The 119437-nt window shown below is 54.3% G+C and overlaps 3 protein-coding genes across 3 annotated transcripts; 2 read left to right on the forward strand and 1 right to left on the reverse strand.

Moving 5' to 3' along the window:
* Positions 1-11651: 11651 nt before the first annotated feature.
* Positions 11652-69191, forward strand: BAIAP2L1 (BAR/IMD domain containing adaptor protein 2 like 1). The gene is made up of 15 exons (XM_048495383.1): positions 11652-11930; positions 27484-27559; positions 33392-33482; positions 49158-49191; positions 53715-53738; positions 55478-55549; positions 56200-56337; positions 57464-57616; positions 59259-59426; positions 61013-61163; positions 62513-62720; positions 63200-63277; positions 64312-64492; positions 67437-67477; positions 68515-69191. Exons 1-15 carry the CDS (start codon positions 11880-11882, stop codon positions 68588-68590), a joined length of 1542 nt encoding a protein of 513 aa, XP_048351340.1. The 5' UTR covers positions 11652-11879; the 3' UTR covers positions 68591-69191.
* A 2830-nt stretch (positions 69192-72021) lies between these two features.
* Positions 72022-79904, reverse strand: BRI3 (brain protein I3). Its single transcript, XM_048494147.1, has 3 exons — positions 79853-79904; positions 79586-79739; positions 72022-72423 (listed from the first exon to the last, which is right to left on the reverse strand). The coding sequence occupies exons 1-3, from the start codon at positions 79902-79904 to the stop codon at positions 72291-72293; spliced, it is 339 nt and encodes a 112-aa protein (XP_048350104.1). The 3' UTR covers positions 72022-72290.
* Positions 79905-81409: 1505 nt separating this feature from the next.
* Positions 81410-117367, forward strand: TECPR1 (tectonin beta-propeller repeat containing 1). The gene is made up of 18 exons (XM_048494148.1): positions 81410-81424; positions 97142-97287; positions 98776-99293; positions 100120-100265; positions 101078-101233; positions 101334-101483; positions 103508-103665; positions 104195-104322; positions 106646-106748; positions 109008-109104; positions 109243-109322; positions 110559-110615; positions 111337-111511; positions 113186-113321; positions 114739-114831; positions 115804-115910; positions 116022-116141; positions 116623-117367. The coding sequence occupies exons 1-18, from the start codon at positions 81410-81412 to the stop codon at positions 116818-116820; spliced, it is 2583 nt and encodes an 860-aa protein (XP_048350105.1). The 3' UTR covers positions 116821-117367.
* Positions 117368-119437: the final 2070 nt, after the last annotated feature.

A 119437-nucleotide genomic window follows, 5' to 3' on the forward strand; every position in this document is an offset into this window, starting at 1 on the left:
GCCGGCAACCCTGAACTCTTACGGAGTTCAGATTCGGGCTGGGCTTTGAATTTCAGGGCCGTGAGCTGTTGCTTTGTAAAGCATCCTGTACTGTTTTGTTTTTGTTTTTTTAAGAAAACGCTTTTAGTTGCTAGGAAACATTATAATGGCAATGATGCAGATGGAGAACCATTTGTGAGACACTCCATGATCTACGCCGGAATAAAAGAAAAGAAAAGGCATTGAGAGAAACGGAAGAGGACTTTTTGACGGAATTCCATCTAAAACAGCAGAACCGACTTATTGAACTTCGACAGCCCGTGGAAATGCAAAACAACCCACGACAGCTTGTTGACATTTTCAGAACAAGAAGGGAAACAGAACTCACAGATGTACTCAGTACTCTTGTGTTAATGCTTTTCAGCAAACTTCCTGAAGATGATCCCCAGCGTGGTGTATTGGTTAAGAGCAGGTGCACTCAGAGGCCCCTTCCGCACACGCAAAATAATGCGTTTTCAAACCACTTTCACAACTGTTTGCAAGTGGATTTTGCCATTCCGCACAGCTTCAAAGAGCACTGAAAGCAGTTTAAAAGTGCATTATTCTGCATGTGCGGAATGAGCCTAATCCGGAGAACCAGGTCTGATTCCCCGCTCTGCCACTTGAGCTGCGGAGGCTTATCTGGTGAACCAGATGTGTTTCTGCACTCCTACATTCCTGCTGGGTGACCTTGGGCTAGTCACAGTTCTCTCAGAACTCTCTCAGCCCTATCTACCTCACAAGGTGTCTGTTGCGGGGAGAGGAAGGGAAAGGAGCTTGTAAGCCACCTTGAATCTCCTTACAGGAGAGAAAGGTGGGACATAAATCCGAAATCTTCTCTTCAGGCTCAACAACCCAAATTTTGTAGGTATTTCCCAACCTGGAGCTGACAATCCTATAAAGGTGGATACCTTACAGACCAAGAGCATTACAACCCAAGAAGCAGTGTGATTTAGTTCTCTTATGCATAACATGCTTGCCATCTAGCGGTTGTTACAGGTAATGCAAATCCTAAAGTGAAATGTTCTGTGATTTGTGATTTGTTAAAAACATTGGCAGGAAGTTCCACCTGCGATCTAAATACACGCTTTCCCTCCTTTTGATGATATGAATGTACAGTTATTCCTTCCGCATCACCAGAGTTAGGAGCACGGTGCCCCCGGCAACCTGGAAATGCATCCAAAGTTTTTGGTCCTTCGGAAAATAAGTTCGACTTTTTTATTTTTCATACCAGAGAATAAGTGTGATTTTTCAAAAAATTTATTTTATTTTAACTTGTAAAAAGAAATTGTGTCTATTTATGGTATTGGGAGATAAAATATGTAGAGAAGGGCTTTTGATTTATACTCCGTTTTTCTCAACCGTAATGAGTCTTAATGCAGCTTACAAACTTCTTCCTTTCCTCTCCCCACAACAGACACCTTGTGAGGCAGGTGGGGTTGAGAGAGTTCTGAGAGAACTGTGACTGGCCCAAGGTCACCCAGCAGGCTTCATGTGGAAGAGCGGGAAAACCAATCCAGTTCACCAGACAGGAGTCTCCTACTCATGTGGAGGAATGGGGAATCAAACCAGATTCTCTGGATTAGGGTCTGCCACTCTTAACCACTACACCACAGACACCATGCGAGGTAGGTGGGGCTGAGAGAGTTCGGAGAGAACTGCAACTAGTCCAAGGTCACCCAGCAAACTTCATGTGGAAGAGCGGGGAAACAAATCCAGTACACCAGATTAGAGTCCACCACTCACATGGAGGAGTGGGGAGTTCTAATTAATAACCATAAGACATCCTTTGGGGAAAAAAACAACATATTTTTATACTCTGCTCCAGTCAAGCTGATTACAATATGCATGGGATTTTCACTTCGAAGAAGAAGGAGGAGGAGGAGGAGGAGGAGGAGGAGGGGAGGAGGAGGAGGAGTTTGGATTTAAATCCCCTCTTTCTCTCCTGCAAAGAGACACAAAGGGGCTTACAATCTCCATTCCCTTCCCCCCCTCACAACAAACACCCTGTGAGGTGGGTGGGGCTGAGAGAGCTCCAAAGAACTGTGACTAGCCCAAGGTCACCCAGCTGGCGTGTGTTGGAGTGCACAAGCTAATCTAGTTCCCCAGGTAAGCCTCCACAGCTAAAGTGGCAGAGCGGGGAATTAAACCTGGTTCTCCAGATTAGAGTCCACTTGCTCTTAACCACTACGCCACCTTTGCTGCTGTTTGTGAGAATTAAACCTCATTAGCTTGTTTTAAGCCTCAATGAGATAATGCATATGAATGCTCAGGCAGCGTTCGGTAAAGATTAATTACAGTGATATTGAAAAGGCTTCACAGGCGTTTTTTGCAAGCAGGCGCTTTAAAAACCACTTCATGCATTACCCTCAGTGCTGAAGAATATTTCCAAAGGTCAAGTATAAACAGCCTTTGAAGCAGTGTTACGAAAACCAAACAGTCTCAAATATCGCGCTCAAAAGACGGATAATGCACCTTGGCTGTGGAGAACTGTGAGAACAACACAAGCCAAACAACGCCGGGTAGGTGGCAGAAATCCATCTGGTTCATGGGGAAATGCCAAATCACATCTAAATTACAGCAGCAGCAGTGGCGTAGTGGTTAAGAGCAGGTGTACTCTAATCTGGAGGAAACGGGTTTGATTGCCCGTTCTGCCGCCTGAGCTGTGGAGGCTTATCTGGGGAATTCAGATTAGCCTGTACACTCCAACACACGCCAGCTGGGTGACCTTGGGCTAGTCTCAGTTCTTCGGAGCCCTCTCAGCCCCACCTACCTCACAGGGTGTTTGTTGTGAGGGGGGAAGGGAAATGAGTTTTTAAGCCCCTTTGAGTCTCCTATAGGAGAGAAAGGGGGGATATAACTCCAATTCTTCTTCTTCTTAAATTAGCTACAAAAAGCCTACTGCTGAGGAACACCAAATGCATTTTGACTTCTGTCTTCCCCACCCATATAAATTGTGACACACACACACACACACACACACACACCCGTGAACTGTATGTAGGTAGAGCTTTGGGAGCTCTGCCCTGGATAGCTGGGTTAGCCTGATCCCATCAGATCTTCGAAGCTAAGCAGGGTTGACCCTGGTTAGCACTTGGATGGGAGACCACCAAGAAAGTCTAGGGCTGATGTGAAGAGGTAGGCGAGGGTCTTGAAACCCCTTGGGGGGTGTTGTAAGTCAGTTGACGGCATTTTTCACCCCCGGAGACCAAGGAATGTCAAAGGCCCAGCTTGCAAGCATCTTTCAAACGTGGGGGCATGCTAGTCAAAAGATACAGAGGCGCCATTCTTCACCATTGCTCTTTCCGCACGAATGTCCTAAAAGTTTGCAAAACGTTTGTAATGTGTTTTGTTCGCAGTCGCCCCCGTCAAACGATTCCCGGCTACTGTTTTCTGCCTTACAGCCTCGTGCCGCAGCTCCCTGAGTCTTCTGTAGTCAGTGTCGCAAATATTAAGCAACCCCTCCCCCCCAAAATTATCAAAAATGCTCCGAAATGCTCCAAAAGCAGGGCCAGGGGCTTCCGCAGACAAAGTGTGATCTGACAGGACAGCGCACAAATAAAGCCATTTTAAAAACATTTTGGCCAAAAGAATTGCCGGAAAAGGGGATTCATTTAAAGTCTTTTGAGGCTGGGAATAAAATGTTTTGGGGTAAAAACAACGCAGAACTCCAGAGGAAATGTTTTATTTCCTGCCTCAAAAGATTTGTGTGGAAAGAAAGGGCCAGTGGGTTACTGGCTCCCTCAGAACATAACACAATGATAGACACCGACATATGACAAAACCCAGCGCAATGTATAAAGCTATATATTTTGATGAAACTATAACTTGTTTATGCCCGGAGTGATGCCCGGAATTGTCTTCCTGTTAGTCTCGAGTTGTTAGTCTGAACCGGTAATCTCATCTCAGGTTTTGTGCACTGACCAGTTTTTCAGACTCCTGCTCGTTTAGTTTACCTGTCTACATAGAAAAGCCCAGACCACTTTGCTTTATCAGCGCAACATTAACTCTACCCTGGTTCCCAGAGGGTCAAATCCTGGGGAGGTGGAGCGAGGCTAAGCTCCTCCCACAAAATGGCGGCCGTTCCTCTCCTTCCAGCCCAGGGCTCTGCCACCTGTGGCTCTCCAGATGTTCATGGACTACAATTGGCCATGCTGGCAGGGGCTGGTGGGAATTGTAGTCCATGAACATCTGGAGAGCCACAGGTTGCAGACCCCTGTTCAAGCCCTTTGACAGCCAAGGTGCCCCTTTAACTGGGGCTCAGCTGTAAGTGGGAAGGAGAACAACATGGTTGGTTTATTGATTTCACTGATACCCTGCCTTTCTCACCAGCAGGGCCCAAAAGTGGTTCTCCTCTATTCACAAGAACCTTGAGAGGTAAATTAGGCTGAGAGTGTGGGATTGGCCAGAGGCCCAATTCTGCCGCTCTACCAACTGTGCCACCCTTGGCTCGTGCTTCTGAACTGGCACAGTGGGTCATAAAGGGGGTGGGTCATAGGAGAACTGGCACAGTGGGTCATAGGAGAAGTGGAAGTCTTGCCCTGCCTGCCTCTACTTCACCAGTGTGGTGTAGTGGTTAAGAGCAGGTGGATTCTAATCTGGAGAACCGGGTTTGATTCCCCCCCCACTCCTCCGCCTGAGTGGCGGAGGCTTACCTGGTGAACCAGATGTGTTTCCGCACTCCTACATTCCTGTTGGGCTAGTCACAAGTTTCTGAGAGCTCTCTCAGCCCCACCTGCCTCACAAGGTGTCTGTTGTGGGGAAGAGAAAGGAGCTTGTAAGCCACCTTGAGTCTCCTTACAGGAGAGAAAGATGGGGTATAAATCCAAACTCCTCCTCTTCTCCTTCTCCTCCTCCTCTTCTCCTCCTCCTCCTCCTCCTTCTCCTCCTCCCTCTTCTTCTTCTTCTTCTTCTTCTTCTTCTTCTTCTTCTTCTTCTTCTTCTTCTTCTTCTTCTTCCTGAAGTTTATCAGTTCAATCCCACCATCCCCTTGTGATAAAGCAGGGCTCTCTTTCCTCTCCAGGGATATCCCATGAATTGCACCGGCTAAGGAAGATGCACAACCGCCTGCCACAGTTAATAAAAGTTAAGATGTTTTCAGGAGGCGGCTATTTAGATGCAAATTCTCTTCCCCAGAGACAAGCTTTGGGACCTTTCTGAGAAGTCAGACCTGCTCGTATGGACTGGATGCTTTTTTTAAAAAAAGACATTGATATCTTAACATGATTGATGTCTGTTCTGGTTTTCTTTTCCCGTGGTGGAGTTTCCGCCTTCGTCGCTCACCGCCAGACTTCGAGATGATAAAACAGGTAGCGTTGCCAGCATCCAAGTGGGTAAGCGCATTCAATAAGAGAGACTTATTAAAAAGTATGGTGGGTCTCTGAACACAAGATGTGGTTCACTTACAATGTCATGCACGAAGACATCTTGGTCTCGGTTTCCGTCCTTTGGCGTACAGGCCAGTCTTTCTTCGAGTAAGCCTGTCAGAGAAGGAAGCGTTATTTTCCCGCCCCAATGCAATCTGGTTCCAGCCAGCCTAGCAGAACATTCGCCAATTATTTTTATCGGAGAAGACGGGCAGCCTCAGCGGAAACCCTCCACCCGTGAAAAGGCTGAATGGAACATTACCCTACACATGGGTAGTCGGATGAGAAGGAAGGGGAAATGAAGAAGAGAGGGCGAATGGCCGAGAAAGAAGTTGTTGGGAGCAAAGCGGGGCCCTAACGTGTAAAGTCCGGAAAACCAGAACACAATCCATGTAACAGCTGGGTGAAGTGGTTAAGATAGGCTGACCAGACGTCCCGCTTTTGGTGGGAGAGTCCCACCTTTAAACAATTTGTCCCGCGTCCCGCGGGTTCTTCAAATTGTCTCGATTTTTGGGAGGATGCCGCACTGCCTTCTGGGGCACAAGGCAGTGCGGCAGCCTCCCGCGCGCGCAGCCGCAGGAGCACGGCCTTCTGGGGCTTGCCGTTTGCCGCCCCCCGCTGTCCCGGATCACAAAGGTGACCATCTGGTCACCTTCGGTTAAGAGCAGTATACTCTAATCTGGTGAACTGGATTTGTTTCCCCGCTCCTACACATGAAACCTGCTGGGTGATCTTGGGCTAGTCACAGTTCTCTCCAAACTCTCTCAGCGCCACCTGTCGTAGGGAGGAAGAAGAGTTTGGATTTATATCCCCCCTTTCTCTCCTGTATTGAGAGCCGAAGGGGCTTACAATCTCCTTTCCCACCCCCTCCCACCCAAAACAAACACCCTGTGTGGTAGGTGGGGCTGAGAGAGCTCCGAAGAACTGTGACTAGTCCAAGGTCACCCAGCTGGCGTGTGTGGGAGTGCACAGGCTAATCTGAATTCCTCAGATAAACCTCCACAGCTAAAGGAGCAGCAGTGGCGTAGGAGGTTAAGAGCTCGTGTATCTAATTTGGAGGAACTGGGTTTGATTCCCCGCTCTGCCACCTGAGCTGTGGAGGCTTATCTGGGGAATTCAGATTAGCCTGTGCACTCCCACACACGCCAGCTGGGTGACCTTGGGCTAGTCACAGTTTCTCGGAGCTCTCTCAGCCCCACCCACCTCACAGGGTGTTTGTTGTGCGGGGGGAAGGGCAAGGAGATTGTAAGCCCCTTTGAGTCTCCTGCAGGAGAGAAAGGGGAGATATAAATCCAAATTCTTCTAAAGTGGCAGAGCTGGGAATCAACCCAGGTTCTCCAGATTAGAGTGCACCTGCTCTTAACCACTACACCATACTGGCAAGGGAGACGTTTGTATGCTGCTTTGAGACTCCTTACTGTTGAGAAAAGTGGGGTATAAATCCAAACTGTTCTTTTACTAACCAGACCTGATCCTACTTGGCAGCCAGGATTTATTTATTTATTTATTTATTTATTTATTTATTTATTTATTTATTTATTATTTCATTTTTATACCGCCCTCCCCCGGAGGGCTCAGGATGTGGCAAGATCAGGTTAGCCCAACCAAATGATGCGTAACAGTTTGTGAGTTTTCAAGATTGCCAGAACATTTTGTCAGGGTATATGATACCCACCCACCCACCCCCAAAGTGTTTTATTGGATAGCACCTGAGAATCTAAAGGATTAGATGCAAGGATATTGCACTGAGATTATAAATGTTCAAAGGGCTGTATCTGTTACCTTCAGAAGTCGGTAGCAAGGGCTTTCCAGATTTTACATGTTCACTCCAGCATAAGACAAGAGAAAGGACAAGGTTGAGTTAGATCCTCCCCCCCCCACCCCCGATGGAATTTACAGGCCTCGGTTTTGTTTATTTAGAAATTACACCCTGCACTTTCTCCCACTAGAAGAAGGCGGAAATCGAGGCACAAAATACCAAGAGCATAAATCAAACAAATTTACATTTGTCGTATTGACCAATACATGCGATTGAGTAAACAGTGAATTGTGCTCAATTAATTGGGAAGCAAGGTTAAGAATAAATAATTGCCCCATCACGACAGCTTATGAAAACACACGTGGTATAGAAATTCTGGAGATTTGATTCCCCGCTCTGCCACTTGAGCTGTGGGGGCTTACCTGGTGAACCAGATTAGCTTGTGCACTCCGACACATGCCAGCTGGGTGACCTTGGGCTAGTCACAGCTCTTTGGAGCTCTCTCAGCCCCATCCACCTCACAGGGGCCCTTTCCCCACTTACCCTTGTCGGAGGGTTGCTACACGCAATTCACAGCGCGCTCAATTCCTGGTGCGCGCCCCGGCTTCCCCATCAAAAGGCGCCATTTGAAAAGGCACCAGGAATTACGTGCGCTGAGGGGGTGCGAGAGAGGCAGCGTTGGGGCGGCTGCATTCTCACCGCCCCTGAAGCTGGACCCCGCACTACTTTAGGAGAGTAGCGCGGGGCTTAAGGTAAGTGGGGAAAGGGCCAGGGTGTTTGTTGTGGGGAGGGGGGGAGAGAGTTTGTAAGCCCCTTTGAGTCTCCTTACAGGAGAGAAAGGTGGGATATGAATCCAAACTCCTCCTCCTCCTCCTCCTCCTCTTCTTCTTCTTCTTCGTCGTCGTCGTCGTCGTGAAAATCCCACGCACGTTATAATCAGCTTGACTGGCACAGAGTATAAAAATATGTTGTTGTTTTTTCGAAGGATGTCTTATGGTTATTAATTAGAACTCATATGATATGATGCATTCAAGATTCGATCAGCCAGGTGGCAGTCCTAAAGAAGCCACTGAGAAAGGTAGGTCCGCCCGAGCACATTTTTTTACCTTAAAGGGAAACGCACAAAGCGTGAGTCAGCCCAGACGCTGGGCCCAACCCAAGCTATTGAAAATCAATTCCTTGCCACTTACCATTTCGCTAATCCAGTTCTCCGGAGTCTTGCTATTGCCGCGACAATAAAGCTCACCATGAGATCATTGAACAGCAGAGGCAATAAAAATTCTTCCGGCTCTGAAATAAAACAAAACAAAACACACATCAAAACCTCTCACCATATCTGAGCCTGGTAGTAAAGTTTCGGGATCCGATGCGGCTATGACAATGAGCCGGGATTCCTTTAATTTATGGATTCCTGGCCTTCCCATTGATAAGGGATCGGAGATAGGCAGAGCTGCACTACAAAGAGCTGGCATTCTTCGAGGTCCATTGAAGTTAATGTGTTAGAAGGGTGTGACTCTGTAGGAGTGCCTGGACGGCAGCTGGAAAAGCAGTGGAGATAACAGGTCAGAGAGCCACCTCAGGTATAACCAACTGGTGGGGGAAGAATAATAGGGCAAAAGTAGGCCTCAGCCATAATATTTTTGTAGGGTGTTGTGGGTTTTCCAGGCTATTTGGCCATGTTCCAGTAGCATTTTCTCCTGACGTTTTGCCTGCATCTGTGGCAGGCATCTTCATAATACTTTACTCCACATACTTTTTTAAAAAATGTCATCTTGTTATTCACTGGTTTTCGATGTTTATATTTTGTACTGTTTTTATAATTTTATATTTTTATATATATGTAATTCACCTTGAGTCCCTTGAAAGACTGACGGGATAGAAGTGTAAAATATAAATATACCCCAGACCACTTTTGTGAATTTTTTTTTCATTTACAAGTGTTTTAATAGTTTCCAGCTTTTGAGCTTGTTGCGATCGAAAGGGGGGGGGGGGCAGAATCCACAGGTAATGAAATAATGGCCCAACCCATTATTTAATTACCGGTCGACTTATTTATTCATCACGCCGCTTGAGCTTCTCATATGCAGTCGTTTTAAAAAAAATATTGCTACGCTAAATCTTAAAACTAATTCCTAAAAGCCACTACACAATATTATTTGGACGGATTCGATAAAATAAAATACAATAACTAAAAGTGTTACACAAACAATACCAGGCAGTGACTGGTTGATTTATTTATTTATTGATCAATTGATTGATTGACTGGGTTGGTTAGTTTTATATGCTGCCCTTCCCCTAAGCATAGGTGTCAAACTCGCGGCCCTCCAGATGTTATGGACTACAGCTGGCAGAGGATGATGGGAACTGTAGTCCATAACATCTGGAGGGCCGCGAGTTTAACACCTATGCAAGGTATAGGACAAGTGGGGCAGGAAAGAAGGCAGGGACACAGGTGAGAAACAGGGAGCTGTGCAGCTCAGGTGAGGAGAAAAGGGAAAGAAAGGCAGGGATGAAGGTAGGGACTCAGGGACGGGTAAGAGAGCAGCCCAGGTGAGGATGGGCTCAGGTGAGGCGGGCAAGCAGGGCAGGAAGGAAGGTAGGGGCTCAGGTGAGGGTAAGAAAGCAGCTCAGGTGAGGAGAGAAAGGAAAGAACAGGGTGCAGGTGAAGTAAAGCAGGACAGCAAAGAAGATGAGGAAAAGGGAGATGTTCAGGAGCCAAGGAAAGATTGGAAGGTGAAGGGCGCAGGTGCAGAGCAAGCGGGGCAGGAAAGAGAGCAGGGGCTCAGGTGAGAAAGTAGCTGCTCAGGTGAGGAAAGAATGGGAGGAGAGGGGCTCAAGGTGCAGGGTAAATGGGTCAGGAAAGGGCAGGGGCTCAGATGAGGGGAAGGGAGCAGCTCAGGTGAGGAGAGAAGAGGGGAAAGGGCACAGGTGAAGTAAAGCAGGGCAGGAAAGAAGGTGAGGAAAAATACCTGCTCAGGTCAGGAAAGATTGGAAAGAAAAGGGCTCAGGTGCAGGGAAAGTGGGGCAGGAAAGAGGGCAGCAGCTCAGGTGAGGAAAAGGGAGCTGCTCATGTGAGGAGAGAAGGGAAAGCTAGGCAGGAACTAGGATAGGGGATGAGGGGCAGGTAAGAGAGCAGCTCAGGAGAGGAAAGAAGAGCTCAGGTGGAGGGAAAGTCGGCAAGGGCTCAGGTGAGGAGAGAACGGAAAGAAAAGGGCTCAGATGCAGGGAAAGCGGGGCAGGAAAGAAGATGAGAAAGGGGGAGATTCTCAGGTGAGGAAAGAATGGAAGGCAAAGGGTGCAGGCGCAGTGCAAGTGGGGCAGGAAAGAGAGAAGGGGCTCAGGTGAGAAAGTAGCTGCTCAGGTGAGGAAAGAATGGAAGGAAAAGGGCGCAGGTGAAGGGGAGGGAGGGAGGGAGGGAGGGAGGGAGGGAGGGAGGGAGGGAGGGAGGGAGGGAAGGAAGGAAGGAAGGAAGGAAGGAGCGAGCTCAGGTGCGGGTAAGAGAGGAGCTCAGGTGAGGAGAGGAGAGGAGAGGAGAGGAGAGGAGAGGAGAGGAGAGGAGAGGAGAGGAGAGGAGGGAAAGAAAAGGGCGCAGGTGAAGTAAAGCAGGGCAGGAAAGAAGGTGAGGAAAGATTGGAAGGAGAAGGGCTCAGGGGCAGGGAAAGTGGAGCGGGAAAGAGGGCAGGAGCTCAGGTGAGGGTCAGGAGCAGCTCAGGTGAGGAAAGATTGAAAGGGAAAGGGCTCAGGTGAAGGGAAAGCAAGGCAGGAATGAAGGCTCAGGTGTGGGTAAGAGAGCAGCTCAGGTGAGGAGAGGAGAGGAGGGAAAGAAGAGGGCGCAGGTGGAGTAAAGCAGGGCAGGAAAGAAGGTGAGGAAAGGTACCTGCTCAGGTGAGGAAAGATTGAAAGGGAAAGGGCTCAGGTGAAAGCTCGGAAACAGAATGAAAGGCTCAGGTGGTAAGAGGAAAGCTCAAGGTGAGGGAGGAGAGGGAGAAGAAAGAAGCAGGTGGAGTAAAAGCTGAGGAAAGAAGGAAGATTGCAGGTGAGGAGATTAAGAAAGGGCTCAGGTGAATGAAGGTGGGAATGAAGGTGTGGGCGGCCGAGGAGGGTGGGTAACAGAGGGAAGCTCAGGTTAGAATTAAAAACAGGCAGGGAAGGAAGGTGAGAAAGAAGAGGGCGCAGGTGGAGTAAAGCAGGGCAGGAAAGAAGGTGAGGAAAGATACCTGCTCATCATCAGGTGAGGAAAGATTGGCAGGAGAAGGGCTCAGGGGCAGGGGAAGCGGGGCAGGGGCCCAGGTGAGGGCCAGGAGCGGCTCAGGTGAGGCGGGCCAGCGGGGCAGGAAGGAAGCGAGGGGCTGAGGTGAGGGGAAGGGAGCAGCTCAGGTGAGGGAGGCGCCCAGAGAGCGGCTCAGGTGAGGCGAGGCGGGCGGAGGGGCAGGGCCGCCCTCCAGCCCCGCCCGCCCGCCCGCCCGCCCGGCCTGCCCGCCCTCCCATCCCCGCCCTCGCGTGGTCCCCGCCCCGCCGCCCTCGCCGCCTTCCCGGGCCGAGCCGGTCCCACAAGTTTTGACAGTTGGCGGAGCGGCAGCAGCAGCAGCAGCAGCAGCGGAGACGCCTCAGCCTCGCCTCGGCCGGGCCGCGGGAGACGCCGGGCTCGCCTGGCAGGCCGGCCGGAGGGGCTGAGGGGAGCCCGGGAGGGGCCGCCTCCCTCCCGCCCGCCCGCCCGCCCGCCCGCCCCACCAACCATGTCGCGGGACCCCGAAGAAGTCAACAAACTGACCGAAAACACCTACAGAGTAAGGGGGGAGGGGGGATGGTGGGGCGGAACGTCCGCACGTAGATTACACCGTTTCGCGTTTAATGCGGAGGTTTTTTTTTGGGGGGGGGGGGGGCGGCTGCGGGTTCGTTTGCTTTCTCCAGAGTCCTAACCTGAATAGCGTGAGAGATACCTGGTGTCTTACAGGTGAGGGTTGGTTTATTTTATGGTTCCCCCCCCCCTTTGACCCCCTCCTTGATTCGAATCAAGGGACATGCGTTCGAATCCGGTGTGGCTTCGGTTTGCGGGGGGGGGGGGCGGGGCGGGGCGGAGGAGCTCTGGGATGGGACAGGACCCAAAATGTGGACGCCAGCTGAAATATACCTGGTATCTTACATGTGAGGATTGGTTTTATGGGTTTCCCCCCCCCCCTCCTTGATTCGAATCAAGGGACTTGGGTTCGAATGCGGTGTGACTTTGATTTGCAGGGTGGGGAAATGCGGGGTGGGGAGAGCTCTGGGATGGGACGGCCCCCAATCTGGACGCAAGGTGACATATACCTGGTATCTTGCATTTGAGGATTGGTTTTATGGGTCCCCCCCCCCTTGATTCGAATTAAGGGACTTGCGTTCGAATCCGGTGTGGCTTCGGTTTGCGGGGGGGGGGGAGCTCTGGGATGGGACGGGACCCAATCTGGACGCAAGGTGAAATATACCTGGTATCTTGCATTTGAGGGTTGGTTTTATGGGTTTCTCCCCCCCTTGATTTGAATCAAGGGACTTGCGTTCGAATCCAGTGTGACTTTGGTTTGCAGGGGGAGGGGGAGTGCTCTGGGATGGGACGCCACCCAATCTGGACGCAAGGTGACATATACCTGGTATCTTGCATTTGAGGATTGGTTTTATGGGTCCCCCCCCCCTTGATTCGAATTAAGGGACTTGCGTTCGAATCCGGTGTGGCTTCGGTTTGCGGGGGGGGGGGGGGCTCTGGGATGGGACGGGACCCAATCTGGACGCAAGGTGAAATATACCTGGTATCTTGCATTTGAGGGTTGGTTTTATGGGTTTCTCCCCCCCTTGATTTGAATCAAGGGACTTGCGTTCGAATCCAGTGTGACTTTGGTTTGCGGGGGGAGGGGGAGTGCTCTGGGATGGGACGCCACCCAATCTGGACGCAAGGTGACATATACCTGGTATCTTGCATTTGAGGGTTGGTTTTATGGGTTTCTCCCCCCCTTGATTTGAATCAAGGGACTTGCATTCGAATCCAGTGTGACTTTGGTTTGCGGGGGGAGGGGGAGTGCTCTGGGATGGGACGCCACCCAATCTGGACGCGAGGTGACATATACCTGGTATCTTACATTTGAGGGTTGGTTTTATGGGGCCCCCCCCCTCCTTGATTCGAATCAAGGGACTTGTGTTCGAATCCAGTGTGACTTTGGTTTGGGGGGGAATGCAGGCGGGGAAGAGCTCTGGGACGGGAGGGGCAGGAAACGGCTCTGAAAAAAAGTCCAAAGATGTCTGTGACGGCGTCTTCGTCAGGGTTATCAGATTATGATTAATATTTATCATTGTTATTATGATTGTTATTGTTATTATTCATTTATTTGGCTTGTTCCCGCTAAAGCAGGCTCAGAGCGGCTCACAATATACTTATTATGTACATTGTAAGCGTGGGTGTGGGTGTGTATTATACTCAGAGCGGCTCACAATATATTAGCAGCATATCCTGTGTGTGTATAGATCTAGTATATATCATGTGTATATATAGTATAGTCCGAGCAGCTCACAGTGTATTTATTGTATATCTTCTATAATATAATCTATATGCATCAAATACTCAGAGCAGAGCAGATCACAATATATTTATAGTATATCATACAGATATATACAGATTTATAGTATATCATACAGTATATCATACAGATATTCACAATATATTTATTGTATGTTGTACGTGTGTGTGTCTATATATATATAGTCTGTTCAGAATGGCTCACCATGTATTTATAGCATATTGTGTATATATTGTACACTCAGAGTGACTTACAATATATTTATTGTATACTGGACTTATAGATAGATAGACAGTATTTTCAGAGCAGTTTCCAATATGCTAATATACTATTCAAATATTACTATGGATTAATTTATTAGATTAATGTTTTTGGTTCCAATGAAAGTTAGGGTATGACTTCTGTATTTGGAGTTTCGCCCCACCCCAATGTAAGATGGCTGTTTACAAACTCGCCTTAAAAAGTGTTTGTTGTGGTTATGTTTCTAGTAAATAGCTAACTCACACTAAATGCTCTGTGATAGGTATGTTTTTACTAATCTGGAGCCTTTCAGCTGGAAAGGAGTGGGGGGGGACCCTTTGGGTTGGAACAGCTGCTTAAAAGCCCCAAAATAAAAGTTCTGTAGTTCTCCCCTCCCTCCCAAACCTGCTTGGTTTATAAAAATAACTAGTTTGTAAAATATGTTAATGTATTATATGATCCTAATAAAGGGGATATAATGTGACTTTGGGGTTATATTTTTTTCAATCCCCGTATCCTAATGTGTCCTAACCTATGATCTCTATTTAAAAGTGTAATCGGGTTGCCATTTAATTCACATTTTTGGATAGGGTGCCCTCATAACCGGGGATAACCGGCCCCTTCCGGAACAGGTGCAGGGCCTGGATGCATTCAGAAAGAAGTGGTAGAGTCCTGCGGCAGAGCAGTGGACCGTACCGCTTCAGGTGATGGGTTATTGGAGCCCGTTCTTGTGGTGGATGCAGTGAGTGTTTATTTGACTTGTGGAACTCACAGCCTCAAGGTGTGGTGGTTTAGAGCTGGATTCAAAAGTGGGTGGGACTCATTTACTATAGGGAGGAGAACTCGCTGGCGATCAATTAATCTGTTAGTCAGCTGCAGCATCTTGACTACCTGTCAGATGGGAAGGTGAATTAGATGACGCTCCGTGGCTACTCTGATGTTAGGGTTTTATTATTTTAAGAAAAAGGCAAAGAGATTATTCCCCCTGTGGTCCAAAGAAGTACATTCTACCTACGGTCGTCAGCTTTGGGTTAGGAAATACCTGGAGATTTGGGGTGGGGCCTAAAGAGGGCGGAGTTTGTGATGGGAAGGGAGGCCATCTCCCAAAGCGATCATTCTCTCCAAGGGAACTGATCCTTGTTGCCTGGAAGAGTGGGAGATCTCCAGCTTTCTCCTGGAGGTTGGCAACCCTAATTCTACCACCCTCTTCATTCTGCCGTATGCACACAGGAGCTTCTGTGGCTTATAAACTGTGCACAATTGTCATCGAATCCATGGTTAAAAACAGAGCTTAAACTTTACACACACAAATATACCTGCAGCGAGAGTCAGCCTATGGAGTCAGCATGCTAGAAACGGTTTGCACTGCCCGACTGACTGTATCCAAATGGGGTGACTCGTGTGTAGAAATGCGTTTTGGAGCAATGGACTTTGTAGCGTCTTTCCGTGGGGTCAGGACAGTTTGACCCGGGGCTGCCGAAAGCCATGTCCTGTTGCTTCCCGGCAACCCCATAAAGAAGCTGGTAAAAGTGCGCACTTGATAGGCCGAGATTCTGTGATAAGAGCTGTGGGGAGAGATTGCAAAGGTTGGAAGTAATTCCCAACGAAAGTGGAAGAAAAGGGCGTGGATGTTTAATGTGGTGTGCGTCCTGTGTTATATTAAACTTGGTGGCCACTGTGATTCCGAATTAAGGAGGAATGCACAGGAATTCATGTGTCTGGAGCAGTCTGCTCCATTTATTCAGAGTGGAAGTCAAAAGCTGAAATGCCCACTCTTAACATGGGCTGATATATTTCAGTTGAGGGCTTCCGGACAGTATAAGGGATTATCTCACAACGGGAGGAGAAGCTAAGGGGTCGTTCTTCAGAAGGTTGACTCAGAAGTCCCGTGCGATTCATTGGGGCTCGCTCACAGGAAAGCAAATTGAGGTTTGCTGCCTGTATGACTCAGATACTCCCGATCGGGGTCACAAACGGGTCAAGCTACAAGCCAGTCGAGTTGGCATCTTTCAGTACCAAACTGATGTTGTTGTTTTTAACTGAGAAGGTTCCAGGAAATAGAATTTGTGCAGAGATTTGGATACTCGGGTGGGTAGGGGAGGTTGCCAAAATTGGGATCATCCCGCAATAGGCCTGCGAATATCTCATATCTACCTGTTCAGGAATCATGATATAGGTAGCATCTCCATGTTGTGAAGCTATCTGGGGGCATAAGCTGTGCAGTTGTGCAGTTGTAAGAGTTTTAGCCCTTGGTGCACCGTCGTGAATAATCCCTGCACAGAGGAGGTATCGCTTCTTGCATAATCTGCGTATGAGATTCAAAGCTGCGTGGTGGATCGAATACCACACAGTTGCGGAAACTGCATGCAGGCTGTTTCCAAAGCAATTAGAATCCATGAATGTGTGCAGAGCCACCTTATCAGACTTTTGGTCTATCCAAAATCCGTCTGGTCCACTCTGATTGGTGGTGGCTGCCCGTAACAGTGGGAAGGTCTTTCCTATCGCTTGTCCTCCGATTCTTTTTGCTGGAGATGCCGGCAATGGAACTAGCAACCCTATAATCTGGTGGTTCCTGGCAATCGGACCTGGGACCTAGCAACCCTATAACCCGACGGTTCAACAACGCTCCGCGAAGCATCTCCAAATGCTCCACGAAGAGATTGGAATAAAAAAGTGACAAGATCTCAAAACTGTGAATTTGTGCCGCCGTGGACTGTGTGTAGGTAAGCATTCGTTATAAATTATTGCAAAAGGCTCTTATGTCCTTTGGCATACGCGGCCGATCATTTTTTTTCCTGTGCTGTCTCTCGTTTTGTCGAAGCCCAGATGCGCAGCCATCTTTGTCTCATGGGCTTTCCTGTGCTTTTGGGGAATTACTGGCTGTTTTCTCTCAATGGGAAAAAATTAAGTTCAGGTCAAAAAATGTAAGCGATTTAGAATCCCAAAAATAATTTGTGCTTTTGCTGTATACACCAGTGGTTCTCAACCTTTCTAATGCCGCGACCCTTTAATGCAGTTCCTCATGTTGTGGTGACCCCCAACCCTAACATTTATCCATTTTACAGATGGAGAACACTATGCAGAGAGTCTTAGGCGACCCCTGTGAAAGGGCCGTTCGACCCCCAAAGGGGTCCCGACCCCCGGGTTGAGAACCACTGGTATATACGATAGAAGATTAACAAGTTGGAAAATACAGTTAGGTAAGAACAGCCAAGAATGCACATACGTTCCTTTGGCATAAGGGCAACGTGATGAATTTCTCTCCTGAAAATGCTCCGCAAATCAAAAGAATTGGGAATATCTGCTATAATCTAAAGACAGGGTATTTGTATCGTATTTCTGCATTAAAAACACCTGTCTTCTCATGAGTCTGTTAGGGAAATTCCATTGGATGAGGAAGACAAAAAGAACAACTTTTCATAAACAACCTTTTATATTGAGTAATGAGGAAGAAGAAGGATGAGGAAGAAGAAGGTCCACTTCATAAAGAACAGCCTTTTATATTAAGTAAAATTACTGTATTGTACTAGCTGTCAGGTTTCAACATACACCATTTACAATTAACGATGGGTATTTATATTGGCCGCCAGCCACCGTAAAATAACATGCATAGCTGTAGACAATAAAACCATCTCCAACTGTGTGAAAACACGAAGTGTAGCTTTTCCTTAAGTTCTGAGCTCTCTCTCGGCACCTGAGACGAGCACGTAGCACGCAGTCCATTCTATAAGTGCCAATCGATTATGTGAATTTTAAACAACTTTATCAGCACTGTGTATCACAGAAGCGTGCTGTTGTGGTTAAGAGCAGTAGACTTTGATCCGGAGAACTGGGTTCAATTCCTCGCTCCTCTGCACGAGGAGCAGATTCTGTTCTGAAGAATCGGGTTCGATTCCCCGCTCCTCCACATGAAGCCTGCTGGGGGGGACCTTGGGCTAGTCCCAGTTCTCAGCCTCACCTACTCTCAGCCTCACCTACCTCATAAGGTGTCTGTTGTGGGGGCAGGGGAAGCAATTGTAAGCTGCTCGGAGACTCCTTAAAGGTCGAGAAAAACAGGCTATAAAAACTAACTTTTAACTTTTAATAATAGTCAATTTCCTGTTGCATGTTGGCTACGCCACGTCTGCCAAGAGGAAAGACTGAACCCTGTGCCAAGGAAAAGTGCTTTATTGGCCCACAAAGAGACAATGTATAGCTGTAAAATTAACATTGCATCTGGGTTTTTTTTTAGAGCTCTTGGTCTATTTTCTTTTCTTAGGATTGCAGATTTGCCCTCGAGACATGGGACAGTCTTCTGCCTTCTGCCTTAAGAACCCTGCTTGTACGTTGCACGAAAGTGACCGGGAACTCTTGTACCTTGAGAAATCTGTTTGCTAAACAGTCCTCTGTGTGATTACTTGGGCGGGTGTGTGTTGCAGAGGATCTGTTTGTAAAACACCGTGTCGTCTCGGCGGAGTTTCTGATTGTGTTTAGTACACGCACACAGTATGTTGTGTGCTGGTTGTTTTTCATTCTCCTTTGAACTTGACGGTGAAATTGACTCCACTTTTCTTCTTCTTTTGGCATGATAAAAACCACGCCGTTGCCCAGGACAAATCCGTTTAATTGTGCTGAATTGTTGCCTTGATAGGAATGTGGACTTTTGTGAACGTGTGGCCACATTAAAACAGTCCACAGAAATCTACCAACAAATATGCTTACTCTTCTGAGACAAATGCTAGGGTCTTCTTTCGGCAGGAACGGTTGTCATATTTCAGTCGCCACATTTCAGAGCCAGATTATTTTGCTAGTGGCCTTCGTTTCAGATCAACTTAGATGTTCTTTCGTCAGTTTATTCCGCCCCTCGTTAGGTTTCCTAGCTTGGACCTCGGTTGTGGCGAAATTGCTGTCTTGTTAGATTTTTGGCGAGGCGGCATACCGTTCGCAGGGTTAAGCTAGCGGCTGGTTGACTCACAACATGACACTCTCCTTTTGCCTCATTGTGGTTTCTCTCTCTTACTGTTCCAAGTGAAAACTCATTGCTTTTCCGGGTACTGGGATCAGGAATGAAAAGACGGGGCAAAAAAAGGGTTTGGAAGATTTCTGGCTGCGGCACTGCCCCCGAAAAGGATAGGATTTTTTTTTTTTGCCTCCCCGAAAAGGATAGGATTTTTTTTTTTGCCAATTGGCCACGCTGGCAGGGGCTGATGGGAATTGTAGTCCATACCATCTGGAGTGCCAAAGGTTCGCCACCACTGTCCTAGTAAACACATTTCCCCCCAAAATGTCTCCGTGTATTTACTCCCAGAGAACAGGGATCCATTTTTCCTGGAACCCCTGTTGGATGGACATGTGAGGATATCATGATATGAAATGTCAACGTGGCGGGCAAATACTTCCACCCCCGGCGTGATGTTGTGGTTAAGAGCAGGTGGATTCTAATCTGGAGAGCCCTTCCAAAATATATTTACGATGCTTACAGCCATCTTTGGAAGACACAGCAAAAATTGGGAGGTAGTCAACGATTTGAAAAGAGGAATCTTAGGACCCGACAGCAAGCCAGAGCTGAGCGTGGCGGTTGTTTTTGGCAGGGTAGAAGTCTCTTGTTAAGTCTGCAGGACTGCAAAGCTCGCAAGCAGGCCTACCTGCCTGACATAAATCATATCCTACTCGGCCTGTCTCTTTCCCTCATGCAATTAGGTTTTGGGCAATGCAGGTTTTTCCACCCCATAAAGTTAGATCCATGTGGAACCGGTGATCAAAATGAGAAGGAGCTTCAACAGTCGCCCGGGCCTCCTGTCCATATATCACCAGGTCATTCAGAGGATTTAAACTGAAGCTAACTGTTCTAATTTCTAGACTACCTACCTATTCAGGGCTGAAGCATCCAAGGTTCTAGGTGCTCTAGAACCCTAGAAAATGTAATCAGCATTATTGCTCCACAAACATATATATATTCTATACTGCTACCTCTGTACCTTTTCCAGTGTGTTCTTCTTTTTATGGTTGGATAAGCAATATTTGTAGCATGTAAGTTCAAACTTCAAATTCGGGGCATAGTATGATTGTCTAGTATGAAGAGTGCCGAGAGACACAGTCTTTCATTTGCTCACAACGCTCTACAGTTTTCCCAAGGTCAGTCCGGATTTCAAGGAAGTTTGTCGGCGAACAGATAGATTTGGCACAATATTCGGTAGCAGGAAACCAGTAAGCTGATACCTTTCGTTGGACCGACTTCTGTTGATTCAGTGTTGGCCACTCCGCTGGCCTTCTAGCATTGACACAGGATCAGCAAAATCGGGTGCGGCCAAACAGAAAATAGAGATACCTGCAAGGAGTAAAAATAAGCTTGAAAGCCGAGCTCTGCGGATGAATTTTAATAAGGGCCGCTTGAGAAAAAGCCATATGGTGACATAGAGTGTGGGTGTTAAGCGCCGCAGTTCTGATTTTAACGTGACGCGTCGAATCTCTTAGACAGAGGGAATTGGGCGATTTGGGACTTGAATAGTTCAGGCCCGACCTCATTTAATAACAGTCCGTGTTCCTAATGTCTGCGTGCGTGCTATCATGACACTTCGCAGTTCCGAAAACTGCGTGCTATCATGACACTTCGCAGTCCGAAAACTGCGTGCTATCATGACACTTCGCAGTTCCGAAAACACAACTAGTCAAGGAAGAGAGATCGTATCTGAGAGAAGAGCGGCTGGTGTACTTTCATCCTGGACTTTTTGGTGTGCCAACATCCTCCTTCCTGTAGCGGGCAAAGAGGTTCTTCCGAGAAACCAGCTTCCAGACAGCAGATTGGCCACTTACCCAACCCAGAGAATCTTGCATGGGCCCAGAGCATAATGCTGCCCCATTTGCATTGAGAAACGGATTTTCCTGGCACTCCTCGGTCCTCTCAGAAGACCCTGCATGCCGCCATCGGCACCCCCTCCCTGCCCATGACAGTGCCTCCTCTTCCCTGAGTTGCTGAGGGCAGGGAGTCTGTGAAACTCAGATCTGGGCCTCTAGATAGAGCAGGGAGTATTTGAAACTCAGATCCGAGCCTCCAGATAGGAGGACGTCATCTGCCTAATTTTCCGCCGACTGGGGCTTTGCCAAGAAGGAAGTTTCTTTTGGTGTTGCCAGTCAAGGCAGCATTAAAACGCCTCCTAAAATTGGTTTTCCCTCAAGTCTGATGCATAAGTACAAGCACCCTTCTGTCTCCTCTTCCCAGTGGGTCAACACATACGTTTCTAGCTACATCCTTATGCTTCTCTTCTCTCCCTTCTCTCCTATTCCCTTCGCTTCGCTTCTCCTCTCCTCTTCTTCCTTCTCTCCTCTTATTTTCTCTTCCCCTCTCTTCTTCTCTTCTCCCCTCTCTCCTTTTCTCATATCTTCCCCTCTTCTCCCCTCTCTCCTCTTTCCTTTCCTTTTCTTCTCTTCTCCCCTCTCTTCTCCTTTTCTCTTCCCCTCTCCCCTTCTCCCCTTCTCCACCTCTTTTCTTCTCTTCTCTTCTCTTCTCCCCTTCTCCTCCTCTTTTCTTCTCTTATCTCTTCCCTTTTCTTCCCCTCTTCCCTCCTTTCTTCTCCCCTCTCTCTTCCTCTTCTCTTCTCTTCTCTTCCCCTTCCCCTTCCCCTCTTTCCTTCTCCCCTCTCTTCTCTTTTTCTCTTCTCTTCCCCTCTCCCCTGTTCTCTTCTCCCCTTCTCCTCCTCTTTTCTTTTCTTCTCCCCTTCTCCTCTTTTCTTTTCTTCCCTTCTCCCCTCTTCCCTTCTCCCCTTCTCCACCTCTTCTCTTCTCTTCTCCCCTTTTCCTCCCCTTCTCCTCCTCTTTTCTTCTCTTATCTCTTCCCTTTTCTTTCCCTCTTCCCTTCTCCCCTCTCTCCTCTCCTCCTCTTCTCGTCTCTTCCCTTTTCTTCCCCTTTCCCCTCTTCTCTTCTCCCTTCTCTCCCCGGCCCTCCCCCTTTTCTTTTGCTGTTCTCCTTTTCCTGTCTGCTCCGAATCAGTTCCCTCCCATGCATACCACCCTCTCCAGATGCCTCCAAGGATCCCGTCGCCCTGAGCATTCAGCTTATTGCCTTTTGTTTCATTTTTTAAAAAATGAAAGGCATGAGGGATCCAGCCAAACGGGAAGCGGCATCTATCAGAGTGGCTGTTGTAACAAATAAGCACGCGCATATTGCAGCTATTGAATGGAGAGAGATGGGTGCGCGTTTCCATTTTATCTTCTAGTCTGTGGGGGGGAATTGCGCAGCAACCCCTGGACTGGTTGTGTTTAAACGTTTTCTACGGGCACCCGACTTCATGGTGGCTTTCCCTCGTAAAGATTGAAGGATAAGGATGCTTATGGGATGATACGATGGGAATTGGGGGTGGGGGGTGGCATAGGACAGAAGTTAGGGTGGCCACCCATGGGTTGGAAAATCTTTGGAGATATAACAGTGTCGTCGGGGGGGGGGAGATTTCAGAAGGGGCTCCAGGAGGCAGCCAAGAAAGCCAATGCAATTCCGAGAGGCATCGATAGAAGAACAGTGTCTAGATCGAGGGAAGTCATTGTACCACTCAACTCTGCATTGGTCAGACCTCACCTAGAGTACTGTGTTCGGTTCTGGGCACCCCAATTCAAGAAAGATATTGACAAGCTGGAACAGGTTCAGAGGAGACCACAAAGGCTCGATGAAGGTCACAGGAGTCCATGCCCTATGAGGAGAAACCGAAGGGCTGGGGATGCCCAGTCTGGAGAAGAGAAAGGTTAAGGTTGGGACCACCGCGACCAGCCATGTTTAGATATTTGAAGGGATGTCATGTTGGTGAGGGAGCAAGCTTGTTTTCTGCTGCCTCAGAGACTAGGACACAGAGTCATGGGTTCAAGGTGCAGGAAAAGAGATTCCACCTAAACATTAGGAAGAACTTTCTGACCGTCAGGGCTGTTCAACAGTGGGATTCACTGCCTCGGAGTGTGGTGGAGTCTCCTTCTTTGGAGGTTTGTAAAAAGAGGCTGGATGGCCATCTGTCAGGAGTGCTTTGATTGTGTGTTCCTGCATGGCAGAGGGTTGGACTGGATGGCCCTTGGGGGTCTCTTCCAACTCTATAATTCTATGAATGTCATAGAACCTGCCCTCCAAGGCAGCCATTTTGATCTCTGTTGTGTGTGATTTCGGGAAGTCTCCAAGTCCCTGGAAGGAACTATCATTGTCTGGCAACGCCAGTCATCAGCTGGTCACGATGCTTACAAACTTAATCACCTAAGTAAACTCCCTGATATCCGGGGTAGCGGAAGGGTTTAGGAGAACTCCAAAAGGAAACGAACAGTGCTTGCTTGCGACCTCGCGACCTCTGCTCCGCACACCGCACAGTGCCGGCTTGCGTGCTTAATACCCATCAATTTGATTCCCTGCCGGGATACATTTCGACCCCTTTGCGTAACCTTCTTGGGATTCTTTCGCACACTGATGAAGTCCACCCCTGATAGCCCCCGCCAAGGATTCCGTGCTGAACTATTTCCCCGATTCGTCCTAGGGCAGCTTTGGGTTAATACTACGGGGGGAGGAGACCTATCCGTCTTCTCAGCTGACAGAGCACTTGCAGAACTGTGGCAGCGCCTCAAATTAACGCCAGCCGTGGAAATGACTTTGTGTTGACATTCAAAACTACCGGTGCATCAGCAGGGACCACATACCTTGTGTGGGTTAAAGCTAGTGATGGCCGGCACGGTAGCTGCCCACGCTTTACCTGCCTCTTGCTCGCTGGCTTTTGTTCTGACCCCTTTCCGATCCCTTCCTTATTCCTTTTCAAATTCCCTTCTCTTTTCTCCCATTAGCCTCCCTTCCTCACCATTTGCTTTCCTTTCTGACCCTCCTTCTCGGCCCGACCTTCTCTCCTGAGTTGCCACTCATCCGGCCTGCTTTGAGGGATCCTCAAGTGAGAAATAGACATGGTTTGCCCTTACCGTCCCCTGCAGAGCCTTCCTTGGTGGTCTCCCATTTAAGTGGTGGCCCGGCTGCTTAGCTTCCAACTTATGGTCACCCCAGCAAGGGGCTTTCGAGGCAAGGGAGAAGCAGAGGTGGTTTGCCATTGCCTTCCTCTGCGGAGTCTTCCTTGGTGGCCTCCCATCCAAGTAGTGACCCTGCTTAGCTTCCAACTTATGGTCACCCCAGCAAGGGGCTTTCGAGGCAAGGAAGAAGCAGAGGTGGTTTGCCATTGCCTTCCTCTGCGGAGTCTTCCTTGGTGGCCTCCCATCAGATGTAGTGACCACATGCTTGCTTCCAGCTTATGGTCACTTGGCAAAGGAGGGCTTCGAGGAGCAGGAAGAAGCAGAGGGATGGTTTTGCCATTACCTTCCCTCTCGATGTCTTCGTCGCCCATCCAAGTAGTGACCCTGCTTAGCTTCCAACTTATGGTCACCCCAGCAAGGGGCTTTCGAGGCAAGGAAGAAGCAGAGGTGGTTTGCCATTGCCTTCCTCTGCGGAGTCTCTCCTCCCTTTGGTGGCCTCCCCATCCAAGTAGTGACCACCTGCTTAGCTTCCAACTTAGCGGTCACCCCAGCAAAGGGGCTTTCGAGGCAAGGAAGCGCCCAGAGGTGGTTTTGCACATTCGCGGCTTCCTCTCTGGCGGAGTCTTCCTTGGTGGCCTCCGAACGACCTCATCAAGTAGTGACCCTGTAGCTTCAACTTATGGTGCCCCAGCGAGGGGCTTCGAGGGCAGGAAGAAGCGGGGTGGTTTGCCATTGCCTTCCTCTCGCGAGTCTTCATGAGTGGCCTCCATCCAACAAGTGCTGCAAGTTCAGGGCCGACCCTGCTTAGCTTCCAAGTTCTGATAAAATTGGGAAATGATTTTACATAGACCATTAAAATCATGGGTGGGACTTCCTGCTGCTCCATAACATCTTTTACCTTTTCCAAATTCCAACAGGCCTTTTCCCAGAGCATGGTTTAATGCTCTTCTGGGGGTTCTACTCACAGAGAGAGTCCTATGAAAGCCCACTCATGTGAAGCTGGTGCAGTGGAAACACTCGCTCATGTTTTACTCTTCTGTGAGTGGAGCAGCGATTATAGCAGGTCGTTTAATTTCACCTTTGCAGCACAGAGCCTTTGGCCACTTTGGTCACCCTGACGACTTTGCGGCAAACAATCTGCTTGCGGACAATTATACAGTAGCAAAAGGCTTGTAAAATGCGGAAGGTTAAGTCTATTAGCGAAATGATTTTATTGCACTGTTTCCGTGCGACGTTATTTGTTCTGTTGTTTTACTGCGCTGGTCTGTGACTGTTTTTAAACTGAACTGATCGGTTCGGGCTGGCGTGGGCCATCTGGGTTAGGACAGGGTGCCAGACTAGGATACGGGAAGGCCAAAATCGGATTCCCACACTTCCATGAATGCTTGTTGAATGACCTGGGCCCAAGCACATCCTCTCAGCCTCAATGTGGAGTAGTGGTTAAGAATGACGGACTCTAATCTGCGGAACCGGGTTCGATTCCCCACTCCTCCACATGAAGCCTGCTGGGTGACCTTGGGCCAGTCACAGTTCTCTCAGAACTCTCTCTACCTCACAAGGTGTCCGTGGTATGAAAGGAAGGCGTTTGTAAGCCGCTTTGAGAACTCCTTACGGTTGAGAAAAGTGGGGTTTAAAAACCAGCTCTTCTTCTTCCTCTTCTTCTTCTTCTTCCTCTTTTCTTCCTCTTCCTCTTCCTCCTCTTCCTCTTCTTCTTCCTCCTCTTCCTCCTCTTCCTCCTCTTCTTCTTCTTCCTCTTCCCCTTCCTCCTCTTCCTCCTCCTCCTCCACTTCTTCTTCTTCTTCTTCATCTTCTTCTTCCTCGCCTACCTCATAGGGATGTTGTGAGGATAAAACGGACGAGAGGCCTCTTGGGGTCCCCACTGGGATATAAACTCAGTAAATAAAATAAATGCTAAGGTACCAGGTTATTTAACAACAGCTGCAAGGGCGGACTTTTCTCTTGCTTTGATGAAGTCATCTGTACAAAATGCTGTGAGCCTTTCCAAGGCCTCGGATGCGGCACTCCTGCATCTGCCAGTAAATTGCCAGCCTGTGCGAAGGTGCCGTTCCAGAAGCAGGATGTATCTCAGCAGGATATGAGCCTGAAGGTACCGGGACTTCATGCATTGTTGATCTCTGTCAATACCTGCTGAGCCATTGTGTCCCAATTAGGCGTGTCCTGCATTTGCAGTTCCAAACCGAGCATTGGCAGGAAGGGCACGCCCCCAGCTGCTTTCCTTGGACATAGGTAGTTTTGTAATCCTCCCAGGAGCCCGGAGGACTGTGTGTCTAATTGACTGCCATGCGCTTTGCCCTTTATTGCAAACTTCTGTGTGTGTGTGTGTTGGTGCAGTTGTCAAAACCCGCAGCAGAAACCTGAGCGCCGAGTTCTATCTTCCAGATCGCAGAATGCGTTCCAGTTTAACTTGAGTTGCACAGTGTAGCCAGCGTGGTGTCGTGGCTAAGAGCAGGTGGATTCTAATCTGGAGAACCAGGTTTGATTCCCCACTCCTCCACCTAAGTGGCAGAGGCTTATCCGGTGAACCAGATGTGTTTCCACACTCCTACATTCCTGCTGGGTGACCTTGGGCTAGTCACAGTTCTCTCAGGACTCTCTCAGCCCCACCTGCCTCACTAGGTGTCTGTTGAGGGGAGAGGAAGGGAAAGGAACTTGTAAGCCACCTTGAGTTTCCTTACAGGAAAGGCGGGGTATAAATCCAAGCAGCAGTGGCGTAGGAGGTTAAGAGCTTGTGTATCTAATCTGGAGGAACCGGGTTTGATTCCCCGCTCTGCCGCCTGAGCTGTGGAGGCTTCTCTGTGGAATTCAGATTAGCCTGTACACTCCCACACATGCCAGCTGGGTGACCTTGGGCTAGTCACAGCTTCTCGGAGCTCTCTCAGCCCCACCTACCTCACAGGGTGTTTGTTGTGAGGGGGGAAGGGCAAGGAGATTGTAAGCCCCTTTGAGTCTCCTACAGGAGAGAAAGGGGGGGATATAAATCCAAACTCTTCTTCTTCTTCTAGATCATAGGCGTCAAACGCGTGGCCCTCCAGATGTTATGGACTACAGTTCCCATTGTCCCCTGCCAGCATGATGCTGGCAGGGGGCGATGGGAACTGTAGTCCATAACATCTGGAGGGCCGCGCATTTGACACCTGTGTTCTAGATCCTCATGCTGCGGTGGCGGCGGCTGCCAAAGCAACATTCAAAAGAATCTGCACAGCCAATCAGAAGCCTGGTTGGCAAAAGCCCCGCCCACTTGCTAAATATACTTGGCGGGCCCCAGAAAAGGTGTCAGTGGGCACCGTGGCATCCCCGGGCGGGCACCACGCTGGAGACCCTTGCTCCAAACCATCCATTTTTTCCAGGAGAACTAATCCTATAGTCTGGAGTCTGGAGATGAAGGATCCCCAAGAAGACTCCCTTCCTGCCCACTGCTAACTCTTAGATGGGTGTCAAAAGATAGCAACATTCTTTAGACATGTCGGTTTCCGTCACGTTCGGCTTCTCGGTTTTCAGCTGCTGCTGCCGATTCCACTGTTATTACTGCCGTTCTCGGGAAGTTGACTCTAACCTGACCGCTGTCGTCTGTTTTGCTCCCCAGAATGTGATGGAACAATTCAACCCGGGGCTGCGGAATTTAATAAACCTGGGGAAGAACTACGAAAAAGCGGTGAACGGTAAGCCTCTTCTATTGCCGTGTCCATGTGCCAATTGGACATAAGACTTTGCACGTTAAGCTTTCGTTGAAGTGAATTGAAGGAACCAGGCTGCGAATAAATAGTTGACCGTGACTCGCCAGCTTGCTGGGGCACATTAAGAACATAAGAAAGAGCCTGCTGGATCAGACCAGAGTCCATCTAGTCCAGCACTCTGCTACTCGCAGTGGCCCACCAGGTGCCTTTGGGAGCTCACAGGCAGGATGTGAAAGAAATGGCCTGCTGCTGCTGCTGCTCCCAAGCACCTGGTCTGCTAAGGCATTTGCAATCTCAGATCAAGGAGGATCAAGATTGGTAGCCAAAGATCGACGTCTCCTCTATAAATCGGTCCAAGCCCCCTTTAAAGCTATCCAGGTTAGTGGCTGCAGATGACCTGAAAGAAATGAAGATCCCCAAACCATTAGTTGTGTGTGGGTGAAGCACCCTCAAGTCGCAACCGACTTACAGCAACTTTGCAGGGGTTTTAAGGCAAGAGATTAACAGAGGGTTTAACCCTAATTATCTCCCCCCCCCCAGCATTTTCAATGCCCCCTGGTTTTAGTATTGTGAGAAAGAGAGAAAAATTTCCCTCTGTCGACATTTTCTACCCCATGCATAATTTTATAGACTCCAATCATATCCCCCCTCAGACATCTCCTCTCCAAACTAAAGAGTCTCAAATGCTGCAGCCTCTCCTCATAAGGAAGGTGCTCCAGTCCCTCAATCATCCTCGTTGCCCTTCTCTGCATTATTCTGTTAAAAATGCTCTTCAGTGTAGAAAGTGCTTAATATTTTTCTGCGTGAAGGAAGTGAAGCGGGTTTTGTGCATGTGGGAGCGAAAGATAAAAATGGGGCTGATGAACTTAGAGCCTTGGAATTCAGTGCTGTAACTCCCTAGATGCCCTTTTGCTCCTTTTTGACCCTAAGCTCTTTCCTGCCTGCCCCCAAATGCCTCAGGACCATCCTATACAATTCTGACTCTTCACGATGTTGCACAAGACAATAGACAGTGAGTCAGGACCGTCTCCGGACACGAAGCCTGAAAGTCCGTCTCCTTTATCTTTAGACCAGAGGTGACTAATTTAGGTATGCATCGGCCTGCAGGCAGACCTGGGGATGTTTTCACAAAGCCCGGTTTCCCTTGCGTGCGGGACTCAACTCTGTTTGCTGGCGTGGCAAGTCTTAGCGTAGGCCACTCGCGATAATAGAAGGACTGAATCCATTTGGAAGGTGAGGCTGGAAGTCGAACGCACCAAACGATCCTCAGTTTCAACCCAGGCTGTGTTTAGGGGACAGCCTGGGAAAATTTACTCACCCGCCTGGTGGAACGCTCTGTCCAGTGAGCCCTGCGAGTCCATCTGGTTTCTCTCTTCCCTTCCCTTCTTTTTCCTTCCCTTCTGAACTCCAGTGTTTTACCATCATTAACCCTTGTGGGGGTTGCGTATCCGAAAATCGCCATCATGTTGTTGTTATCAGATGTTTTTATTGCCGTTGGTTTTACTGTGAAGCAGCAGCAGTGGCATAGTGGTTAAGAGCAGGTGCGCTCTAATCTGGAGGAATCGGGTGTGATTCCCCGCTCTGCCACTTGAGCTGTGGAAGCTTATCTGGGGAACCAGATAAGCTTATTCACTCCAACAAATGCCAGCTGGGTGACCTTGGGCTAGTCACAGTTCTTCGGAGCTAGTTGTGGGTGTGGGGGAGGGAAGAGAGTTTGTAAGCCCCTTTGAGTCTCCTTATAGGAGAGAAAGGGTGGATATAAATCCAAACCCCCCTCCTCCTCCTCCTTTATATTGTCATTTAGATGTGTACATTGTTTTTTCGTGACATGGGCCACCCCAAGTTCAAAAGGGGAGGGGTGGCATAGAAACCCAATAAATAAATAATAATAAATAAAACTTCCGTTTTTTTTCCAGCGGGGCTTACTCCCCGGTGAGTTTTGCAGCCTTTGCTCAGTACCACTGCTACTAAAACCAAGATCCGTTCAGTTCCTTTCAGCTGGATGTGCACTGTTTTCATCATGGAAAAGATGAAAACTTTTTTTTTGGGATAATATTGGCGCGACCGGGATCACGTGTTTTGGGGAGAGCTTTAAAGGGAGTTTAAGTACTTATACCATATCTCTCTCTCTCACACACTTTTACTGCAAAAGCATAGCGAAGCTTTCCTCCAAGGGAGCCTGTGGGACACATTTTTCCACTTCCAGAGCTCTTTTGGAAACAGCTAAATTAAAACATGATGGGAGACAGATTAGAGAATCCGACCCGTCTCAAACATCTGTTTATGTTCCACTAACTTTACGGGTGTTTTTTTTTTTTAAAAAAAACCCGAACGTTGTGCTCTTTAAACGGGATGAAAGGGAACGTATGATGTAAACAGTCCTTCATGTTACCTTCCAAGTGTGCTCTTCAATGAGAAGTTCACTATGATCCAAGGAGGTGGCCAACTTCCAGCACAGAGGAACTTTAAGTCTGTGACAGGCGGAGTTGTTGGGAAACGAGCACCCCAGTTGTATACAATACCTTAGCAATGGCGCGATGCGTTTATTAGATTCCTGCTTTGGGCCAGTAGCGTCTGGTAGTTCAGGATCAGACGGGCAAAACCAGGAGCATAAGGTCTTTTGGTCAGGACAACTGCGTACGGTATCAAGGGATTTAAGGTGCAGAACAGTTCCTCGCCACAGCGGTAGAGAAGGACAGTGCGTTTGCCCGCCTGCTCATCCATGTGTGTGGCCGGAAGTTTTAAACGATGGGCGTGACAAACTTCTGGTCGAGGGATAATTTGTCACGCACCCAAAGCCTGCAAATTAGTATGGTCCCTTCCGTGCTCCTTACAGCTGGCTAGATGTTGTCTCGGGAGTGGTTCTGTTCTGTTCTGTGCACCCGGAATCCGCAGCAACATTTTTCACAGGCCTCCACATCGATTGAATAGTAATCCTTTGGTGCATGGGCAAATACAGCACATCCGTCTGTATCCAGCCACCTCCTCCAAGCTAGCATGGTGTGGTGGTTAAGAGCAAAGACTCTAATCTGGAGAGCCGGGTTCGATTCACTCCTCCTCCTCGTGAGTGGCGGACTCATATCTGGTGAATGGTATTTTTCCCCTTGATCCTACACATGAAGCCTGCCGGGTGACCTTGGGCCAGTCACAGTCCTCTCCGAACTCTCTCTGCCCCACCTACCTCGCAAGGCTGTTGTGGGGAGAGGAAGGGAAAGGAGTTTGTAAGCCACTTTGAGACTCCTTACAGGAGCGTTTGCCTAAGGAACTCAGAGCACATCTCTCTAGTGCAGGGGTAGGGAACCTGCGGCTCTCCAGATGTTCAGGAACTACAATTCCCATCAGCCTCTGTCAGCCTCTGGTAGGGGCTGATGGGAATTGTAGTTCCTGAACATCTGGAGAGCCGCAGGTTCCCTACCCCTGCTCTAGTGTGTTTGGTTTTAAGTTAACCTAAGGAGTTTGTAAGCCGCCTTGAATCTCCTTACAGAAGAGAAAGGCGGGGTTTAAATCCAAACTCTTCTTCTCCTCTTCCAACTCTATGTTTCTGTGGCTCATTCCGCACATGCAGAATAATGCACTTTCAAACTGCTTTCAGTGCTCTTTGAAGCTGTGCGGAATAGCAAAATCCACTTGCAAACAGTTGTGAAAGTGGTTTGAAAACACATTATTTTGTGTGTGCGGAAATGTGATTCCATGTAATATTTTGTTTTTGGTCTAAGCTTTCATCTCTGCAGTGTGCACACACACGAAAGCTTATCCCAAGAATAAAAAATCGGTGGCCTTTTTTCTGTTATTTTCGCTCTGCAAGCATCTTGCTCCATCCTAAACGTCACCTCCTCTGACTCTTCCGATGCTGTCTCGTCCCCCTATTAAGCAGTACCCCAAATTTCCCAGGTTCTGGCCGCTGGGTCCGATGGTCCAGTTACCTCTCCACCCCCTATCTTTTCGTGTCAATCCTTGACTTTTTGTTCCCGCACCTGACAACTTGAGGCAGATAACGGGTGGGCCCGTTCCAAGAAGCCTTAGTGAATTAATCATTTTGCTTTGAATTAATCATACCTGTTTACATTTGCTCCGGGAAACAAGACAATTGTCATCTGAAATATTTATCAGCCGCCTTCACCCGCAACAGCATGATAGTTTTTAGCTGCAGCGTGCATACGTCATTTTGGAAGAGCCAGTCTTTCCCAGGTGAGAGAGGCTGAAGAATGGATCTTGCTGTAAAACTGTGTTGTTTTTTCCTAAGATCCAGCCGGCACCTTTCTACTTGTAACTAAAGCCCATTATTGCAGGTCCGATCTAGAAGAAGAAGAAGAAGAAGAGTTTGGATTTATATCCCCTCCTTTCTCTCCTGCAGGAGACTCAAAGGGGCTGACAATCTCCTTTCCCTTCCCCCCTCACAACAAACACCCTGTGAGGTAGGTGGGGCTGAGAGAGCTCCGAAGAACTGTGACTAGCCCAAGGTCACCCAGCTGGCGTGTGCTGGAGTGTACAGGCTAATCTGAATTCCCCAGATAAGCCTCCACAGCTCAGGCGGCAGAGCTGGGAGTCAAACCCGGTTCCTCCAGATTAGATACACGAGCTCTTCACCTCCTACGCCACTGCTGCTCATCATCTACTGCTGATTGTAAGCCCCTTTGAGTCTCCTACGGGAGAGAAAAGGGGGTGGGATATAAATCCGAACTCTTCTTCTTCTTCAATCCTGCATTGAGCAGGGGGCTGGACTAGATGGCCTACGTGGTCCCCCCCTCCAACACTGTGGCTCTATGAGCGCACGGCCTAGTTTGAATTCTGTTTCCATGACCTGTGTATCAGAACACACATTAATCATAAATGCAAAGTATCTTGGAAATAACGTACAGGGAGCAGCCAAACTCAGCAATCCCTCTTGCAATGCTTCCTCGAATCAGCTGAAATAATGTGAATGTGAAGCATATTGGCCATGCTGGCAGGGGCTGATGGGAATTGTAGTCCATAACATCTGGAGTGCCAAAGGTTCGCCACCACGGATATAGAATTACGGAGGGGATTTGATTTCTTCCCCCTCCCCCCAATAAACAAGACCCTGTTTTTCTCCTGACCTCTCAACTTTCAAGGAAAACTTTGCCCTTAAGAGTCCTCCCTGAAAAAAATAAAATAAAAACTGACACGACCGGTTTCTTTCGCAAGTACCCTTACATAAAGCATTCTTGAGGTTTGCTCGGCGATTAAGGAAACGCTTTGAACAGTTAGCCGGTGGCATTTATTTAGTATTATTAACAGCCTTCTGCAAGGATTTGAATCCCCCCTGGGACCGGCGTTTGCAATTAAATGTCGGCTCGACTGGAATGCAGCCCGCTAAATTCTTGCTAGCAGTTGCAGGGTGTAACCCCCCCCCCCCCCCCGGTCTGTTCAGAGATCTGAAACAATTTAAGCGTGGATGTTATTTCAATCGGCTCACCTTCAAGACCACTACTAGCGTCGCCAGTATCCAGGTCTTGGCTGCTGTGCTCGGTTGTTGGCCCTCCAGAGGAAATGGTTGGCCGCTGAGACTGGAGGCTAGATAGCCCTTCACTGGACTGATCCAGGCAGGGGCTCTTCCGAGGTTCTCCTCAGGGGAAAACCTCGATTTCTATGGACTGTATTATTCTGATCCAGCAGGGCTCTTCGATGTTTGCACCATAATTTAACGATAGTATACTATTATTATTTTTTTGTAATTTAAGAATCCCCTCTTGATAGGACATAGGCAATGGATTTTATGACCTGACTTTTTGTTTTGTTTAGGTTCAATTGTTATTTTATTTCAATTTTTTCCCCCAAAAAAATATGTTTCTCCAGCCATGATCCTCGCTGGAAGAGCTTACTATGACGGCGTGGCAAAAATAGGAGACATAGCCGTCGCATCGCCAGTGTCTAAAGAACTGGGTAAGTATACCCGAATATTCAGTTAAACTTTAGAATTCCTGTTGGCCGATGATACATTCAACCAAACTGGACCTTCTAGATCAGTGATGGTGAACCTTTTTGAGACCGAGTGCCCAAATTGTAACCCAAACCCCACTTATTTGCTCATAAAGGTGCCAACCCGTCGAATTTGCCACCTGAGATGGGGTTTTGCAGTTTTAAAAAAAACTGGTTGGCTCCCTCTTCCTCACCAGCTCGAGCAGGGGCCCAGTCTGCTTAAAGCCTCCAGCAAGTCCCAGCGCTGCTCTGGCCCGCCCTCTAGCATCTCTGCCTCCTCTGCACCCCCCCCCCTCGGGCAGCAGCCACCCGGAGCATAGGCACCAGACCTGCCAGCTGGAGTCCCTCCTGCGCTCCACCCATTTGCCCTTTGGTATGCGATTTTAGGTGGCCCCGAGCCAGCCCTAGATGTGGGGTGATTTTCACCCCATGATGAACTCCCCAGGTGTGTAATGTGCCAACAGAGAGGAGAAATCCCGAGGTACCAAAGGGTTACGCCATCACTGTTCACAAAGATGTTGGCATTTAGTGCTCATTCACTTATTGATTGACTGTTTATTGATCGACTGATTGGTTCATTATTGATTAACTGTGTGGCGACTGTATGGTCTACAAGAATGTTTTGTTAAGAACGGCCTCCAAATTGCTGGGAGTTGGGGGGAGGCGGGGATTTATGCTCGGGAGGGGCGATCGGTGTCCCTCGTGTAATGACATCACTTCCGGCACAACCCAGAAATGACATCGTCACATGGGGGATGATTCTCTAGGGCAGGGGTCTTCAAATTATGGCCCTCCAGATGTTCATAGACTACAATTCCCATCAGCCCTACCATTTGGCCATGCTGGCAGGGGCTGATGGGAATTGTAGTCCATTAACATCTGGAGGGCCATAGTTTGAAGACCCCTGCTCTAGGGTTTCTCCCAACACTTTGTGGGTCGACCCGTAGAGCTTTGGGTGAACGCTGGAGCGTCACTTTAACGAGATTGGTCACTTCTGAGTTGCGCTGGAAGCAACACCAACAATGAAGCTGTCCTATACTGATTCAGGTCAGTATTTTCTAGTCAGGCTGGCAGCCGCTTCCCAGAGCGCTAGGTAGATGGTGTCGCGTCCTCCCAGATCCTTTAACTGCAACCACGCATACCTGGGATGCAGTTGTCCCGTTCCAAAACTCTGAGTTGATTTGGGAGTGGTGCCATTTGAACTGGCAAACACTGGGCATGAGGCCTCTCTATATTTGGCCTTGTCGGTTCGCCCAGATGTCAAGAAGTTTTTATCTGCTCAGCTGAGAGCCTCGGCTACCGCTCCGTTCCAAATCTCGTCCGGCCGAAAATAAAGCGCCCGGCTGTCAGAGCGAGATAAAATTGGCAGGAAAAATTCGCACCCGGGGCCACTGTGCGGTTTTTTTTCCTTTGAGCTTCGATGACAGCCCGGATGGGATGACGTAAAAAAATAATTTCCCTCCTGTTCCCCGTGCGTGAGCTCGCTCGCTCAGACTGACCGGTCTGTCGGATTAAAATGGTTTAATTGGGAAGAAGGGGTTGAAGGAAAATAAGCTTTAGCATACAAGGAATATAGAACTTCCTTAAAAGCAACAGGTACTAGGAAAGGGGTCAGCAAATGCCCTGTCTCTTACGGGCACGATGTTGGGGATGCCTGGTTTAGGAAACTCACACAGCCTTGGGCTAGTCACAGTTTCTTGGAGCTCTCTCAGCCCCACCTACCTCACAGGGTGTTTGTTGTGAGAGGGGAAGGGAAAGGAGTTTGTAAGCCCCTTTGAGTCTCCTTACAGGAGAGAAAGGGGGGATACAAATCCAACTCTTCTTCTTCTCCTTGCCGGATTTTCTGAGTTCGTCCTAAAGCAACTTGGTTTAGTTTGGGCAATTGTCCAAAACTGGGCCACGGGGAGGGAGGGAGGGGGATGTATCTCATTGCCAAACCCGATCTTGGCAGATCCCTACACCCTAGTTTCCGTGGTAGGTCCGCACTGGGCCACGGTGCATGTTGTAAGGGGAAACTCTGCCCTTGCTTGCCAGCCTGCGAGGCACAAGAAACTTCCCAGGTGTGTTTTTTTTCTTGGAAGCCGCAGAGCAGCGCAGTTGCAGAACCGGCTGAGTTGTCGCAGCGGGAGTTCGCCAGGGTTACTCGGCTCTCGGCTCAACGCTGGGTGCACAGCTCAGCCTTGCTGTGAAGCACCATGGTGTGGCCGCCTTCGCGTTCCCTATTGAACTTCAGGGAGTGGCGCCCGGGCAAACAGCAAAAGCAAATAAGTCATAAGCCAGGTCACCTTCGCAGAGTTATTTTGGGAAAAGGCTGGTGGGGCAGGGCTACAGCCGGAGAGCAAAACACCGGGGACGTCGAAATGCCTTATGCATTCGCTGCGTATCAGCCCCTCGTAGCAGTAAGAATAACAGTCTAATGTCTGGCTACTGTTTACATACAGCACCTGCCGTACACGAATCTTTGACAGAGCTCCGTATCCCCCCAAAAGGCAGGTCTCTGCCCCCTCCTCACACCCAAGAAAGTTTGTTGATCCAAACCACACAGCAGTTTTTGCTGATCAAAGCCACCTTGGGCTGGCGTTAGCTCTGAAAGGGGAAAAAGACAGGCGCGCTCCTTGCCTGTCTTTTTCTTTTCCCCTTCCAGGGTGAATAGACGATTTGGGGAGCTGTTAGAACTATGTGTAAGGCAGAGGGCTGTCATTTGACTTCGAAAAACATGGGCCGGGTCCATTTCTGGAATCTGGCAGCATCTCGTCGAGACCCAGCATGGTGTAGTGGTTAAGAGCAGGTGCACTCTAATCTGGAGAACTGGGTTTGATTCTCTGCTCTGCCACTTGAGCTGTGGAGGCTTATCTGGTGAACTAGATTAGCTTGTGCGCTCCCAACGCATGCCAGCTGGGTGACCTTTGGAGCTCTCTCAGTCCCAGGGCGGGGGAAGGGAAAGGAGACTGTAAGCCCCTTTGAGTCTCCTTATAGGAGAGGAGGAGGAGGAGAAGGAGGAGGAGAAGAAGAAGAAGAAGAAGAAGGAGGAGGAGGAGGAGGAGGAGTTTGGATTTATATCCCCCCTTTCTCTCCTGCAGGAGACTCAAAGGGGCTTACAATCTCCTTGACCTTCCCCCCTCACAATAAACACCCTGTGAGGTGGGTGGGGCTGAGAGAGCTCAGAAGAACTGTGACTAGCCCAAGGTCACCCATCTGGCGTGTGTGGGAGTGTACAGGCTAATCTGAATTCTCCAGATAAACCTCCACAGCTCAGGTGGCAGAGCTGGGAATCAAACCCGGTTCCTCCAGATTAGATACATGAGCTCTTAACCTCCTACGCCACTGCTGCTCCAAAGGGCTCCAAAGGAGGGATGTAAATCCAAACTCCTCTTCTTCTTCTTCTGGTTTGGTGCTAAATTCACGGCATGGAAGGCAGTAGAAGGGACTGAGTAAGCGAACAGTTCTTTTCTTTCGTATTGTTCAGACAGCCAGGTGTTGTCGGGAGGCAAAGAAATGATGCTCCCATGGTACGCGTAACGCCAGGAAGCTAACATTTTTATTCTCACTGGCATTGCTGCTTTCAGTCGACAAATGCATGTCAATATTTGTTAGTCGTCATCTCTCCAATATGACAGCCTACGGTTACTTATCGTTCAAATCTCACGTAGCGCGTTCCTAGGTGCATACGCTCGGAAGTAGGTCACGGTGACTCTTGGGGACCTGCTCCCAACGACGCGCGTATACAATTCCAGCTTTACATTAAATTCACATATGCCTTCCACATGCAGGAGTCTAATCCTCTTTTTAAATGTATGCATGCTGAAACACGTACACCCCACTCACACGGAGACGTGTGCACAAAGGAGCTCGGCCTCCAGGAAGAAAAGCATTGTTTTCACATTTTATTTCTTGCCTAATAAGCGGTCTCATAAGTCACTGGACCGCGGTGCTCAGGGAAAGGGTTTTCAGTGGGGTTTTCAGATTGCCTGGCGGCTGTCTCTTCTCCCTTGGGAAGGGGAGCCCTCATCCTGCGTGGTGTGGTGGTTAAGAGCAGGGGCACTCTAATCTGGAGAACTGGGTTTGATTCCCCTCTCTGCCACTTGAGCTGTGGAGGCTTATCTGGTGAACTAGATTAGCCTGTGCACTCCAACACATGCCAGCTGGGTGACCTTGGGCTAGTCACAGTTCTTCGGAGCAGTCTCAGCCCCACCTACCTCACAGGGTGTTTGTTGTGGAGGGCGGGGAAGGGAAAGGAGATTCTAAGCCCTGAGCGCTCTCAGCCTCACCTACCTCGCAGTGTTTGTTGTGAGGGGAAGGGAAAGGAGTTTGGAAGCCCCTTTGAGTCTCCTTACAGGAGAGAATGGCAGCTAACCCCCAGGTTCCTTTGGAGGGTGGACTCTATTACCTTATACCCTGCCATGGTCCCTTCCCAAACCCCTCTGTCCCTAGATTGTACCCCCCCCCAAAAAAAATCTACAAGAATTTCCCAACCCAAGAGTTGCCAATTCTGAAGAGTAAATAGCTGCAGAGGATTTGCTTCGGCCTTTCTGGTGGGGCTCTAACTTCGGAGGAGAAGGAAGCTCTCAGCTGCAGATTTGTAGAAGCGTGGGTTCTTTACGTGCGCAGCTGGGAATGACTTTTTGCCTCTGCCCAGCCATACTCCGAGGAGGGCACGCTTTCGCCTCTTACTTTGGATCCACTTGCCTCGGCCGCTCTCCTGTTAAAAACGTACGACTCGCACTTGGGACCTTACTGTGCAGACTTCAAACAAAGGACTCTCAATACCCCTGCAGAAGTTCCAGCGTGACTTTTTTTTTAATGGGCGTTGAAAAGATGGATTTGGCCTCTCTCCAGTTAAATCTCAGATAAAGTGCTTGCCGCACAAACACGAAAGGTCAGGGAATGCTGGGTTATATTTTTAGGAGTCTGCAGAAACCGCCCCGGCCGTTCATGACGTGACCCTTGAAAGACCGGGCATCCCAAACGTCAGCACGGCCAGAGCAAGGAATAGATTAAGTTCTCCGAGTGACTCTTTGCAGCCCCGCCTTAATTTGCAAGTCCAAGAGATGGAGCTTAATGCGTTTTCATTGTTCTCAAATTAAAGGGCATGGATGTTGAGTGGAGAGGCCCGCAGAAGCCAAAATCCTTCCATCGCATCTGTGTAAATCTGTTCTGGTCTGAGAGGCAAGCATTGCCGGCTTTGCACCGGGAAACGGCCGGAGATTTGGGGGCGTTTGGTCGGATTTGGGAAGATGGGTATGAGACTGCCCTTCCAGGGGAGTGGATTGAGTTGCCAATCCCCAGGAGGTAGTTTAAGAATTCCTTGGATTACAGCTGGTCTGCAGGCCACCAAGGTCGGTTCACCTGGAAAAAATGGCTGGTCTGGAAGATGGATTCTATTGCATTATACCCTCTCCTCCCTGGACCCCACCTTCTTCAAGCCCCACCTCCAAAATCTCCAGGTGTTTCCCAACCAGGAGCTAGCAACCCTTGGAGCAGGTCTGTGTCACCTGGAGACCAAGGTATTATTCTGGAAGATCTCCAGAACCTGCCTGGAAGTTGGCCACTCATGTGACCTCTGAGTCCAAGGTTTGTGCTTGGAGCAGCAGAAAGACCATTCGAGAAAGCAACCCCCCACTAGATACAACCACAACCTGAATAACATGAGCTAGCAACCCTTGGAGTAGGTGTATGTCATCTGGAGACCAAGGTATTATTCTGGAAGATCTCCAGTACCTGCCTGGAAGTTGGCCACCCACGTGACCTCTGAGTCCAAGGTTTGTGCTTGGAGCAGCAGAAAGACCATTCGAGAAAGCAACCCCCCCCCCCCCATCAGATACAACCACAACCTGAATGACATGAGCTAGCAACTCTTGGAGCAGGTGTATGTCATCTAGAGACCAAGGTATTATTCTGGAAGATCTCCAGAACCTGCCTGGAAGTTGGCCACCCACGTGACCTCTGAGTCCAAGGTTTGTGCTTGGAGCTGCAGAAAGACCATTCGAGAAAGCAACCCCCCACTAGATGCAACCACAACCTGGATAACATGAGCTAGCAACCCTTGGAGTAGGTGTATGTCATCTAGAGACCAAGGTATTATTCTGGAAGATCTCCAGAACCTGCCTGGAAGTTGGCCACCCTAGTGACCTCTGAGTCCAAGGTTTGTGCTTGGAACTGCAGAAAGACCATTCAAGAAAGCAACCCCCCTATCAGATGCAATCGCGACCTGAATAACACAATAAATTGCCCTTCACTCCAAGGGATGAATCTGAAAGCTGCCGCCCTAAAGAGTTTCACTTCTGTCGGCGTCCCGAAGAAAAGAAGGTCGCTCCGTGCTAATCGCCCCGAGCTTGCGTCAGGTGCGCATTGTCTCCGTTGAGGAATTTGTTTCTCAGAAACTGCAGTGGTGGAGATTAAAAGGTGAGCTGGCGTGCGCAGACACGTTTTCAGAACAATTTTTTCCCCTCCTTTTCGACGTGACCCAGCTGCGAGGGACAATAAAGCCCCCTGTGCCGGCTTTCCCGGATGCCTCGGGCGTTCGGGGTGTTTTAATTCTTTGCTTTGAAGCAGGCACAACTATGTGGTTTAATTCCCTGTTGCCCGTGGACTGTAATTGAACGAGGGCGAGTGAGCTCACGTGGTAAGAGGGCTTGGGGCTACTGGGGCAATCCATCCTATCATCTTGCATTTCAATCTTTTTTTTCACATCTAACTCATGACGACCCCCGTGGTCACATCTAACTCCATGACGACCGCTCATGGATGTTTTGCCGTGGCCAGCTTCCGTGTCACAACTCAGGTGCTCCTTGGTGGTCTCCGGTCCAAATACTCACCTGGGTTAAGGTTGAGAGCGTCTACCAGTGCGGTGTAGTGGTTAAGAGCAGGTGGATTCTAATCTGGAGAACCGGGTTTGATTCCCCACTCCTCCACCTGAGTGGCAGAGGCTTAACTGTGCTTCCGCACTCCTACATCCTTGCTGGGCTACTCACAGTTCTTCAGTACTCTCTCAGTCCCGCCTACCTCACAGGGTGTTTGTTGTGGGGGCGGGGAAGGGAAAGGAGATTGTAAGCCCCTTTGAGTCTCCTCTCCAGGAGAGAAAGGGGGGATATAAATCCAAACTGTTCTTCTTTTATTGGTAATGTTGCGAGAAAGGAGGCTGAAGAGCTGGCAGAAAAGCCAAAGAAAATATTGAAGGGGAAAGCCCCAGAGCGTTGGGCTGGGTTCTTGGAGAGCTGGGTTCAAATCTCTGGGCTTGCTTATCGCAACAGGGAGCGTGTTCTAAAAACTGCAAGATTGACCAATGCATGTGTAACCTCTATCTGTGGGTTCTGTGGGGCAGAACTTGGAATGAGTTTGCAACAACAATTTTTAAAAACAAAATGGTTTACTTTCTTAACATATAACATCTAACATCAACATTTAACATCACACTTCAAGGTCCTGTTCAGGTTGCATTTTCAAGTCCTTATATTTACAGTCTACTGATACTGCCAAGTCCAATTCTTCTTTGCAAGTGGGTTGGCTCCTGAAGACTCCAAGGGCTTGATGAACAGGATTCAGCATGATGAAGGTTTCCAGGAGAACTCTCACCCATTGCAACCACAAAAAGAAAGCCCTGAAACAATAAACTCCAACATTTACAACATAGCAAAAACAAACAACTACTTTCCCAGTAGTTCCCAACAACATTGCAGTTACCTTAACAAGGTGTTAAGGGCTTATACCAATCAAGGTCCAAGTCTGGTAGCCTTGTCTCCTCCAAACTGCATGAGCTCTGCAGCCATCTGCTGCTTTGAGTCTCCTCCCCTTACTGGGTCAACCCATTCTGAGCATGGGGGTTACACGTGCAGATAGGCTATACGCTAGGTATAACAGAATCCAGAAAGCAAGTAAGGCCAGCGTTTAGAAAACTTAGAATTGAGACATTTTTTGAAAAATGGCACCCCTAGTTCTTTGGCTTCTATTTTGAGAGCGGTCTGTTGAGGTCCGTAAACTTCCTTTATGGGTTACGAATCGGGTAGGACGGCAGACCGGTGCCCCAAATTAGGGGCGGGTAGCGATGAATCTCCAACCACCCTTTCTTGGAGTGGCTTACCTTTCTCGCGAAACCAGTTCTGAGCCTTCAGATTCCAACCTGAATCTGGCCAACATAATTTGTGCAGAGGCCCCGGGCCACAGGAAGGGGGGAAATTAAACTGAGCATGTGATAACGAGCGCGGCACTTCATGGAGAAGAGAAACCGGCCGCGGGCGAAATGCAAGGTTCTGGAAGTACGGGAACTGGACTTTTCCTTTTCGGGGCGTAAGCTCACAGATTCAAGAAGATCTGCTCTTCGGCAATGTTTCCTTAAGCCTATTAGCCGTTTCCTTGCCCAGGTGTGGAATATGATTAAAGAATCCTGGTTCTTTCACTTCCAAGTACCGTGAGAGAGTCAAATCTTCTAGCACATTAAGGCTTGAATTGTATATCTATTTTAAAAGGTCTGGATTCCCTGCCCTACGAGGAGAGACTTGGGGAGCTGGGGATGTTTAGCCTGGAGAAGAGAAGATTAAGGTGGGACATGATCGCCTTGTTGAAATACTTGAAGGGATGTCACGTTGAAGAGGGAGCAAGCTTGCTTTCTGCGGCTCCCAACAAGGAGTCATGGATTCAAAGTACAGGAAAAGAGATTCCACCTAAACATCAGGAAGAACTTCCTGATGGTCAGGGCTTTTGGACTGTGGAATGCATTACCTCGGAGTGTGGTGGAGTCTCCTTAGAACATAAGAACATAAGAACAAGCCAGCTGGATCAGACCAGAGTCCATCTAGTCCAGCTCTCTGCTACTCGCAGTGGCCCACCAGGTGCCTATGGGAGCTCACAGGCAGGATGTGAACGCAATGGCATTCTGCTGCTGTTGCTCCCGAGCACCTGGACTGTTAAGGCATTTGCAATCTCAGATCAAAGAGGATCAAGATTGGTAGCCATAGATCAACTTCTTCTCCATCAATCTGTCCAAGCCCCTTTTAAAGCTATCCAGGTTAGTGGCCATCACCACCTCCTGTGGCAGCATATTCCAAACACCAATCACACGTTGCATGAAGAAGTGTTTCCTTTTATTAGTCCTAATTCTTCCCCCCCAGCATTTTCAATGAATGCCCCCTGGTTCTAGTATTGCGAGAAAGAGAGAAAAATTTCTCTCTGTCAACATGTTCTACCCCATACATAATTTTATAGACTTCAATCCTATCCCCCCTCAGACGTCTCCTCTCCAAACTAAAGAGTCCCAAACGCTGCAGCCTCTCCTCATAGGGAAGGTGCTCCAGTCCCTCAATCATCCTTGTTGCCCTTCTCTGCACTTTTTCTATCTCTTCAATATCCTTCTTTGGAGGTTTTTAAACAGAGGCTGGATGAACATATGTCAGGAGTGCTTTGGTTGTGCGTTCTTGCATGGCTGGGGGTTGGATGGCCCTTGGGGGTCCCTTCCAACCCTGTGCTTCTATGATTTTATAAATGCGATTGCCCCAACAGCGATGGTCGCCGGATCCCACCTGGCTACTGGCAAGGGATGCGGGGATAAATGGCAAGATCCTGGTTGGGAAATTGCTGGAGATTTGGAGGTGGAGACTGGGGTCTAAGGATGCAGATATCCGCCCTCCAAAGCATCCATGTTCTCTGCTGTCTGGTGATGGGCTGTAATTGTAAGGGGTCTCCAGGCCTTGCCTGAAAGTTGGCATCCCTAGCTAGTTCTCCTGCAATAACAGAAGTCCGTTCCCCTGGAGGAAACAGCAGCTTGTGAACATAGGAAGCAGACCATCTCGTCCAGCATCCTGTCTCACGTAATGGCCGGTCTCTGAATCATTGGGCGGACTTGATGTAGTGTCATGGTGTCGTGGTTAAGAGCAGGTTCACTCTAATCTGGAGAACTGGGTCTGACTCCCTGCTCTGCCACTTGAGCTGGGGAGGCTTATCTGGGGAACTAAATTAGCCTGTGCACTCCAACACACGCCTAAGCTGGTGATCTTATTAGTCCAGTAAACCTAGAATCAGTGCTTTTCAGGGAATCTACTTATCAGCCTTACCAGCATGGCCAATTGGCCATGCTGATAGAGGCTGATGGGAATTGTAGTTCCTGAACATCTGGAGAGCCGCAGGTTCCCTACCCCTGGGCTAGTCACAGTTCTTTGGAGCTCTCTCAGCCCCACCTACCTCACAGGGTGTTTGCTGTGAGGGGGGGAGAGGAGTTCGTAAGCCCCTTTGAGTCTCCTTGCAGGAGAGAAAAGGGGGATACCCTGTTTCCCCGAAAATAAGACATCCCCTGAAAATAAGACGTAGTAGAGGTTTTGCTGAAGTGCTAAATATGAAGCATCCCCCAAAAGTAAGACGTAGCACAGTTTTTGTTTGGAAGCATGCCTGTCGACCAGAGCATGCAGCCGTGGAGCAGAAAAATAAGACATCCCCTGAAAATAAGACATAGCACATCTTGGGGGGCAAAAATTAATATAAGACGCTGTCTTGTTTTCGGGGAAACAGGGTATAGATCCAAACTCTTCTTCTGGATCCTGCACAGAAAACGAGCAACAGGTCATGAAACTGCAAATGGCGCCAACGTCGGCCCCGCAGTCAGTCCTCCTAGCTGCCCCAGTTGTGGGCCTGCAAGCCCAGTTCATTCACACCAGACCCGCATGAATCCATTTAGGGTGGTTAAGAGCAGGGGCACTCTAATCTGGAGAACTGGGTTTGATTCCCTTCTCTGCCCCTTGAGCTGTGGAGGCTTATCTGGTGAACTAGATTAGCCTGTGCACTGCAACACATGCCAGTTGGGTGATCTTGGGCTAGCCACAGTTCAGGGCCACTCCTGCCACATTTGTGAGTGGGCGTGCTCCAAAATGCCTTAAGAATGCATCCTTCCTTCAGGGCGACTTTTGAACCAGAGGGCAGCGATAAACTTATTTATTTTTTTTAAAGCTGTATATGTGGACAAAGGGAGCGTGGTAGAGGCTTCAGCTCTGGGCCGAAAATATTTTCGGAATATTCTGGATACACAATGGTGGCGGGGGGGGGGAAGGATACGGCAGTTTTATTGCTTACTTAAGCGCATGATTTCGATACGACGTCAAGTCACAGCGTCAAATGCTTTTAGTGCCTTCACTCGAAAGTCATAAGAATCAAACTCCAGAATCGCAAAATCTCAGCACGGACCATAACAAACACAGGCAGTTCCGTCCCCAGCTTTAGTATAAAAACGCAGAGGCGTAACGACAGGTTAATTTCATAACCCGGTTTAGAGATAGAGGGTCGGGACAACGTTCCTGTTATGTAAGTTAAGGAACGGATGTCATCAAATGGTTATTCGAGAAGTGTCACATTTAGAAATATCTTCTGCTCGGAGCCGAGAAGTCCGCAGAAATTCAGTCGGGGCACTTTTGTTCTGTGTTATCCGAGTCTTTTTGACATTTTGGTTTGTGTCGTTTTTTTTCTCTTGCTTTTTGTCTCCGTTGAAAGACATTTTTTTTAACACGAAAAGTTTTTTTAAATTGTCAAGGACTTTTTAAAAAACCAGATAAAAGACAAGGAACAAAGGAAATAATCTGAGCACGAAAACCCAAATGCTTTTCGTTATGTTGAGCTAATATATTTGATAGAAATGAAGCAGGCATGATTATGTTACCGTTTTAAATGTGTTCGTTAGTTGTTTGAATATGCGCGCGTGCCTTGGAGACCCTGACTGGGTGGGAAAGTGGCGTAAAAGTGATTAAAATGAAATAAATAATGCATAGTGGACCATATAAATGACTTTTCATGTCTGAAGGCCCTCAAAGCTAAAAATGGGACTGTTCTCCGAAACTTTTGCCTGCACTAAATAGATAGTTGGGGGGCTGAGCCACAAGGGGGAACATTGGGGTTTACCTGCTCTCAGGAACCACAGGGCTTCCGGGATCTGCGGCGCCATAAGTCTCAGCACGTCTGTCCCAAAGGAAGCGTACCCTCGCTGCAGGGTGGAGTCGCCAGTGTATAATCGGCCGTAGACTTTACACCTCCTTCCCCACCCCCATATAAAATGTAAACTTGAATCCACACATACCGTGGCCAATAGTAATTTTGGGATCAAACAGGCTGATTCATATTTTAAAGCAACTTTTCCGGGCTTGTCATAACTAGTCCCCACTCCCTTCCAGTTAGCAAAAGGTTATATATTTTTGGCATCTCGAAGAATGTCGCTGGTGAAGTTTGGCCTGAAAGACCCAGATTTCCTGAAATCTCGCCCATGAAATCATCGGAAATGCAGCGGATCGACGTTTCTCACAATCCACCTGGTCACACGAACAGTGGAGTCCTTTATTAGCAGTCGGGATTCCACGTTGGGCCCACGGTGGAACCGTTCTGTGATATTATTTTGACTGCTTGCTTCATACATGACTTCCTCTCCAAAAAACAAATGCTTTGTCTACCTACAGGTAGACAAGCCTCTCTGGTTGTCAACCGGGCCCTGCCAACAGCTCCTAAGCGGAGAAGTTCCTGAACATCAGATAAAAACCACGGCAACATGCAAAGCATGACCAACCCTCTTGATTTTCCCCTCGAGCATTTAGACGTTTTGTGGGAAGAGGAAGGGAAAGACGTTTGCAATCTACTTTGAGACTCCTTATAGGAGGAAGAAGAAGAAGAAGAAGAGTGTTGGATTTATATCCCCCCTTTCTCTCCTGAAGGGAGACTCAAAGGGGCTTACAATCTCCTTTCCCTCCCCCTCCCCCCCCACAACAAGCACCCAGCAAGGTAGGTGGGGCTGAGAGAGCTCTGAAGAACTGCGACTAGGTCACCCAGCCAGTTTGTTGGAGTGCACAAGCTAATCTGGCTCACCAGGTAAACCTCCACATCTCAAGTGGCAGAGCGGGGATCAAACCCGGTTGTCCAGATTAGAGTGCACCTGCTCTTAACCACTACTCCACGCTGGCTCTCCAGGAGAGAAAGATGGGGGTGTAAATCCAAACTCCTCTTCCTCTTCTTCGTCATCATCACCCCTAGGAACAAAACCGGGAGGGGGAAGAAGCGTCAGACCTTCAGTCAACGCAGGAAATACATCATATAGTATAGTTAAGTATATAGTTCAATATAAGGGTGGAGTCGTTAGGCAAAGCAACACTAGGGATATGCAAACCAGAGCATGACACATGGTTGTGGTGTGGCCTTCTAGTTTGTTTTCTTTGACAACACACACACACAAGACACTGAAAGTTGGCAACGCAGACAGAAATACACGTGTCCCCAGAAAAACGCTCCGCAATGCTACATCCATTCCTTCCAGTGGTTCTTATATTAGATATTTCATCAGCCCCTGCCAGCATGGCCAATTGGCCATGCTGGCAGGGGCTGATGGGAATTGTAGTCCATAACATCTGGAGTGCCAAAGGTTCGCCAACACGGCTCTTAGCAATAAAGAGCATAGGACACCCATGGGGTCTCTCATCCTGCTGTTACCGGTAATAATTTACAGGATTTTTAAAATGTTTATTTTGGCCGTATTCCTGTCCTCTCCAGTTGACGTTTGCAGATGCAGAATAACGCACTTTCAATCCACTTTCAATGCGCTTTGCAGCTGGATTTTACTGTGCGGAACTGCAAACAGTTGTGAAAGTGGATCGGAAGTGCGTTATTCTGCATGTGCGGAAGAGGCCTTCGTGCGTCCTTTTCTTCCTCAGCTGTGCATGTCTTGTAAGGCCAACTCGTTATGTGTCCGAGTCCTTCTTCAGAGCCTGGGATGGGTCCAGCCCCAGGACATATCTTGGGGGTGGAGATTTGAACTTTGCCCACGAAAGCACTGGGGCAGGGCAACGCCAGCCCATCCTTGCCGGCCGGCTTTCATGTCTCCTGCCGTCCCCGCCTACACGGAGGCTTCTTTCTCAATAATAAGGGCCCTATAGGTAGTAGGAGTGACTTATATATCTCCAGATGTTAGCGGGACTACCATCTGAGAGTGCCAAAGGTTCTGGTGGGAATTGTAGTCCATAACATCTGGAGTGCCAAAAGGCTGGTGGAAATTGTAGTCCATAACATCTGGAGTGCCAAAGGTTCTGATGGGAATTGTAGTCCATAACATCTGGAGTGCCAAAGGTTAGGATGGGAATTGTAGTCCATAACATCTGGAGTGCCAAAGGTTCTGATGGGAATTGTAGTCCATAACATCTGGAGTGCCAAAGGGCTGGTGGGAATTGTAGTCCATAACATCTGGAGTGCCAAAGGTTCTGATGGGAATTGTAGTCCATAACATCTGGAGTGCCAAAGGGCTGATGGGAATTGTAGTCCATAACATCTGGAGTGCTGAAGAGCTGATGGGAATTGTAGTCCATAACATCTGGAGTGCCGAATAGCTGATGGGAATTGTAGTCCATAACATCTGGAGTGCCGAAGGTTCTGATGGGAATTGTAGTCCATAACATCTGGAGTGCCAAAGGGCTGATGGGAATTGTAGTCCATAACATCTGGAGTGCCAAAGGTTCGCCACCACGGGCCTAAGGTGTCGACTCAATAAATAAAAACACAGCCCCCCTTCTCACGTGTTCCGGGGCAGGAGTCTGAATTATCGGCCACATTTCTGCCTCTGTGGAGCTTTCCACACCCAGAGAATTCTCTAAATGCAAAGGTAAAAGATGGCCGGAGGCGGGGGGGTGGGGGGGGGGTAATTGTGTCTCTTTTTTTAAAAGTCTCATTAAAATAAATTAATTGTGAAACACATACAACTTTGTATTGTCGAAGGCTTTCACGGCCGGAATCACTAGCAGATCTAGCAGATCCTCTGTGTTCTAGCAGATCCTCTGCAGATGCCAGCCACAGATGCAGGCGAAACGTCAGGAGAGAATGCTGCTAGAACACGGCCATACAGCCCGGAAACCACATACCACTTTTTTTTAATGAAGACCCTTCCCCCGCTAGCCCACCGAGCCTTCTGAAGGGTCCTGCCTTATTCCATGGAACGGTTGTTTCGGCGTGAACAGAAGCCCTTCAGAATGTTTTAAAGTTTCCCCCTTAAAAGCCAAGTCGAGAGTTATTTGGAAACACACGGCTCCCGCAGATGTTTATAATTATTTTCCCACACATATTTGGGCCACTTCCTTCTTCCCCCCAGGGCGGAGATCCCGAGTCCTCGGATGCTTCTGGAGAGTTTAACTCTCCAGATGCTGTCTGGAGTTTTTGCCACTGAAACGTACCTGCCTGTCATCAGAGCAGTGCCGGATACACGTGTGTTTGATTTGAACTCGTTTCACGGTCTGTTACTCTGTGCTGTGCTCCTGGCATTGAACCCCGGTTATTGGGGGGGGGGGGGTCTTGACACCTTTCTGTGGAGAATACGAAAGCATCGGTGTAACAAGACTGAGGAGGCTTATGCTTGAACTAGCGGTGCCAACCTCCAGGGGAGACCTGTTCATCGCCTGACTACCGTGATCAATTCCCTCGAAGGCAATGTCTGCTTTGGAGGGCAGGCTCTGTGCAATTGTCCCCCACTGGGGCTCCTGTCCCCAAATCTCTAGGAATTATCCAACCTGGATCTGGCCATGCTCCCCCCCCCCCCCATTCCCCACCAGTGGCCAGAGGCGACCTGGCAACCTAACCAGAATAAACTTCTTCAGTCTTTACAGTGTCCCGGACTCCTGTCCTTATTTATTCGCGGTTCCGGCCCGGTCAGCTTCCTCGGTGATTTCAGCGTGGTTCAGGAGCAGGTGCAATTTAACCTGAGAACCGGTTTGATCCTCAGCTTCTGCCGAGCTCGAAAGCTGGAGGCTTATCCGGGGAACCAGATTAGCTTGTGCACTCCAACACACGCCAGCTAGGTGACCTTGGGCTAGTCACAGTTCTTCGGAGCTCTCTCAGTCCCACCCACCTCACAGTGTGTTTGTTGTGGGGAGTGGGGGGGGGGAGGAAAAGGAGATTGTCAGCCCCTTTGAGTCTCCTTACAGGAAAGGGAGGAAATAAATCCAAACTACTACTCCTCTCCTCTTTCTTCTTCGCTGCTCAGCCCAGGCGTCAAACCCTGGCAGCACGGGAAGACCAGTGTGTGATATTTGCCATTAATTTTTACGGATAGTGAGTTACAGACACCTGAGAGCTGCAGGCCATCCCCGGGATTCCAGTAATGAAGTCACCGTGTGTTTTGCTCCTGCAGTCTTGGAGGCCAAGCGCGGTGGCCAGTAACCGGAACGCTTCGGGGCACCTGCATCAGTAATGCTCGGCCTGCAGCTGGGCGGTCATCGAGTGCTCCCTCGTTCTTGAGGTCCACGGCAGATTTTTGAGCAAGACAAGACAAGAGCGTCTCTTGGAGGAGGGCAGGGAGCTGCCCTGGCTGGCAGCAGACTCTGGGAGTTGCAACAATGGGCATAGAGTTCGGGCCGAAAGGTACCAGCTGGACATTAGCCAAAAAAATATAATAATAGTTCAGCAGTGAGTGGAAAGGGCTGTCTAGTCCATGGAAAGCACCCTGCATCTCCGATGGATTCATACTTCCATCAGCCCCTGCCAGCATGGTCAATTGGCCATGCTGGCAGGGGCTGATGGGAATTGTAGTCCATAACATCTGGAGTGCCAAAGGTTCACCACCACTGGTCTAGGGAGTCGACGAGTGCCCCCTTTCTAGCAGGCTTTGAGCAGCAGCTGGTTGCTCCAGGCCGGTCATACATTGAGCAGGGGGTTGGACTGGATGGCCTCTATGGGCACCGATGCTCTGTAAGGAGACTGGAGGGCTTGGCCTGCTCAGCTGCCAAGATTGGATGAGATATTTTCCTGCACCTTGAATCCATTACTCCGTGTCCTAATCTCCGAGGAAGCAGAAAACAAGCTTGCTCCCTCTTCGACATGGCATCCCTTCAAATATTTAAACATAGCTATCATGCCACCCCTGTTGGGAAGGGACAGCCTACAGCAGTGATGGCGAACCTTTTCAAGACTGAGTGCCCAAATTGCAACCCAAAACCCTCTTATTTATCGCAAAGTGCCAACACAGCAATTTAACCTGAATACTGAGGTTTTAGTTTAGAAAAAATAGTTGGCTCCGAGGCACATGTTACTCGGGAGTAAGCTTGGTGAAGCAACCGTGCAATGCTTCGAATGGGTGAATCACGACTCTAGGAGGGTTTACTCAGAAGCAAGTCCCATTGCCAGCAACCAAGCTTACTCCCAGGTAAAGGATCATGCCCAGGCCAGCCTAGGGGTGTGTGTGTGGGGGGTAATTTTCCACTTCCCCATGATGAACTCTGTGCATGCATGCCCACAGAAAGGGCTCTGAGTGGCACCCGTGCCAAAGGTTCGCCACCACTGGCCTACAGATTAGATTAGGATGGATGGATGGATGGATGGATGGATGGATGGATGGATGGATGGATGGATGGATGGATGGATGGATGGATGGATGGATGGATGGATGGATGGATGGATGGATGGATGGATGGATGGATGGATGGATGGATGTTTCTTTCTCGTGGGTCAACTTTTGCACAAGCAAAATAATATTGAAAAAGAAATAGATTCACTTTTTTTAACTCAAACACCCTTGTGCCCAAGATAAAACAGCTTTTTCATAAATGGGCAATATATTCTGCGTATAAAAAGGGTGTCCTTTTACTAAAGCCAATTCCTATAGAATTACACCCACACCTGATTAGTCAGAATACCAGAGTAAACCATCAGCTCCTACCTAGCAGAGGAAAGTCGTTGGCTTCAAATTAGCGTCCCTTTTTTTAAAAAAGCGCAAATGTTTTCTGCAGATAATGACATTATAAGGCCGATATGTAATCTTTTAATTTCAGGCGTCGTTTGCCGCTGCGAGGACTGTGAACCTTCAAATTTCGGAATAAAATATGTATAAGACTTGCACGTTCGAGGCTTTTAATAAAATATTTGCCAAGTAATTATCTAAAGAGCCTCCGCGCAGAGAAAGGTACATTAGCATATTCCGGTAGGATTTGTAAGGTGTTCGCTGAACACATTACAGCCGGAGGAAGATTTTTTTTAAAAAAAAGAAATCTCTTTAATCTTTCATGTGCACAGTCGTTTATCTAAATTACCGTAGTTAACGCAGAAGAAAATGACAGGCCCGGTCCTCCAGTTTAAAAGGAGAAACATAATGAAGCAAAAGTTATTAAATAATTAAGTCGTTGGGCACGATTCGATTCAGGTTTGGTGGCTGGAGTTCTCCGTGAGCGTTCATGGAACGCGGAGAGGTATTAATTCAAGCCGTGAAAGTTGTACCAGCCACACTGTCAAAACTTTCTAATCAGGTTGCTCCTGGGTGGCCACGTAATGCCATCCGCCCACCCTTTCGTGTGGGGAAAAAATTAGACGTTTCCTTCTGCTTCGTCGTCGTTCAAATAACTGTGTGTTCATTTCCTGAATCTCACAACCGCCTCAGCGTCAAGCCATTCCAGCCTTATAATATGTAATTAATCGCAGGCAGATTCAAGTAATGTTTCCTGCGTCTGGCACACTAGATCCACCATTCAAACTGTATCCTGCTACATGAATACTGAATATTGTGCTGTTCATTGTTGTACTATAGCCAATATATGTATTCACTGACTTGAGTTTGCGGATTGTTTTGCCTTGGCCAGGTTTTCCCTCATTCCTTGTATTTTTACCGCTACTCGGTCATCGTTTAGGGCGTTTTCCCCATTAATCTGAAATTCACACATCTACTTAAACACACATGGATTGTTTTGTTTCCTTTTAAAGCACAGACACACACAGAGAGAGAATTCTGGCACACAAAGGCCTCTGCGGCATACCTTCCACAGCACAGAGAAGATCGGTGGCAGCTATTGCCAAAGCAGGATTGTTAAAAATTGGCAAAAGCACTCAAATTTCCAGCAACCAGTCAGAAGGCTTGCTGGGGGAAGCTCTACCTGCCCCCCGCCCCCCGATCTGAAATCACAGGAAAGGTATCGACAAGCACTGTGGCACTCATTGGCGCCACGTCGGGGATCTTTTTTAAAAAAGCTTGGCTCAACTGTTCTTAGCAGGGGCATAACGAGGCAAACTGTAGCCCTGGGCAAAACCTGAGTTGGATCCCCCCCCTCCCCCCCCATGGGCAGCAACTCCACCATGACCAATTTTCTTTTGCACCAGGACATTGGTGCCTGCAGGGGGTGCATTTTTAGACATATCAGCACCAAAATTTCAGCGTATCATCAGGAGACTGTCCTTATGCTCCCCCCCAGGTTTGGTGAGGTTTGGTTCAAGGAGTCCAAAGTTATGGACTCCCAAAGGGGGTGCCCATCCCCCATTGTTTCCAATGGGAGCTCATAGGAGATGATGCGGCTAGCCTAAAAACTGTGCCCCCTGCAGGCCAAAAAATGGAAAACCACTAAAAATACCCAAAAACGAACCCTGCATTTTGATGCCCCCCCACAAGGTGGTCCCCTGGGCAGCTGCCCACCTTGCCCAATGGGCATTATGCCCCTGGTTCTTAGTGCATTGAAGAATAGTTTGGTTTTTCCGAGCCACCACTGAGAAGACTGGGTAAAAGGGATTTCCCCTTGTGGCAAGTTCAGTTATCCCTTCCACACCGTGACTTCCCCCATCGCACCTTGTGAGGTCGATGGGGCTGAGAGAGTCCTGAGAGAACTAGCCCAAGGCCACCCAGCAGGGGCGTAGGAGTGCGGAAACACATCCGGTTCACCAGATAAGCCCTCCGCCACTCTGGTGGAGGAGTGGGGAATCAAACCCGGTTCTCCACATTAGAGTTAGGTGCTTCACGGCACCTACGAAAGATGCCTCCAGTTCGCCGGCCTCTCGCAAAGGAACCCGAAACGTCCTTCGCGACCCGGTTCCGTCTCCTAGTGAAACTTCTGTTTGCAAAACCCACCCGTTGTCAGTGGAACTACTTGACATTTATGTCAAAAGAGGTCCAGTGTGGAGTCTCTGTTTGCTTGCTCCGAGATCGCTATGGCTCCAGCGTCAAAATATTGACTCAAAACACGGGGAGGTGATAGGCGAGGCGGCACATTACGGCGACGGCTGCGTTCTCAGGTGAAAGGTGGCGGGGAGGAATCAAACCCGCGGACGAAGCGACAGCCTTAAACCTTTGCTGTAATTTCCTGGCACAGGAATGGTCCAGGAAAAATGTTTCGAAGCAGGGCGGGGGGGGGGGGGATCCTGCTTTCTGGGAACAGCTGTTACACACCCTTGCCCGGAGAACGCTGCCGAGCGATAATCACCCTGCGCGAGTCAGGTTTTCCAAGTCTTGACCTGTCAGGTGAATGAGTTACTTGACTTGAACGTTTACACTGCGGTGGCCGGGAGAAGCCAGAAGGGAAAGGGAGTGTTCGAGGGCGGGGCGGGAGCTGAGAAAGCACACGGGCCTGTTGGCTGGCTGTCCGTACTCCGAGTCCCAGGTTTTGCCGCATTAATCTTTATCCGGGTGCCAATTGCCAGTTAAGCGCGATGCTGCCGTCGCAGATTCTCAAAAGAATACACTGTGTGAGCGGGGCCTTCTCTTGTCGAGGGGTGGGGTGGGGGGGAAAGCTGTTCTTAGAAATACATACTTTGCAAAACCTGAACTTTGCTCTTCGCCCGCTGTGGAATTTTAAAAGGGCCCGTCGGCTGTATGCCTCATAAACTGGGCTTCCTTTTACGACTCTGCTGTGTTTTCGAACAGAGGTGCTGCCAGATGCCAGCCAAGTTCCTGTGCATTTCAAACCAGGCTTAACAAATTACTGACCTCCGACCCCTGCCTGGCCCCAAAGTTTATTCACGCATATGTTAGGAGTTTTTATATTCCCCCTTTCTCTCTGGTAAGGAGACTCAAAGGGGCTTATAATCTCCTTTCCCTTTCCCTTCCCCACTCACAACAAACACCCTGTGAGGTATGTGGAGCTGAGAGAGTTGTCACCCAGCTGGCATTTGTTGGAGTGCACAAGCTAATCTGGTTCACCAGATAAGCCTCCACAGCTCAAGTGGCAGAGTGGGGAATCAAACCCGGTTCTCTAGGTTACAGCGTGCCTGCTCTTAACCACTACATCACGCTGGCTCTCAAGAAAGTTTATTCATGCACGTGTTGGGAAGGAGGTGCTTGCTCATACAGATGTCATAGATAGGGCCCTACCAAACAGAGTCCAAAGCTGCTCACAGCTGTGTCAGTAGGCTTATGTGGTGAACTAGATCAGCTTGTGCACTCCAACACGTTCCAGCTGGGTGACCTTGGGCTAGTCACCGTTCTTTGGAGCTCTCTCAGTCGGCCCCACCCACCTCACAGGGTGTTTGTTGTGAGTGGAGAGTGGGGGAGAAGGGAAAGGAGATTGTGAGCCCCTTTGAGTCTCCTTGCAGGAGAGAAAGTGGGATATAAATCAAAACTCTTCTTTTTCTCTCTGTCATTTGCCGAAATATTCTTCATATCCAAGGGTTTAATTCACAAAGGAACGAATCCCGCCTGTCACGTCTAGTCGCAAACTTTAGGGTGTAAAAACCAGGCCACCCACGAGTCAGAACAAGAGGGTGGCTTTTGATTTGTTAATTAACCAATGCTGTCGGGTTTAGCAAGTGGCGGGTCCATTATGGTGCTGTCACGGCCCTCATCGAAATTTCCATCGCTCAGAAGAGACTCCTAAATCTGGCTTTCAGCTCTTAGGACGCAAAAGCTGCTGAGTTGGCTGCTTTTTGTGATATTTCAGGCTGCCTCGTGGTGGCCGTAAGGTTACATTCTCTTGCTGTGCCAGGCGCATGGTAGTGAGTAGTTAACAGCCGGGGCACTCTAATCTGGGGAACTGGGTTTGATTCCCCGCTGCCACTTGAGCTGTGGAGGCTTACCTGGTGAATCGGATTAGCTTGTGCGCTCCCAACAAATACCAGCTGGGTGACCTTCGGCTAGCCACAGCTCTTCGGAGCTCTCCTAGCCCCACCTACCTCACAGGGTGTTTGTTGTGGGGGCGGGGGGGAGGGATTGTAAACCCCTTTGAGTCTCCTTACAGGAGAGAAAGGTGCAGAATAAAACCAAACTCTTCTTCTTGTCTCTCCCTCAAGTTCAAGAAATTCCACAAAGAGATTATATCAGAGCTGGAGAAGAAAACCGAGCTGGATGTCAAATACATGAACGTAAGCAGGTCGATTTGCAGCGGCCAAGCAATGAGGGTCGTGCGTGGGCGTGAATTGGGGTTACCAGGTGTGGGTTGGGGAATACCTGAAGATTTGGGGTGGAGCCTGAGTAAGGCAGGGCTCGGAGAGAGGAGGGGCTTCAAGGGAGTAAAATGTCATGGAGTTCATGGTTCAAAGAGGCCATTTTGTGCTGGTGAGCTGACCTCCATCAGATAAGTTTTAATCCCAGATCTCCAGCCACCCCCTGGAGGTTGGCACCGCTGGTGTGAACGTAACTAAAAGAGCAACCGGAGTGGTTTTTAAAAACTAAAGAGAAAGTATTTTGTTTGTTCTTGAACTCTTTGATCAGCCTTTAGAAGTTTGGCATTACCTGTCAATAGGGCGGAAACACCGAAATTTGCTTCAAAGCAGATTTCTGGTCTGGTTACTGCATTCAGGGGTGTTTGGGGTGCAAAGTTTTGATGCCCCTTTTGTAGATTTGACCGCTTATATATTCGGTCTTTGCAGGCCTGGCGCTGCACTTGACAATAAGTGGAACCTTTTAATGAGAAGTTGTTGATTCGGAAACAGAATAACCCGGGTGGGGGGCTTTCTGGCGTCACCAAGGAGCCTATGTGAGACATTTTTGAACCCGTTGATTTTTTTTGCAGGCCACTTTGAAGAGGTACCAAAACGAACACCGAACCAAGGTGGACTCTTTGGAGAAATCTCAGGCGGAGCTGAAGAAGATCCGGAGAAAAAGTCAAGGGGGGAGAAACGCCACAAAATACGAGCATAAAGAAACGGAGGTGAGTGCTCTCCTCGCCCACCTGATGTCCAAGAATGGGGGATTGTTAGCTTGACGGTTCTCCGGGATCAGTTGCAAAACACCTTTTAAAAGCGTCTCACCCAACTTAATGGGGAGTTCTGACCATAGAGTTCCTGGCGCTTCCTAGAACTTTCAGGAAGTGGCAAGGGTAGCCCTAGGAATCCCCACAAACTCTATAGCCAGAACTTCCTGTAAGTACACCAGGCCTTGTTTTCCTTTCTAATTTTTCTCCCTCAGACGGTTTGGCCCCAGTTTTCGCCTGCCGATCAGGTGAACATTGGCGGGGCAGGGCCCTGATCTTTTGGAGGTTTTCTGCCGTAAGCCGGCAAACAGGATGCCATGAGTTAATCACGAGCTGATTACTAGTTTCCATCCAGCAATACCTTTTTAAGTATTCCCTTGAGCCAGAGTACATGTAGTTCCAACTGGAAAGTCATGAACAAGATGGGAGCAGGCCGCTTCATTTCTAAATCCTTGTTAAGAATGAAGGATTATTCTCAGATATAAGGTGCTCCGGTTTCCAATAGACTAAGGTGACCAGATGGTCACCTTTCGTGAACCGGGACGGGTGGGCAGCCCCCCGTGCGCGTGTGCGCTCGCGCACAAGCATCAATATCATCGACCGCTAAGAGCCATTACAGGAGGTGCACTGCCTTCTGGGGCATGCTGCTATACCGCTTTCCCCACCTCTGTCACAGGGCTGGAAGCGGCAGTGCTCCCAGAAGTTGTCATGCCTCCCTGCGTCGTCGCGCGTATGTGACCATTAATAGTCATTAGCAAGCACAGCCTTCTGGGGCGCTGCCGTTTCCCGCCCTGTGACAGGGTGGGAAACGGCAGCGCCCCAGAAGGCAGTGTGCTCCTGCAGCCGCGCGGGAGGCTGCCGCACCTCCTTGCGCCCCAGAAGGCAGTGCGGCAGCCTTCCAAAACCCGAGACATTGGGGAAAACCTGCGGGACGCGGGACAAGTTCTTTCAAGGCGTGAATGTCCTGCCAAAAGTGGGACGGCTGGTCAGCTTACAATAGACACAAGTTGGGCACGGGACAATTAAGTGTCTCAAGACCTCCTTCCGTTTCTGCCTCCATCTCTTACTCACTATTCCTGTTTAGTATTTGGAAACGGTGAGTTCCCGCCAGACTGACGTTCAGAGGTTTATCGCTGAAGGTTGCAGAGAAGCTCTGCTGGAGGAGAAGAAAAGATTTTGCTTCTTGGTGGACAAACACTGCAGTTTCGCGCAGCACATGAAGTATTACCATGTTGAGGTGAGTCCCGGGCAGAGGCACGAAGCTGCCGGAAATAAAGAGGGGCTAACTTCAGGATTGGGGGGCAGGGGGTTGAAATTTCCTAGAACATCACAGCTCTTCTCTTCACATGCAGAGGCCGGATAAAATTCACATTCGCTGCAACGTCCAACTTGCGAAGCCGCAGCTGAATCGTTGCTTGTTTCCCCCGCGCACAAGTGGGGACTCCAAACATGCGCTCTGCTCTGCTTGAGAGCCCTAACTTGTGCAGGGAGAAAACAGGTCTCAATTCAGCGCGGCACCTGCGTTCGGACGCGGCTGTGAATCGGAGCTTGATCGCCCCCCCCCCCCCTCCCCGGGAAAGTCTTCTCTGTGTACTGTGTAGTGCGCTCGTGCCTGTCCGGAATTTAATTGGCGTTTTAAATGGGGCTTGTCATGGCATCTGAATGGAGCCATAGACGGCGCTTTGGAAAAGACCCCGTTTTGGGCTCTGCTGATTGAAATTCACAACACAAAACCCTTTGAAAGCTTGAATGGCCCGGCCGCCACGGGCCGGACCATTCCACTAAAATAACCCCTAGTGACTCTTTCACAGGATGCTTTTGTTTCTCGCTGTATGGGGAAAGGAAAATGCTTTGAAAACACAAGGAGGAGACAATAGCATAACAGACAGTATCTCCATTCAAAAAAGCTATAATTATTATAAGAAATTCTGGCTGTTGGTGGTTTTCTAGGCTGTGTAGCTGCTGTCTGGTGGAGTAACATACCTCACTATAACCTGGCTCTAAAGACGCCAGCCACAAATGCAGGCGAAACAGAAGCAAAAACTACCAGACCACAGCCACACATCCCGGAAAACCCACAATAGCCAGTTTTTTCCAGCTGTGGAAACCTTCACGTGAGAAGAAGAAGAGGAGTTTGGATTTATATCCCCCCTTTCTCTCCTGCAGGAGACTCAAAGGGGCTGACAATCTCCTTGCCCCTCCCCCCTCACAACAAACACCCTGTGAGGTAGGTGGGGCTGAGAGAGCTCCGAGAAGCTGTGACTAGCCCAAGGTCACCCAGCTGGCGTATGTTGGGAGTGTACAGGCTAATCTGAATTCCCCAGAGAAGCCTCCACAGCTCAGGCGGCAGAGCGGGGAATCAAACCCAGTTCCTCCAGATTAGATACACGAGCTCTTAACCTCCTATGCCACTGCTGCTTCATGAAGAGATTTCATGAAGAGTATCTTGATGTGTAAAACGGCGAGAGACAGACTTTGAATGGCGATATACAGGTTCGAAAAGTTGTGGAGACTATTTACAAAATTGCGGCAGGATAGGATCCAGGGCCAGACGGAATATCGGGTCTGCGTTAACAAGCGTTTGGAGGATGACATTTTACAACCTTTGCCAAATGCATCGAATTCCATTTTGCAAGGAGGGAAGAGGCCAGAATCACGGGAAGAGGCCAATATAACATTGATAACAAAAGATGGTCAAGGTTTAACTTGTGATTGGGATGCCGCAGTATGTTGTGTTTTCCTGCCAGCAGGATACGTCGAGCATCTGTGACTTGATCTCATTCTGTGTCCACACAGACGTAATAAAGTGGTTTTTTAATAAAAAGATTTAATCTCAAAAGTATGCGTACCCTTCTTAACTTGATTTGTATTGTTGATAGTGTACAGAGGTATTGAACTCCAAGCTGCCCGCGTGGTTGGAGACATGCAGCGACGCCACGAAAGTGCCAGAGAAAATTGTGGCTATGATAGAAGAGATAAAGACGCCGGTCTCCACGCCGATCTCGGGAACTCCGATTCCTTCCCCGATGATCGAGAGGAACAGCACGGTGAGCTGGGGCGATCCCTGTCAATTACCATATTTTATTGGGGGGGGCGGGGCGCAAAGGATGGCAAAGATACCTGCCAGGTTGGGACTTGGCATCTCAGACACCCCGTTCTGGTAGCTGTGCATTCATACCTGCGGAATTATTGTCTCATACATTTCCGGCATTCAGAGGCGTTCCTCCCATCGGGCAAAGTGGGCAGTTGCCCAGAGCGCCGCCTTGTGGGGGGGCGCAAAAACTGCAGGTTCGTTTGTGGGATTTTTTGCATTTTCAGTGTTTTTTCCATTTTTGGCCTGCAGAGGGCGTGGTTTTTAGGCTAGCAGGTCCAGAATTTCAGTGATGTTTCAGGAGACTCTCCTGATGCTATCACCCAGGTTTGGTGAGGTTTGGTTCTGGGAGTCCAAAGTTATGGACTCCCAAAGGGGGTGCCCCATCCCCCATTGTTTCCAATGGGAGCTAATAGGAGATGAGGCTACACCTTTGAGGGTCCATAACTTTGGACCCCCTGATCCAAACTTCACCAAACCTGGGTGGTATCATTAGGAGAGTCTCCTAAAGATACCCTGAAAGTTTGGTGCTTCTAGCTTAACCATTCCACCCCTGACAGCAGGAACCTCCCAATTTTTCCCAGGTTTTCCTTTTATTCCCTTGCTGGGCATAGCTGCAAGGGGGGGTGCGTGTTGCACCAGGCACGCGCCTGGGGAGGGCATCAAACTCAGGTTTTGCCCAGGGCTCCAGTTTGCCCAGGGCTCCAGTTTGCCTAGTTACGCCACTGCCGGCATTTGTATACTGCCTCTCTGCCCAAGTGTTTTCAAAACAGTTTACGTACAAAGCTAAAACATCGTGCCAGCTGAAATATAACAAACTAACAAACTTGGAAAGCAGCAGCTATGCCCAGCAAGGTAAGAGCTGAATAGCCAAAACACCCTCCTTAGCATCAAAAACAGAGAAACCTCTCTTCCCCCCCCCCCGGGGGGGGATGGGGGTTGTGTCTGCCATCCCACCCCCTCACTCCGCCCTCCCAATCTTTAGGGGACAGTTGAAGAAGGTTATGTTTAGGACTATGTTCAACCAATTTAATTTATTGGCCTTCCCAATTGTGATTTTTTTTAAAATGGTGGCCTTTTCTGTATTTTTCACAGTTGTTGTTTACATTGCAAGCTGCCTTCAGAGGTTGAAAGCAGGCCGATAAATGCTTTAATAAATCAAGAAAGCTAGTGTGGTGCAGTGGTCAAGAGGGGCGGAATCTAATCTGGAGGTCGGGCTTTGCTTCCTGGCTCCTCCACATGAAGCCTGCTGGTTGGGGGCCGGTCACAGTTCTCTCAGAACTCTCTAAGCCCATGTGGAGGCGGTCTGTGGCAAACCACCCCCGAAGGTCTCTTGCCTTGCAAACTCGACAAGTCAGCCGTGACTTGATAGCACTTTCCGCAACCAGAGTTCAAAAAGCTGTTCGCCTTATTCAAAGTAAAAACAAATGTTATTTAGCCAGCTAGTGCTTGTATATGGAAAGAGAAGGGTGGAAACCGTTGCCCTGAAATATTATTCCGTTGCTCTGATGTTTGTGCATTTGTTTGTTTGTGTGTCGGCAGATGGGCAAGGATTTCAACTCGCTTCATAGGAACTCCAACCAAGTGCCCCCAGCTCCGACCGTCAGAGCCTACACAAGTCCCTTAGTCGATATGTTTAACAACCCTGCAGCAGCTCCAAAGGCATCATCGGAGAGATTAAACCCTTCGACAAGTAAGCCTCTGTTTGTGCGCACGGGGGGGGGGGGGCGTATCTCGCGAAAATAAATCGTTTGATCAACTTTGCTTGCAACTGATGAAAAAATATTGCCGACGAACAATTCGCTTTTGAATCCACTGGAACCGTAAAGACGGTTCTCTTTGACTGAAGGTCTTTGGGATCCCAGAAGCGGAGACAAAGAAAGTCCTTCATTCCAAAGCATCTGCGGTATTTTATTAGTCGAAGCTGAGCGGCCACTTTTTTGTCTAGAAAGCGAAATTAGTTTGCTGTGAGAAAACACAAGCCGGGGAGGTATCTCATTCCCGATTTTGTTCATTCCCTGCCAACGAGATACTAAATAGCTGGGGTCTGAAGGGAGCTTCCAAAAGCAATTTCATCGAGCCCGATTCTCTTCCTTCCGCATGAGCGTTTGAACTCTTGCCGACTTTTGCTCCCAAGATGGGAAATCCACCTACAGGCGGCACCACTTTAGGACTGGCAGGTGTGGCCTGGCTGAATATCCGTCTAAACCCCATCGCCAAATCCCTGCACATAGAAAACGTGCCTGTTAGGTTTTCCTGGCACCTACTTTTCTACCTACGGGGACTCGTTTTTGAAGGGAACAGGATGGATGGATGGATGGATGGATGGATGGATGGATGGATGGATGGATGGATGGATGGATGGATGGATGGATGGATGGATGGATGGATGGATGGATGGATGGATGGATGGATGGATGGGTGGGTGGGTGCCAGGTGGAGTGGGTGATCGATTCGATGCGGTCGATTCGATTACGATTCGGTCGATGTTCGGTCGGTCGGTCGGTCGGTCGGTCGGTCGGTCGGTCGATTAAATTGATGCGGTCGATCGGTCGATTCGGTCGATTCGATTCGGTGGTCGGTCGATCCGATCAGGGTCGATCGATACGATTGATCCGGTCGATGCGGTCGATGCGATTGATTGGATTTGAGTCCAGTAGCGCTTTCAGGACTTTTCAGCAAGATTTTCGGGATATGAGCGTTTGAGAGTCTCAACAGTGCTAGCTGACTCGAATCTGGACACTTTGATTGGGTGTGTGTATGAAAAAAACCGAACTATACCTGCGATGTAAACGGCAGTTGATAATATGCAGAGACCAACCGTGCCAGCCTGAACCGAGTTACACCCTTTCAAACTCATTGATTTAGAAGGATATAACTCAACTTAAGCTGACGCTGCAAATTGCTTAGCAAACAAAAAAGAAATCAAGACGGTGACTCTTTTTTTAATCTGAATATCTGGCTGCGTGTCGTGTCATTATCCTTTGATATGACACCGTGCCGCTTGTGCCTGTGTTTTTCGTTCCCTCCTTCCTAAATCAGATCCCGCGGACGATTCCAGCTTATCGCGCTCCACGTCCGTCGCCACGGGGCTCAACATGATGAAACGGCAGAGGGTGAAAACCATCTTCCCCCACACCGCCGGGAGCAACAAAACCTTGCTGAGTTTTGCGCAGGGGGACACCATCACGCTTCTGGTGTCGGAGGAAAGGGACGGCTGGCTGTACGGAGAACACGACGCCACCAAAGTGTGAGTGGGCAGAGGCGTCCCCCCCCCCCCCCGGCCCCAATTCCAAGAGGATGCAAGGATCGGTTTGCATCGGACTGTCTCGATGTTTTAATAGCTAGTTTGTGTTAATGGCTCAGCCTTATATTTCTGCATTTCCTGGCTGTCTCCTCTGCCCCTAACCGCCACCAAATCCCTACATTGCGTCACTTTGTGCCGGGTGGTCTTTGCCGTTTCTGACCATTTCTCAAAAGCTGTCAGCCAGAGTGGCATTGGTGGGTGGCGTGTTGGACTGAGATCTAGGTTCGAGTCCCCACTGTCTACCCTGTTTGGGTGACCATTGTTCCACATTCTAGGTCAGGCTGGCCTACCTCGCAGGGTGGTTGCGGGGGTGAAAAGGAGGGGGGAACGATGTCGTAACCTTCTTTGGGTCTCCACCAGAGAGACGGCGGGGTATAAACATCTGAACAAATAAACGCTTTTGTTACTATTTCCTTTTCTAGAAAAGGTTGGTTCCCTTCATCTTACACAAAGCCTTTCGAAGAACCCGTTGAAGAGACAACTCGTGCGCCAGTACCAAGGTAATAATTATTTCCAACTGTATTTGCATAAAACATTTACAGTTGCAAGACGGTGGGTTTTAAATTGAGAGCTTAAAATCTGACCAGCTTCCCTAAAGATAGTTTACAAACCACGTTAGTTCTACTATGTCTCTCTTTTCATCCCACCTTTTCATAGTCGATCACTTGAGAGCCAGCGTGGTGTAGTGGTTAAAAGCAGGTTCACTCTGATCTGGAGAACCAGGTTTGATTCCCCGCTCTGCCACTTGAGCTTTGGAGGCTTATCTGGGGAACCAGATCAGCTTGTGCACTCCAACACATGCCAGCTGGGTGACCTTGGGCTAGTCACAGTTCTCTTAGAACTCTCTCAGCCCCACCCACATCACAGGGTGTTTGTTGTGAGTGGGGAAGGGAAAGGAGACTGTCAGCCACCTTGAGTCTCTTACAGGAGAGAAAGGGAGGATATAAATCCAAACTACTACTACTACTACTACTACTCTTCACAACTCTGGTAGCCTCCCTGAGCCTGGCCTTTGACTGGGGAGGGTGATATATTAAATGAAATGAATAATAATAATAACAAAAACAGCTTCCTAGGCCTCTGGGTGAGGCTCGAATTGTAATGAAGGCCAACAACCAGCTAAAGATCTGGCAGCTGTGAAATCTACCATCATCATCATAATGGGGTTACGTCATTATTAAAAATATTATTATTATTATTATTATTATTATTATTATTATTATTATTATTATATTGATACAAAAACAGTTATACACAGCAAACAAGATCAATATGCTAGATTTTGTATTATTGTCCAACGTGTGATATAATACAAAATCCAGCATATTGATCTTGTTTGCTGTGTATAACTGTTTTTGTATCAAAATAATAATAATAATAAAATAATAATAATAATAATAATGATGATGATGATGATGACGTATCTCCATTGGTCCCCCTTGGGTGGGGTTTAACTGAAGGAAGCAAATAAAACAGTGAACTGAGTTCTCCTGCACTGGGTAGATCCATAGCGGTCCTTTTTTTCTCTCTCCAGTCCGGCACCTGTCCGAAGCATCAGCTCAGTCAACCTGACGGACAGGAGTGGGGTCGTCCTTCCCCCTCCCGATTACGGGGCGTCCTGGCAAACAGGGGCGACTTCTGAAGCAAAGCTGGAGGCTTCCAAGACGACGGCTCTGCTCAGAACGCCAGCAGCCAAACCAGATAGCCCCGCTCCCGTAAGTAGACCTGTTCGAACGCAGCCTGCTGAAGTCCGGTTTTCACTGCCAAAAACTGCAGGTGCACTCTAATCTGGAGAACCGGGTTTGATTCCCCGCTCTGCCACTTGAGCTGTGGAGGCTCATCTGGTGAACTAGATTAGCTTGTGCAGTCCAACACACGCCAGCTGGGTGACCTTGGGCTAGTCACAGCTCTTCGGAACTCTTCTTCTTCCTCTTCTTCCTCCTCTTCCTCCTCTTCTTCTTCTCTGTGGATGAGTTCTGAAATGGCTTCATAGGCTACAGAAATAAACTATTTCTTTAAAACATCGCTTTTTAAAAAACCCACCTTAAGAGGAGGCACGCATTTCACAGAATTACCTTGCCTTCGGAAAATCCAAAGAGCCCCTCTGGATCAGACCAGTGGTTCCTCCATTTACTCTGGTCCCCTTTCATGGTTTTAAACACTTTTCCTAGAAGTTTCTTTGGAGCAAAAGTTGATCAGCTTCACACCCACGTCCTTAAATGGCGTGCGGATTTGAAAAGTGCCTTATTCCACAGCTCCGCTCACAACCGGAAGTCTAGTTCACGTAGCCTGCTCATCCTTTCATCCTTCCGATGTCTGTAAAATGAGCACCCAGCGTGCTGGGGGGGGAAGGGTAGTCGGCTGGGGAAGACGCTGGCAAACCACCCTGTGAACATACCCTGCCCAGTAAACATGATGATGTGACATCGTCCCATGGATCAGTAACAACCAGATGTTCGCCCTGCAGACAACAGTGAAACGTTCTTGTTTTCTAACGCACACTTAATGTGAAATGGTTCACCAGAGCTCTCAATTAGCGGCTGTACCTGAATTAAACAGAGAACTTAGAAGGATGGAATTTAATATTTAATAACAATAGGCACTTCAATTAGCACGCCAGGTGCCAGGTGTTCACACTGCAGAAGCGACCGGATAAGAAGAATGTGGGCTGTTAACTGGTCTAGCCGGTAAAAATCTCACCGCTCGAGCCGCGTTAGATAATAAAACAGTTCGCAGAAAGTCTAACCAGAAAGCCCCAAAGCCCTGAGGTTTATCGTGCGTGCTCCGCGATAGCACGGAAGTTTTATATTCAGCGGTCGAAAAGCACAATAACAAATTACCTAAGAAAGCTGTGGTTTTTGTTATGGAAAACTTGGGAGTGAGGGGAGTTTCCAAACAATATTGGACATGCAGCCAGTGTGGTGTAGTGGTTAAGAGCAGGTGGATTCTAATCTGGGGAACCGGGTTTGATTCCCCACTCCTCCACCTGAGTGGCAGAGGCTTATCTGGGGAACCAGATGTGTTTCTGCATTCCTACATTCCAGCTGGGTGACCTTGGGCTAGTCATAGTTCTTGGGAACTCTCTCAGCCCCACCTACCTCACAGGGTGTTTGTTGTGGGGTGTGTGTGTGTGAAGGGACAGGAAATTGTAAGCCCCTTTGAGTCTCCTTACAGGAGAGAAAGGGGGGATATAAATCCAACTCTTCCTCTTTATACGAGTGTGTTGTGCGCCTGGAGCACATAGGTGTTCTACGCAATAGCATGATTTGTGCAATCTCACCACACACAGCACACACACAATTTTCTACAAATGCCTTCCTCACAATCCATGGTTGAGAGACAGGGTTCATTCCAGCGCCTCCACCCCACAGAGATGTGATTTTCTCAGCCTAGCTTATGATATCGGGTGGCAGGATCACAGCCAGAACCTTGTTACAAGATATTGGAGGTTTCCTACGACGAAAAGCTGCTTTAAAAAAATAGTTGCGGCAGCATTATTTTTGAGAAGGAGGCATTTATGTGCTCAGTTTCAGGGCCAAGCCGTTTCCAAGACGATTGCGTTGTTGGCGGCTCCTACCTTTCGCCCTACTTTGCGGGTTCGGGTTTTTTAATCCACCCTACTACAGTGTCAGGATTATATATTGATCCGTTTAGTCTGTGGCCAGCTGGCGAGACCTATCAGGTCAACAAGTTCCTTTGACTGTAATTGTGGAGGCTGTGGTTGTCAAGATTGATGAGCCCGGCGGAAGATGCTGAGCGAAGCAATAGGCGGAGTTCTGTGTGGTACAGAAAGGTGACTTCTCGGCGTCGCGCTGCTTGAGCATCATCAGGAGTGTTTCACCCAGTCGAATCCAGCCTGCCCAATTCTAGAGTGGCTCTCCAGTACCCTGCTAGAAAAAGCCATTCCGATTTCCATTGCTGTTAACTTGGGCATGTATTGGGCACCTGCCGTCCTTGAGAGGATTTACGACCCACGGGAAACAGGAACCCAGCTGTCCGCAGCCATCGTGAGCTGACATCTTTCGCCCCAACGGACCAACCTGCGAATCGTGAGGTCGGGGCGGGAAATCACACCTGTGAAGCAGCGAGCTCCTTCAGTTCTGTGTTCCAAACCTGCTTCTGTGCGTAGCTTGGGCATGCATTTGTCTGCATGTGTATAGGTAGGCCAATGTTTGCAAGAACTGTTCATGAGGTAGGCTGGAGAGAAAACAGGACTGAAGGAGCGTGGGTGTGCGTTAGACGAACTCATGTTTTCTGCACAAGTATGTGTAACCATAAATACCTGGGTTGCCCTTACTCTGCAATCCTAGTGACATTTTTCTGAGGTTTCTCCTACACTAAACTGTTGTGGGGAGGGGGGGGGGAATACACACATACCCTCACACAGCCTTATAGTGCCACCTTGTGGCCACAGATTTCCTGAAACTTCTTGCAGGCAAAGGTGAAGAATGAATTGGACAGGATGAAAGATAACATTGCCGTTTCCACAATACATAAAAAAACCCACCCCGCAATTCGTCCTCAGTTCTTCCTTATTTAGCATTATTCCGATTAACATTTGTCTGGAAACAGTAGCAGGAAATTGGGCTTTGGGGCAGAGGTGTATCATAGAACTGCCGCTAGCTTATTTTACTAACTTAGATTTTTTTTTTCTTTTAGAAGCCCAACATGAACGGGATTGTAAAGCCACCTTTCCTTAGGTAAGCTTTTTAAATTTCACGGCACTGTTGACAAACAACAACAATTATGGGGTGCCGTGTGGTTTCCGGGCTGTGTGGCCGTGTTCTAGCAGCATTCTCTCCTGACGTTTCGCCTGCATCTGTGGCTGGCAGCATCTTCAGAGGATCCTCTGAAGATGCCAGCCATACAGCCCGGAAACCGCACAGCACCCCAGTGATTCCGGCTGTGAAAGCCTTCGACAATACATCAACAATTATTCTTGCCAGGAGCGGAGGACTGGGAATTGTAATTTTTTTTACCTCCGTTGGCTCTTGGGAGTAATGGAAACAAACACACACCCCTCTTTTTTTAAACACTTCTGGAAATGGGTCGCAACGGTCTCGGCCAGGAGTCCCCAACCTTTTTGAGCCCGAGGGCACTTTTCGAATACTGACCCAGCCTCAGGGGCACAGCCCAAAAAGCTCCAAAATGCAAATTTTGAAGTCTAAGAAACTCTCTTGAACTAGCCAGCGTGGTGTAGCGGTTAAGAGCAGGTGAATTATAATCTAGAGGACCGAGTTTGATTCCCCATGCCTCCACCTGAGTGGCGAAGGCTTATCTGGTGAAACAGGTGTGTTTCCACATTCCTACATTCCTTGGGCAAGTCTTAGAACTCTCTCAGCCCCACCTGCCTCACAAGGTGTCTGTTGTGGGGAGAGGAAGGGAAAGGAGCTTGTAAGCCTCCTTGAGTCTCCTTAGAGGAAAGGCGGTATAAATCCAAACCCTTCCTCTTCTTCTATTTGAAAACAAGATTTCCCAAGGCTCAGACTCCTAATTTACCAAACCATTCAAGGCCAGCAACGGCCATTAAACTGGATTCTGGGACAACTCACAACATGATCCTATATTGTCTTCCGTGGAAACATGTGCTTAAAATTGAGCCTTTCGTCCCCATCTTGGCCCTCCTGAAGAACCAAATGCTTACTCATGGCATGTAATTAATAATAATAATAACCTTGCTACTTGTGGGTTTATAGAAAGTCACTTGATAATAATTTCTATCCTTTTCCCTTCGCAGCGGCGAGAACCCATTCGCTACCGTGAAACTCCGGCCCACAGTCACAAACGACCGGTCAGCACCCATAATCCGATGAACGTCATTAGCTGGGGGAAAAAATGTCTTACCCCTCCCTCTTTGCGAATGCTGTTTTCGCCAATATGATTTCTCAGAGGCTGTCTAAAAAAGTTTCTCAAAACTTTTTCTAAGTGCGATTGACCTGTGTGGTTAGCAAACAAAGGACTTCTCAGACTTGCAAAAAGAAAGGGGGGGGTTGCTTCTTTATATTCGCTAAATATTGCCTTCGGTTACGCCGCTTGAAATTATCTTGATTTTTACAGCGTGCCTTGATTAGAATGATAGAATTGTGAAAATAAAGGGGGAGGGCCCTTCGGTACTGTCATTATCCCCATAATTAATCCTTGGAAAAATATTTCTCTGTTGCCTGTCGTATGGTTAATTCTATGGGTAAGTCCTAATTATTTAAGTTCGCTTGTGCCGTTTACGTAGACGTGCAACTCCGCTGCAGCTGATTTTTTTTTTGGAACCGGAGAAACCAGCTAAGGATGGCTTCAACAGTTCACCAATAGAACGTTGTGTAAAATAATAAAATGTTCATATCGGTTAAGCCATATTCACATTAGCCATCGGTACAGAGGTCTTAGGATGAAATAAAAATAAAATATTTATCTTCCGAATGTTCACGTCCGTGTGTTTCCAGGACTGTCTTTCAAGAGCCGGCGTGGTAGTGTGACAGACCGGGACCTAGGTTTGAATCCACGCTTCTATCAGGGAAGCTCACTGTGGAACCCTCAAATTCTTGGCCTGGCCCACCTTGCAGGGTTGTTGTGAGACAATATAGGAGGGCAGAACACTATTCTAAGCTGTTTTGGACCCCAAACATAGGGAGAAAGAATGGATCTAAACGGAGAATCGCAAAAATTAATGGCTGCCGCACATCCGCCTCTGTACAGAAGGGAAATCACCGTAAAGCCCGCAAAATCTTGTTAGTGTTGGATCAGATTTCATGGCTCCGTTCCTCTGCGCACTTTCATGCCGCTTAACGGTACGATGGAGCTTTGCCGTTCCAGAGGCTGCACGTCGCTGTCCCTTCAGAAGCTGAGGCCCTGCCTTTGTCTTGCTTACAAACCTCAGGAGTGAAACTAGCAACATTTCTCGAGGCATCGGCCTTCTTTTTTTAACCACAAGATCGAGAACGCAGCTGAACACGGTGTAAAATTAGTAATGCTAAAAGCCCCAGAAAAACAGGAAGAGACAGAGAAACAGAACTTGGTCCCCAGTTGAGTCTGAAAAGGAACAAAACAACTGCTATTTATAGCAGAGGTCCTGTTTTAGGAATGCTAATGTTAACTCCTAGGTTCTTCTGCAGCACAGAAGAGTGGGGGGGGGGGGTTTAACCAATATTTATCCAAATTGAAAAGACTCAAAGTGGCTGACAAATCCCTTTCCACTCCCCACAACAGGCACGTGGAGCCAGTGACGTAACTAGGCAAACTGGAGCCCTGGGCAAAACCTGAGTTTGATGCCCCCCCAGGCACATGCCCAATGCAACGCGCACCCCCCCCTTGTAGCTACGCCCAGTGGCGTATCTAGGCAAACTGGAGTTTGGCGCCCCCCCCATGGGCAGCCACCCTCCCCCACTGTGACCAAGCAATGATTTTTTACACCAGGTTGTTTCAAAGTCACCATCACATTATAGAACATGCCCCAACTCACAAATCTGAGCACAGCAATAAGCCATGCCACACAGCAGAAATAATTTTTGAAAACATTTTCAAAATGCTTTCAAAATGTTTTATTACTGCTATGAAAACATTTTATGGTGTTGTATCCAGTACCCCCAATTGGGGGAAACAGCATCACTTTCAATGTTTCAAAGGAGAATCTGGGCTCCCTAGTTTAAACAAGTGATGCTGGAATCCACCCCCAAACAGCATCATTTTCAATGGTGTTTAAACTAGGGAGCCCAGATTCTCCTTTTAAATCTACCTTAAAGGGAGAATCTGGGGTTCCCAGTTTAAACAACATTGGAAGTGATGCTATTTTGGGGTTGATTCTCCCCCACCCTGAAGCAGCATCACTTTCAATATTTAAACTAGGGAACCTCAGATTCTCCAACTAAATCCATGTCAAAGGCGGGGGGATTTAAAAGGAAAATCTGGGGAAATTTGGGAGGTGCCTGCTGGCAGGGATGCAATTGTTAAGCTAGCAGCATGAAACTTTCAGGGCTATCTTTGGGAGACTCCCCTAATGATACCACCCAGGTTTGGTGAATTTTTGGTTCAGGGGGTCCAAAGTTATGGACCCTCAAGATTCTTAACCCCATCTTCTGTTAGCTCCCATTGGAAACAATGGATGATGGGGCTTAACCCCTTTGGGAGTCCATAGCTTTGGACCCCCTGGACCAATTTCTTTCCTAAAAACAGGTAATTATCAATCAAGGCCTACTGATGATACCACCACTTGGAGTTTAATTGAAGTTTGGTTCAGGGGGTCCAAAGGGTATCGACCCTCCAAAGGTGTAGCCCCCAGCTATGCTGTTAGCTCCCATTGGAAACAATGGGGGGATGGGAACACCCTTTGGGAGTCCATAGCTTTGAGACTCCACAGAACCAGAACCTCACCAAAAAACCTGGGTGATAGCATCAGGAGAGTCTCCCAAAACATCCCGGAAATTTTGGTGCTGCTAGCCTAAAAACAGCACCCTCTGCAGGCCAAAAATGGAAAAACACTGAAAATACAAAAAATCCCCCAAACAAACCTGCGCCCCCCACAGGGCTGCGCCCAGGGCAACTGCCCACTTTGCCCAATGGGAGGAACGCCTCTGGGTGGAGCTGAGACAGTTCCGAAGAACTGTGACCGGCCCAAGGTCACCCAGCAGGCTTCACCTGCGGGGAGGAGCGGGGAATCGAACCCGGTTCTCCAGATTAGAGTCCACCGCTCTTAACCGCTACGGCCCGCAAGCTCTCACAAAACCCCCAATTATGTAGTCCATTGAACTGATAAGCACGTGCCAACTTTTCAGGGATGGGGGCTACTTTCAACGACAACACAAGATGGAATTTAAGCTTAAAATATAGAGGCAGTTTTCTAAGCCACACACACTCAGTTAGACAGCCCCCCCCCCCTTCAAGCGTGGTCGTAACACTGCCACAGTTTTGTCAAAAAGCCGCTCTTCCCCTCCTCCCCCCACCCCAGCAAGGAACATCCATTTATTGTGGCAGTGGCGTCGGAGGTTAAGAGCTCGTGTATCTAATCTGGAGGAACCGGGTTTGATTCCCAGCTCTGCCGCCTGAGCTGTGGAGGCTCATCTGGGGAATTCAGATTAGCCTGCACACTCCCACACACGCCAGCTGGGTGACCTTGGGCTAGTCACAGCTTCTCGGAGCTCTCTCAGCCCCACCCACCTCACAGGGTGTTTGTTGTGAGGGGGGAAGGGCAAGGAGATTGTCAGCCCCTTTGAGTCTCCTGCAGGAGAGAAAGGGGGGATATAAATCCAAACTCTTCTATTGTGAAGATGCGAAAAAGAGCTGCTTTTATTTCATTTTTCCAAAGGTGCATTTAAACAAGAAACCAGGTAGGATTTGCGTCCTGCAATACAAATGGCCCCCGGGACAGTTTGACATGCAAGAGACACAGCCTCATCACAATTAATAGAAAATTAGCTCTGAAGCGTCGACATGATTGTACAGGACAGCGACATTGCGGGGAGGGAGGTTCTACAATACAGTTTCGGCTCCCCAAACCCTCCGGGCGTTCACATATCGAGGGATCCCTTAACCAAACGTCGCCCCGCAGTTGGGACACCTTCGTTGCCTCAGCGCCAGGCAGAACAGGATCCCGATGGGGAAAAACACGATGGCGCACAGGACCCCCAGACAGGTGAAGGTATCTTCCAGGACTCCAACTCTGTAAGATGAGAGAGGACAGGAAATTATGAGATTGCTACAGCCGCGATGGGACATCTTCGGGGCGGGGGAGAGAGAGAAACCGGACACGTTGCAGCTTGCGTGGAAAAGAGGAGTGTTCCCAGCAGGGCTTTTGCCAACCAGAGGTGAAAAATGGAGCCCAGAGACAAAATCTGAATTTCCCTTCCCCCCCCCCACCCCCCCACCCCCACACAGGCACCCAGGTCTACCGCCCAGAGGCCAGGTCTACTGCCTGGAGCACGTGCCAGCGTCCAGGTCTACCACTCAGAGCCACTGCCGGCATCCAGGTCTATGTGCACCTGGGGACATGGGTTACCCCATGTCCCCATAGGCGGTACGCCCAGTGGTGGGATCCAGAAATTTTAGTAACAGGTTCCCATGGTAGTGGGATTCAAACAGTGGCGTAGCGCCAACGGGGATGGGCGGGGCACGACGGGGCGTGGCCGATCATTCCGGGGGCGGGGCATTGCTGGCCAGGGCTGTGGCAAGGACGCAGCCGCTGCGCCGGTCCTTGGGCGGGAAACGAATGCACGTAGGCGCAGGCTGCCACACACGCCAGCGCACCTCCTGCTAGACTGCTTCAAGTTCTGCGCGCTACTGCTGAGGAGCGGAGGAGGGGCGTAACGAAGGCAAAAATCACGTGGCAAAACAACCAATTAGTAACCCCCTCTCAGCACACACAAATAATTAGTAACCTACTCTCAGGAACCTGTGAGAACCTGCTGGATCCCACCTCTGGGTACGCCCCTGTTGCCAACCAGGGATGGTTCTCCAAGGTGCCTTCTGCACATGCAAAATAATGCACTTTCAATCCACTTTGCAGCTGGATTTGTCTGTGCGGAATAGCAAAACCCACTTTCAAACAATTATGTAAGTGGATTAAACGTGCATTATTCTGCATGTGCGGAAGGAGCCCAAATCTTTCACAGCAGCCGGCAGAGGATTCCTTTGGTCCTCAAAACACACCACTGCTGAAAGTTAGAGATCCCCAAAGGGGGTGGCGCTGTCCCCCTGGGGGCGATGGAAACATCAGAGGGGCCAGTGAGGAATTTGGGAGCGGCAGGGTGGCGGCAGAGAATTTTGGGATGGTAGGGCAGTGGCGTACCTAGGCAAACTGGAGCCCTGGGCAAAACCTGAGTTTGATGCCCCCCCCCCCCCAACAACAACAATAACCTTTATTGGGCATTGAAAAAATAAAAGAAAGAAAGAAAACAAGCATTGGCAGGAAAGGGGTGGATTTAAAAGGAGAATCTGGGGAAATTTAGGGTGTGCCTGCTGTCAGGGGTGCAATTATTAAGATAGCAGCACCAAAATTTCAGAGTATCTTCGTGAGCCCCTACTGATGATACCACCCAGGTTTGGTGAAGTTTGATTTAGGGGGTCCAAAGTTATGCACCCTCAAAGGTGTAGCCCCCATCTCCTATTAGCTCCCATTGGAAACAATGGGGAATGGGGACACTCCCTATGGGAATCCCTAACTTTGGACTCCCTAAACCAAACCTCACCAAACCTGGGTGATATCATTAGGATAGTCTCCTGAAAAATCCCTGAAGTTTTGGTGCTGCGCAGCTAGCCTAAAAACTGCGCCCCCTGCAGGCCAAAAACAGAAAAAAACATTGAAAATTCAAAAAATCCCACCTGCATTTTGGCGCCCTCCCCCACAAGGTGGTGCCCTGGGCAACTGCCCCCTTTTCCCAATGGGAGGAATGCCTCTGCGGTAGGGCACCCATTGCCCAGCCCCCAGTCTGCCAATCTCTATGGAGGACAGCCCCCCCTCCCAACTTGGGGTACTGATCTGCCACCACCCCTGCTGCCGCCAGCCCTCTTGCAAGGGAACAGCTGAGCCAGCTCACCGGCCAGGGCAGACGGCGGAAGCTGCTGCCCCCTTGGACCCGGCAGGAAGCTGTCCCAGATGCCGTGTTGACTCTGAGAATCCGCACGGCTCTCCCCATTCAAAATGCCTTCGGAGAACTCCGAGGGCTCAGCAGGAGCAATCTACCTGAACACATTAGTCTGCTTTCCTGTCCCTGCCAGCCCCCAAAGTTCCCACTCCACACGGGGGGCCCCGCCCGCCACCCAACAGAGGGCACCCTGCTTGGCGAAGGGAGAGACTTCAACCGATCCTTCCCTTATTAGCTGGCTTGCTGGATTTAACTGTCATCCTCTGCTGGCAAGGGAAGGCAAGAAAGAGCGAGAAGGGGGGGGGGGGCTACCGTGTTTCCCCGAATATAAGACTGTGTATTTTACTATTTTACCGAATATTTTACTGTGCAAAGCAGCCAAAATAATATAAGACTGTGTCTTATATTAATTTTTGCTCCCAAAGATGCGCCATGTCTTATTTTCAGGGGATGTCTTATTTTTCTGTGTTCTGTTCGTCGGGCAAACAAAAACTTTGCTATGTCTTACTTTCGGGGGATGCCTTATATTTCGCACTTCAGCAAAACCTCTACTATGTCTTATTTTTAGGGGATGTCTTATATTCGGGGAAACAGGGTATTAAGGAAAACACCCTGCTAGCTTGCAACCAGGGTAAGGCCCCTTCCACACAGGCAGAACAATACACTTCCAATCCACTTTCAACACACTTTGCAGCTGGATTTTACTGTGAAAAGCAGCCAAATCCCCCTGCAAACAATGGTGAAAGTGGATTAAAAGTGCATTATTCTGCCTGTGTGGAAGGGGACTCGGAGCGTGCTTCATGCCGTGGGGGGTGGGAAGGTTTGGGAGGCACCCGCTCCCCGAGGAATAAAAGGATCATGCAGAGGAAGGAAACGGCCAAACCCCCCTCTGTTGAACTCTTGGCTTGAAAACCCTCCCGGGTTGCCATGAGTCAGTTGCGACTTGAACACATTCCCGTACCCACGAGGTGGGCTAAAGAGAGAGAGGTTTTGTGCCGAAAGGACCAGGCGGCCGAAGCTTATTGCAGGCGAAGCATCTGAGGACTGGAAACCGTCTAGCGGCACATTACGTAAGGTGTGCCCAGAGCCACAAGGACGGAGAAGGAATCGTCGGACGGAAGTCGGCTTTAGCTCTCTGGGCTTCCTGCCCAGGAAGGGTTCATTGTTCTACTTCCTAGAGGTGACCTCCCCAAGAAATCCGCCCCAAAGCCATTCTGACGCCCAGGGAGATATGTCTTTAGAAAGGGAATCCAACAAACGTCTCCCTCGATTTAATTCCGCTCCGTGGATCTCCGTGCAAAAAAGAAACCGGAGCAATTTCTCTTCCCACAACTGATTTTTTTTTTCCCCTGTTGGAACAAGAGCCTTCATTCCCCAGATCTGACTACCCAAAAAACTGCCATTTGAGAGGGGGTCAAATTCTCAGCTTGGGAGAGTTGCTGGTTTCTTCCAAGTTTACTTAACAGCACTGCAAGTGTTTGTTTTAGCAGAGTTCTGGCAGCTGCTGGGATTGGAGGGGGGGGGGGTGTTTCGAAAAAGGAAAGGAACTGGAATGACCTCAGATCTCGGGCTCGCAATGTGCTTGCCGGCCGATTCTCAACTGATAAAGGGGAAGCGAGAAAGGACCGGTTGCGCAAAATTAAATGTACACAGTAAGCAGAGTTGGAAAAATCTGGGGGAAATCGGCTAGACAAGAACCTTTCCACCACAGAAGAGACTTCATCCCACTAAACTTAAAAGAGTCTGCAATCAGGGCACCTGATAGATGCCTGTTCTAGGAACGGGCCTGTGTTCGAATCTTGCCCCGTGTTTGTCAATAGGGGAAGGGAAAGTAAATAAGCAAGATGGAAGCCATATTGTCCAGCATGGTATAGGGGTTAAGAGCAGGTAGACTCTAATCCAGCGAACCAGGTTTGATTCCCCACCGCTCCATGAGCGGTGGACTCTTATTTGGTGAATTGGATTTGTTTCCCCCTCCTACATTCCTGCTGGGTGACCTTGGGCTAGTCACAGTTCTCTCTGAACTCTCAGCCCCACCTGCCTCACAAGGTGTCTGTTGTGGGGGGGAGGAGGAGGAGGAGGAGGAGGAGGAAGAAGAGGAAGAAGAAGAAGAAGAAGAAGAGTTTTGGATTTATATCCCCCCTTTCTCTCCTGCAGGAGACTCAAAGGGGCTGACAATCTCCTTGCCCTTCCCCCCTCACAACAAACACCCTGTGAGGTAGGTGGGGCTGAGAGAGCTCCGAGAAGCTGTGACTAGCCCAAGGTCACCCAGCTGGCGTGTGTGGGAGTGGACAGGCTAATCTGAATTCCCCAGAGAAGCCTCCACAGCTCAGGCGGCAGAGCTGGGAATCAAACCTGGTTCCTCCAGATTAGATACATGAGCTCTTAACCTCCTACGCCACTGCTGCTCTACAAAAGAGTTTGTAAACCACCTTGAATCTCCTTACAGGAGAGAAAGGTGGGGTATAAATCCAAACTCCTCTTCTTCTTTTCGACTCCCAACCAAGGATGCTGTCATAACTGGAAAACACACAGGTAGGATTCATTTTTGTCCAGTCTGTCAAAATGGCTCTAGACAGCTCCTCTGGCTTCATTTTGCCCGCTCCAAAGCTCCGACTGGCGGGATTCTCACATTACACACGATCCCAAAGTTCACAAGTGCACAATTTGCTGGGCAGGTTTGTAAATCAATGAGTCCCACAGAGCTAGCTGTCCAACAGATACAGTTGGCACAACTGTTCGGCGGCCCCTGTTACATTTACACCAACTAAATTGTAAACCCAGTAACCCACAAAGCCAAGACCTGTTCTTAGCTCGGTGCAAAATATGGGCCAGACTCCTTCGTGTTTTCAAAAGCTACCAAGCGCTGATAATATATCATTTCGCCGCGATCAGCTGTTGCAGCGTAAGGGAGAAGAGCTGCGACGTTCCCCGTTAAAGACCGGCTAATCTTAGGTATAAAACCGAAGTTGGCCCAGGGAAACCTAATCAGCTTGGCTGTGCCTTAAAGCCAAACCGCTCCGAGACGGCCTAAAAATAGAGCAAGCTTATTTATACCCCGAGCCAGAGTCCGTGTTTGACCCGCAGCTGCTCGGAGACGGATTTAGACTGAAAGTCTCATCCGTGTCACCTCGTGAGAAATGGAAGGGTTGGTACAGTACCGAGAGCATTACCGTGGGCCGTCACCAGCTCTATAAGGCCCATTCCGCGCGTGCAAAATAACACTTTCGATCCACTTTCACAACGGTTTGCGAATGGGTTTTGCTGTTCCGCGCAGCTGCAAAATGCATAAAAAGTGGATTGAAAGTGCATTGTTTTGTGTGCAGCAGGAGCAGCAGTGGCGTAGGAGGTTAAGAGCTCGTGTATCTAATCTGGAGGAACCGGGTTTGATTCCCCGCTCTGCCGCCTGAGCTGTGGAGGCTTATCTGGGGAATTCAGATTAGCCTGTACGCTCCCACACACGCCAGCTGGGTGACCTTGGGCTAGTCACAGCTTCTCGGAGCTCTCTCAGCCCCACCTACCTCACAGGGTGTTTGTTGTGAGGGGGGAAGGGCAGGGAGATTATAAGCCCCTTTGAGTCTCCTGCAGGAGAGAAAGGGGGGATATAAATCCAAAACTACTACTCCTCCTCCGTCTCTCCTCGTAGGGCATGGATTCCAGACCTTTTACCATTTGTCACCGTCCTCTGGACCTGTTCCAGTTTGTCAATATCCTTCCTTGCACCCAAGTTCTAATAATTACGAGAAAGAAAAAAAGTCCCCGCTGTCTGCTTTCTCCACCCAAAGCAGAGATTTATCACGTCTCCACTGAGTTATGTATTCAAACTCGCCCATCTTTCTTCATGCTCCAACTTTCATAATTTCTGCTCTGAAGTCTCTTTTTTTTTTAAACTCAGCCAACCAGAATGGCCCACTGTATTCCAAACAAGGCCACGTCACAGCTTTCCACAAGAGCGTTACGATATTGGGCATTTTATCTCCAATCACAGAATCATAGAGTTGGAAGAGACCCCCAAGGGCCATCCAGTCCAACCCCCTGCATTGCAGGAACACACAATCAAAGCACTCCTGACTGATGGCCATCCAGCCTCTCTTTAAAAACCTCCACAGAAGGAGATTCCACCACACTTCAAAGGTAGTGCATTCCAGTGTCGAACAGCCCTGACAGTCCAGAAGTTCTTCCTAATGTTTAGGTGGAATCTCTTTTCCTGCACCTTGAACCCGTGACTCCTGGTCCTAGTCTCTGGAGCTGCAGAAAACAAGCTTGCTCCCTCACCACCTTCAAGTATCTAAACAGGACTATCATGTTTATAATCTTCACCAAAGTAAACATCCCCAGCTCCCCAAGTCTCTCCTCGTAGGGCTGTGATGGCGAACCTTTTCGAGACCGAGTGCCCAAATTGCATCCCAAAACCCACTTATTTATCGCAAATTGCCAACACGGCAATTTAACCTGAATACTGAGGTTTTCGGTTAGAAAAAATGGTTGGCTCCGAAGCGTATGTTACTCAGGAGTAAGCTTGGTGGTAATTGGTGGCTTTGCTTTGAAGCAACCTGCAACTCTTCCAACAGGTGAATCACAACCCTAGGAGCGTTTACTCAGAACAAACCCCATTGCCAGCAACCAAGCTTACTCCCAGGTAAAGGATCACGCTTTAGTTCTTCGCATGAAAATCAGTGCGGTTTAACAGCACTTAACAGGGTTACCTACACTGCTTCCCCAAAACTAGGTCTGAGGTTTTAGGCTAATAATTGAGCCCAGCAGCCCAGACCAGCCTAGATGTGTGGGGGGGGGGGGGACTGTTTGCGTGTGCCCACAGAGAGGGCTCTGAGTGCCACCTCTGGCACCCGTGCCATAGGTTCGCCACCACCGTCGTAGGGCATGGATTCCAGACCTTTGATCATTTTGGTTGCCCTCCTCTGGACCCGTTCCAGCTTGTCAATATCCTTCTTGAATTGCAATCCCTCTCCTAATAATTAACAGGATGGGGTTTTGTGTTTTTTTCCCCATTACACACCAGGCCCACATTTTCATGCATCTGCCCGCCCCAACCGCCGGATCTCTTTCAATTCCCATCTCCGTCAGCATTTATTCAAAACCGACACTTCTTCTAACACGCCTCACCTTATACTTACCTGTTTACAGTGGGACCCAGAATTATCTGCTTGAGAACTAGGTTTTCAAGAGAGAGTGAAAAAGAGCGAGAGCAGAGGAGAGAACGTGAGCGAGAGACGAACGTACCTGCAAGCAGGACAACCGCCGACGACAACAACGGAGGCCGTGGGAAGAGGCTGCTGAATTATTGTGTACGTGGTGCTGGGGTAGTTATGCGGAGGAGGGGCCGGAGGCACGGCGTAGGCTGGAAAACAGAGATACCAAGAAGCGCGTGAAGTTGCTTTAAAAGATGACCTCCATATTCGACCACCGTAGCAGGAACGAGTCAAATTCTGCAAAGGACTAATTTTATTCTCTTATTTTGTACTCGGTGCCTCGACGAAAGGGACACACATCCCCTTAAATTCATCTCGCTCCCATACAGTTGCCCTGATGTCTTGGCCATCACGGGAGACAAGATGCTGGACTAGACGGTCTGATCCAGCAGGACTCTTTGTACATTCTTAAGGCCCCTTCCGCACATGCAGAATAATGCACTTTCAATCCACTTTGCAGCTGGATTTTACTGGGCAGAATAGCAAAACCCACTTGCAAACAATGGCGAAAGTGGATTGAATGTGCATTATTCTGCATGTGCGGAAGGGGTCTGAGTTCGAAACGGCAGCCGGAACATGGCGTTGCATTTCTCCCCCAGGACAAATCAAGAGCAGATTCCGCACAGAAGAAGAATAGTTTGGATTTATATCCCCCCTTTCTCTCCTGCAGGAGACTCAAAGGGGCTGACAATCTCCTTGCCCTTCCCCCCTCACAACAAACACCCTGTGAGGTAGGTGGGGCTGAGAGAGCTCCGAGAAGCTGTGACTAGCCCAAGGTCACCCAGCTGGCGTGTGTGGGAGTGCCCAGGCTAATCTGAATTCCCCAGATAAGCTTCCACAGCTCAAGCGGCAGAGCTGGGAATCAAACCTGGTTCCTCCAGATTAGATACACGAGCTCTTAACCTCCTACACCACAGCACAAACATAATGTCTTCGGGACATTATATCAAGTGTTTGGGGGAAGAACGTCGCCCAGCTCTCTGCCCCAAAATGAGTTCAGCCCATTCTATTTCTCTCAGCTGTGTATAAAAAGCATCCTTTCCCAAACGTCCCCAAATCTACACTATGGAGAAAACATTGGTCTGCCTCAAAGGCTGTTGGGGGGGGGGGGGATCTGATAACATTAGTGTTGCCAACATCCAGGTGGTGGCTGGAGGCTCCCGCTATTAAAACTGGCCTCCGATCAACAGAGAGCAGTTCTAGAGAACAGGCCTGTTCAGGAAAGTGGACTCTATGATATTATACTCCACTGAAGCCCCTCCCTAAACCATGCCCTCCCTAGACTCCGCCCCCCCACTTTACGGGTATTTCCCAACCCAAAGCTGGCCACCCTAATGATCATCATACTTATACTTTATTGTTGTGAATAGATTGGGTACGTTTGTTGCTTTGGGGTTTCATTTTGGAAAATCAGCACTTCAAAAAAGAAACACCCAGCGTTGGTTATATTTCTAAATTGGGGTTTTTTTGTTGACCCTGTTCGGGACACAAGGCTGCTATTGCAACACAAAATGACAAATTGTCTTCCTGAGTTCGTTTCGGCCCCGGCAGGTGGGCCGATGACCGCACACAGGGATAATCATTAACCCGAAAGAGCTTGTTTCAACGGCACAAACGCAAACCCAGGGTGGCCAAGCCAAATTCCGGTCGTTCGTTCCCGGCAGAGAAGTCTGCTTAGCAAACAGTTGCATTTGGGCCAACGTGAAGCCTTATGACCATTGTTCCCAACCTGGGGTAGATGTACCCCCCCCCCCCCCCCCCACTTTGCAAGGGTACGTGCCAGAGCATTTTGGGGTATGCAAAAAAAATGCAATAAAATTATGTTTGGTAATATATGTAATACAGTTGTAGGGGAATGGGTTGCCAAAGGGTACGTGAGTGAAAAAAGGTAGGAAAGTCCTGCCATATGAGGCTTGGGAGATGTTTAGGGCTGGGAGGATGCCATAGAGAATCTACCCTCCGAAGCAGCCCTTTTCTCCAGCGTGGTGTAGTGGGTAAAACTAGGGAGCAGCAGTGGCGTAGGAGGTTAAGAGCTCGTGTATCTAATCTGGAGGAACCGGGTTTGATTCCCAGCTCTGCCGCCTGAGCTGTGGAGGCTTCTCTGGGGAATTCAGATTAGCCTGTGCACTCCCACACATGCCAGCTGGGTGACCTTGGGCTGGGCTCAAGCAGCTTCTCGGAGTTTCCTCTGTGGCCCCACCCACTTCTGCCAGGGTAAGTCGGCTGTGAGGGGGGAAGGGCAAGGCGAAGAAGAAGAGTTAGTTAGCTAGCATTTGGATTTGATAGCTCTCCTTTCTCTCCTGGTGAGGAGACTCCAAAGGGGCTGATAAATCTCCCTAGCCCCTTCCCCCCTCACATGGGGGTGGGGGGGGGGGGGGGTGGGGGGGGGGGGGGGTGGGGGGGGGGGGGGGTGGGGGGGGGGGGGGGTGGGGGGGGGGGGGGGTGGGGGGGGGGGGGGGTGGGGGGGGGGGGGGGTGGGGGGGGGGGGGGGTGGGGGGGGGGGGGGGTGGGGGGGGGGGGGGGTGGGGGGGGGGGGGGGTGGGGGGGGGGGGGGGTGGGGGGGGGGGGGGGTGGGGGGGGGGGGGGGTGGGGGGGGGGGGGGGTGGGGGGGGGGGGGGGTGGGGGGGGGGGGGGGTGGGGGGGGGGGGGGGTGGGGGGGGGGGGGGGTGGGGGGGGGGGGGGGTGGGGGGGGGGGGGGGTGGGGGGGGGGGGGGGTGGGGGGGGGGGGGGGTGGGGGGGGGGGGGGGTGGGGGGGGGGGGGGGTGGGGGGGGGGGGGGGTGGGGGGGGGGGGGGGTGGGGGGGGGGGGGGGTGGGGGGGGGGGGGGGTGGGGGGGGGGGGGGGTGGGGGGGGGGGGGGGTGGGGGGGGGGGGGGGTGGGGGGGGGGGGGGGTGGGGGGGGGGGGGGGTGGGGGGGGGGGGGGGTGGGGGGGGGGGGGGGTGGGGGGGGGGGGGGGTGGGGGGGGGGGGGGGTGGGGGGGGGGGGGGGTGGGGGGGGGGGGGGGTGGGGGGGGGGGGGGGTGGGGGGGGGGGGGGGTGGGGGGGGGGGGGGGTGGGGGGGGGGGGGGGTGGGGGGGGGGGGGGGTGGGGGGGGGGGGGGGTGGGGGGGGGGGGGGGTGGGGGGGGGGGGGGGTGGGGGGGGGGGGGGGTGGGGGGGGGGGGGGGTGGGGGGGGGGGGGGGTGGGGGGGGGGGGGGGTGGGGGGGGGGGGGGGTGGGGGGGGGGGGGGGTGGGGGGGGGGGGGGGTGGGGGGGGGGGGGGGTGGGGGGGGGGGGGGGTGGGGGGGGGGGGGGGTGGGGGGGGGGGGGGGTGGGGGGGGGGGGGGGTGGGGGGGGGGGGGGGTGGGGGGGGGGGGGGGTGGGGGGGGGGGGGGGTGGGGGGGGGGGGGGGTGGGGGGGGGGGGGGGTGGGGGGGGGGGGGGGTGGGGGGGGGGGGGGGTGGGGGGGGGGGGGGGTGGGGGGGGGGGGGGGTGGGGGGGGGGGGGGGTGGGGGGGGGGGGGGGTGGGGGGGGGGGGGGGTGGGGGGGGGGGGGGGTGGGGGGGGGGGGGGGTGGGGGGGGGGGGGGGTGGGGGGGGGGGGGGGTGGGGGGGGGGGGGGGTGGGGGGGGGGGGGGGTGGGGGGGGGGGGGGGTGGGGGGGGGGGGGGGTGGGGGGGGGGGGGGGTGGGGGGGGGGGGGGGTGGGGGGGGGGGGGGGTGGGGGGGGGGGGGGGTGGGGGGGGGGGGGGGTGGGGGGGGGGGGGGGTGGGGGGGGGGGGGGGTGGGGGGGGGGGGGGGTGGGGGGGGGGGGGGGTGGGGGGGGGGGGGGGTGGGGGGGGGGGGGGGTGGGGGGGGGGGGGGGTGGGGGGGGGGGGGGGTGGGGGGGGGGGGGGGTGGGGGGGGGGGGGGGTGGGGGGGGGGGGGGGTGGGGGGGGGGGGGGGTGGGGGGGGGGGGGGGTGGGGGGGGGGGGGGGTGGGGGGGGGGGGGGGTGGGGGGGGGGGGGGGTGGGGGGGGGGGGGGGTGGGGGGGGGGGGGGGTGGGGGGGGGGGGGGGTGGGGGGGGGGGGGGGTGGGGGGGGGGGGGGGTGGGGGGGGGGGGGGGTGGGGGGGGGGGGGGGTGGGGGGGGGGGGGGGTGGGGGGGGGGGGGGGTGGGGGGGGGGGGGGGTGGGGGGGGGGGGGGGTGGGGGGGGGGGGGGGTGGGGGGGGGGGGGGGTGGGGGGGGGGGGGGGTGGGGGGGGGGGGGGGTGGGGGGGGGGGGGGGTGGGGGGGGGGGGGGGTGGGGGGGGGGGGGGGTGGGGGGGGGGGGGGGTGGGGGGGGGGGGGGGTGGGGGGGGGGGGGGGTGGGGGGGGGGGGGGGTGGGGGGGGGGGGGGGTGGGGGGGGGGGGGGGTGGGGGGGGGGGGGGGTGGGGGGGGGGGGGGGTGGGGGGGGGGGGGGGTGGGGGGGGGGGGGGGTGGGGGGGGGGGGGGGTGGGGGGGGGGGGGGGTGGGGGGGGGGGGGGGTGGGGGGGGGGGGGGGTGGGGGGGGGGGGGGGTGGGGGGGGGGGGGGGTGGGGGGGGGGGGGGGTGGGGGGGGGGGGGGGTGGGGGGGGGGGGGGGTGGGGGGGGGGGGGGGTGGGGGGGGGGGGGGGTGGGGGGGGGGGGGGGTGGGGGGGGGGGGGGGTGGGGGGGGGGGGGGGTGGGGGGGGGGGGGGGTGGGGGGGGGGGGGGGTGGGGGGGGGGGGGGGTGGGGGGGGGGGGGGGTGGGGGGGGGGGGGGGTGGGGGGGGGGGGGGGTGGGGGGGGGGGGGGGTGGGGGGGGGGGGGGGTGGGGGGGGGGGGGGGTGGGGGGGGGGGGGGGTGGGGGGGGGGGGGGGTGGGGGGGGGGGGGGGTGGGGGGGGGGGGGGGTGGGGGGGGGGGGGGGTGGGGGGGGGGGGGGGTGGGGGGGGGGGGGGGTGGGGGGGGGGGGGGGTGGGGGGGGGGGGGGGTGGGGGGGGGGGGGGGTGGGGGGGGGGGGGGGTGGGGGGGGGGGGGGGTGGGGGGGGGGGGGGGTGGGGGGGGGGGGGGGTGGGGGGGGGGGGGGGTGGGGGGGGGGGGGGGTGGGGGGGGGGGGGGGTGGGGGGGGGGGGGGGTGGGGGGGGGGGGGGGTGGGGGGGGGGGGGGGTGGGGGGGGGGGGGGGTGGGGGGGGGGGGGGGTGGGGGGGGGGGGGGGTGGGGGGGGGGGGGGGTGGGGGGGGGGGGGGGTGGGGGGGGGGGGGGGTGGGGGGGGGGGGGGGTGGGGGGGGGGGGGGGTGGGGGGGGGGGGGGGTGGGGGGGGGGGGGGGTGGGGGGGGGGGGGGGTGGGGGGGGGGGGGGGTGGGGGGGGGGGGGGGTGGGGGGGGGGGGGGGTGGGGGGGGGGGGGGGTGGGGGGGGGGGGGGGTGGGGGGGGGGGGGGGTGGGGGGGGGGGGGGGTGGGGGGGGGGGGGGGTGGGGGGGGGGGGGGGTGGGGGGGGGGGGGGGTGGGGGGGGGGGGGGGTGGGGGGGGGGGGGGGTGGGGGGGGGGGGGGGTGGGGGGGGGGGGGGGTGGGGGGGGGGGGGGGTGGGGGGGGGGGGGGGTGGGGGGGGGGGGGGGTGGGGGGGGGGGGGGGTGGGGGGGGGGGGGGGTGGGGGGGGGGGGGGGTGGGGGGGGGGGGGGGTGGGGGGGGGGGGGGGTGGGGGGGGGGGGGGGTGGGGGGGGGGGGGGGTGGGGGGGGGGGGGGGTGGGGGGGGGGGGGGGTGGGGGGGGGGGGGGGTGGGGGGGGGGGGGGGTGGGGGGGGGGGGGGGTGGGGGGGGGGGGGGGTGGGGGGGGGGGGGGGTGGGGGGGGGGGGGGGTGGGGGGGGGGGGGGGTGGGGGGGGGGGGGGGTGGGGGGGGGGGGGGGTGGGGGGGGGGGGGGGTGGGGGGGGGGGGGGGTGGGGGGGGGGGGGGGTGGGGGGGGGGGGGGGTGGGGGGGGGGGGGGGTGGGGGGGGGGGGGGGTGGGGGGGGGGGGGGGTGGGGGGGGGGGGGGGTGGGGGGGGGGGGGGGTGGGGGGGGGGGGGGGTGGGGGGGGGGGGGGGTGGGGGGGGGGGGGGGTGGGGGGGGGGGGGGGTGGGGGGGGGGGGGGGTGGGGGGGGGGGGGGGTGGGGGGGGGGGGGGGTGGGGGGGGGGGGGGGTGGGGGGGGGGGGGGGTGGGGGGGGGGGGGGGTGGGGGGGGGGGGGGGTGGGGGGGGGGGGGGGTGGGGGGGGGGGGGGGTGGGGGGGGGGGGGGGTGGGGGGGGGGGGGGGTGGGGGGGGGGGGGGGTGGGGGGGGGGGGGGGTGGGGGGGGGGGGGGGTGGGGGGGGGGGGGGGTGGGGGGGGGGGGGGGTGGGGGGGGGGGGGGGTGGGGGGGGGGGGGGGTGGGGGGGGGGGGGGGTGGGGGGGGGGGGGGGTGGGGGGGGGGGGGGGTGGGGGGGGGGGGGGGTGGGGGGGGGGGGGGGTGGGGGGGGGGGGGGGTGGGGGGGGGGGGGGGTGGGGGGGGGGGGGGGTGGGGGGGGGGGGGGGTGGGGGGGGGGGGGGGTGGGGGGGGGGGGGGGTGGGGGGGGGGGGGGGTGGGGGGGGGGGGGGGTGGGGGGGGGGGGGGGTGGGGGGGGGGGGGGGTGGGGGGGGGGGGGGGTGGGGGGGGGGGGGGGTGGGGGGGGGGGGGGGTGGGGGGGGGGGGGGGTGGGGGGGGGGGGGGGTGGGGGGGGGGGGGGGTGGGGGGGGGGGGGGGTGGGGGGGGGGGGGGGTGGGGGGGGGGGGGGGTGGGGGGGGGGGGGGGTGGGGGGGGGGGGGGGTGGGGGGGGGGGGGGGTGGGGGGGGGGGGGGGTGGGGGGGGGGGGGGGTGGGGGGGGGGGGGGGTGGGGGGGGGGGGGGGTGGGGGGGGGGGGGGGTGGGGGGGGGGGGGGGTGGGGGGGGGGGGGGGTGGGGGGGGGGGGGGGTGGGGGGGGGGGGGGGTGGGGGGGGGGGGGGGTGGGGGGGGGGGGGGGTGGGGGGGGGGGGGGGTGGGGGGGGGGGGGGGTGGGGGGGGGGGGGGGTGGGGGGGGGGGGGGGTGGGGGGGGGGGGGGGTGGGGGGGGGGGGGGGTGGGGGGGGGGGGGGGTGGGGGGGGGGGGGGGTGGGGGGGGGGGGGGGTGGGGGGGGGGGGGGGTGGGGGGGGGGGGGGGTGGGGGGGGGGGGGGGTGGGGGGGGGGGGGGGTGGGGGGGGGGGGGGGTGGGGGGGGGGGGGGGTGGGGGGGGGGGGGGGTGGGGGGGGGGGGGGGTGGGGGGGGGGGGGGGTGGGGGGGGGGGGGGGTGGGGGGGGGGGGGGGTGGGGGGGGGGGGGGGTGGGGGGGGGGGGGGGTGGGGGGGGGGGGGGGTGGGGGGGGGGGGGGGTGGGGGGGGGGGGGGGTGGGGGGGGGGGGGGGTGGGGGGGGGGGGGGGTGGGGGGGGGGGGGGGTGGGGGGGGGGGGGGGTGGGGGGGGGGGGGGGTGGGGGGGGGGGGGGGTGGGGGGGGGGGGGGGTGGGGGGGGGGGGGGGTGGGGGGGGGGGGGGGTGGGGGGGGGGGGGGGTGGGGGGGGGGGGGGGTGGGGGGGGGGGGGGGTGGGGGGGGGGGGGGGTGGGGGGGGGGGGGGGTGGGGGGGGGGGGGGGTGGGGGGGGGGGGGGGTGGGGGGGGGGGGGGGTGGGGGGGGGGGGGGGTGGGGGGGGGGGGGGGTGGGGGGGGGGGGGGGTGGGGGGGGGGGGGGGTGGGGGGGGGGGGGGGTGGGGGGGGGGGGGGGTGGGGGGGGGGGGGGGTGGGGGGGGGGGGGGGTGGGGGGGGGGGGGGGTGGGGGGGGGGGGGGGTGGGGGGGGGGGGGGGTGGGGGGGGGGGGGGGTGGGGGGGGGGGGGGGTGGGGGGGGGGGGGGGTGGGGGGGGGGGGGGGTGGGGGGGGGGGGGGGTGGGGGGGGGGGGGGGTGGGGGGGGGGGGGGGTGGGGGGGGGGGGGGGTGGGGGGGGGGGGGGGTGGGGGGGGGGGGGGGTGGGGGGGGGGGGGGGTGGGGGGGGGGGGGGGTGGGGGGGGGGGGGGGTGGGGGGGGGGGGGGGTGGGGGGGGGGGGGGGTGGGGGGGGGGGGGGGTGGGGGGGGGGGGGGGTGGGGGGGGGGGGGGGTGGGGGGGGGGGGGGGTGGGGGGGGGGGGGGGTGGGGGGGGGGGGGGGTGGGGGGGGGGGGGGGTGGGGGGGGGGGGGGGTGGGGGGGGGGGGGGGTGGGGGGGGGGGGGGGTGGGGGGGGGGGGGGGTGGGGGGGGGGGGGGGTGGGGGGGGGGGGGGGTGGGGGGGGGGGGGGGTGGGGGGGGGGGGGGGTGGGGGGGGGGGGGGGTGGGGGGGGGGGGGGGTGGGGGGGGGGGGGGGTGGGGGGGGGGGGGGGTGGGGGGGGGGGGGGGTGGGGGGGGGGGGGGGTGGGGGGGGGGGGGGGTGGGGGGGGGGGGGGGTGGGGGGGGGGGGGGGTGGGGGGGGGGGGGGGTGGGGGGGGGGGGGGGTGGGGGGGGGGGGGGGTGGGGGGGGGGGGGGGTGGGGGGGGGGGGGGGTGGGGGGGGGGGGGGGTGGGGGGGGGGGGGGGTGGGGGGGGGGGGGGGTGGGGGGGGGGGGGGGTGGGGGGGGGGGGGGGTGGGGGGGGGGGGGGGTGGGGGGGGGGGGGGGTGGGGGGGGGGGGGGGTGGGGGGGGGGGGGGGTGGGGGGGGGGGGGGGTGGGGGGGGGGGGGGGTGGGGGGGGGGGGGGGTGGGGGGGGGGGGGGGTGGGGGGGGGGGGGGGTGGGGGGGGGGGGGGGTGGGGGGGGGGGGGGGTGGGGGGGGGGGGGGGTGGGGGGGGGGGGGGGTGGGGGGGGGGGGGGGTGGGGGGGGGGGGGGGTGGGGGGGGGGGGGGGTGGGGGGGGGGGGGGGTGGGGGGGGGGGGGGGTGGGGGGGGGGGGGGGTGGGGGGGGGGGGGGGTGGGGGGGGGGGGGGGTGGGGGGGGGGGGGGGTGGGGGGGGGGGGGGGTGGGGGGGGGGGGGGGTGGGGGGGGGGGGGGGTGGGGGGGGGGGGGGGTGGGGGGGGGGGGGGGTGGGGGGGGGGGGGGGTGGGGGGGGGGGGGGGTGGGGGGGGGGGGGGGTGGGGGGGGGGGGGGGTGGGGGGGGGGGGGGGTGGGGGGGGGGGGGGGTGGGGGGGGGGGGGGGTGGGGGGGGGGGGGGGTGGGGGGGGGGGGGGGTGGGGGGGGGGGGGGGTGGGGGGGGGGGGGGGTGGGGGGGGGGGGGGGTGGGGGGGGGGGGGGGTGGGGGGGGGGGGGGGTGGGGGGGGGGGGGGGTGGGGGGGGGGGGGGGTGGGGGGGGGGGGGGGTGGGGGGGGGGGGGGGTGGGGGGGGGGGGGGGTGGGGGGGGGGGGGGGTGGGGGGGGGGGGGGGTGGGGGGGGGGGGGGGTGGGGGGGGGGGGGGGTGGGGGGGGGGGGGGGTGGGGGGGGGGGGGGGTGGGGGGGGGGGGGGGTGGGGGGGGGGGGGGGTGGGGGGGGGGGGGGGTGGGGGGGGGGGGGGGTGGGGGGGGGGGGGGGTGGGGGGGGGGGGGGGTGGGGGGGGGGGGGGGTGGGGGGGGGGGGGGGTGGGGGGGGGGGGGGGTGGGGGGGGGGGGGGGTGGGGGGGGGGGGGGGTGGGGGGGGGGGGGGGTGGGGGGGGGGGGGGGTGGGGGGGGGGGGGGGTGGGGGGGGGGGGGGGTGGGGGGGGGGGGGGGTGGGGGGGGGGGGGGGTGGGGGGGGGGGGGGGTGGGGGGGGGGGGGGGTGGGGGGGGGGGGGGGTGGGGGGGGGGGGGGGTGGGGGGGGGGGGGGGTGGGGGGGGGGGGGGGTGGGGGGGGGGGGGGGTGGGGGGGGGGGGGGGTGGGGGGGGGGGGGGGTGGGGGGGGGGGGGGGTGGGGGGGGGGGGGGGTGGGGGGGGGGGGGGGTGGGGGGGGGGGGGGGTGGGGGGGGGGGGGGGTGGGGGGGGGGGGGGGTGGGGGGGGGGGGGGGTGGGGGGGGGGGGGGGTGGGGGGGGGGGGGGGTGGGGGGGGGGGGGGGTGGGGGGGGGGGGGGGTGGGGGGGGGGGGGGGTGGGGGGGGGGGGGGGTGGGGGGGGGGGGGGGTGGGGGGGGGGGGGGGTGGGGGGGGGGGGGGGTGGGGGGGGGGGGGGGTGGGGGGGGGGGGGGGTGGGGGGGGGGGGGGGTGGGGGGGGGGGGGGGTGGGGGGGGGGGGGGGTGGGGGGGGGGGGGGGTGGGGGGGGGGGGGGGTGGGGGGGGGGGGGGGTGGGGGGGGGGGGGGGTGGGGGGGGGGGGGGGTGGGGGGGGGGGGGGGTGGGGGGGGGGGGGGGTGGGGGGGGGGGGGGGTGGGGGGGGGGGGGGGTGGGGGGGGGGGGGGGTGGGGGGGGGGGGGGGTGGGGGGGGGGGGGGGTGGGGGGGGGGGGGGGTGGGGGGGGGGGGGGGTGGGGGGGGGGGGGGGTGGGGGGGGGGGGGGGTGGGGGGGGGGGGGGGTGGGGGGGGGGGGGGGTGGGGGGGGGGGGGGGTGGGGGGGGGGGGGGGTGGGGGGGGGGGGGGGTGGGGGGGGGGGGGGGTGGGGGGGGGGGGGGGTGGGGGGGGGGGGGGGTGGGGGGGGGGGGGGGTGGGGGGGGGGGGGGGTGGGGGGGGGGGGGGGTGGGGGGGGGGGGGGGTGGGGGGGGGGGGGGGTGGGGGGGGGGGGGGGTGGGGGGGGGGGGGGGTGGGGGGGGGGGGGGGTGGGGGGGGGGGGGGGTGGGGGGGGGGGGGGGTGGGGGGGGGGGGGGGTGGGGGGGGGGGGGGGTGGGGGGGGGGGGGGGTGGGGGGGGGGGGGGGTGGGGGGGGGGGGGGGTGGGGGGGGGGGGGGGTGGGGGGGGGGGGGGGTGGGGGGGGGGGGGGGTGGGGGGGGGGGGGGGTGGGGGGGGGGGGGGGTGGGGGGGGGGGGGGGTGGGGGGGGGGGGGGGTGGGGGGGGGGGGGGGTGGGGGGGGGGGGGGGTGGGGGGGGGGGGGGGTGGGGGGGGGGGGGGGTGGGGGGGGGGGGGGGTGGGGGGGGGGGGGGGTGGGGGGGGGGGGGGGTGGGGGGGGGGGGGGGTGGGGGGGGGGGGGGGTGGGGGGGGGGGGGGGTGGGGGGGGGGGGGGGTGGGGGGGGGGGGGGGTGGGGGGGGGGGGGGGTGGGGGGGGGGGGGGGTGGGGGGGGGGGGGGGTGGGGGGGGGGGGGGGTGGGGGGGGGGGGGGGTGGGGGGGGGGGGGGGTGGGGGGGGGGGGGGGTGGGGGGGGGGGGGGGTGGGGGGGGGGGGGGGTGGGGGGGGGGGGGGGTGGGGGGGGGGGGGGGTGGGGGGGGGGGGGGGTGGGGGGGGGGGGGGGTGGGGGGGGGGGGGGGTGGGGGGGGGGGGGGGTGGGGGGGGGGGGGGGTGGGGGGGGGGGGGGGTGGGGGGGGGGGGGGGTGGGGGGGGGGGGGGGTGGGGGGGGGGGGGGGTGGGGGGGGGGGGGGGTGGGGGGGGGGGGGGGTGGGGGGGGGGGGGGGTGGGGGGGGGGGGGGGTGGGGGGGGGGGGGGGTGGGGGGGGGGGGGGGTGGGGGGGGGGGGGGGTGGGGGGGGGGGGGGGTGGGGGGGGGGGGGGGTGGGGGGGGGGGGGGGTGGGGGGGGGGGGGGGTGGGGGGGGGGGGGGGTGGGGGGGGGGGGGGGTGGGGGGGGGGGGGGGTGGGGGGGGGGGGGGGTGGGGGGGGGGGGGGGTGGGGGGGGGGGGGGGTGGGGGGGGGGGGGGGTGGGGGGGGGGGGGGGTGGGGGGGGGGGGGGGTGGGGGGGGGGGGGGGTGGGGGGGGGGGGGGGTGGGGGGGGGGGGGGGTGGGGGGGGGGGGGGGTGGGGGGGGGGGGGGGTGGGGGGGGGGGGGGGTGGGGGGGGGGGGGGGTGGGGGGGGGGGGGGGTGGGGGGGGGGGGGGGTGGGGGGGGGGGGGGGTGGGGGGGGGGGGGGGTGGGGGGGGGGGGGGGTGGGGGGGGGGGGGGGTGGGGGGGGGGGGGGGTGGGGGGGGGGGGGGGTGGGGGGGGGGGGGGGTGGGGGGGGGGGGGGGTGGGGGGGGGGGGGGGTGGGGGGGGGGGGGGGTGGGGGGGGGGGGGGGTGGGGGGGGGGGGGGGTGGGGGGGGGGGGGGGTGGGGGGGGGGGGGGGTGGGGGGGGGGGGGGGTGGGGGGGGGGGGGGGTGGGGGGGGGGGGGGGTGGGGGGGGGGGGGGGTGGGGGGGGGGGGGGGTGGGGGGGGGGGGGGGTGGGGGGGGGGGGGGGTGGGGGGGGGGGGGGGTGGGGGGGGGGGGGGGTGGGGGGGGGGGGGGGTGGGGGGGGGGGGGGGTGGGGGGGGGGGGGGGTGGGGGGGGGGGGGGGTGGGGGGGGGGGGGGGTGGGGGGGGGGGGGGGTGGGGGGGGGGGGGGGTGGGGGGGGGGGGGGGTGGGGGGGGGGGGGGGTGGGGGGGGGGGGGGGTGGGGGGGGGGGGGGGTGGGGGGGGGGGGGGGTGGGGGGGGGGGGGGGTGGGGGGGGGGGGGGGTGGGGGGGGGGGGGGGTGGGGGGGGGGGGGGGTGGGGGGGGGGGGGGGTGGGGGGGGGGGGGGGTGGGGGGGGGGGGGGGTGGGGGGGGGGGGGGGTGGGGGGGGGGGGGGGTGGGGGGGGGGGGGGGTGGGGGGGGGGGGGGGTGGGGGGGGGGGGGGGTGGGGGGGGGGGGGGGTGGGGGGGGGGGGGGGTGGGGGGGGGGGGGGGTGGGGGGGGGGGGGGGTGGGGGGGGGGGGGGGTGGGGGGGGGGGGGGGTGGGGGGGGGGGGGGGTGGGGGGGGGGGGGGGTGGGGGGGGGGGGGGGTGGGGGGGGGGGGGGGTGGGGGGGGGGGGGGGTGGGGGGGGGGGGGGGTGGGGGGGGGGGGGGGTGGGGGGGGGGGGGGGTGGGGGGGGGGGGGGGTGGGGGGGGGGGGGGGTGGGGGGGGGGGGGGGTGGGGGGGGGGGGGGGTGGGGGGGGGGGGGGGTGGGGGGGGGGGGGGGTGGGGGGGGGGGGGGGTGGGGGGGGGGGGGGGTGGGGGGGGGGGGGGGTGGGGGGGGGGGGGGGTGGGGGGGGGGGGGGGTGGGGGGGGGGGGGGGTGGGGGGGGGGGGGGGTGGGGGGGGGGGGGGGTGGGGGGGGGGGGGGGTGGGGGGGGGGGGGGGTGGGGGGGGGGGGGGGTGGGGGGGGGGGGGGGTGGGGGGGGGGGGGGGTGGGGGGGGGGGGGGGTGGGGGGGGGGGGGGGTGGGGGGGGGGGGGGGTGGGGGGGGGGGGGGGTGGGGGGGGGGGGGGGTGGGGGGGGGGGGGGGTGGGGGGGGGGGGGGGTGGGGGGGGGGGGGGGTGGGGGGGGGGGGGGGTGGGGGGGGGGGGGGGTGGGGGGGGGGGGGGGTGGGGGGGGGGGGGGGTGGGGGGGGGGGGGGGTGGGGGGGGGGGGGGGTGGGGGGGGGGGGGGGTGGGGGGGGGGGGGGGTGGGGGGGGGGGGGGGTGGGGGGGGGGGGGGGTGGGGGGGGGGGGGGGTGGGGGGGGGGGGGGGTGGGGGGGGGGGGGGGTGGGGGGGGGGGGGGGTGGGGGGGGGGGGGGGTGGGGGGGGGGGGGGGTGGGGGGGGGGGGGGGTGGGGGGGGGGGGGGGTGGGGGGGGGGGGGGGTGGGGGGGGGGGGGGGTGGGGGGGGGGGGGGGTGGGGGGGGGGGGGGGTGGGGGGGGGGGGGGGTGGGGGGGGGGGGGGGTGGGGGGGGGGGGGGGTGGGGGGGGGGGGGGGTGGGGGGGGGGGGGGGTGGGGGGGGGGGGGGGTGGGGGGGGGGGGGGGTGGGGGGGGGGGGGGGTGGGGGGGGGGGGGGGTGGGGGGGGGGGGGGGTGGGGGGGGGGGGGGGTGGGGGGGGGGGGGGGTGGGGGGGGGGGGGGGTGGGGGGGGGGGGGGGTGGGGGGGGGGGGGGGTGGGGGGGGGGGGGGGTGGGGGGGGGGGGGGGTGGGGGGGGGGGGGGGTGGGGGGGGGGGGGGGTGGGGGGGGGGGGGGGTGGGGGGGGGGGGGGGTGGGGGGGGGGGGGGGTGGGGGGGGGGGGGGGTGGGGGGGGGGGGGGGTGGGGGGGGGGGGGGGTGGGGGGGGGGGGGGGTGGGGGGGGGGGGGGGTGGGGGGGGGGGGGGGTGGGGGGGGGGGGGGGTGGGGGGGGGGGGGGGTGGGGGGGGGGGGGGGTGGGGGGGGGGGGGGGTGGGGGGGGGGGGGGGTGGGGGGGGGGGGGGGTGGGGGGGGGGGGGGGTGGGGGGGGGGGGGGGTGGGGGGGGGGGGGGGTGGGGGGGGGGGGGGGTGGGGGGGGGGGGGGGTGGGGGGGGGGGGGGGTGGGGGGGGGGGGGGGTGGGGGGGGGGGGGGGTGGGGGGGGGGGGGGGTGGGGGGGGGGGGGGGTGGGGGGGGGGGGGGGTGGGGGGGGGGGGGGGTGGGGGGGGGGGGGGGTGGGGGGGGGGGGGGGTGGGGGGGGGGGGGGGTGGGGGGGGGGGGGGGTGGGGGGGGGGGGGGGTGGGGGGGGGGGGGGGTGGGGGGGGGGGGGGGTGGGGGGGGGGGGGGGTGGGGGGGGGGGGGGGTGGGGGGGGGGGGGGGTGGGGGGGGGGGGGGGTGGGGGGGGGGGGGGGTGGGGGGGGGGGGGGGTGGGGGGGGGGGGGGGTGGGGGGGGGGGGGGGTGGGGGGGGGGGGGGGTGGGGGGGGGGGGGGGTGGGGGGGGGGGGGGGTGGGGGGGGGGGGGGGTGGGGGGGGGGGGGGGTGGGGGGGGGGGGGGGTGGGGGGGGGGGGGGGTGGGGGGGGGGGGGGGTGGGGGGGGGGGGGGGTGGGGGGGGGGGGGGGTGGGGGGGGGGGGGGGTGGGGGGGGGGGGGGGTGGGGGGGGGGGGGGGTGGGGGGGGGGGGGGGTGGGGGGGGGGGGGGGTGGGGGGGGGGGGGGGTGGGGGGGGGGGGGGGTGGGGGGGGGGGGGGGTGGGGGGGGGGGGGGGTGGGGGGGGGGGGGGGTGGGGGGGGGGGGGGGTGGGGGGGGGGGGGGGTGGGGGGGGGGGGGGGTGGGGGGGGGGGGGGGTGGGGGGGGGGGGGGGTGGGGGGGGGGGGGGGTGGGGGGGGGGGGGGGTGGGGGGGGGGGGGGGTGGGGGGGGGGGGGGGTGGGGGGGGGGGGGGGTGGGGGGGGGGGGGGGTGGGGGGGGGGGGGGGTGGGGGGGGGGGGGGGTGGGGGGGGGGGGGGGTGGGGGGGGGGGGGGGTGGGGGGGGGGGGGGGTGGGGGGGGGGGGGGGTGGGGGGGGGGGGGGGTGGGGGGGGGGGGGGGTGGGGGGGGGGGGGGGTGGGGGGGGGGGGGGGTGGGGGGGGGGGGGGGTGGGGGGGGGGGGGGGTGGGGGGGGGGGGGGGTGGGGGGGGGGGGGGGTGGGGGGGGGGGGGGGTGGGGGGGGGGGGGGGTGGGGGGGGGGGGGGGTGGGGGGGGGGGGGGGTGGGGGGGGGGGGGGGTGGGGGGGGGGGGGGGTGGGGGGGGGGGGGGGTGGGGGGGGGGGGGGGTGGGGGGGGGGGGGGGTGGGGGGGGGGGGGGGTGGGGGGGGGGGGGGGTGGGGGGGGGGGGGGGTGGGGGGGGGGGGGGGTGGGGGGGGGGGGGGGTGGGGGGGGGGGGGGGTGGGGGGGGGGGGGGGTGGGGGGGGGGGGGGGTGGGGGGGGGGGGGGGTGGGGGGGGGGGGGGGTGGGGGGGGGGGGGGGTGGGGGGGGGGGGGGGTGGGGGGGGGGGGGGGTGGGGGGGGGGGGGGGTGGGGGGGGGGGGGGGTGGGGGGGGGGGGGGGTGGGGGGGGGGGGGGGTGGGGGGGGGGGGGGGTGGGGGGGGGGGGGGGTGGGGGGGGGGGGGGGTGGGGGGGGGGGGGGGTGGGGGGGGGGGGGGGTGGGGGGGGGGGGGGGTGGGGGGGGGGGGGGGTGGGGGGGGGGGGGGGTGGGGGGGGGGGGGGGTGGGGGGGGGGGGGGGTGGGGGGGGGGGGGGGTGGGGGGGGGGGGGGGTGGGGGGGGGGGGGGGTGGGGGGGGGGGGGGGTGGGGGGGGGGGGGGGTGGGGGGGGGGGGGGGTGGGGGGGGGGGGGGGTGGGGGGGGGGGGGGGTGGGGGGGGGGGGGGGTGGGGGGGGGGGGGGGTGGGGGGGGGGGGGGGTGGGGGGGGGGGGGGGTGGGGGGGGGGGGGGGTGGGGGGGGGGGGGGGTGGGGGGGGGGGGGGGTGGGGGGGGGGGGGGGTGGGGGGGGGGGGGGGTGGGGGGGGGGGGGGGTGGGGGGGGGGGGGGGTGGGGGGGGGGGGGGGTGGGGGGGGGGGGGGGTGGGGGGGGGGGGGGGTGGGGGGGGGGGGGGGTGGGGGGGGGGGGGGGTGGGGGGGGGGGGGGGTGGGGGGGGGGGGGGGTGGGGGGGGGGGGGGGTGGGGGGGGGGGGGGGTGGGGGGGGGGGGGGGTGGGGGGGGGGGGGGGTGGGGGGGGGGGGGGGTGGGGGGGGGGGGGGGTGGGGGGGGGGGGGGGTGGGGGGGGGGGGGGGTGGGGGGGGGGGGGGGTGGGGGGGGGGGGGGGTGGGGGGGGGGGGGGGTGGGGGGGGGGGGGGGTGGGGGGGGGGGGGGGTGGGGGGGGGGGGGGGTGGGGGGGGGGGGGGGTGGGGGGGGGGGGGGGTGGGGGGGGGGGGGGGTGGGGGGGGGGGGGGGTGGGGGGGGGGGGGGGTGGGGGGGGGGGGGGGTGGGGGGGGGGGGGGGTGGGGGGGGGGGGGGGTGGGGGGGGGGGGGGGTGGGGGGGGGGGGGGGTGGGGGGGGGGGGGGGTGGGGGGGGGGGGGGGTGGGGGGGGGGGGGGGTGGGGGGGGGGGGGGGTGGGGGGGGGGGGGGGTGGGGGGGGGGGGGGGTGGGGGGGGGGGGGGGTGGGGGGGGGGGGGGGTGGGGGGGGGGGGGGGTGGGGGGGGGGGGGGGTGGGGGGGGGGGGGGGTGGGGGGGGGGGGGGGTGGGGGGGGGGGGGGGTGGGGGGGGGGGGGGGTGGGGGGGGGGGGGGGTGGGGGGGGGGGGGGGTGGGGGGGGGGGGGGGTGGGGGGGGGGGGGGGTGGGGGGGGGGGGGGGTGGGGGGGGGGGGGGGTGGGGGGGGGGGGGGGTGGGGGGGGGGGGGGGTGGGGGGGGGGGGGGGTGGGGGGGGGGGGGGGTGGGGGGGGGGGGGGGTGGGGGGGGGGGGGGGTGGGGGGGGGGGGGGGTGGGGGGGGGGGGGGGTGGGGGGGGGGGGGGGTGGGGGGGGGGGGGGGTGGGGGGGGGGGGGGGTGGGGGGGGGGGGGGGTGGGGGGGGGGGGGGGTGGGGGGGGGGGGGGGTGGGGGGGGGGGGGGGTGGGGGGGGGGGGGGGTGGGGGGGGGGGGGGGTGGGGGGGGGGGGGGGTGGGGGGGGGGGGGGGTGGGGGGGGGGGGGGGTGCTCCCCACAACAGACACCTTGTGAGGCAGGTGGGGCTGAGAGAGTTCGGAGAGAACTGTGACTAGCCCAAGGAATGTAGGAGAGGGGAAACAAATCCAGTTCACCAGATAAGAGTCCGTCGCCCATGTGGAGGAGTGGGGAATCAAACCCGGTTCTCCGGATTAGAACCCACCTGCTCTTAACCACTACACCACGCTTAGCATTCCGGTCTCCCTCTCTTCCTCACGTAGGTGTGGGGGATCAGCTGTGAGGACCGAGCGGTTTATTTCCGGCAAGGAGTCACCCCAAGCGAGCTGAGCGGGAAGGCTTGGAAGGCGATCGTTTGCAGCCGAGATACCGACCGCTCTCAGACGGGGAGCTCGACCAGCCTCCTCAGGTACCCTATATCGCCCTTCTAGACCCCTCCGCTTGTCGGAGGCGGACCTACTGGTGATCCCTGGCCCCAAGGCGATCCGGCTGGCCTCTACAAGGGCCAGGGCTTTTACGGCTCTGGCCCCTACCTGGTGGAACAGGCTTCCAGGTGAGATCAGGGCCCTGCGGGTCTTACAAAGTTTCCGCAGGGCCTGCAGAACGGACCTGTTCTGCCAGGCGTTTGGCCAGCCGGGATGATGTCAACTCCGCCGTAAGAACATCTGGCCTCCCGTGGGTACATAAAGGGGGGAGGGAGGGGTTGAAGCCATCGGTAGTCTTAGTATTTTATGTATTATTTTATGTAAATTATACACTATGATGTTTTAAATTGTTTTATCACTGATGGACACCGCCCTGAGCCTTTGGGGAGGGCGGTATATAAATATAATAAAATTAGTTAGTTAGATAGTTAGATAGATAGATAGATAGTTAGTTAGTTAGATAGATAGATAGATAGATAGATAGATAGATAGATAGATAGATAGATAGATAGATAGATAGATAGATAGATAGATAGATAGATAGATAGATAGATAGATAGATAGATAGATAGATAGATAGATAGATAGATAGATAGATAGATAGATAGATAGATAGATAGATAGAATGCTTGCTGGCAAAGAGATGCAGGGAAAACATATTGGGAAGGATGTGCGTCGCCTGAGAACGTTTTAGGGCAAAATCCGGGTGTTGCGGGACTTTTCTCTTTCCCTCCTACCTTTCCCCGTTCTGTTTTTCCCTTATATTTACAATTGTGGATCTCAAAAGGGTATCATTCAGATTTGGTTTTCCCTTATTAGAATTCCCTTATTAGAATGTCCCTTATTAGAATTCGTGTCGCTGCGGTTTAGATAAAATGTTTCATTGCCCTCTTAACTGATTTTGTGTAAGTGTGGGGAAGGATGGACTATAAAACTGAATAAATAAATGCATACATTCAATAAAGCTGCAGTTTTTGGATGCAGTCATCTAAAACCCATTTCCCACGGCGCTGCCAACTTTGCATTAATTCCCAGTCGTCTGGTATGTTTGAATCAACTAGAGGTTTTTCCCTTCTAGCCTTTCTTCCACTGTCCTTTTGAAACTGACGAAGATGCCTCTTATATGGTTTTTCTCTCCCACCCCCAGTCACGCTGACCTTTCACTTCCTTCAGAGCAGCTGTGCTATTAGTCAGTTTTCCCTGCTGACTCCCACAGGGTGGGATGTTTGTGCACATCCCATGACTCAGAAAAAACACAACACAACATATCCCGTAAAAGAAGTGGTGTTAGGTCCTAGAAGTGTGTAGCAGTTTGGCTGAAGTTCACGTTTTATCTGTGGCTGGTTAAGGAGAACTCCTGGGAGTCCTATGTGAGCCACCTTGAATTTCAGCATAGAGTGTGAGAAATAAACAACAGATCCCGGAATAAAATGGTCAAGATAAGGTTTGCCTTCTTTCTCTTTTCCACCCAGCGCCGGCTGCTTTTTCATGGATGATGTCAAGGAGCAAAGTAGCTCTTTCTTCCAGAACGATGGAGATTTCGCCTCCGACACCGAGGCGTCCTTGGCGGTCGCTGCTGACGCTGGGCTTCCTGGACTCGCCGATGGTGGTGACGGAGACAACGACAACCAGGCGGCAGATTCCGAGGCAACCCCGGTTGCAGACCCTGTGCCCACCTCTCACGAAGAAGATGGCCCCGCTTCGGAACAAAAGCTCACCACCGCTGACCCGGAAGAGCCTCCCTCGGATCAGGATTCCCGCCCGGCGGAGCTACAGTGGACCAACATCGACTTGAAGGAAGCCAGCAAGGCCCCTGCGCTTTCTGCCAGCGCCTTGGCGGAGACGTCCAGCCTGTCTTCCTTTGGCACATTGCCACTCTGCGTGGAGGACCGTTACGGGACCGACGAGCATCCACTGTGGGCCTGGGTCTCTGGCGGAGGCTGCCTTGTGGACTCCCACACCTTGCTGAAGTGGTTCATGGCGCCGTCAGGTATACGAAGATTGAGTTCTAATGTTTATTCTAGTTCCTTTTTAATCTATTTTAAATTTATTGAATTTCCAGCTGAAGTCGGGCCCTGTGCGACATACGTATATATTTAAAGCATACGTCAACAATAAATTTCAAAACTCTAATCTCAAAACCTAGAACAATGGTGGCGAACCTTTGGCACTCCAGATGTTACGGACTACAATTCCCATCAACCCCTGCCAACATGGCCAATTGTCAATGCTGGCAGGGGCTGATGGGAATTGTAGTCCATAACATCTGGAGTGCCAAAGGTTCGCCACCACGGACCTAGAAGATAGAGAATGAGCAACATAATCCTATAAGGAAATAACCTCCCCATCTTGGTCCAAGCCCTTTACTGTGGGCTGCCCAAGTATGAGGAAAATTGGAAATGGGGGAAATAATGCAAAATATAATATTCATTGGTGGTTGGTAGTTGGAAATCAGATAGACAAAATGGTCTCAACCAAAAGTCTGGTGGAACATCTCTGTCTTACTGGCCCTGCAGAACTGTTTGACCCCCCCCCCCCCCCCCGCACACGCACACTCTCCCATGAAACCTGATTGGTGGCTCTGCCAGCCACACGCTCTGACCGGCCTACTTCTCAGGGTGGTTGTGAGGATAAAACAAGCAGGGGAGGAGCTTGTGTCTGCTGTCTCGAGTTCTGTGGCTGAGCAGTGGGATTCTACTCAATAAATAACAGTTTTGTCCTGATCAGTGGCTGCTTGCATTTCCATTCCTGCTCCAAATAGTTTGTCTGTGTTACTCGAGGTTTTGACCCCAGGTTCCTCTTTTTCGGCCCTCTAGGTTTCTCCTCCGCAGGACCGTCCCTTAGTCTGTCCATCACTCCGGTGCAGACCGCGGCGTGGCGCAAACAGATTTTTCAGCAGCTTGCTGAAAGAACCCGACGGGAGTTGGAGAATTTTCGACACTATGAACAAGCCGTCGAACAGGTGAAGCAGAGAGGCGGTGCCCTCGTTTTCCGGTTTTGAACAAGGATGTCTGTTGACATATTTATCTCTCCCTTCCTCCAATACGGTCATGTAAAGCTTAGCCCTGTGGGGTAGGTCAGAGTGAGATGATATTGCCAACCTGGAGTCACTTACAGATCTGCATGAATTTGAACCCAGCACTCTGCAGTCTTATGATACACTGTTGTACCATACTGCCTCTCAAATTCAGAAGAGTCTTGGGTCAGCCTAAAGATTCCCGTCAACGCTGCTATGTCTGTTTAATCGTATTATTTGTATACTTACAGTTTAATCGTATTATTTGTATACTTACAGTTTAATGTTTGTGTGTGTGTGTGTTTTTGTGTTGTGTTGGTTTTTGTGTTGTGTTGGTTAAAAAACCATAGTCGGTTTTTTAATTGTATCTTCAATTTTATTGCGTTGCCTGGAGACCTCTTTCCACCTCTCCAAAAGGTGTCAGCCATTTTGGGTTCCCTCGTTCAACTATTTTATTTTCCTGACAGTTCGAAAAACAATAATATCACAGGGTATGAAAAAAAACAACCCAATATTTCCGCAGTGAACAAGTTAACAGAGACAACGGAGCACGATCCGATGTTTAAAAAGAGTTTTGCCCTGCCAGTTTTTATCATTTTTACCGTTGCCAGAGGTGGCTTGTGGAAGTTTAAACTAGGTTGGGCTGGAAGGCTTTAAAAATGTGGTGTAGGAAAGAGAGATTGCTCAGAAGTGGCAAACTGGGTTATTTTGTGGCTTCTCCCCCTAAAATGCGTTGTTTCTCTTTCCCATCCCCATAGTCGGTCTGGGTCAAAACAGGCACCCTGCAGTGGTGGAGGAGCTGGAAACCGCACAAATGGATTGATGTCCGGGTGGCTCTGGAGCAGTTCACGGGAAACGACGGGACACGGGACAGCATCCTTTTCATCTATTACGTTCAGATGGAGGAGAAGAAGGTATGTTGCTAGAACAGCGTGGCCTCCGTAGACCTTGTCTTGGATTTTCTGCATTGGGATTGTGTGATATTTCCTGGGCCCATGCCCTGTCTTTCTGCAGTATCTCCATGTGTTCCTCAACGAAGTCACTATCCTGGTCGAGATCCTGAACGAAGCCAAGCATTCCTTCGCGCTCTACACCCCGGAAAGGACTAAGCAACGCTGGCCGATCCGTCTCGCGGCCGCCACCGAACAGGAAATGCATGACTGGGTGAGCCACGGCTGTTTATTTTTATTTTGTTTTATTGGATTTGTTATCCTGCCCTTTGCTGGTCAAAGCCAAACACAGGGCGGCTGACAGATATTTTAAAATGCCTCCGTCATCATAAAACCAGTTCAATAACAATATAACTTAAGCATTGAAATACAAATACAGATATAAATATGAATCCTTCAGATGGCAACTAACTGGGGTATCCGCACTGGACTCTCACGCAGTCTAAAAACTGTCCAATCCTGTCCTGTCATAAATAAAATCACGCTTCGGGTAGAAAGGAGGAAGGAAAATAAAAGTTGGGGGGGGGGGATATCAAGATGGGATGGACCCATGGCTGCCACTGCGCCAAAGGCTCAGTGGGAAATGTCTGTTTTGCAGGTACTCTGCAGTAGCGATTAAGATCCTGCAGGGCCCTAATATCAAATGGCAAGGAGAAGGATCCAATAGCTATATTCCCTCTCTGTTATCAGATCACTTTATTTCAGAATGGTATACTTTGATCTTTAGAAAGGTTGAAGCTATTGGTTTCCCCTTGGAATCACTCCTTATGCTCACAAAGGTGGAAGCCTTCAGACTAGTTAAGAATAGGCTCTTGGATCTTGATTTTCATAATTTGACTCGTGCTGCCAAGACAGCCTGTTCTCCGACTACATTATTAATCCCATGCGAGCGAGGAATTATGGCAGCATATCTTCGTCTGCTGATTAATCCCACCCAGAGGAGAGCCTTGGCTACTGCAAGATGTAATGTGCTGCCATCAGCTCTGCTGGAGGGAAGATTTAAGAATATGGAACGTTCTAAAAGAGTTTGTTCATGTGATAGGACTACGGTCGAAACACTCAACCATTCTTTGTTTCTATGCCCTAAATACAATAAGATACGCATGAAATACATGAATTCCATTTTCTTGCAATGTTCTCAGTGGCATGAGTGTTATAAGATACCCAATCTCCTGAACAGCTCTGATGTGCTCTTTTGTGAAACTGTTGCAAATTTTATACTGGAAATTAGTAATTTTAGCAATTTTAACTGCATTTCTTAACCTTGTTTTGTTTTAAAATTTTGTCCTGTTTTATATGCCAATAAAGGCTTGTGTAAAAAAAATGGCAAGGAGTTCCACAGGCCAGAGTCTTAACATTTATCTATTTGTGTCTAAAATTTATCTTGAGGGTGGAAGGGTAATTGACAGCTCTGACTGTCTTGTGGGAAAAGATTTTTGCCTTCATTGGAAACATTCAAGCTTTTCAAAAAAATTCACAGCAGGTTTTTTTGTTACATGGGAACCTTTTTGGTGCCAAATTGTTGTGAGACCACCTCAGTGCATTATGGGAGATGGAAAGCTTTGGGGCCATGGTTTCGTATTTAGCGGGCCAAAGGTTAATCTCCATGGGGATATCTTGACTTTTTGTGTTATCGGTAGTCGACAATGTCATTATTATTTCCACAATTTGGTTAGGATGCATTATGTAACAAAACGCCCAAGCACACACAAAAGCCATTGGAAGAATCAGATTTAATAATACAAACTCCTTGAGTAAAAGCCAGATTAAAAATCCTTTGGGGGAAAGCCATGAGTTAAAACCAGGAGATTAAAAACCTGTTAAAGCCACTGTTATCTCGGCCGAAGGCACGCTGAGAAAAGGAGAGTCTCTGTTTGCATTGTTAAAGAAAGCAAAAATTGAATCAGGAAGTGAATCCCCAAATATACACTGCTGGTTGCCCTGATAGCTAAAGCAATCTGGTTTAGATGTAACGCGGGGTATGTAGAACCCCGTGCAGGTACACTTTTTTTAAAAAAAATTCTGTATTCTTTTTTACGTTCATGTGGAGTTCAGCTATGTGCGCAGTTGTGGGGGCGTTTTGGCAATATGCCCCCCCATATGACCTGGCCAAGTGGCGCCCAGGGCTCCTGCCCCCCTTCTCCCCCATAGTTACGCTACTGACTCTGCCTTCCTCGTTTCTAAATGCCACACCCTTCCTTGTTTCTAAACCTCTCCTCAATTTGTGTCTCCTCTCAGCTGGCTCTGTTGAGCACGTCCTGTTCTGAAAGCCGGCGGATTCAGGGCCCTCCGTCCCCTCAGGCCATCTGGTCGGTGACCTGCAAAGGAGACGTGTTTGTCAGCGAGCCGACGCCCGATCTGGAGGCCGCAACACACCCAATGCCAAGTGACCAGATGTAAGAAGCGTGTGATGTTCTTTCTCTCTCTGCCGGGCTCTCAGCCTCTGGACGCCACTGCAGTCAGCTCTGAACTTCCCCTATGGGGTTTTCAGGGCGCAGGAAGATTTTTGGCTTTTCTTCCTTCCCACTGCTGCCATGCGCTCCCCGGCCCCTGGTGGATTGGGCTGTTATTGCAGTTATATGGTCACCATTGGATTAATGGGGTTTTAAATGAATTAATTATGTTCAGTTGTTGTTTTATATATTTATTAGGTTTGTTGGAAGCCGCCCTGAGCCGTCAGGGAAGGGCAGGATATAAAACTAACTAACTAGCTAACTAGCTAGCTAACTAACTAACTAGATTTTTTTTTAAGACAAGCCTACCTGCACTTTTTATATTTAAAACTATTCTCTGTATTTTTCTAGAAGCACCTTATTCAGTATGGGGTTTTCTGTTGTTTGTCAAAAAGGCCTTCAGACGATTAATCTGGCAGATCAAATGTTTTACCCACGGGGGCATATTTAATGGATTCTCTTCTCTTCGTAGGTTTTGGCGACAGGTCGGAGGACATCTCAGAGTGGTTGAATGCAACAGCCGCGGAATAGTTTGGGGCGTGGGGTATGACCACACAGCCTGGGTTTATACTGGAGGATATGGAGGTGGTTTCTTTTCAGGTAACTGATTTTCCCCCCCACAGATGCTACTGAGCATCCTGGCTACTTTGCTGTGACAAATTCCAGTGGCTCCCAGAAGTGTTCAAATAGGGCTTGCTGATAAATCGATTGTACATTTCAGGAGCCCCAAACAGCCCTGTTTAGCCTGGGCTCGTGGGAGTTTGGAAGCAAAGCAGCTGTGGTTGATACTTTGGTGGGAGACTATCAAGGAATTCAAGGGTTGCTATGCAGAGGCAAACAATGGCAAACCACCTCCAAACATCTCTTGCTTTGACATGGATGGTGCAGGCTACTCTGATCAGTACTAAGATAGCAGACCACCAAGGAAGTCCAGGGTTAGCTGTGCAGAGGCAGGCAAACCACCTCTGTACATCTCTTGCTGGATGGTGCAGGCTAACCTGATCTCAGAAGCTAAGCAGGGTCAACCCTGATTAGTGCTTGAATGGGAGCCCACCAAGGAAGTCCAAGGTGGCTGTGCAGAGGCAGGCAATGGCAAACCACCTCTTTCTTGTCTTGCCCTGACCTGGATGGCCCCAGGCTATCAAGTTCTTGTTAGATCTTGGGTGCTAAGTTCTGGTTAGAACTTGGATGGGAAACCACCAAGGAAGTTGAAGGTGTTGCTATCCAGAGGTAGCCAGTGGCAAACCACCTTCACACATCTCTTGTTTTGACCTGGATGGCGCAGGCTAGCCTGATTTTCTTGGATCTCAGAAGCTAAGCGACTTGGATGGAAAACCACCAAGGAAAACCAGCTCTTATGGTGCCTACAGGCTGGACTTAGTTCCCCTTGTTCTAGAGCAGGGGTCTTCAAACTGTGGCCCTCCAGATGTTCATGGACTACAATTCCCATCAGTCCTGCCACTTGGCCATGCTGGCAGGGGCTGATGGGAATTGTAGTCCACGAGCATCTGGAGGGCCATAGTTTGAAGACCCCTGATCTAGAGTGACATTCCTCCTATTAAAGTAAGGGGAGATCAAGTAGTTTTTATTATCAGCATTTTGCATTTAGAGCCTGTGGTTTGAATCTCTGCTGTATGAAAAAATGTACCAAGGCGTCAGGATGACATAAACTTAATCAGAATTGTTCGGGGGAGCATAGTTTTATATACCGTGTTTCTCCGAAAACAAGACAGCGTCTTATATTAATTTTTGCTCCCAGAGATGCGCTCTGTCTTATTTTCAGGGGATGTCTTATTTTTCCGCTCCACGGCTGCATGCTCTGGTCGTCGGGCCTGCTTCCAAACAAAAACTTTGCTACGCCTTACTTTCGGGGGATGTTTTATCTTTAGCACTTCAGCAAAACCTCTACTATGTCTTATTCTCAGGGGATGTCTTCTTTCCAGAGAAACAGGTAGCAGATAAGGTGGCCGTAGAACTGAAATTATTCAGGAAGATTCTGTGACCCTGTTTACTGTTCTTTTTTTCTGCCTTGCTTTCTAATTTCTCTAACCCAGCTTTTGCATTTCTTAGGCCTCACCTTGTTATAGCTCCATCATTTCCTAAATCCTCCTAAGGTGCTTACAATACCCTTTACACTGTTCTTATTACATCGCTAAGGTGTCCCCGCATCTCCTCTGGGAAGACGGGGATGAATAAAACCCTTTACAGGCTGCCAACAGGCCGCCGGGGAAGTGAAACCAAATTGAATATTGCTTGCGTCACTTGCATTGGCTCCCAGTTGAGTTCCGAATAATTCATAAGGTGTGGGTACGTACCTTTCAGGCCTTACGCAGCCTGGGACCTTCGTACCTTCGGGACCGTCTTACCCCATATGTCCCTGTGCGGCCTCTGCGTTCGGCAGAGGCCAACTTGCTGGTTGTCCCTAGCCTCTCGATGATGCGGCTGGCCTCTACCCGGGCCACGGCCTTTACAGCCCTGGCCCCTGCCTGGTGGAACACTTTGCCACCAGCTATCCGGGCCCTGCGGGATCTTGGAGAGTTCCGCAGGGCCTGTAAGACCAAATTGTTCCACCGGGCGTTTGGAGAGGCCAGCCGCTGATGTACGCCCTCCTCCTCTTCCCCTTTTTACACTCTGGACCCCTAATTTTTATGGGCCCCTCAGCTCTCTGGGTTTGCTCTTTCCAGGGTGGGTTTATGAAGTTTTACGAAGTTTTATGCTGGATGCCGATGTAATTTTGTTTAATCCGCTGTTTTAAATGGGGTTTTTAATGTGATTGTTTGTTATTGTGTTGTTCACCGCCCAAAGCCCTTCAGGGGAGGGACGGTATATAAAAATGATTATAAATAAAATATATTAAAAACTTCCCGCTAAGGTGGCAATCGCGTGGGGAAGAAGGGCGAATGAGCGGTTTTGGGTCTTTCAGGTTTGACAGACGGCTCTGAAAACATCTATGCCCAGGCGGATGTGAAGAGTGTCTATATTTATGAGAATCAGCGATGGAACCCGGTCACCGGTTACAGCAGCAGGTGAGGGTCACCAAACGTCAAATGTTCCTCACTGTGATGACTGTGATTGGTGAGTGTGGTTTCGCAGCAGTGCTGCGTTTCCAAAACTAACGGAATTCCCTCCATATGCCCTTTCCGCAGATGCAGAACGATGCACTTTCAATCCACTTTCAATCCACTTTGTAGCTGTGCAGAACGGCCCAATCCACTTGCAAACAATTGTGGATGTGGATTGAAAATGCATTATTCTGCATGTGCGGACGGGGGCTTGGAGTTAGCGTCTCATCTGAAGCGCCCCGATCCGAGATTCCTTGGATGTGGTAGACATATTGCAGTAGACGTCTTCTGCGCTCTTTCACTGAATGCTTGGCCACTCAACCCTGATCAGAATTAGACCCTTCAGACTTCAGGAGCAGCAGTGGCGTAGGAGGTTAAGAGCTCGTGTATCTAATCTGGAGGAACCGGGTTTGATTCCCAGCTCGGCCGCCTGAGCTGTGGAGGCTTCTCTGGGGAATTCAGATTAGCCTGTGCACTCCCACGCACGCCAGCTGGGTGACCTTGGGCTAGTCACAGCTTCTCGGAGCTCTCTCAGCCCCACCTACCTCACAGGGTGTTTGTTGTGAGGGGGAAGGGCAAGGAGATTGTAAGCTCCTTTGAGTCTCCTGCAGGAGAGAAAGGGGGAATATAAATCCAAACTCTTCTTCTTCTTAAATTACGTGACTTTTCCCTATTGCCCCACTCAGCACAGTGTATCCTTGTGTTTGGTCATGGGAATCTTTTATTGTTCACTATTAGTAAATACCTAAATCTCCCCACAAGAGGGCACATTTACATTAAACTTGGGGCATGGGAGAAACGGAAGAAAAGCGTTTTACGAAATGCCATCTGAGGGATGGCAAAGCCTAACTCCCAGGTTTCTTCCGAGATGTTCCCGTCCCGTTTTTTAACGGACCCCTAAAAATGTCATCTGCGAACAAGCCTCGTGTGTTAGCAAATCTGAACTGTATAGGGACGCAGATGGAGTCTCCAAGATCAACTCCTCGTAATGTTTATGCTCAGCCTCGGGGTTGCTTAAACCTATGCAGAATAATGCACATTCGATCCACTTTCAATGCATTTTGAAGCTAGATTTGACTGTGCGGAAGAGCAAAATCCACTTGCAAACAATTGTGGAAGTGGATTGAAAGTGCATTATTCTGCATGTGTGGAAGGGGCCTTCCTTATGAGGAGAGGCTGCAGCGTTTGGGACTCTTTAGTTTGGAGAGGAGACGTCTGAGGGGGGATATGATTGAAGTCTACAAAATTATGCATGGGGTAGAAAATGTTGACAGAGAGAAATTTTTCTCTCTTTCTCACAATATTAGAACCAGGGGGCATTCATTGAAAATGCTGGGGGGAAGAATTAGGACTAATAAAAGGAAACACTTCTTCACGCAACGTGTGATTGGTGTTTGGAATATGCTGCCACAGGAGGTGGTGATGGCCACTAACCTGGATAGCTTTCAAAGGGGCTTGGACAGATTGATGGAGGAGAAGTCAGATCTATGGCTACCAATCTTGATCCTCTTTAATCTGAGGTTGCAAATGCCTTAGCAGACCAGGTGCTCGGGAGCAACAGCAGCCGCAGAAGGCCATTGCTTTCACATCCTGCCTGTGAGCTCCCAAAGGCACCTGGTGGGCCACTGTGAGTAGCAGAGAGCTGGACTTGATGGACTCTGGTCTGATCCAGCTGGCTTGTTCTTATGTTCTTATGTTCTTATGTTCTCTTCGGTTTTGGCTCTGCCTGTCTCTTGCCCAGATTCAAAGCAGGCTTAAAGTACACTGAAGCTCTTTTTATCATAATTCGGTACTTCTGGGTCCTGCATTTACTATAGTTACAAAGGAACAAAGCTTGATTTAAAACATAAAATCCTGCATGGATATCAACCTCCAGGCACCATTGAAATTCTGACAATATGGTGGGCGCAAAATGGCTGCCTCAGGAGGCGGAGCCAGGCACAAAATGGCTGTCTCAGGAGGCGGAGCCAGGCACAAAATGGCTGCTGCAGGAGGCGGTCAGACACAAGATGTGCACCAGAAAAAGTGTCAACAGATCCTACGGGCACAAATTTGGGGACCCCACCTTAGTTTAAGGTGCTGCACAAGCGCAAAGTATTCTTTGCTTTGCCGCAGTCACATTTTAAACCATGCTTGAGTCCATCCGAAGGCAGCAGAGTTTGCGTCCTAAGTGGCCTTGTCACAGACCGAGCTCTGAGGGTCTTGCGTTCTGCTGGTTTTCAGGGGGCTGCCAACCGACCGGTACATGTGGAGCGACGCCTCGGGCCTGCAGGAGTGCACGAAGGCAAACACGAAGCCCCCGTCGCCACAATGGGTGTGGGTAAGCCGACCTTGTCCCTTTCCTATTTCCCCGATGGCACTGGCCAGCGTATGCTGAGAAGCTATGCAGCTCCGTCTTCTCTTCTCCTTTCTCTCTATTAAAAAATGCATTTAATTGCCTCTCCTTTACGCAATCTAGGTCTCCGAATGGTCCGTCGATTTTAGCGTCTCGGGAGGAACTGACCGAGAAGGCTGGCAGTACGCCGCCGACTTTCCGGCGTAAGTGCTTCCCGTTCGATCCTTTTAGCCACCCGGGTGGCACACAATTCACCTCCTCTCTGGCTAAGGTACAAAAGGTGACCCAGTGAAGTGTCCCGACCGGAGTGCGGCTTGTGAAGCGTGTCTCTCGCATTCTGGAGGTGCAATCCAATGGCCAGGGGGTCTTACTTATAAGGAAAGGTGAAAGAATTTGGGGTTTTGAAATTTAGAACAGAAAGGAAAGCATAAGCGTGGTGTAGTGGTTAAGAGCAGGTGGATTCTAATCTAGAGAACTGGGTTTAATTCCCCTCTTTTCCACATGAGTGGCAAAGGCTTATCTGGTTAATCAGATGTGTTTCTGCACTCCTACATTCCTGCTGGGTGACCTTGGGCTAGTCACAGTTCTCTCAGCCCCAACTGCCTCACAAGGTGTTGGTTGTGGGTAGAGGAAGGGAAAGGAGCTTGTAAGCCACCTTGAGTCTCCTTACAGGAGAGAAAAGTGGGGTATAAATCCAAACGCTTCTTCTTCGTATAAAATATATGCACAGTGAAGGGAAAATATATGCAGTGCAGAGAAAAGTTGTGCACAGTGCAAAGGAAAGAGATACAATTCGTAATGGATTGTTTTGTTAGGTTATGTTCTAGCTCATGGGTCCCTGACACCCCGACACCTTTTCTGACCCCCATCCAGTGGGCAGAGCCTACTGGGTCTTTTGCTCCGCAAGGCTTTTGATTGGCTATTGCAAATTTGATTGGCTGTGTGTGTGTGTTTTTGAAAAAAATTGCTACAGCAGTAGCTTCCATTGCTTTGCGGGATTTAAGGTTGGATGCGGTAGCCATTTTCTGACTGACTCCGCCTCTTGTGGCAGCCATTTTCTAGCTGGCTCCGCCTCTTGTGGCAGCCATTTTGTGGATGTGCTGGCTGCCCTGATTCCAAATTCCAAAGGTTCCCCCAGGAGCAAAAATTGGGGACCCTTGTTCTAGCCAAATTCTGAGTTTGAATCCCTTGGTCTGGGTTCCTTTCGGCAATTAGATGTAATTATTGTGTTTTTAAAAGTAACAAATAACAGCGGGTCCAGTGCTGGGAACTGGAGTTTGGCAACCCACTGAGTGTCAAGCCACAATTTAGGGCCCGCTAGCCCACAACGGTTTGTTATAGAGAGGCAAGAAGGCACCGTGCCTTTTACTGGCAGAGAGCGCTGTTGCCGTAGGATCGCTTGGGAGTGTCTTAAAATTTGTGTCTCCGCTTCCTGGCAGGTCTTATCACGGGCACAAGACGCTGAAGGACTTTGTGCGACGGAGGCGATGGGCCAGGTAAAACGCACGGCATTTTGAAACTGCCTTTGGCACACTTCAACAATGCTGCTCTTTTCTTCCTTTGCACTTAAATTCCCCCACCCTTTAAAATGTTTCATTCTGTCCCAGTGACTTCATCCCTCTTACCTTCTTTACTAGAGGGGTTGTGAAAGTTACCAAGGGCTGAGGCACGCAGCGATCCCAACTCTTTGGGAAAGGGCACCTGGTGTGTGCGTGGAATTACGCACACCCTGAACACCGATTTCTCTGTCCTTCTTTTGGTCTACTCAGGCTTACCAGCCAGAATCCCAGGCTGAACTGTGATAAAGGGACTGGGAAAGGGGCGGGAAACTGGTATTTGTTGTGAGGGGGGTAAGGGAAAGGAGATTGTGAGCCCCTTTTGAGTTTCCTACAGGAGAGAAAGGGGGGATATAAGCATAAGCATTTTTATTGTCATTGTGCACGCACAACGAAATTTACAGCAGCATTCCTCGATGCACACAATTTCAGACTCATATATCATACTCATACAGTTTCATACAATACATCATACTCATACAATTTCAGACTCATATATCATCCTCACTTTCCCCTTCCTCCACCCATCCCTACACAGCCCCAAACACATCAACACGAAGCCGCGGAGTTTAGCCGCAGAGTTTAGCCGCAGAGTTTAGCCACGGAGTTTAAATCCAAGCCTTCTTCTTCTCTTCTTTCCCACTCGCTCTTCTGCCCGTAGGAAATGCAAAATCGTCACCAGCGGGCCGTGGCTGGAAGTCCCTCCCATAGCTTTATGGGACGTCTCCATCATTCCCGAGTCGCCCAGCGCCAAAGAAGAATGTGTGGCTCTCTGGGCCGTCAGTGACAAGGGAGAGGTTCTCTGCCGATTGAACGTCTCTCCCGAGAACCCCGCGGTAAGCCTCCGTGCGTAGGTTTCGGTTTCATCCCTCCCTTGAGCCTGAAAATTGCCCACCATGCTCTTTTGAACTCTTTTGGTACCTCTCCTTCTCCGAAAAGCATCCGAGACCCACTTCTCAGATTAACCGGGGCAGGGGGGATCCGTTAGTCCTTCGTGGACCCAAATTTCATTTCAGGCCCTCTGGAGACCCCCTTGGTCTGACTGTAAAGAATTCCAAGTGAAATTGAAGAGCAACTTTCGCGTGCAGCCGTTTGACAGACTGATGAGATTTTCGGGGTACAAACTTCTCCGCGTCAAAGATCCCCTTGTCCGTGAACCTGGCAAAGGGAGCTTTGAGTCGCGAAAGCTTGTATCCAAAAACTTTTGATGGTCTCTGCAGTGCGGCTGGATTTGGGTTTGCCTCTTCCCCTACAAGCTACCTTCTGAAATTCAGCGGAGTTTTTCCAACATGTTTTTAGTAGCATGCAAGCGAAGGCTGTCTCTTCTTTGTGTGTTTCTTTGACTTGAGGTTTTATTGTTGTAACTGACATATTCTGCTTTGAGTCTCACTGAGCAGGAAAAGTAAGTAATTGGGGTGAACGCTTCTCTGGTATGTTTGAAAAAAAAATCACCCCACCCAGACTGTCTACATTTATCCAGGGCCCCAACAATTCATTCATTCATTCATTCATTCATTCATTCATTCATTCATTCATTCATTCATTCATTCATTCATTCATTCATTCATTCATTCGATTTGATAAACCGCCCTACCCCCAAAGGGCTTGAAAAAAAAATCACCCCACCCAGACTGTCTACATTTATCCAGGGCCCCAACAATTAATTAATTAATTAATTAATTAATTAATTAATTAATTAATTAATTAATTCATTCATTCATTCATTCATTCATTCATTCATTCAATCAATCAATCAATCAATCAATCAATCAATCAATCAATCAATCCATTCATTCATTCATTCATTCATTCATTCGATTTGATAAACCGCCCTACCCCCAAAGGGCTCAGGGCGGTGTACAGACATGACAACCAATACAATGTAATTAAAAAGACACAAATCGAATAATCCCAATGAAAACAATTAATACGATACAATAAAAACAGTAGCAGTAATAACCCATCCACTATTAACTAAATAGATGACAGAAATTGCGCCAGAAGATAGAAACCAGACCTACTGGGTTTTGTGGCGTGTTTCTATGCTCTTTCCCCCAAGTTGGTTTCTTGCCTATAATCCCCAGTTAGTTGAAACGCCCCAGTTTGCCAGTTCTGATAAACCGCGGTTTATTTCAGACTAGGAACTTTTCCACCTCAGCTACTTGTGTGAAAGAAGCTCATGAGACCCAGGAAATCCCAAATTTGTGCTTGTCAGAAATGAATCCGAGCTCATTTGTTTCACGTCTCCCGCTGTACAGTTTGTTGTCTTGGTGATCGCCTGGCCCACTTTTGGAGAAACTCAGTGGGTGCCAAGCAAAATAGTGGCGAGCCCCATGGGGCCATGTTGGAGAATCCTGCCCTATAGGATTATAATGAGCAGTTCTTGCTGCGACATCCTGTGATCTTCCAGCATTGCCCATATTTGACAGACACGAGGGGTTCTTTGGGGGCTCTGCCTCCGCCCGAATCCCATGCATAGTTTGTAAGCAACATATACTCTCCACAACTAGGGTTCTTCTTGGCTGCACGTGGGGACCGATCAGCCATTCATCTCGGTATCCGTCGGAGGGTTCTATCAGGTCTGGGCGGTAGCTCGCGACGGCTCCGCCTTCTACCGTGGCTCCGTCTCGCCGCAGAAACCAGAAGGTACGGCTGTGTTAGTCAGTCATGTTGGCTGTCGCTCTGCCCGCCTCGGTGCTTTAAGGAATAAGTATCTAGCGGCATATTATGTTAGAACAGCGGTTCTCAACCTGTGGGTCGCGACCCCTTTGGGGATCAAATTACCCTTTCACAGGGGTCGCTAAGACCATCAGAAAACACATGTTTCCGATGGTCTTAGGAACCGAGACACAACTAATTTTATGGTTGGGGATCACCACAACATGAGGAACTGTATTAAAGGGTCGTGGCATTAGGAAGGTTGAGAATCACTGCATTAGAAACTTGCGACGGGATATTCTGACTCCCTTTTGAACTGTCGCTTTAAGGAAGAAGGGCATATGATAGGTTCACGCTGTGTCTCCAAGCAGAGAGGGTTTTAACCCTCCCCCCCCAAACACAGGCCATTTGGAAAAAAATCTCACTGCCACTTTCGCTGCTGTAGGGGAAAAGGCAGATATCAGAAATATTACCTGTCCTTTGCTTTGGTTAATGGTAGCTTGGGAAGGGTGAAATCCCCCAAAGAAAAATATTTTAAGTCCTTCTCTCTGGTGCAGGCTGTACCCTGCCCAAAATCATGGTTCTAAGAAAAAATAGGTGTAAAGGTTAAGAGTGGTGGACTCTAATCCGGAGAACCAGGTTCGAATACCTGCTTCTCCACATGAACCCTGCTGAGTGACTTTGTCCAGTCCCAGTTCTCTCAGAACTCTTTTAGCCCCACCTGCCTCCCAAGGTGTCTGTTGTGGAGAGAGGAAAGGAAAGGAGTTTGTAAGTCCCTTTGAGTCTCCTTACAGGAGAGTAAGGTGGGGTATAAATCCAAACTCTCTTCTTCCTGGACCAACCTCAGTTCTCACTGAGGTAGGAAACTTATGTCTGGGCCACATCGTTTCAGATAGACAGTTGGGTGCACCTCTGTGTATAAACAGTGCTTGCGCATAGAAAACCAGTGCTGAAGAAAGCACGCAGCCTAGTTTTCTTCCCTGACCTGCACTTTTTCTAGTGGCGGGGATTTTTTAAAAAGACGGAAATGACGTGACCTGGCTGAAGCCCTTCGAAAAGGAGAAGTGCTGCCGTGAAGTCACAGTGGACTGATGGCGACCCTCATCCATGGGGTTTCTATGCAAGAGATGAGCCAAGGTGGTTTGCCTTTCCCATCTCCCAGGGTGGTCTCCCATCCAAATACTGCAGCCCACCCTGCTTCACTCCAAAGCTCAGACAAACCCAGGCCAAGCTGACTGTCTTAGAAAAGGGAGAAGCATGACGCTGATTTTTCGCGTTGGAGGATTTTTGTATCATTCGGGCTGCGTATCGGAACACAATGCTTCCTCCAGCCAGCTGGACAAATGTGTATGTCCACTTCTTCTTTTTTTAAAAAAAGAAAGAAAAATGTGTCAATATCTTGCAGGGGACTGCTGGTACCATGTTCGCGCTCCTCCGAAGCAGAAGTTGAAGCAGGTTTCCGTCGGGCGGACGGCCGTGTTCGTGGTGGATAAAAACGGTGAGGATTTTTAACTCCCGCTCGCTTTTTTCACCCGGGGCGTCGGTGAGGTCGGGGGCCACTCACCCCGGGGAGGGGGAAGAGGGCCATCCCCGCATGGCCCGCCCACCTTGGGGAGAAGAGGAGGGAGGAGCACATCATTATACCTACGGGACCGTCTCACCCCATATGTCCCGAGTCGCGTCCTCCGCTCAGCTGAGGTGAATCTGCTGGTGGTCCCCGGCCCCTACATGATGCGGTTGGCCTCCACGCGGGCCAGGGCATTTACTGCCCTGGCCCCTGCCTGGTGGAACGCTCTACCTCCAGTAGTTAGGGCCCTGTGGGACCTTGGAGAGTTCCGCAGGGCTTGCAAAACTGTGTTGTTCCACGGGGGAGACTTTTTTTGGGGCTGAGCCATACCCTCTTTGCTGCTGCCCCCCAGTTCTAGCACTGGCTATATACTTGACCATCTGCCTACCCCCTCCCAGGGTTTGTCCACTGGGGTTTGATGCCGGACGCCTTTTATTATTATTATTCATTTTTTGTAGGTTACTGCTGCTATAGTTTTAAGGTTTTGTATTGTTTTTAATTGGGGCTATTCGATTTGTTTTATTGTCTTGTCATTTGCTATTGTACACCGCCCTGAGCCCTTCGGGGGTAGGGCGGTTTATCAAATCGAATTTAATAATAATAATAATAATAATAATAATAATAATAATAATAATAATAATAATAATAATAATAATAATAATAATAATAATAATAATAATAATAATAATAATAATAATAGTCAAGGCCCACCTTGGGGGGAGAGGGGAAAGGGTCAAGTCCCACCCACCCCGAGGGGGCCAAGCATCTGGTTGTGGCACACTTACGGGGGGGGGGAGAGACAGGAAAGGGACTGCAGAAATATTAGGGGGTTGTCTTAAAACTTCCAAACATTTAAAGAAGAAAGCGGGGCTGATCGTGCCGTCATCATATTATCCCTTACAGGCAACCTGTGGTATCGGCAGGGAATCACCCCAAACTACCCGCAGGGATCTAGCTGGGAACCCATTTCCAACAATGTCCGGAAAGTTTCCATCGGGCCTTTGGACCAGGTTTGAATTCAGCGTCCAATTGTCTGTTTCGGCTGGGTCTGGTATAAAGTGGCCGCCCTGCCGCACGCTGGACCTGTGCTATAGCCGCCCTCTGGTGTCTCTGCCCCGCAGGTCTGGGTCATCGCCGACAAAGTTCAGGGGAGCCACAGCCTGAGCTGCGGGACCGTCTGCCACCGGACCGGAGTCCAACCGATTGAGCCGAAAGGGCTGTCCTGGGATTACGGCATTGGGGTGAGTTGACCTCTGAACCCATCTGGTATCTGTTTTGGCCACACGGTCAGGAGATCTTTCTAAAGTGGAGCTTGTTTGAACAAAAATCTTGGTTTAAAATGAAAGGCAAATGCCGGCTAGTGGTGGGTGGATGGATGGATGGATTTAATGTGGAAGGTTAGGCCTGACTCCCAACCAATCTTTTCCCACCGTGTATATTCAAGATATTATTTATTTATTTGATTCATTTGTACCCCTGACGGGGGCCCAAAACAGCTAACATGGTTCTCCTCACCTCTGTTTTTATCTGTACAATAATCCTGTGCAGTAGGCTACGCTGAAAGATCAAAGGCCCAAGGGTAGCCAGTGTACTTCCATGTCACGAGCGGGGATTTGAATTCGTGCCTCCCAGATACTACATCACACTGTCTCGTAGTCTTTGGAGGTTGTTAACATCTTTGAGCCATCCATTTAAGCCCTCTCTCCTGTGCCTGGTTTCTAGGGAGGATGGGAACACATTACCGTCCGGGGGAACGCTACCGAAATGTCCAAAAGAACATCCCGGGAAATCACAGAAGAGCAACCTGTCGAGCCAAACGATTCTGAAGGCGGAGAGAGTGGAGGAAGAGAACAGCCTCCTCAGTCCACACTCTTGGTGGAAGAAGACCCAGGGGTCGACAGAAACGCCGTGCAGTGTTAACCGGCCTCTGTTCGAGAGAGATTGGCCGCAGGACAGATTTCCCTTTCCCCCTTCCTTCACCTCTGCCCACCCCAGATAACATAAAGGTGTGGTGGAGCTGTGCGGTACACCCGTCCGAACGCTTCGCCCCGGCACGAGGAGGGAAGGATGAGAATTCGCTGCAACTTGCGAACGAAAATACGATCGGCCGAGCGTCGCAGCTGGATACTGTTTCAAGGGCGCTCCAGAGCGTCACGAGCCATTGCGACAGTTTTGGGGGTTGCGTAGCTGCCTGGTTCTGAATGGGTCAAGTTGCAGTTGCATCGTTTACAGAACTGGGATTTTCCGAAGGAGAGGAAGCCCTTTAATTTATTCTCTGAGTAATACTTATTAGCTGAGACGCTGCCGGACAAGCGGCCCACGACCGGTCTCCGGTAGCCTCTGGACGCAAGCTGCTGTTAATATTGAAACTCGAATGTGAATTGGGGCCGCTTGGACATTGAGATTTAGATACACTTTCCTATTTGTCCCTTGGAAACTGTGGTTGTACTTGGACATCAGGAAGAAACTGTGGGTGGGTGGGAGGGAGGGAGGGAGGGAGGGAGGGAGAGAGGGTTGGTGGGTTGGTTGGTTGGTGGCACAAGAGTTAGCCCCGGAGGCTATTTGATCTGTAAGTTCCCTATCCTCTCTCTTTGTTCACCATGATAAAATGGAGAACAAACCACAGTTTTCCCGCTTCCAAACTGGCTGAGAACAAACCACAGTTTGCAGCTTCTGAACTTAAGCAAGGTTTACATTTCAGAGGGCGGCCAAGTTGGTCTAAAGTCGAACAGCTAAAAGTCCAGGAGACCCAGAAGATTTTCAGGGTTGGAGCCTTTGAGAATTTGATATCTGGAAAAGAGCACTTTTAACTCTCGGAAGCTCATGCCCAGAAACCTTGTTGGCCAGTAAGTTGCTGTTAGACTTGAATCTTTCATTTGTTTAAGAGGGGTTTGTTTAATTCTGCCTTTTCTGAAAAATGATCAAGGTGACCAGTGCTTTTAGAAATCCAATCCGAAGCACTGAAACTTAAAAACAATCCGAACAAATGACAGAAGCGTTGTTTAAGCAGTTGGACAATCTGCAGCGATGTTGACAAAATAACCAGGATTGTTGTCCAAGGAGCAACCGGGGTTAGAAATACCAGAAAGCACAAGACAACGCCAGTGCACAAAAGTGGGTTGACCACGCAACAAAATCCAATTTAGCAAATTGCATAACAAACGCAGAGCCAAAACACCAGGCCCATTTTTTCAGGCAAATGTCTTGGGGGGCCACCACCAGGAAGTCACCCAAAGAGGGCCTTCTGAGAAAGATCTCAAGAACAAACTGCAGTTTGCTATAAGTCAGAAGGTCTTCTGTGCATCTTGGTACACCTTGGGTGAAAAGGGGGGCGTTGCGATGTCTGAGGCCCAGTGTTTCCTGGTTTGTTCCTGCCCCGATCCAATCACTTTACGCCACAGGTGTCAAATTCACGGCCCTCCAGATGTTATGGACTACAGTTCCCATAATCCCCTGCCAGCATGATGCTGGCAGGGGATTATGGGAACTGTAGTCCATAACATCTGGAGGGCTGCGAATTTGACACCTATGCTTTACACTGACCCTAAGCACTTTAAGCTGCTATGAATATGACACTCCTATATTTTACGGGAGCAAAGAGTTCTGTTAAGTGGGAACACCTCTCCTTTGCAAGGACAATTCCCCAACAGAGGATAAATTCTGTGAAAATCACTGCTGCTACAGGATCCTGTCTCCCTCTCCCCAAACAGTGGTATTCATTAACCCTTTCCTAAAATAGTAACAAGACTAGAAAATTGTGTCAAAATGGCCAGAGGTCTCCAACACTAGTCAATAGCCAACAGGCCTGGGGCATTAGATATCTCCCACAAGTGTATGCTTCTTCTAATCTTTGTCAATAAAGCCAGTGTGGTGTGGTGGTTAAGAGCAGGTGCACTCTAAACCGGAGAACCGGGTTTGATTCCCCTCTCTGCCACTTGAGCTGTGGAGGCTTATCTGGTGAACCAGATTAGTTTGTGCACTCCAGCACATGCCAGCTGGGTGACCTTGGACTAATCCCAGTTCTTCGGAGCTCTCTCAGCCCCGCCCACCTCACAGGGTGTTTTGTTGTGAGGGGGGAAGGGAAAGAAGATTGTAAGCCCCTTTGAGTCTCCTTGCAGGAGAGAAAGGGGGGATATAAATCCAAACTCTTCTTTTTCTAGTTGCCATGGATGGTGTTTTTACTTTTTGGCTGAGGAAGAGAAGAAGAAGAAGAGTTTGGATTTATATCCCCCCTTTCTCTCCTGCAGGAGACTCAGAGGGGCTTACAATCTCCTTGCCCTTCCCCACTCACAACAAACACCCTGTGAGGTGGGCGGGGCTGAGAGAGCTCCGAGAAGCTGTGACTAGCCCAAGGTCACCCAGCGGGCGTGTGTGGGAGTGCACAGGCTAATCTGAATTCCCCAGATAAGCCACCACAGCTCAGGCGGCAGAGCTGGGAATCAAACCCGGTTCCTCCAGATCAGATACATGAGCTCTTAACCTCCTATGCCACTGAAGGTAGAAACAGATGCTACTTTGCCTGTGTTTTCCCTGAAGT

Source organism: Sphaerodactylus townsendi, linkage group LG04, assembly GCF_021028975.2.
Source record: "Sphaerodactylus townsendi isolate TG3544 linkage group LG04, MPM_Stown_v2.3, whole genome shotgun sequence".
Lineage (NCBI taxonomy): Eukaryota > Metazoa > Chordata > Lepidosauria > Squamata > Sphaerodactylidae > Sphaerodactylus > Sphaerodactylus townsendi.

What these genes read in the sequence shown, in the direction of transcription:
- BAIAP2L1 (XM_048495383.1), top strand. Translation starts at nt 11,880, where the DNA reads ATGTCGCGGGACCCCGAAGAAGTCAACAAACTGACCGAAAACACCTAC. An exon ending in GTGTCTAAAGAACTGGGTAA is followed by an intron (nt 33,483 to 49,157) that starts GTATACCCGAAT and finishes CGGCCCGGTCAG; the next exon opens with CTTCCTCGGTGATTTCAGCG. An exon ending in TGGATGTCAAATACATGAAC is followed by an intron (nt 55,550 to 56,199) that starts GTAAGCAGGTCG and finishes TTTTTTTTGCAG; the next exon opens with GCCACTTTGAAGAGGTACCA.
- BRI3 (XM_048494147.1), bottom strand. Translation starts at nt 79,904, where the DNA reads ATGGCCAAGACATCAGGGCAACTGTATGGGAGCGAGATGAATTTAAGG. An exon ending in CGAGATGAATTTAAGGGGAT is followed by an intron (nt 79,740 to 79,852) that starts GTGTGTCCCTTT and finishes CATCTTTTAAAG; the next exon opens with CAACTTCACGCGCTTCTTGG. An exon ending in GGCGGTTGTCCTGCTTGCAG is followed by an intron (nt 72,424 to 79,585) that starts GTACGTTCGTCT and finishes CTCATCTTACAG; the next exon opens with AGTTGGAGTCCTGGAAGATA.
- TECPR1 (XM_048494148.1), top strand. An exon ending in TGGAGGTGGTTTCTTTTCAG is followed by an intron (nt 104,323 to 106,645) that starts GTAACTGATTTT and finishes TGGGTCTTTCAG; the next exon opens with GTTTGACAGACGGCTCTGAA. An exon ending in GTCACCGGTTACAGCAGCAG is followed by an intron (nt 106,749 to 109,007) that starts GTGAGGGTCACC and finishes GCTGGTTTTCAG; the next exon opens with GGGGCTGCCAACCGACCGGT.